We start from the raw sequence: 144,179 nt of genomic DNA on the forward strand, positions 1-144,179 counted from the left end.
CTTCTGGGCAGTTTGTCCTCTGTGCTCTCACAGATGTTTTAATGACTCTTCTAATTGGTTTGTTCTGCTTGTTCATTCGCTAAGTCGTGTCAGATCTTTGCAACTCCATGCACTGCAGCATGCCAGGCTTCCCTCTTCTTCACTATCTCCCAGAGTTTGCTCAAACTCATGTCTCATTGAGTCGGTGATGCCATCCAACCATCTCATCCTCTGTCGCCCCCTTCTCCTCCTGCCCTCAATCTTTCCCAGCGTCAGGGTCTTTACCAATGAGCTGACTCTTTGTATTATGTGGCCAAAGTATTGGCGCTTCAGCTTCAGCATCAGTCCTTCCAATGAGTATTCAGGGTTGAGTTCCTTAAGGATTGACTGGATTGATCTCCTTGCTTCCCAAAGGACCCTCAAGAGTCTTCTCCAGCACCACAGTTTGAAAGCATCAATTCTTTGGCACTCAGCCTTCTTTATGGTCCAACTCTCACACCCGTACATGACTACTAGAAAAATCATAGCTTTGACTATACGGATCTTTGTTGGCAAAGTGATGTCTCTGCTTTTTAGTATGCTGTCTAGGTTGGTCATTTCCTTTCTTCCAAGGAGCAAGCATCCTTTAATTTCAAGGCTGCAATCACCATTTTCTGGAGCCCAAGAAAATAAAATCTGCTACTATTTCCACTTTTCCCCCAACTGCTTGCCATGAAGTGATGGGACCGGATGCTATGATCTTAGTTTTTTTGAACATTGAGTTTCAAGCCAGCTTTTTCACTCTCTTCTTTCACCTTCATCAAGATGCTCTTTAGTTCCTCTTCACTTTCTGCCATTAGGGTGGTATTATCTGCCTATTGAGGTTATTGATATTTCTCTCAGCAATCTTATTCCAACTTATGATTATCCCACCCAGCATGATGTACTTTGCATATAAGTTAAATAAGCAGGATGAAAGTATACGGCCTTGTTGTACTCCTCTTCCAATTTTTTTTTCCCTCTCCCAATTTTGAACCAGTTTATTGTTCCATGTCTGGTTCTAACTGTTGCTTCTTGACCTGCATATGGATTTCTCAGGAGGTAGGTAAAGTGGTCTGGTATTCCCATCTCTTTAAGCATTTTCCACAGTTTGTGGTGATCCACACAGTCAAAGGCTTTAGCATAGTCAATGAAGTAAAAGTAGATGTTTTTCTGGAATTCCCTTGCTTTCTCTATGATCCAATGGATGTTGGCAATTTGATCTCTGGTTCCTCTGCCTTTTCTAAATCCAGCTTATACATCTGGAAGTTCCCAGTTCATGTGCCATTGAAGCCTAGCTTGAAGGATTTTGAGAATTATTTTGCTAGCATGTGCAGTTATATGGTAGCTTTGAGTTTGATTCCTAGGTAGGGAAGAACCCCTGGAGAAGGGAATAGCTACCCATCCTAGTAATTCTTGTCTAGAGAATCCAGGGACAGAGAAGCCTGGTGGGCTACAGTCCACAAGGTTGCAAAGAGTTGGACATTACTGAGTGACTTCTTGTTCAGTTCAGTTCAGTTTAGTTCAGTTGTTCAGTCATGTTCGACTCTTTGCGACCCCATGAATCGCAGCACACCAGGCCTCCCTGTCCATCACAAACTCCCGCAGTTTACTCAAACTCAAGTCCATCGAGTCGGTGATGCCATACAGCCATCTCATCCTCTGTCGTTTCCTTCTCCTCCTGCCCCCAATCCCTCCCAGCATCAGTGTCTTTTCCAATGAGTCAACTCTTCACATCAGGTGGCCAAAGTATTGGAGTTTTAGCTTCAACATCAGTCCTTCCAATGAACACCCAGGACTGATCTCCTTTAGAATGGACTGGTTGGATCTCCTTGCAGTCCAAGGGACTCTCAAGAATCTTCTCAAACACCACAGTTTGAAAGCATCAATTCTTCAGTGCTGAGCTTTCTTCACAGTCCAACTCTCACATCCATACATGACCACTGGAAAAACCATAGCCTTGACCAGACAGATCTTTGCTGGCAAGGTAATGTCTCTGCTTTTTAATATGCTATCTAGGTTGGTCAAAACTTTCCTTCCAAGGAGTAAGCGTCTTTTAATTTTATGGCTGCAGTCACCATCTGCAGTGATTTTGCAGCCCTCCAGAATAAAGTCTGACACTGTTTCCACTGTTTCCCCATCTATTTGCCATAAAGTGATGGGACCAGATGTCATGATCTTAGTTTTCTGAATGTTGAGCTTTAAGCCAACTTTTTCACTCTCCTCTTTCAGTTTCATCAAGAGGCTCTTTAGTTCTTCACTTTCTGCCATAAGGGTGGTGTCATCTGCATATCTGAGGTTATCGATATTTCTCCCGGCAATCTTGATTCCAGCTTGTGCTTCCTCCAGCCCAGCGTTTCTCATGATGTACTCTGCATATCAGTTAAACAAGCAGGGTGACAATATATAGCCTTGACGTACTCCTTTTCCTATTTGGAACCAGTCTACTGTTCCATGTCCTGTTTTAACTGTTGCTTCCTGACCTGCATATAGGTTTCTCAAGACTTCTTGTTGGACTACCTTTAATTGTCCTTATTTTTTTGCCATCTTGATCAATGTTGTCCAATAGAAATATAATACTAGCCACATATAATTTTTCTAGTAGTCATATTAAGCATGTAAAGAGAAATAGATTAAAAGAATTTAGATATTTTAATTTAGGCTAATACATCCCAATTATTATTATTTCAATATGCAACATATTTATCAATGAGGTATTTTATCTTATTTCTTGGTACTAAGTCTTCAAAATTCTGCATTTTTTATACTTATAGCATTCTCCAATCTAGACTGGCCACATTTTAAGTGCTCAATAGCCATATGTGGTTAATGGCTGCCTTACTGAACAACTAGTGGACAGTCAAAAGGAATCATATCCTATTAATTTTTGTACTCCCGGGTGCTTGTCAGAAATACTTAACAAATGTTTGCTAAATGAATTAATGAATAAATGAAGAATGACAAATTAGCTGGTGTTGATTGCTTACTAAGTAAAAGGCAATGCGATAAGCGATACACATAATTCATTCCTTTCCCTACCAGCAATGTTCAGTTAATATTCAATGGCTACTTAACAGTGATTAAGTAATAATTAGTGTTGGGAAAGCCACTTACTTTCTTAAGAACACAATTTTCCCACTTGTGAAAGAGTCAGGACTCTTTATCACTGCTCTGTTCTTCTCAAGCTAACCACTGATTAATTCATGAGAAAAAAAACATACAATTGGCTGCACTAACAAATATCATAACAGAGTGGTAAAATGGCTTTTTTTAATGGAGAAACTAATCTGTGCACTGTTCTCCGCTCTGGAGAATAAATGATTGGGGATTGAGTCAAATGTAAGTTTTGTTTCCTTAAGAAGCATACATTTGTAATCACTCCCAATTTTTTCACACATAGGTGTGGTTTGCTGCCTAAGGCTCTCCCAGTTCAGGTCCTTTGTTTCAACTGTTTCTATTAAAGAGGCCTCTCCCTAGAAGCTCAAGGGTGAGCTGATACTGATTTCAGAAACTTTAGGCATAGTTCTCTAAAAGAACCACCCAAAGAGGAGAACAGAGGGAAGTCAGAGTCTGTGACTTACACCTTGGACCTGTTGTGGTGTTAGAATACAGACAATGACCTAGTGATTCTCACTTCTGGGCATTGGGAGCAGCTCTATTCTGACTGATGCACAAAGGGAGTAAATCGCTAAAAAAGAAAGAAAAAGGAAAAAAGACAGGAAAAAGAAAATAACCTCCAGGTCTCAGGATTCTATTGATTTACTACCACCCCCAAAGTAAGTTCCAAATAAATGCCAACGCTATACACAAAAGATTGGGCAAATGACTATCAAATCAGTTGTGGGAAGAAACTGGCCAGCAAGACAGTTACTTCTGTTCAGTGACACTTGGAAAAAAGACAACAGATGGTATTTAAAGAAATGTTACATTTACTGTTCTTCTTCCAATACCTGTAAGCCAGCTAACAATAGAACACTATTATCAAACAGGGTCTTTGAGGAGATGCTCAAAAACATAGGCAAAATTTTACCTCTATCTTCTTAGAGGTTTTCAACAGGGCCTGAGAATTAAACTGACATAAGACAAGACAAATGTATACACATTTGTATGTTTTACATGACACAGGGGCTTGATAAGAAAATGAAGACCACCACCACCCCTCCCCCCACAAATGGCAAAACCTACAGGCTTTTACATTAGGTGAAACAAAGAAGAACTTGTGGGAAAGTACCTCATAGCTCAGTTGGTAAAGAATCTGCCTGCAATGCAGGAGACCCTGGTTCAATTCCTGGCTCGGGAAGATCACCTGGAGAAGGAAATGGTAACCCACACCAGCGTCAGACACGACTTAGCAACTAAACCACCGACTAAATTACGTGGGAAGGTTAAAAAAAGATAAGAATCATTTTAACAGGTCTGTTTATACAGGATTCTCTCAGCTCTGACTCCCTGTTGAAGAATGTTTCTTTCTCCTGGTATAGGGAGAGTATCCTTCACACAGGAGATTTCACCTCCTGTTTTGAGGAAGAAATGGGGAGATGAGAAGTCTTTTTGGCATCTGTTATTGTTTCAAATAGCAGGTGAGCTAGTGGTAAAGAACCTGCCTGCCAATGCTGGAGACATAAGAGATGTGGATTTGATCCCTGGGTTGGGAAGATCTTCTGGAGGAGAACTTGGCAACCCACTCCAGTATTCTTGCCTGCAGAATCCCATGGACAGAGGAACCTGGCAGGCTACAGTCCATGGGGTAGCAGAGTCAGACATGACTGAAGTGACCCAGCAGCAGTAGCAGCATTTGTTCAAGTGCCTTTAGTTCAAAATAATCCTTATGTCAAAGCATATTTTGGAGTGGCATAGTCTGCCACTTTTTATTTCTCTCCTTTGAAACTTCCCCCTAAAGATTCATAATCCACAATCTGAGTTGGCAGATTATTCTGTTTATCAATGAATAAGTCTCTTAGTTTTGAGAATAGGTCAGTTCATTTGAACAGCAGTGTCTCAGTTCAGAAGGCAGTGGTACAGGTGAGAGTAGTAATTCATCTAAGTCAGATCTCTATTTGATGTGAACAATCAGGCATTCAATAAGGAGCATTTTTAAATGGACACAAAAGAAAAATAAATATTAACAGTTGGAAACCTAGTTTCTGAGTACAGAGGACAGCCAGGTGAGAAGATTTCTAGATTTAAGTTTAGAAGCATCTTTAGATGGTAGAATGAGGAAGGTAGTTTTCTGTACTTTGATGAATGTCCTGGTTTGAAGTTTCAAGTCTCTGGTTATGGCACTGGGTGTTCGGGTGAATTTTCTGAGTGGCCCACACAAGACAGCAGGCATGAAGGTTTTCTTTTAATGTATGATTTATTGTGATGATTTTTCTGAAGTTTATATTGTCATCTAGTTTTAGATTTTAGGACTTGGGGAAAAGGGAATTTTGAGTTCTTAGTGATTTCAAGTCAGAAGGTCGGGAGAAAAATTAGAAGTGATAATTTGGAGAGTGGTAGCCATATCCTGGAGGAAACTAGAAGAATTCAAACTCTAGAGCAGTTTATGAGTAGGTAACAAAACCTCAAAGACAGTGAACACAGCTAGAATCTAATAGTTACAAGAACGTGTTATAGTTTTTCACTGAAATGTTTTTTCTCTAGAGTCAACCCAATTTTTATTAAACATAATTACAGTAAGACTATTTTCTTTTTGTAAAATAAGTTTAGTCTTGTTAAACTTAGCCTGATTATTTATGTAAGTGCAGCAAGAATGACTTATCGTATAGGTTTTTTTGGTCTGCTTTGATAGAACTTTTAATAAGGAATCTTAGGCTGAAACTTTAAAAAGTCTTTCAAGGATAAGAAGCCAATCATGAATTCACCATCAGACTTTGCCTATGTACCCATGTGCCATAGTACCCATGGATTTAGGTGAATTCCCCTCTTCTTGAGGTATCCAATATATTTTCAAGCTGGATTTAGAAAAGGCAGAGGAACCAGAGATCAAATTGCCAACATCTGTTGGATCATCGAAAAAGCAAGAGAATTCCAGAAAAACATCTATTTCTGCTTTATTGACTACGCCAAAGCCTTTGACTATGTGGATCACCACAAACTGTGGAAAATTCTTAAGGAGATGGGAATACCAGACCACCTGACCTGCCTCTTGAGAAATCTGTATGCAGGTCAGGAAGCAACAGTTAGAACTGGACATGGAACAACATACTGGTTCCAAATATGGAAATGAGTACATCAAGGCTGTATGTTGTCACCCTGTTTATTTAACTTATATGCAGAGTACATCATGAGAAACGCTGGGTTGGATGAAGCACAAGCTGGAATGAAGATTGCTGGGAGAAATATCAATAACCTCAGATACGCAGATGACACCACACTTATGGCAGAAAATGAAAAGGAACTGAAGAGACTTTTGATGAAAGTGAAAAAGTTGGCTTAAAACTCAACATTCAGAAAACTAATATCATGACATCTGGTCCCATCACTTCATGGGAAATAGATGGGGAAACAGTGGAAACAGTGACAGACTTTATTTTTGGGGGCTCCAAAATCACTGCAGGTAGTGACTGCAGCCATGAAATTAAAAGACTCTTACTCCTTGGAAGAAAAGTTATGACCAACCTGAGCAGTATATTAAAAAGCAGAGACATTCCTTTGCCAACAAAGGTTCATCTAGTCAAAGCTATAGTTTTTCCAGTAGTCATGTATGGATGTGAGAGTTGGACTGTAAAGAAAGTTGAGTGCCGAAGAATTGATGCTTCTGAACTATGGTGTTGGAGAAGATTCCTTAGGTCCCTTGGACAGCAAGGAGATCCAACCAGTCTCCTAAAGGAAATCAGTCCTGAATATTCATTGGAAGGACTGATGCTAAAACTCCAAAACTTTATCACCTGATGCAAAGAACTGACTCACTGGAAAAGACTCTGATGCTGGGAAAGATTGAGGGCAGGAGGAGAAGGGGACAACAGAGGATGAAATGATTGGATGGCATCACCGACTCAATGGACATGAGTTTGAGCAGACTCTGGGAGTTGGTGATGGACAGTGAGGCCTGGCGTGCTGCAGTCCGTGGGGTCACAAAGAGTCAGACACGTCAATAACTGTGAATGACAAAAGACTTAAAAACAGCCATGGTTAAAGGTCTTCATGGTTAAAGGTTAAGAGTTCACTATTTTAAAAATGATACCAAAAAATAAATAAATTTTAAAAAATGATACAATTATCAGGGACATTTGGTTATTTCTGTGACATGGAATGTTTTTTAAAATAATAACTGGGTTTATGACTACTTATATAGATAATAAGGACAGTGACAAATTTCTAGAAAATTTGGAAAATTCTTGAAATATTAGCAGCATATGGCCACACAAATATAAACAAATGAAAGTTGTTTAGCATTTCTAACAATGCTTTTTATGTAATTTAACACATTAAATAAGCTAATTAATCTCTCTCTTCTCAAGGAGAGGGAACAAGTCTTTTGAGATCTTCTGGGGGGCATACAGAAAATCTAAGTTGGTTCAAGGTCAAAAAGTCTTCATTTTGAATTTGATTGGGGGAAATTTATCAAAATTGTCAAAAGGTTAAAAACACTTAAGTAGTATCATAGGTCACTGAAAAACAGATATCTAATTAAGGTGACTATTGAAAGATTTTAAAGGGAAATGCAAAAAATTACATAGGTGTTAAAAAAAAAAAAACATCGGCTATTTTAATACCAAAGACTCAGTTTTGTAAGTAAGCAAAGACCTAATAAATACAGTGAGAGAAATAGGAAATTACTTTGATCAAACACAATTTATTTCCTTGACAAACAAAAATAAAGAAAACATCATTTTATGATCTTGTATTAAAAGCAGACCAAACATAGCATAACCTTTAAAAACTGTATTAAAAAATTTAAAAATTTTACAATAGCAGACCAATAATCTAATAAACTTTGTCATGTTAACAGAGAAAAAAATTTAACTCTAGTTTGTATCCATATATTATTACAATCATTTAAAACATCTTATGGGTGTGTATGTACTCCATTGTATCCGACCCCTTGTGACCCCATGGACTAGAGCCCACCAGGCTACCCTGTCCATGGAATTTTCCAAGCAAGAATACTGGAGTGGGTGGCCATTTCATACTCCAGGATATCTTCCTGACCCAGGGATTGAGCTCAGGTCTTCTGCATTGCAGGCAGTCTCCTGCACATACTGTGAAGTGTAATAAAATGAGGTATACCAGGCACATAATTATAAAAATTTATAAGTTTTAGAGATATATGCTTTTTCATATACACAGTTTTTTTAATGTGGCAAAAAATATGTGTAGTAACAGACCCTCAAATATCTTTTTTCTCTTTGCAAAAATTAAGAAGTGTTTGTTGCTCAGTCATGTCCGACTCTTTTCAACCCCATGGACTGTAGGTTGCCAGGCTCCTTTGTCCATGGGATTCTCCAGGCAAGAATACTGGAGTGGATTGCCATTCCCTTCTCCTGGAGATCTTCCTGACTCAGGAATCAAACCCAGGTTTCCTGCATTGTAGGCAGATTCTTTACCTTCAAATCCTTTACCTAAAAATTAAGAAGCCAAAAGTAAATAAACTTAGGTTTAGCAATTAATGTTTTAGTGTATTATCTCATTTAGAAATGATCTAGATATTCAATGAATATCCATCAGTTCAGTTCAGTTCAGTTGCTTAGTCACGTCCCATTGCTTCCCCGTCTATTTGCCATATGGTGATGGGACTGGAGGCCATGATCTTAGTTTTCTGAATGTTGAGTTTTAAGCCAGCTTCTTCACTCTCCTCTTTCACTTTCATCAAGATGCTCTTTAGTTCCTCTTCATTTTCTGCCATAAAGGTGGTGTCATCTGCACATCTGAAGTTATTGATATGGCAGTCTTGATTCCAGCTTTGCTTCATCCAGCCCAGTATTTTGCATGATATACTGTTCATATAAGTTAAATAAACAGGGTGACAATACACAGCCTTGACGTACTCCTTTCCCAACTTGGAACTAGTCCATTGTTCCATATCCAGTTTTAACTGTTGCTTCTGGACAAGCGTACAGATTTGAATATCCATAATTTAACTTAATATAACTTTAAGGCCTTGAGCTTCAGAACAGATTTAGGAAACTATTTTTAAGTAGATCTAATATTTCATTATATATATTATATATATTCATATATATTTCATTAATAAAAAACCAAGTATAAATTATTTTTCCTATAGATAAATCAGGCAAATATTTTTAAAAAACCACAGAAGCAAAGAACCTAAAAGTTAAAACATGGCTTTCTCCAACTTTTTAAACATACTGTTGTGTTTGACATACATCAAGGAATTTATTTTCATTATACATTCTGATTTTAAAATTTTACAATCTCAAACATCTAGTTGAGATAACATAAATTCTTTTGACTAGTAAATCCAGATATTAATAGAATACATTCTGTGTTTTCATTACATTTAATGCTGACAACTCTGGAGACACAACTGCTTTTACTAAAACCAACAAACTTAAGCTAGCTTTCATCCCAGATGCTGTGTACCTGAGAAACATTTGGGTTAGTTTCTATATTTCTGAGAGTTTGATGAATACTTAATTTATGTAAGCATTTAGGTTTTAAGCAAATTAAATAGAACTCTTTTACAAAATAATTTTGGCAATATCATCCAGAGATAGAAAAGTATTACATGTACACATAGACATACAGAGACAGATATGAAAAGAGATGCTACAGTTTTCATTTTAAATCTTAGCCATGCATTAGGTATAAATACAGAAAAGCAAAATTTACAAACTTAAACAAGAGTTACCTTTGTCTTATTTTTTCTTTTCAATTTGACCTTCCCGTAGGTAGCAATAGGATATGTGTTTAGGGTGAGTGCTGTCTAAAAAAATTCAGATATAAAAATCTAAATATTCAAGAATATACCTATTTTAGGGGCTTCCCAGGTGGTTCAGAGGTAAAAACATCTGCCTGCCAACGCAGGAGATGTGGGTTTGATCCTTGGGCCAGGAAGATCCCCTGGAGGAGGAAATGGCAACCTGCTCCAGTATGGACAGAGGAGCCTGGTGAGCTACAGTCCATGGGGTCACAAAAGAGTCAGACACGATATACCTATTTCAGTTATGACTCAAAACCAACAAGCCTTTTTATGGCTTAAAATTCAATAAACCTTTTATGGCTTAACCATAGACATGAGAGGCATGCCCGGGGAGTAGAAAAAATGCAGCCCTCCAAAGATCAACAAAGTTTACTCACACAGATTTAGCCTAAGAATGCAAAGAGCTTTACTTACAAGCAGCAAGAACAGGGTTTGTGAAACTGTTGTTTCTTGCTTCCAACAGGGATTCAAAATGCTTCCAGCATTAACTAGCTAATCTGTGGCATCCAGTGGGCAATACTAGGATAAGGGCTTCCTAGCTCTAGGAAGACAATGAAGGTAAAACAAAGGTTTCCTAGGGGCTGGAATCTCTAATTAAGACAAAGCAGGCAAGGTTGTACAATGAGAATGCTGCTTGTCATTTTGTGTCTTGATTTCTAGCCTGTTTGGCTGATTACCTGACTCAAGCCAACACTTGTATCGTCCAGTCCAGCTGGTGGAGACCAGATAGAATATTTTCACTAGTCACAAAGCCAAGCACTGATGACAAGAAACAAGATGAAGAGGGCATCTCATTTTATGATTTTTCTCCTTATGACAAATACTACGAAGAAACAGAAAAAAAAAAAAAAAAAAAAACCACCAAAGACGAGGAGCCTGTGGATTATTGACAATAGGTATTGGGAACCAAATTTACAAGACTCACAATTCAAAGAACTAATTTTCACATATATTTTTCTCCTGACAATCTACATTTAGAAAGGGAAAAGATAAGGAGAGACTTTTTATTTTTCTTGTTTTGGTTGGTGCATGCAGGCAGAGATGTAAAGGATCAATGTGTAAGAACTGTTACCTTCTGCCAGTTTTTCGACTGATGTCCCAGGATATCTGAGTGTCCCAACTGTTAAAATCCCAACCTTATCACCAGAAATTGTAGGGGAGGCAAAATTTTGCCTCTTATCTTCTTACGGCTTTTTGGATAGGCCTGAGAATTCAACTGTTGGAAGGGTAGGGCTGTGTTCCCTCCCTGTTGTTTGGCCTGAGGCCAAACTGTTGACCCACTCCTGGACACTCACAGGCAAGTCTGAATCAGTCTCTCACCGGCCTCCAAGGTCAAACTCCCTGGGGGTTCTCAGTCCCTTTGCCAGATCCCTAGGTTGGGAAATCAGTTGCAGGTCCTAGAACTTCCTTAACAGTGTGAGAATTTCTCGGTATAATTTTTCTGCAGTTTGTGGGTCATCTGTTGGGCAGCTCTACGGTGGGGCTAAGGGTGACCTCCTCCAAGAGGGCTTAGGTAACACGCTGGCTGTCCCAGGTCTGCTGCAGCCAGAGCCTCTGTCCCAGGGGCAGGTCACTGCTGACCCGTGCCTCCACAGGAGACACTCAAACACTCAAAGGCAAGTCTGGCTCAGTCTCTGTGGGGCCTCTAGGTCCTGATGCACACAATGTTTTGTTTGAGCCATCTGAGCATTGCTGGTGGGTATGATGTTTGATTCTAAATGCGATTTCACCCCTCCTACCATCTTGTTGGGGCTTTTCCGTTGCCCCTGGACATGGGGTATCTTTTTTTGGTTAGATCCAACATTCTGCTGTCAATGATTGTTCAGCAGTGAGTTGCAATTTTGGAGTTCTCACAGAAGATGAGCACATATCCTTCTACTCTGCCATCTTGTTTCTTGGCTGTATATTGTCACCCTGCTTATTTAGCTTATATGCAAAGTACATCATGTAAAATGCTGGGCTGTATGAAGTATAAGCTAGAATCATGATTGCCAGGAGAAATATCAATAACCTCAGATATGCAGATGACACCACCCTTATGGCAGAAAGCGAAGAGGAACTGAAGAGCCTCTTGATGAAAGTGAAAAATGAGAGTGAAGTAGCTGGCTTAAAACTCAACATTCAAAAAACTAAGATCATGGCATCTGGTCCCATCACTTTATGGCAAATAGATGGGGAAACAATGGAAACAGTGACAGACTTCATTTTCTTGGGCTCCAAAATCACTGCAGATGGTGACTGCAGCCATGAAATTAAAAGAGACTTGCTCCTTGGAAGAAAATCTATGACCAACCAAGACAGCATATTAAAAAGCAGAGACATTACTTTGTCAACAAAGGTCCATCTAGTCAAAGCTATGGTTTTTCCAGTAGTCACGTATGGATGTGAGAGTTGGACTATAAAGAAAGCTGAGCACCAAAGAATTGATGCTTTTGAACTGTGGTGTTGGAGAAGACTCTTGAGAGTCCCTTGCACTGCAAGGAGATCCAACCAGTTAATCTCAAAGGAAATCAGTCCTTAATATTCATTGGAAGGACTGATGCTGAAGCTGAAGCTTCAATACTTTGTCCACCTGACTTGAAGAACTGATTCACTGGAAAAGACTCTGATGCTGGGAAAGATTGAAGGCAGGAGAAGGGGATGACAGAGGATTAAATGGTTAGATGGCATCACCGACTCAATGGACATGAGTTTGAGCAGGCTCCAGGAGTTGGTGATGGACAGGGGAGCCTGACATGCTGCAGTCCATGGGGTTGAAGAGTCGGACACGACTGAGTAAATGAACTGACTGCCTAACTGATGTTAGGTAAAGTTGTCTCCAGACCAGATAAAAAACAATCATTTAATCATGTGATTGAAAGAGTGAATTAAATGAGTTATAATTTTTAAATGTTTGAAAACAGTCTGGGGGAGAGAAAACTTACACAATGCTCAAACTGTACTTTTAAAAAATACTATGTCATTTATACTCATATACAAAAAAAGGGCTGGCTATATTACTATGTTTACATATATACCAACAGTGGAAACAGAATTCAATAAAGAATCACATCTAAATTTTATAAAAAAGATACAAACATTAAAAAATACTGATTGGTTATAGAAAGCAGAGTGGAATAAAAAGACATTCGGTATCATTTTCATTTCCAATAAAGAGCAGCACCCTCTGGGAAGAATCAAATCAGTAAGACTCCTTACACCCCCCTCCCCAAAAAAAAATGTACAAAGGAAAGCCAGTGATTGTACTGGTTTTATTACTTCTGCGAAACCATTAAAAAAAGACCAAAAAAATAGGTTGAGCGCCAAAGAATTGATTCTTTTGAATTGTGGTGCTGGAGAACTCTTGAGAGTCCCTGGACTGCAAGAACATAAAACTAATAAATCCTAAAGGAAATCAATCCTGAATATTCATTGGAAGGACTGATGCTAAAGCTGAAACTCCAGTACTTTGGCCACCTGATACAAAAAGCCGACACATTGGAAAAGACCTTGATGCTGGGAAAGATTGAGGGCAGGAGGAGAAGGGGACGACAGAGAATGAGATGGTTAGGCAGCATCACTGACTCAATACTCATGAACTTGAGCAAACCCTGGGAGATAGAGGGTGAAAGGAAAGCCTGGCATGCTACAGTCCATTAGGTCAGAAAGAGTTGGGCACAACTTAGTAACTGAAAAATGACAACAAGCCATTTTTTCTTCCTAATACTCAATGCAAAGAAAGTAATATGAAGAAAAATATGCCCTCATTATTCACAATAAAAAGAGTCTGCTTCATTCTGCAGGCATGGGATATTGTTCAATACGGTACATATTGAGCACTTCATTGCTCAAGTGGATCAAAGTATCATTTTGATTCTGAGCTGCTAAATAGGATCTCATGCATATTTGGTGACTGGACTAACTGCATAGGAGCTGTGATAGACTGAATCTTCTGTGATCTCACTAAATAAGAAAAAGCCCTACACAAGAAAAGATAACAATCAATCTGTTCATAAATTCTATCTATAGGGTCTTTCACCAGTGTAAGGTGGAAAAGGGGCCCTTTCTTGTTGTGGCCTAAAGACTGATGGATTGATAGTGTGTCTGATATGATGATGGTAAGAAACTGCCAGATTAAGAAATCCACAATTTGTCTCAATTCTTCAAATAATGGAGCAATTTCCTTTTCTAGGCTGACAATTAGTACTGTATTAGCATTGCTGCTGGCTATGAAACTCAGCACCTAAGGTAAAGGATTGAATTCAACCACTTGGTATGTGTTATAGTAACAGATGATACACCTTTCTTTTTTGAAAGTCTGAGTTTTCCCCCTTGGTCTTTTCTAAGGGCAAAAGTAGACAAGAAACCAGTTCTCAAAGCATGCTCTGGAGCGTTATCACTGGTCACTTTAATAATAAGCACTCCATCTCTGACACAACAGTAGCATGGAGCCTTTCAACACTTGGTAATTATACAGGAAACGTTTCAGGTCATCCACAATAATGAACCCCTTTCTCCAACAGGATTAATCTCCACGCCTGGGTTTCTGGGCTGCCTGGTTCTCTGAGCTGTCTCTTCAGGGACAGCTTCTGGGATAGGTTCCTCTAAATGCTGCCGTCACATGATTTGTCTGTTTTTTTTAAATAACAGGCTTTCTGTTTAAAGCAGACCAATTCTGGATGTCATAATTGTACGCAGCCAAGGTAGAGAACACCAAAAGAATTGCAGAGAATAATTGTGCTCACTAGAAATTTGACTCTTGAGAAAAGCTGCCTAAAACTCTTTCTATGCTGTGCTCAGTTTATACCATGAAAGCGCATTTCTGATGTATTCTAGATAGTTGTAATGGGTTGTTTACTGCAGCTACAAAATTGTGTTCCCTTTCGTTTAATCAAAAGAAGTTACTTTTAAGTAGTTCACACTTTGTTATGAAATCTATAAAAATGAAGCATGGTGGTAATAACTATTAACCCCATGAGTTCCATGAGAGACATAGGCAAGATTCTGTGCTACTCATTGTGGGGAATACAAAGATGAATAAGGACAAAGCAAAATGACCTGATTTAGTTTTGCAGGAGGCAAATGTGGCACTGTAGAAAGATTATGGAATTTTGCATCAAATAGGCCTAGATTTCAACCCCATTTCTGCCACCTAATACATATGTGATTTTGGGCAGATTACTTGTCTCATTGAGCCCCAATTTTCTCTTCCACAAAATTCAGATGAATAAATGAATAGTTGCATAGAGTTGCAAGGATGGAATGAAGAACCTCAAAAGAACTGTTTAATGAAACTTTGACAGAACAATATATGAGTTAGAAAATGTTATCAATACATAAGAAAAGTATTTCCTCACAGCAGGAAGATGTACTATATTTGAATAAAAAAAATTAAAGCTTGATCTTGTCTTCTGTTTTTAAAGAAGTTATGAAAGTCTGAGGGAATGCATAAACTTCATCAGTAACATATGTGTTTTTGGTGTCTATTCCTACATATATTCTCAGCAATATATAGTAACCTTAGGCTGTAAACTACTATAATACATTTCTGACTTGGTGTAATTTACTTTTATTTACCGAACTATACAGTTTCATGGGTTTATAACTTAGGTAGGCCACAAGGTAGGCAGCTCAGTAAACTTACGTAGTTTTCAATTAGGTGCAGCACCCTGGGTGCTTTTGTTCTACCGAGTGTCAGGCACTGAAACAGCCTGTAAATCTTCTGAAACATCTTAGCCCACCCTTAAAGCACCAATCTGTGAGTTTTATTCACCGTGCCAGGAACTTCACTCGTTTTAAATTCTCACAATCTTTTTTTTTTCCCTTTCTATAGTTTCTAGTTTTTGAATTATAGCTAAATCCCAGTGGATTGTTTATACCGTGGGCGTCCCATGGAGCCTAAGGTTATAGTAATATTATGACAAGAGTTTTTCTCACAATCCTTTTATCATTTACAAAATTGAGATATTTACACATAAAGTGCGTTGGGTGCACTACATCTTAATTGTACCACTCGGAGAATTTTTACCGAGGCATACACCACCTCAGTAACTACCACCTGCAACAAGAGGCAAATGCTCCCAGCTACCCTGAAGGTGCCCTGGGCCCCTTCCATTTCCCCTCCTACCTCCGTGAGGTAAACATTACTCTAATTTTTCTCACCATGTTTTATATGAAATTATTCTGGAAGAAGTGTTAAGTGGAAACATCTGGCCCAGAGTCCCGCGGGGCTGGACTAGACGTATGCTAGGTTCCCTCTCTCTAGAGCACCTCGCGGAGGCTCCAAGGGACCAGAGAGCGGCGGCTCGACTCTCACCGACCCGAACCAGCCCGCCAAGACGAGCGCCGGGCCTCACGTAGACAGTGCGGGAGCACGCCACAATGGCTACCCGCCGTCCCTCGGACCCGCTTCGCCGCATCTTCCCCGCCTTTCCAACCGGCGCCGCTTCCAGGCGACGGGCAGCCCGGGCGTGGCCGTGGGCGAGACCCGCTGGAACGCTAGCGGCCAGCGGGGGCGCTCCTGAGCTGGGGATGTGGGGGGCGCGCCCATTGGCTGAACTTGCCCCGCGGGCAGGCCGGCTGCAGAGCCCACCTCCCGGCCCCCTCTCCGCCCTCCCATTGGCCCTTCGCGTTCCACACGCGCCCACTCCCTTCCCCCTCCCGCCCGGATGGAAACGGGGTTGAAGGGGTGGGAGGCCAGAACCCGGAGGAGGGCGAGCGGTCCTCTGGTAAGGGGCGCGGGAGAGCCAATCAGGACAAGACTTGGAGAAAAGGCGCCGCGCCAGCCAGTCACATTCCGAGGTCCGGGTCGGGACCGGCTGACGCGAGTACTGGCCACAGCCAATGGGCTTGCCACTACCCGTCCGCTCCTCAGCAGCCGGTCGGGGGCGGTGGGAGAGCGAGTGAGGAGAGCGCGACGGCGACGGCGGTCTCGCTGGACGGCCGGGAGGAAAGCGAGGCCAGAGCCTCTGCGACTAGGTGAGAGGCGGGAACCCCGGGCCGGAGAGGCGGGCTGCGGGCCCCTCCTCGCCTGGCCCGGGCCGCGGCTCTGGGAGCTGTGGAGACAGGCCCGGTTGAGGCGGGGGCAGTACCCGCCGCCCCGCCCCAACCCCCACCCCCTGCTGCCCGGAGCCGGGGGTGCAAGCTTCTGTCGGAGGGTCTCCGCGCGGCTTGGCGGGGCCACCGCCCTCTGGAGGGCCAGGACCCAGAGCGGAGCCGTAGGGAGGGGCCTGGTTTGCAGACGGGGAGCCAGGGGGCGCCGCCTGGGGCGGGGAAGCTGCGTAGAGGTGGCGAAGGTGGGGCAGGATAGTTAACGCTGGAGCAGGTTTGTGCGCTCGAGGGTGGCAGTGAAAGGAGGCCTGTGATGGAAGGATTCTGGATCTGGGGACGAAGAAAGTGATGGGAATAGGGTGATGCTCAGAAAAGGGAGTCCTCGGAGAAGGTGTGGAGCCAGGGCGCGTGTTTGGCCTCTCGGAAGTCGGCATTGACAGAGAGTGGGAGGAAATCAACTGGGAGTGACGGGAAGAGAGGCTTGGGACACGTGGGTCCAGAGTACGAGGCACTTCCTAAAGCCGGAAGGTGACTGAGAGGCGAAGGTTTTAGGTGAGGTGTGGGTGCACGCTGTTTGACTAGAAGGCGTCAGGAGGCCAGTTAGGAGAAAGTGTACAGGGAGCAAAGGAGATAGGTTTATGTGTGGTAGCTGAAGGGTGTAGGTTTATGTGTGGTAGCTGAAGGGTGTAGGTTTATGTGTGGTAGCTGAAGGGTGTGGATCTTTTATGAGTCAGTCAGCAAGAATAACTGTCCGTTTGGTCAGGTAGGAGTCAAAAAGCCAGGGCAATAGGTTCATTCACTCACTATTCACTTCAGTTCAGTTCAGTCTTTCGTCTTTCACAGTTACTGACGTGTCCGACTCTTTGCGACCCCAAGAACTGCAGCACTCCAGGCTTTCCTGTCCATCACCAGCTCCCGGAGCTTACTCAGATTCCTGTCCATTGAGTCGGTGATGCCATCCAACCATCTCATCCTTTGACATCCCCTTCTCCTCCCGCCTTCAGTCTTTCCCAGCATCAAGGTCTTTTCCAGTGAGTCAGTTCTTCGCATCAGGTGGCCAGAGTATTGGGAGTTTCAGCTTCAGCATCAGTCCTTTTAGGATTGACTGGTTTGATCTCCTAGCAGTGCAAGGGACTCTCAAGAGTCTTCTCCAACACCACGGTTCAAAAGCATCAATTCTTTGACGCTCAGCCTTCTTTATAGTCCAACTCTCACATCCATGTGTGACTACTGGAAAAACCATAGCTTTGACTAGACGGAGCTTTGTTGGCAAAGTAATGTCTCTGCTTTTTAATATGCTGTCTAGGTTGGTCATAGCTTTTCTTCCAAGGAGCAAGTGTCTTTTAATTACATGGCCGCAGTCACCATCTGCAGTGGTTTTGGATCCCAAGAAAATAAACTCTCACTGTTTCCATTGTTTCCCCATCTGTATGTCATCCATGGCCAAACGCTCAGACCTGTTAACTCTCACTTCTGAGGGTTATTGTCTTCCTCTCCAACCCCTGTGACAGTTCATCTCATTGTTTTGCCTCCGCAGGAGCTCATCCTCCCAGAAGCAATGGCACAATTATTGTTTCCTTTTGATTGGATGACAGTGAGATATCATTTAGTCCAATGTGTTGGTTTAAAGATAACATGAGAGGATACTTAAGAAATTCTGCCCTGCAGGGGAGTTTCTCAACTGTCCGTGTAATGTAAAAGCAATATATATATAAGGTCTCTTACAGTAACATAATAAGAATGAACACAAGTAGTCCTGTTGCTGTGTAAGAGTCAAACATTTTGATACAGAATTCGTGTATCATGCTTGTTGGGAAATTGTTCAGCCTTGGGAGAGTTTTGTAGTTCAATAGGTTCAAAGTTCCTTTCAGTTAGAGGAAAGATTAACTTGGTATCATTGTTACTTTCTTACTGTTTAAAGCTTTTGAATTTTTATTTGGGGGTGTGGGAAGAGAAAAGGTAGAAAATGAAATGGTCCATTAATGTATTTCCATTGAATTTAAGTAGGAGGAGGTGATTACCACTAAGGTGTAATTTCTGCTTGAGGGTAGGGCAAAAGGATTATGAAGAATTAAGTATTTCTTTACCAACATAGGGCTTCCCTTCCCTTCAGCTGGTAAAGAATTGGCCTGCAATGTGGGAGATCTGGGTTCGATCCCTGGGTTGGGAAGATCCCCTGGAGAGGGGAAAGGCTACCCACTCCAGTATTCTGGCCTGGAGAATTCCATGGACTGTATGTGTATAATTCATGGGGTTGCAAAGAGTCAGAACCAACTCAGCGACTTTCACTCACTCACTTACCAACATAAAATAATATAATGTTAAGGACAAAAACCAAAGAGGGCATTTGTTGTATGTTTCTTTATTAACCACATAACAAAACATTGTAGGTAATGGACCATTCTTTAGGATGTACGAATACTTTTGTGGAAGTAATTTCTTGGTAATGTTATTTACTGATCACATTTTACTCTTAGTATAACAGAATACCTAAGTGCTGAGGTGCTGAGGCGACTGGGAGCAGAGGAGTAATCTGAGTGGTGTGGAGTTAATCAGGGAAAGTTTATTGAAAGAGGTGAGTGTCGAGCCATCTTTTGAACTAGGAGTTGGGGTGTGGGTTATTGCAAGACAGGATGATATTCCAGTAGTATGGACATGTTATAAGCAACTGTGGGCAAGAGTGACAAATTAAAAATGGTTTTAAGGAGTTAGATTTGATTGAAGATTTAAGGGTGTGGAAAACAACTAAGTCTTGCTATAGCCTAATTGATAAATGATGGTTTTGTATGGTGGCTACAGAGAGAGAACTTAGAATACTTAATGATGGCTTGGAGATGGTAATAAAGAAATGAGTACAAGAATTTTTTTTGATAGTTATGGTAAGAAGGATATGTGAAAGTAAGTTGGATTGTTCACAGTTAGATTTAGTGTTCAAGCATATATAATAATAAATATTTTTGATTCCTGTGCTAGATTATGTTAATATTAATTGCAAAATTTATTGGGTACTACTGTGTGCCAGAAGCTATTTTGAACTTTCCAAGCCTCATTTTCCTTTGATTATCCCTACTTTATAGATGAGAGAACTGAGGTTCAGAGAGATTTAATTTAACCAGGGTCATACAGCTAGTAAGTGGCAGGTCAGGGTTGGCAAAAGCAATAAGTGAATGTGAATTGGACACCTGCTTTGTGCCAGGCATTGTGTTAAGTGCTGGTGATTCAGAGTTGGCAAGCAAATTCAAGGTCAGGCCTGAACCATTTTTAGAGATTGTCAGAAGTTAACAGAAGAGAGCTAGTGAAGAAATAGAAAAAGATTAGTTGGAGAGACTTTTGTTGACACTGAGAAATGTACTGTTTAGGGAAACTTAGGATAGAGTTTTACTAAAGAGGAAGTTATCAGTAGCAAAATATGTAGCTGAGAGACTCAAAAGAACAAAGATTGAGAAGAAACCATTGAGTTAAGTAAGGAAAAAACTAGTGTGAATTTAATCTCAAGAAAGCCAAAATAAAAGATATTAAGATACAGGCTGGTAGTTAATTGTGTTTAGTGGCAAGTGCTCTATACAAATTTAAAGTTTGGTATGATCACAATTATGGTCAAATTCATAGGAAAGATGTTGGTATGTCCCTTTGTAATATTTTAATTATTGGCTGGTAAGGTGATGGATAATTTTAAAATGCTGGTGCTCTTTGTATTTTTCCAACTTCATAAAAACAAGCATTGTTATTTTTATAATTAGTGGGGGGAAACTGTTCAACTAATATGAACTAATAGTGAGGGAATATGTGGGTGGCCTAGTCTATGTTTGGGATAGGAAGGAAAATAGTCTTGTTTCAGTGTCTACTGCATATTTGCCACTTCGGTGGGCACAGTTCCATCTTGAAAATGAATTATTATTGGAAGCAACCTGAAACTGTACATTTGCCTAATCTGAAGGATCCGGTTACTAAAGTACTCTGAATCATAGATATATGGTCTTTGCTTTTCTGAATATTGTCTAATGAATGAACTTAAGGTTAAAAAAACCAGACTTACAAATCACACACTGAGTCATTTTATCTATCTTTTTGGCCTTCCCTAAACCTACATGTAGCCCTTCCTTGCTCCCACTTGTGGATTTATAGTTCCTCTCTTCAGTGTGTTTGTAATGGGCTTAGAGTATCAGTTCAGCATAGCTACATGAAAGTGCTGAGTTTACATATAACAAATTTAACCTAAACACTTAGAATTTGTCATGTTTTCTGTTCCCAGTTTGAAGAAGAAATGAGATACATTTCAAGAAAATTATCTTTTCTTATCAAATAATCATTCCAAAGGAAATTAGAAATATTTGTCCTAGTATAGATGTATTCCAACTTTGTAAGTCAAGAATGGGATGTAGTTTTTAGTTTAATTTCATTTGGCGCATAGGAGTTGTAGGAGGAAACTATTTCTTCTAGCCACTGTACTATGCTCCTTAAATAAATTATTAATATTACATTTAATTCTCGTGCAGGTCTCTAAGGTGGATATTTCATTTTATGAAGAGAATGAGATTTGGAGAATTTGTAACTTTCCAAATGCCAGAGAGCCAAGTGGCAGGGCTCAGATTCAAATTTTGCTCTTCCTGGTCCCACAGCTCATGCATTTGAGATGTATGGCTAGAAGGACTTGTTTATTAGAAGGACTTTGAAGATGGGACTCTTGCTCTATGTGTTTGTGCCTTGTGACATAGGGTTTTAAATAACAGTGATTTTTGTGTCTTAGAGAGTACATTATATTTTATTGCTTTAGAGGTATATGTTTTCACATTTTAGTATTTTTTGAAGTGAAGATTTTTACAGTGTCTATATTTCTTTAAAAATGTTTGTGAAATGGATACTATGTCTTAAAGTCAAATGTGTCTCAGGATTAAGGAAGTGTGGTTTGTGCATGTAGTCTTCGTGTATAACTGTTTTAGCAGTTTCTTTGCATTTTCTTCCATCTTCCACCTTTACTTAGTCTATTACTTTTTTTTTAGTATGGTATAATACAGAATTGAAGTGTATACTAATAATAAAATAGTCATTCTCTTCAGGTAGTGAATATTAGAGTGTAGAAGAAAAAATTTTGATACAGAAAATTTACATTGCACTGTGAATCAGCAGATCTGAATTTTAATGTTGGTTTTGTTAGCAACTTGATGTGTAACTTGAGGCAAGTCACTTCCTCTCTCTGACCTTCAGGTTCCTCATCTGTAGAGCGGAATGAGGAGGGGAACTTATAGACCTGTCTAGCTTGAAGAAACTGTATGCCTTTTTTCTTATTAAAAAAATGTGAAAGCCTTAAAGCCCTTTCTTAAACAACTGTGTTTGTTGCTTTTTACTTTTTTTTTTCTCTTCATCTACTGTCTTCCTTCCCTGCCCATTTTTCCCCTGGATCCTTGAGGGTGTTTTCAGATTCTTGTTTCATTAGAGAGTATGAATTACTTTTTATATCTTCTTCAAGACAGACTATCTGAGAAAGTGGATAAACAGTAAGTAGTTAATGAATGAATGAATATGTTTTATCTGGGTTAATAAAAGAATCATTAAAATATCATCAAAGAGTTGTTGAGGTTTCATTGAGAAGTAATACTGCTCCCTTTCACATGAAGAATGAAATAAATATGTTTATAAAAGTAAATATTTGCTCTCTACTGGGCAGATGTACAAAGAAGAAAGTTCCTGAACCTGTTTTTAAAAAGCTCTCTGTTCTAATAGGCAAGACAGACTTCTTTAAACTGTATATTATGGAAAATTGCAAGCAAAGTTTAAAGAAGTCTGCCTTCAGTGATAGAACAGAGAACTTCTTTTTTTTAAAATTATTTAATTGGAGGCTAATTACTTTACAATATTGTGGTTTTTGCCATGCATTGACATGAATCAGCCACAGGTGTACAGGTTTCCCCTCATCCTGAACCCCCTCCTGCCTCTCTCCCCACCCCATCCCTCTGGGTTGTCCCAGAGCACTGGCTTTGAGTGCCCTGTTTCATGCATCAAACTTGGGCTGCTCATCCGTTTTACATATGATAATGTACATGTTTTAGTGCTGTTCTCTCATACTGTCCCACCCTTGCCTTCTCCCACATAGTCCCAAAGTTTGTTCTTTACATCTGTGTCTCTTTTGCTGTCTTGCATATAATGTCATCATTACTGTCTTTCTAAATTCCATGTATGTGTGTTAATACACTACATTGGTGTTTCTCTTTCTGACTTACTTCACTTGTGTAATAGGCTTCAGTTTCATTCACCTCATTAGAACTGACTCAAATGCATTCTTTTTTTTTAATAGCTGAGTAATATTCCATTGTATATACATACCACAACTTCTTTATTCACTTGTCTGCCAATGGACAGATAGGTTGCTTCCATGTTCTAGCTATTGTAATCAGTGCTGCAGTGAACACATGTGTCTCTTTCACTTCTGGTTTCCTCAGTGTGTGTGCCCAGCAGTGGGATTGCTGAATCACATGGCAGTTCTGTTTCCAGTTTTTTAAGGAATCTCCACACTGTTCTCCGTAGTGGCTGTACTAGTTTGCATTCCCACCAACAGTGTAAGAGGGTTCCCTTTTCTCCACACCCTCTCCAGCATTTATTGTTTGTAGACTTTTTGATGGCAGCCATTCTGACCAGCGTGAGATGGTACCTTATTGTGGTTTTGATTTGCATTTCTCTGATAATGAGTGATGCTGAGCATCTTTTCATGTGTTTGTTAGCCATCTGTATGTCTTCTTTGGAGAAATGTCTGTTTATTTCTTTGGCCCATGTTTTGATTGGGTCATTTATTTTTCTGTTATTGAGCTGCATGCGCTACTTGTATATTTTGGAGATTAATTCTTTGTCAGTTGTTTCATTTGCTACTATTTTCTCCCATTCTGAAGGCTGCCTTTTCACCTTGCCTATAGTTTCCTTCGTTGTGCAAAAGCTTTTACGTTTAATTAGGTCCCATTTGTTTATTTTTGTTTTTATTTCCATTACTCTGGGAGGTGGGTCATAAGAGGATCTTGCTGTGATTTATGTCAGAGAGTGTTCTGCCTATGTTTTCCTCTAAGAGTTTTATAGTTTCTGGTCTCACATTTAAATCTTTAATCCATTCTGAGTTGGTAAATCATCTGCCTGCAATGCAGGAGACCCGGGTTTGATTCCTGTCGGGAAGATCCCCTGGAGAACAAAATGGCAACCCACTCCAGTATTCTTGCCTGGAGAGTCCCATGGACAGAAGAGCCTGGTGGGCACAGTCCATGGGATTGCAAGAGTCGGACATGACTTAGCAACTAAACCACCACCACCACAATGTTGTTAGAAAGTTTTGTTCTTTTACAGGTGGTTGACCAGTTTTCCCAGCACCACTTTAAGTTAAAGAGATTTTCTTTTCTCTGTTGTATTTTTTTTGCCTCCTTTGTCAAAGATAAGGTGTCCATAGGTACATGGATTTATCTCTGGGCTTTCTGCTTTTTTCCATTGATATGTATTTCTGTCTTTGTGCCGGTACCATACTGTCTTGATGACTGTAGCTTTGTAGTATAGTCTGAAGTCTGGCAGGTTGATTCCTCCAGTTCCATTCTTCTTTCTCAAGCTTGCTTTGGCCATTCGAGTTTTTTTTGTGCTTCCATACAAATTCTGAAATTATTTGTTCTAGTAGAACAGAGAGCTTCTTAAAGACAGATTCAAAGCTTTCTTCTTTGTATATATTTTATACATGCATCTCACCAGCTTTAACAATTTTCAGCTTGTGGTCAATTTTTTTTATCTGTATCCTCACTCACTCCCCATGCCCCCCCTTGCCTTTTAAATTTTGAAGCAAGTCCTAGACATTTTTACCAGTTGTTAACCGTACATCTTGATAAGTGAAACAGTAGACATGCTAATCTAACTGAAGTGGAAATTTCTTTGTGTAAATATATTTGAGACTTGTATGTTATAGTGTTTTGAGCAAGAGAAATTAGATATAATTTACTATATGACAGGGATAAGTAGTTGGAGAGACTTGACTATTCATATATAAAACAGAATATAGTAACGTCAGGTCAAGTGGCTGGACTAGAGAGTCTAAATGGGAAATGACATTGGTGAGGTGTGTGATATGTGTGTGTGTAAATGTTAACCATTTGACAGTTTTAAGATTACTTTGAAATATCTCCTGTAGGTCATTCTTGTCTTTTATGGAATTTTTGCCAAAAAATGTTGGCATAGCAGTCATTTGAGAACTCCTTCTTGAATGTAAGGAATTCATACCACTGTATCTTATTATTTTGGAGTCCTGACCTAAAAACTTTAAACTATTAGCTGCAAATTAACGTTTTAAAATATCTTCCATAATGCAGAGTTTTAGTCAGAGGTCATAAACCCCTTTGAGCATCTCCTCATAGCTTTGTGCTATCTCTTCTCCTCAGAAAAAATACACATATGCACAGTTTTTCATATAATTTCAGGGGGCTGATAAGCCTTTTAAAACACATTCAGATATCTTTGCGTGTTTGTATGATAGAGATTCTGGTTTGTTAATTCATTCTTTAATGTTTAGGCAGAAAGCATACTGGTAAAATTCAACTTAAATTTATTTCTATGTGCTCCTGACAAACAAGTGTTTTTCATTATTGAGTGAAATCATAAATTTCATTATGCAAATGCTTAATTTTTTAAAAGACCCATTCTTTATTGGATTCTTGGGGAAGAACAAGCTGTAGCCAATTTAATGAATATATAGGAATGATTTTACCAAAGATTTTGGAATAAGTATGTGGAACTTGATATAGTGGCTGCTGTTCATCCTGAATTAACATGAGATAGAATATGACTTAAGAATGAATAAATACATAAAGACTGCTTTTTCAGAGGTAAAGGAAAGAACTTTGACTTTTGTTGCCCTTAAATAATTCAGGTCTGTGGAGGAAATGATCTGTTAAAGTGTTTTGAGGTTCACATTTGTGTTAAACTCCATGATACACGGGCTTAGAAACATGTATTGGTCTGACAAGGGATTAATTTTCAGTAGACCCTGAGATCATAAGTGTTTATTGTGCATCTAGTGTGAAGGATGGTTCTTATGGATCTGTTTCTGGAGAAGGAAAAATCTTAATACTAGAGTTTTTAGCATTGTGACTTTGATTCTCAGTTGATAAATTGACCAAGAATTCTCTGAATTTTTAAACTCTAATATTTTTACTTTGCTGTATATGTTCTAATCCCATCTTTAGCACAATAACCTGTGGTCACAAGGCTTAATAGGGTAGGGTTCTTAGAAGCATTAAGTCACTTTAAGAGCTAGAAAAAGATAAAGAGTTCACAAAATCATCAAACACTTCTCCTTTTTTCTGTATTTTTCTGTGCTTGACAGCATTTTGTTGCAAGCTGTACATATGAACCTGGCAGAGTTCTTTTTTTGTTATTGCAAAATTGGAAGATGGTTGCTTTCCAGTGTTGTGTTGGTTTCTGCCATACAGCAACGTTAATCAGCCATAATGACACATATATCCCCTCCCTCTTGAACTCCAACCCCCGCCAGCCCACAACTTTCCTCACCCCACGCCCCAGTCATCAGAGAGCAGACCCTGGAAAGTTTTAAAGATAGACCAGGAAAAGATTTTTGAGAAGAGACTTCATTGTGGGATTAAGTTGTTTTAAGACCTTCCTGGAAGCTTCCTACCCAAAACTTGAGACTGGAGGGATCATTGACATTCAAGATGAGAGAAGTTATTATTACTTCCACAAAGGGCCCTAATTCCAAGTCCTTATGCCATATTTGGTTGGTGTGGACATGGTGACCAGGGAGAAGACCCACCCTTACATTAGTGGCCCCATAGCTAAGGTGAGGCCTTTTAGAACAGTGACCGCCCAGCTCTTTTAATCCCAGCCCTTTAGCTGGGTCATTCTGTAGCTCAGTAATTCCTTCTTTTTAGTGGAGTAATAGCAACTAAATTGTCAAGGTATAAGCGTTTTGGGGGAGAGGAACTGTCTTCAGCAGTTAGGAATATGGATGGTTCCTAATTGAATGACAAAAAATGTATTTATCTTAAAGTTTAGACTAGCTAGAAAATGGTAGGTCTCAAATTCTGGTGATGGAATTGTGTAACACATTTCACAGGTTTATTAAAACAACTAAAATAATGAAGTTCAACTAATGGTAATTTTTTATTAGGAATAAGAATAATTATAATTAAAAACCATGACCAGCTAAAGGCAACAAAATTTTACTAACGATGTTTGATTGTTCCTCTGGAAATTACAGAATTCCATGTTTTGAGTGTGCGTATTTGGTAGAAGCTTGGCTGCATCGTGAGTTGCAGCACCCAGAGTTAGTAATTGTATAGAAACTGAAGTCTTTGGTACATTCTAATAGCATACTCATTTTTGCAACTCTTAATAACTGGCTTTATAGTTTATTCAGAGTAGTCTTGAGGCTCAATGGAATGCTTTCTAAATCATTTGTAGTTCGTGGGAGGTTTGGCTCATGTTTGTACAGTCATTACCTCAGAAGGCTGGTGTGGTAATCGATGAGCTTCTCAGACACTTTGCTTTTTTAGCTGCGTTTGAAATTTGTGAAAGGCCAGGCTTTCAAAGAGGTCTGCTTTCTTTACCTAAGAATGTTTTGTAGGTCTTTGATATGCTAATGTGCTTTGTAACTCTCCTGGTTGGGGCTAAAGTGTACAGTTTCCCAGTCCCATTTACCACGATTTGGAAAATGCTGCCTTGACTGAGTAGAGCCTGTTTTTAAGTCTTGGGAACAGACAGATTGAGAAGGCTTCTTAAGAAAATGACACAAAAACAAGAAATACAGCATATAGCAGGAGCTTCAAAGCACTTTTATATCGTTAAGGACATTTCCTATTGTAATCAGACTGAATATAAACTCTTTAAAGTCTGGCTACTTCTATAACCAGTGAAATATCTGATTCTGTCAACTTGTTCTTAAAATTACTAATCTTCATGAATAGACTTTGATAGCTTTAAATTAGACCATATAGGGTACATGATTGATAATCTGCCTGAGTCAGTTTTTTGGATAAACTTGTGTGTAGTCTCCATGGAACGATCAGGGTATACCTGAAACATTTTCCTGTTAAAGTTAATTTTACTGAATAATTTGAAGTATATATATATTTTTTAATTTCACATAAACATTCTTAGTTTATTAATCATCTCATGAAAAATTTGCACAGTCACTGCAGAATCTTTACTCCTTCTGTTGTCCAATCTCCAGCTCACTTTTTGCCAGCACCAACATTGGCCTTTGCAGTACTCTTGACTTCCTTCATTCTGTTCTTTGTTCCTTTTGCTGATTTCTTGAGGTCTTTTCTTATACAGGCCATATCTTGCACATCAGTGTTTGGGTTCATTTTTCTTTCTATAATTTAAGGAATAGTAAAACCTGCCAAAGCCAGTTGTCTTGCCACTACCAAAATGGATTCTGAATCCAAATTCAAAGATGACATCTGGTGTGGTCTTGTACATTTTGGCTAGTTTTGCCTTAATTTCTATCTTAGCTACTTTTGCCTTCCCAGGGTGAAGGATGTTGATGATGTCACACGAGTGTCTGTTCCTCAGTTCTTTGTCTCGTCATAACAGAAATTTGGAGTGATGGACATTAAAGCCCCTTGGCGGGTTAGAGCTCTCGGAGAACAGACCGTGTTATAGCTCTTAAATAAATCAGTGTTACAGCTCTATTTAGATAATAGCAGGAAAATCCGTCTTTGAGGCTTGAGGGCACGACGCAAATTGCGCGGGGGAGAGAGAGAGAAGAGGGCTTTGGCTCCTCTTTTTATGTGGTTTTTGTTCCCCCTGGGCCTGTCCTATGCAAATTGGGCTTAGGCAGGAGCGTTGTTTGTTTTACCTGAGGTTCTCACTCTGGTCCTCGGACCTTCCTTTGTTCTATTTTTGCGGGCTTTCCCTTCCAGGTCTTTTAGCCACCGCCATTTTGGACTCCTTTTCCCTATTCTAACTACCTAACAATGACAATTTGTTTTTGGTTGGTCATGAACTTCCTGGTTTGGAGAATTACTGTTTCATTCATGATGGTTGCTGATCTTAAAACAGCCAGAGAGGAAGAGAGTGAAATATTTTTGTATTAATTTTAGGTATATTGTGAAATCAGATGGAAAACTTCCATGAATTTTTAAGCAAAATAGGATATTTTTATTTCTCTGTTGTTTTGTAGATGTTTAAGAAGTCTTGTCTTTAGTAATACAGCTTGCAATATTAGGATACCTTTGTATACGGTATTTCACTTTTCTGAGTTTGAAAGTATTAGGATAGAAATTACATGTCTTAACATGAAAATATTTTTATTAAGGTAAGGAGAGCCTGTAGCACAATTGTTGATCTAAAGAAAAATCATATGTGACTTTGGAGATTATTTTTCAGGAATTGTTTTATCCCAGAATGGAATTGAATGCATGTTTTTGTAAGTAGTGGAATTGTTTTTCACCAAACATGTTAACAAGAGCACAGTCCTTCTTCTGTAGGCTTTATGGTAGAGACATTACCCTACTGGTACAGACCCTAAGGACAGAAAGGAAAATGGGCGTTGCTAAAAAATTTAAGTTTTCTTGTCAGCTGGTAATTTTAATGCTGTAGAATTAACATTTCCTCTCTGATGAAGTAAAACTTGATATTTAAAGATGTTTTTGTGTTTGATTTTTATGTCACTCAAAGAAACTATGAGTCTGATTTTTCTTAATGTGTAATTTTCCAGGATAATGAGGCATTTTAACTTGCTAAAGTGCCCTGCTTACAGAGTAATGTCAATATTCAAAATAGTTGTGTAGTGCCCTAAGAACTGATGAACCTACTGAGATTCCTTACTGAGAAGTATCCTAGACATTGGGGGAAAATGGATATAGAGAGTTAAATATTGGCATCAATATCTGTGTAGGCAAACAGAGTGGCCATTATATTTACTTCAATGGGTGCTTACAACAGGGTTAGACACTAGCATCTTTTATTGAAAACCAAGATGCTAGAGCTATTCTTTTGTTTGTGGAAAAAATGCTTTGTAAGCCTTAATTTTTGAAAGGAAAAAGGAACCCACTATTCTTATCAAGTTTTACATTTTGAGTTGGGATTTTAGCCCTTTATTTGTTGTTTACAGCTCACTTGCAGAGGAGGTTTTTGTTTATGTTGAGTCTTAAACAAAACACTTAAGACTATATATAGAGTTATTTTTTTAAGTTATTTTTTAAGTTAATCTTTATATAAAGATCTAGAGTTATTAAAATATAGTAAAAAGACATTCGTGGTTCCCAGTATGCTTCTAGATGAGAGTCTATCAAAAATTTTAAAAGAAAATATATGCTCACTTACAATATGAGGCCTCTTAATAGTCTAGCTAGAATGAATTGGGTTGTTTTTGGCTGCAAGCATGTCAACTCCAAGTAGAAATCTACTGGTTAGAAGTTCACAGTTAAGTGAATATGGGAAAATGAAAATTTTATTAAGTGAATGAAATTATTTGTTAGACAAAATCAGTTGACCCTGGAGCAACAGTAGGGGTTAGGGGTGCCAGTCCTCAGGGATGTAAAAAGAATCTATATGTAATTTTACAGTTGGCCCTCTGTATCTATGGGCTTGCTTTCCTGGTGGCTCAGGTGGTAAAGAATCTGCCTGCAGTGTGGGAGACCTGGGTTTGATCCCTGGGTTGGAAAGATTCCCTGGAGGAGGTCATGGCAATCCACTCCAGTATTCTTGCCTGGAGAATCCCTATGGACAGAGGAGCCTGGTGGGCTAGTCTTCGCGGGGTTGCCAGGAGTCAGAAACGACTGAGTGACTAAGAAACAGTACTCTATGGTTCTGCATCCTCAGGTTCAACTGACTCTGTTATACAGTACTGTGGTATGCACTTATTGAAAACTGTGCATAATTACACTCATGTAGTTTAAACCTGTGTTGTTCAAGAATCATCTGTACTGGAAAGTATGAGACCCATGGGCCGTGTTTTTAAAAGACGTTTTAGGTGGCTTAAGTATTTCCTGTGAAATAGGTCAGACATGGATTAAATGTGTTGTTAAACCAGGTTCACTTGCCCCATGTGTGCAGTAGGCCAAAATGCTTGGCAACAGACTCAGGTTTGCAGTAGAGAAAGAGTTTATTCAGGAGGCAGTCAAGTGAGGAGATAGGAGAACAGAGATCAGATTCGCTTCCCTGAAGGTAAGGGGTTTGCAGTCTTTATGGAATAAAGAAGCAGGGTGGTATTAGGCATGGGGAAAGGTAGGGAAAAGCTGAAGTAATCAGGTGTATCTAAGTTACATGCTACTTCTTGAGATGCATGTTCAAAACTGGAGGCACTTAGCATGATCTGAGGGTGGATTTTTGAGCCCTCTGACATCATTTGTTGGACACTTGCATAGGCCCAGTTTTAGTGTCAGTGGTCCCAACCAAAAATCTTAGCCAGCTTAAACTGAATAAGAGCTGACTCCAAGTTTCTGAAAAGCGGCATAAGCTCCTGATACTGTAGGGACACATTCAGCAGAGGTATATCTGTAGGGGGTGTTTAAAAGAGTTAGAAGAAATAATTAAGATGAGTTTCATCGATGGAAGCAGATTCCAAGCAGAAGGGTTTTTAATAAGCTGTTCCCTTAGTTGCTGTTCTGTAAGACAAGCTCAAGAATTTGTTTTAGTCATCAGTTTGTTAATCTATGGGAGAATTTCAAATGGTTGACCATTTCAAGAGTAATAGTCAGATTGTATTTTCTGAATGTAGTTGTAACAATATCTTCCTTCTCATGTTCTTTTAATGTGACCTTGATTATTCTCTCATCCTGAGGTGGCATTTTATGCCCCCTTCCCTTGAATTTGGGTGATCATGTGATTCACTTGTGAGCAATAAGGTGTGGTCAGAAAAGGTGAACTCCCTGTCCAACTCAACAAAATACTGGTCTTGAAGTCTTTAGCAGCTTTTAAGCTGTATAGCCTGAGATCGCCATGCTGTCCCAGACTGCCTCATGTGGACAGACTACAGGACTCCAACAGCAGGAGCTGGAACTGTTCAGCTGAAACTGCTTATTAGAGCTCTTCCAAATTCCTAACTTGGAGATACAGTGAGAGAAAATAAAAATGATTATTGTTGTTTTAAGACATTAAGTTTTAGTGTGATTTTGTTACATAGCAGTAGATAATCAGAACACTGCTTTCCCTGAATCTGCTACTGTATACTGAAATTTATCAGTATACAGTATTTATCTCTCTACAGTATTTAGATGTACAGTCAGTGATATATCCCACTGATTTGTTCTGGGATCTGATCTTTAACTTTATTTTGGTCTTTTACCTCTGATACATAAAACTTTTTTCTTCTGTTCTTTCCTGTACCCATTTAGAAAAGCCATTCCATCTCTTAACTATTTAGTAGAGTGTGTTTTGGTAATTGAAACTGTCATGTTTGTTGGAAAGTGCCCATGATGTGTTTATTAGGTCATAAGGACACATGAACATCTTTAGAAAGCCTTTTGTTCTAGTCTTTTGTTCTTTAATTTTAGTTACTATGATATTTGACCTTCTATTAGTTTTCCAGGGTTGCTGTAACAAAGTACTACAAATTGGGTGGCTTAAAACGACAGAAATTTATTGTCTAACAGTTCTGGAGGTTAGAAGTCTAAAATCCATGGTCTGTCTGAAATCCGTAAGGGAGTCCTTCCTTGCCTCTTACTAATTTTTTCTTAGCATTTTTGGTATTCCTTTGCTTGTAGCTCCAATGTGTAACTCCAGTTTTGCTTTTGTTATCAGGTGGAGTTCTCCCTGTGTATCTCTGTCTGCAAATGCATCTCCTCTTATAAGGACACCAGTGATGTTGAATTAGAGACCCATTTTGCTCCAGTGTTATATCATTTACCTTCACTAATTATACTTCAATGACCCTGTTTCCAAATAAGTCACATTCCAAAATCCTAGGGGTTAGGATTTCAACATGTCTTTTTAGGAGGAACACAATTCAATCCATAACAGGCTTTGAGAGAGATTGATATAATTATGTTTTAACTGTTTACACATTTTTACTCCAGCCTCCCTGGTAGCTCAGATGGTAAAGAATCTGCCTGCAATATAGGAGACCTGGGTTTGATCCCTGGGTTGGAAAGATCCCCTGGTGAAGGGAATGACAACCCACTCCAGTATCCTTGCCTGGAGAATTCCATTGACAGACCATGGGGTCACAAAGAGTTGGCCACGACTGAGTGACTAACACTTTCACTTTTCACTCCAGATTAGATGTGAATGGGGTTTTTAATCGTGACCTTGAAGAAGCTCTGTTCTCTGCATTTTAGGTCATGCTCCCTCTAGCATACACATACAGTGCACATCAAATTTGGTAGTAGTTTTTTACTGTTAGACTTACTGACCCTTTTGAGAATCTGATAAAAGCAGTGGATTTTTTTCCTCTAGAATAATGTAGAGATATATGCATGAGATTGCACACCTGTACACACACATATATAAACACACTCAGAAAAATATTTTTCATGAAACCAAGTGTCCTTGGATACCCGCCTCCATGCAATCCTGTTCATGAACTTCTGGATTAGAAAGATATTAATTCCTAGCAGTTACAGATACCTAATCTTTTATTGGAAAGCGAATGAAATGGAAAAACAATAAGGAAGAAGCAGAAGTATGTATATGGGGTATCCTTATGGTCGTCATTATAACTCAGTGTAGCTTTTGGGGAAATTTTCGTACTTAGGTAATATTTACTATGTGCTTAGTCTCTTTTCTGCTTCCAATCCCATTCCTTTAGCCATGTAATACTTTTACGTAGAAAAGATAGGTACTTTTAGACCTATTACTTAAAGTCCATGTGCCTCAACTATTGAGCCTGTGCTCTACACAGATTATAAACAAACTTTGTATCTTCCCCAGTGTTGGGGTTAGCTCTTGACCTCTTTACATTCTGTGTTGTGTTTTGATTATCGTATCAAGATTTTGTTGAACATGGTAGTGGTCTAGGGTTTCTGAGTCTATGACTGGATTGTATACTCCATGCTCTTCTTCATTTGTAGTCTTTTTTTCAAAACAGTCTTGCCCAGGCTTCAGCCCTGAACAACTTAATGGACTTCCCTTTTAAAAATAAAGATATTTTTAGTCTATCTTAAAAAAGGTTATCAGTCATGTCTTTGTTTTGCATTTAGTTTGTGACTTATCTGTATAAATGAAGCCTGGCATTCATTTATTGATTTTTTTTTTTTTTAAGATGTAAGAATCGAGTATTTACTGTCCATTTTAGTGATACGGACGTTAACTCTAGTAGTAGTGGAATCATAGGCAATGAATATTTAGATTGCTGGTACAGTTGATACCATTGATACCTTTCTTAGTTCATTTTTCTGAATGTGAAATATTCAGAATCTTTATTTAGAAATAACAGGTTGGCAGACCATGACCTACGAACTGTCTTCCTGTTTTTGTGAATAAAGTTTTATTGGAACACAACCATGTCTATTTGCTTACTGGCCATGGCTGATTTTGTGCCACAAATGGCAGAATTGAGTAGTTGCTACTAAGATTGTATGGCCCACACACCGAAAATATTTATTACTTGACCCTTTACAGAAAACCTTTGCCAAGTCTTGGTTTAAAATATTTTGGAATTAATTGCCCCCTTTTAAGAATATTTGAAGTTTTTTTTTGTTGTGGTTTTGTTTTTCAGTCATAGAATCTAAGGGATATTAAAAGGCCATTTAGCTCAGCATTCTATTTACTGCTGCTTGAGTTTCCTTTAGTACTCCTGCCAAGTTGTCCTCCAGCTTAGAGGTGTAGGATGATGTGACAAAACAGCACTGGATGTGACTGTGTTAAGCACAGAATTGTCCCTGACTGGGAGTCAATCAGTGACTCCCCATGAAAAGATAGATGAAGTAGATTATTCTTTGTTTTCCCCACTGTCTCCATTGGTAGGTTATTTACTTTGGGTTAGTTACATGTTAGAGGCACAGAGGAGTCAGTTTTTAAGAGGAAGACAGCTAAACAGATCCTACTTTAGGTGGAAATTTTTAGGAAGCTGGAATGAATGTTTGGACAGTGTCTAGAGACTTTTATATTCAGTGCTTAGTTTTTCTAAACAAATTTATAGCAGCTAAAACTTAGAACTACAACTATCTTTTGTCAGCTTTTACTGTTTGTGTTCAGTAAATACTGGTACAGAAAAAACATACAGGTAGAGCCAATCTCACTGCAGACCTTCACTGTAGTATTTGGTACTTTTGTGTACTTGATTCATTGGTGAGCATGATGAATGTAGAGGTCCTCTACATTCTGATCCAAAGAATCAACCTTATCCTGAAGGGGAAAGAATTTCTCACATTCCATTTAGGAAATCCAGCCTGTTAAAATCTTGTTAAACAGCAGTTTCGCAGTTAAAGCACCTTCTGGTTTTTAATCTAGTAGGTTTTCCATCTAATAAAGAAATGGAGGGCTTCCCTGTTAGTTCAGTGGTAAAGAATCTGCCCACCAGTGCAGGAGACATAGGTTCGATCCCTGGTCTGGGAAGATCCCACATGCTGCGGAGCAGCTAAGCCCTGCACGCCACAACTCTTGAGCCTGTGCTCTGCAACAAGAGAAGCCACTGCAGTGAGAAGCCCACACACTGCAACTGGAGAGTAGCCCCCACTTGCTATGACTAGAGAAAGACTCACATAGCAGCTGGAACCGAAACAGATGAACATGTGCATGGACAGAAATACATGGAAAAAAGGAAACGCTCAGGTAATAAAGGTTACCACAAGAAAGGTAAATCCTGTGTATCTTAACACAGTGATACTCTTCTATTTTCACTTTAAAAATATTTTTCATACTGTTTTTTCCTCTTAGATGAAAGGGAGTTTGTAAATTGTTAGAGGACAAAAGATAATGGAGACTGGCTAATTGATGGGAAAATACACTCTTTCAACTTTTTTTTGGTACCTTCTGATTTTTCTATTTTACAGAAATAGTGGTTTTTAAAAATACATAACACATGCACTGGATATATAGTGAGAAACAAATGTCCGTAATTTCTCTTCCTGAGCTATCCAGTTCTCCCTCCCAGAGGCAACTGTTATTATCAAGTTTTGGGCTTTTTTTGCTAGAAAAAGCTATTTATTTGTAAACATATGCATTCATTTTTCATTCTTTTTCCATGAAAGGTGGTATATTATACAGTATATTACATCTTGGCCTTTAAAATTAATCATGAATCTGTGTTTCACATCAATATAAGCTGAACCACCTCTTCCCTTTTTTAGTCCTCAGAGGTTTAGTTTAAACCTTCTAAAATCATTAATTTCCTTCCCAGAATTAAAAAATGAGTTTATGTGCATGTGACTATAATAGTATATAATCCAGAGATAAATTAGCTCTGAGTTGGGCTTCCCTGATGGCACAGAGGGTAAAGCATCTGCCTGCAATGCAGGAGACCTGGGTTCGATCCCTGAGCCAGGAAGATCCCATGGAGAAGGAAATGGCAACCCACTGCAGTATTCTTGCTTGGAGAATCCCATGGATGGAGGAGCCTGGTAGGCTACAGTCCACCGGGTTGCAAAGAGTTGGACATGACTGAGCTATTTCACTTGCACTTTTACTTTGGGAGTAAATTTTTTTTCCTAGTCTAAAAATTATACTCATAAGTAAATGATTATTTGCAGGAAAAAAAAAGATAAATTAATGTTTTTTAGACTGAAATATTATAGATCAGACTGATTGTTGAGGGACTATACTGAGAAATCATTGCCAAAGAAGTAGAGGAAAGATGAATACAAAAATGTAATTATGTGCCCAGCCTTAATCCTTACACAAACGCTATGAAGTGAAGGATGGGAGGTATATATGCTGTCTATATGTTTTTAGAGATGAGGAAACTGCAGAAACAGATAAGTAAGCTCACCCCCAAGATAAATGGGTGCACCTGAATTCCAGCCCAACTCTGCCAGACTCAGGTCCCTACTTGCATCATGGCATTGGGCTGCCTAAAAGGATTGTTCCACAAAGTGAGCCTAAGTTACTTATCAGGAAACAGTTTATAACAGGACCAGATTCAGTAGAATACTGAAAATGGCCTCACCAGAGACTTAGTTTTTTAATAGCTTATGTAGGGGAGGAAAAACTTTTCTTCTGTCCCTTTATGCTCTATGACTGAGGCCTACAAATCAAAATGACAAAAGACGGAGTAATTGAAAAGGCATACGTATGGTTTTTAAACTTGCATAAGGGTATCACAGAAAAGTGAAGACCCAAAAACACGTGGTTTTCACCTTGAGACTTGAGAGCTTATATACTGTATTAAAAAGGGTTATAAATTATGGAGAAGTGACTAGACACAAAGGAGTTTGGACTTTAGGGGCAATATATTGTGGGAAGGTAAATATGTGGGAAAACTAATAGAAGATATAGGTTATTTTAGTAAAGTTTTTGGTGCTAACTTTCCGTCTTCTTTATCGCCATAGAACTCACCCAGAGAGTCCTCATTATGGCAGCCCTCACTTCTTGGGAGTTTCTGCTTTTAATCAAATGAGGGAAGGTCTGAGAATTCTTTCTGCTTATGTTAGATCTCACTTCCTTCAGCTCAAAGTAATCCATGTGCCATTAGTGACAATTTGGGAGTACAAATATCTGAGCCCATGCCCCGTTACACAAAACTCACTGTTTTTCAAAGGTAGTTAAGTGTAGTATGTAGTATTTATGTATATTTATATATAGGTATAGGTATTTGTATATATTGTTATAGGTGTTTGTAGAAACATGTTTGAATTTTGTTATCAATCTTAAACAAGACCTTATGCTCTCAGAGCTTCTTGTCTGCCTTATCTGATTACCTCTACTACCCTGAGGGTTTTTTTTTAATTTATTCCAATAAATAATTATATTTAGGAAAAGTCTTTCAGTGAATCAGGTAGAGTAGACTTGGAAATAAATCCACTAGCTTTGGTAAGTGTTTACCTCTTAACCCCAGCATGTAGTCCTTTTATTTAAACCGATGGTGGTAATAAGTCCGCCTCGGTGGCCTGTGAGTCAGATTCTGGGTTTGACAGTAGACCCTGTCCTTTCTCATTCTCTTTGTTGGCTGCCTCTGGAAATGGCCTTCAGGGAAATACTGGTAAAGTCTACAGCCTTTGAGTTTTAACTGTTGATAAGAGTCTACCTGCATTGAGAAAGAAAAAAATATTAAGAAGGCTTGTAGGAAATTCTATCTAAAAGCATGAGAGGTACAGTTTTTGTGCTTAATCTCTCCTTTTCCTGTCTTGCCTTTATTATTTATTTTTCTTATCACTGGTGAGTCCTCTATAAAACTTCACTTCAAGCCCATGGATCCGCCTTGTTCCTTTCTCTCACCATATCCTAATCTCCAAGTACTGTTCATATTTGTCTTTCTGCTTAGCAAGTATCTGAAACAACTACTTTGAGTTGTTCTTAGCTTTAATATAGGCAAAGGAACTCCCATTTCTTGGCACTAAAAAGCTACTTTTGGGGGGCAGATTTTTACGGTTTTCTTGGTTTTGTAATACCCCAATCTCTCATTTTGATTGCTTTGTCTATTTAAATAACTCCTTTTTTACAAGTTGAAAATGAGAGAAAACTTATCTAAGTATTTTATCTTAACTAAGTTTCTGAAAGTAATGAGACAACATGATTGGCTTTTCATTAATATTAGGACTTTTATTAAGAGACTACAGTTATTTTACAAAGGTGCAGTTTATGTTGATTGGGTGGGTGCTGTCTTAGAATTATCTGTGGTTTCTCTGTGTCCGTTTCAGGCTCTTTTTGCCCATGAGACCTGCATGTTCTCCTTTTATGAATAAGGGAACAGGTTCAGAGTAGTAGTTTTGTCTTAGGATCTCATGGCTTCAAAGTGGCAGAGCCTGAACTTGAGCTTCTAGCAAGTGAATGTATGTTAGTTTCAGTAGTTTTGTAATATGTTCTCTTAATGTGTTTATATGCATAATATAAAACCCACTAGCAAAACCCACTTTAGCAAGAAAGCCTTGAAAGTAATTGTGATATTTGGTACCCATCATTTTGCTGGTGTTGCAAAAGATTTCTGCCTCTTTAACTCTTGAACCATAGGATAAGGTACTTTTTGAAGAAGATACTCAGCTGCCACTGCTTGGTGGTTTTCCTAAGACAGCTCAAGAGCAGTGAAAATAAATATGAGTCATGTTTCACTGCTTCTCTGCCCTGGCACATGGAAATAATACTGCTGCTTTTCTCATTCTTGCAGTGCTTCAGATACTTTTCAACGGATCATAGGAGCGTTAGATATCTTTTCATTTAAGTAAAATCACACAGTAAGAATCTAAACTGCATGTTCTGGAAGGATTGGCAGCATTTCTCTCTTGGTTTCTGCTTTTCTGGTAGTTTTTGGCCATACTGACAGGACTCTGTGGAAAATGTGATCAGTCTAGACTTGGCTTAAAAAAATTCTCATTTGTACTGGCTTTGCCACTGAGTTAATAGGGTAAAGTGTTTTGGTGGGTGGGGGAATCAAGAATACCTGGAGACAGAGTGTAAAAATACTTGGTGCTTGTAAAGTTTATGGTTGCATCGTGATAAGTTGGGGAATTGTGGAAATCTGTTCTTTCTTCCATGAAGAAAACCCTAAAGATAAAATCATGTGCAGATAGTTTTAAGCTAAGTACCTGAAACTGATAAGCAGTTTCGTTGTATAGCTCTCTCAGTCTTTATACTCTTGAGAGAATATTAAGTTTGGTAAAAATTTTTGTTATTTGATGTTAACAAACTGGCTGTTTAGGCTTTATAGGGAGGATGTCCTCCCTGATAGATAAGGAAGAAAGTACTTAGATGTGTTTTTTTTAGGGTTGAGCCAACCATGTATTCAGGCTATAAATGCTCAGTGATTAAGGGGAAAATTTGCTTAGTATCTTTTTCTGTCTTAAATGCATGTGCACACCTCTGGAAAACTTTCTGGTGCCTGGTATCCTGTAGATGATTAATAAATATTTGTTGAACAGACTTTTACATAGGAAGGAAATGAAGCTCAGAGAATTAGATAACTTGTTCTAGGTCATGTGCTCAGGACACTGTGTTTAACCTATATTTAATACATAGTTGTTATTAGTATTTACCAGGTTTGTTAGGTGTATTGATGCAGAATTATTCTTCATTTCTCCCCTATGACAACTTTAGTGCTTTATAGTTTTAATTAGATTTGGGGTTGGCAAAGTCTTGAAATAGTCTTTTTATTTATTTATTTTTGATCTTTTTTATTTTTTAAATTATGAAGATATGATAACACATTTGCAGGAGACTTGGAAAATACAGAAAACAGTTACTTATAGCTTCACTATATATTACAATTATTTTTTTAAGTAGATAAATTAAGATTTTTAGTTGGAGTTTCAATATCAGACTCTCAAAAATTAATAGAACAAATAGACAGGAAAGTAGAAGGATATAATAGACTTGAAAAGCACTGTGAACCAATTCAACATGATTAAGATTTATACAGTTTTCACACAACAAGATACAAATTCTGTTCAAGTTCCCATAGACTATAAACCAGGAAACACTGGAACTAAAACAAGGAATCTTAATAAAACAAGGCGCAAAATTTTCATGATCTACAGGTATTGAAATAATACAGAGTCTGTTCTCTTATCACTGTGAAATTATGTTAGAAATCAATGTCAGAAGATAGTTGAAAATAACCTACATGTTTTCAAGTGCGGTTTGACATTTACCAGAGAAATCTTTGATTTAACCATTGAAAACTTAAATAAAATTAAAAGACTGGAAAAAACAGAGGGTGATTGCAGAGAAGAAGAAAGCACTTAAATGAGAAATTAATATCAAGGCCATTTAAAAAACCCCATTGTATTTGGAAATTTAATGTCTTCTTTTAAATGATGGATGTATCTAAGAAACCATTACAAGGAAAAGTAGAAAATATTTTTAACAATAAAAATGAAAGGAGAATTTATCAATATTTGTTGCATGCAGCTGAAGCTGTTCATTGCAACTAAATACAATGTAGAATCTTGAATAAAATATGAAAACAAATAGTGGACACTAGCATAAAATTTTGTCAAATTTGAACAAAATCCGTAGCTTAGTTAATACTGTATCATGTTTCCTGTTTTGTTCTGTTTTTTACAACACAACATTTCTTTATGTTTTCAGAATTGGATTAGAAATTTCAAGCCTCATTCAAATTAAAAAAAAAAATCACTAAAATAATAACTGGACTAGAGACTTCTAGCAGTAATGCTAGATGCCAGAATGAATCCACTATATCAAAAGTTTTGAGTGAATATAAATTAGAAGTCTGGCATTCTATTCCTACTTAGACAATTGGAACCAAAATGTCATTAATTTTTTAGGTAAGTGAAAATTTAAAGTTTTCTATACATTTATACATACTCTCTCTTTTTATATGTATACAAAAGCTTGTCTACACTTGGTAAAAACTGGAGAAAGAACAACAAAAAAAAGATAGGGAAATTGGAAAACATAAACTAAATGAAATGGGAGTACTGAATACGAAATAGGAAAAGTGAAACAAACTAGATAAAAGTAAAAGATCATCACATAGTCCAGTTGTTTTTAAACATGGCAGCTCATTAGAATCACATCTGGAGCTCTGGAGAAAAAAATTACCTGTGGCATTTGTATTAAAAAAAAAAAAATTCCAAGGTAATTCTAATGTGCATCTGGGTTTTAAAAAGTAATTATAGGTCTTTCTGTTAAATAGTAGTTTTAGTGATATAGAATCAAATTATTTTCTGTTGACCAGTCAGGATACAGTGTTATTAAAATGAATAATAGTAACATAGTCTCGGAAGTAAAATATGTTTATCAGTTTTCACAATCAATAGACAAAAAATAAAAGATCATTACAATTGCAAGCCATAAAGGACACATGATTAACCTAACAATGTAAAATCATTACATACAGTTTGGGGGGTTAAATAGAGTGATGTGGTAAGTGAAAGGACATGCGTGCAAATTTTTCATCCACTCAGTCTGTGTCTTTTGGTTGATGCATTTAATCCATTTACATTTAAGGTAATTATTGCTGTGTGTGATCCTATTACCATTTTCATTTGTTTGGAGTTTATTTTTCGTAGGTCTTTTCCTTCTCTTGTGTTTCTTGCCTTAAGAAGTTCCTTTAGCATTTGTTTTATAGGTGGTTTGGTGGTAACTTTTGCTTGTCTGTAAAGCTTTTGATTTCGCCATCAAATCTGAACTAGAGTCTGGCTGAGTGTTCTTGTTTGTAGGTTCTTCCCTTGCATCACTTAAAATATATTGTGCCATTCCCTTCTGGCTTGTAGAGTTTCTATTGAGAAATCAGCTATATAACCTTGTAGGAGTTCCCTTGTAAGTTGTCATTTTCTCCTTGTGGCTTTTAATAGTTTATCTTTGTCTAACTTTTGTCAGTTTTATTACTGTGTGTCTCTGTGTTCCTTCTCAGTTTAATTCTGCCTTGGAGCTCTCTCTGCTTCCTGGACTTGGTTGACTAACATCTGAAGCAAGTGAAGATCTCCTTTGTGCTTCATTATCTCTTCAGGCCTTTCCCATTTTTTCTTTTCTTCTTACTAAATTTATATTCTGGGTAGTAATTGCATTATGCATGCTACTACCAATATCTTTTACCTGATTTGCCTTTTCTCTCTATTAATAGTGTTGTGAGATGAACTCAATTTTAGTGGTTTCCAGTTTGTCAGCATTTTTCCTTTTTGATTAGTACTACTTGTGTCCTATTTAATAAATGTTTCCCTAACCTAATTGTGGAGATGTTCTGTGTCATATTCTAGTCTGCCTTTCACATTTGGATGTATAGTCTTTCTGGAATTCATTTTTGTGTGGTATGATATACTGTAGTCTTTTCTTCTTATCCCAGTACCATATTTCTGTAGCTTTATAATACATCTTAATACGCGATGATGTAAGTCCTCCAGCTTTGTTCTTATTGCTTGTCTTGGCTACTCTTGGCCCTTTGCGTTTCTGTGTCATTTTAGAATCTTAGTTTCTATACCTAAAGAAAAACAGCTTAAACTTTGGTTAATGTGTTGAATCTGAGGAATATAATGTACACATCTTTCTATTTATTTAAGTATTGTTTAACTTTTCTCAATATTTTTTAGTTTTCAATTAGTATCTTTTACATTTACTTCTAATTTTCGATATTTTCAAAAATAATTCATTAAGGTAAAACTCAAAAAATATAAAATTGATCATTTTAAAATGAAAAATTCAATAACATTTATTCCATTCAATGTTGTGCAGCTACTGCCTTTGTCTAGTTTCTAAACATTTCTGTCTCCCCAAAGTAAAGCTCCTTAAGTAGTTTTCCCCCACTGCCCACTCTTTTCACCCTTCAACCCCTGCCAACCGCTAGTGTGCCTTCTGTCTTTATGAGTTATCTAATCTGGTGATTTCATGTAAATGAAATCCTGTAGTATGTGGTCTTCTATATCTGGCTTTTTAAACTTAGTAGTTTTTGAGATTCATCCTCATTGTGTAGTACATGTCAGTATACTTCATTCCTTTTTATGAATGAATAATATACACAGAGTAGTATATACACACAGCGTATATACCGTGATTTGTTGATCCATTCATTTGTTGATAGATTTTTGGGCTCTTTATATTTTTGGGCTGTTGTGAACACTGCTACTGTAAACAAGTGTATACATGTACTTTTTTGAGTACCTGTTTGCAGTTCTTTTGGGGTATATATCTAGGAGTGCCATCACTTCATGGCAAATAGATGAGGAAACAATGGAAACAGTGACAGACTTTATTTTCTTGGGCTCCAAAACCACTGTGAACGGTTACTGCCCCTATGAAATTAAAAGACTTGCTCCTTGGAAGAAAGACAACAACAAACCTAGACAGCATATTAAAAAGCAGAGATATTATTTTGCCTACAATGGTCTGTGTAGTGAAAGCTCTGGTTTTTCCACTAGTCATGTACAGATGTGAGAGCTGGACAATAAAAAAGGCTGAGAGGAGAAGAATTGATGCCTTCAAACTGTGGTGCTGGAGAAGACTCTTGAGAGTCCTTTGGACAGCAAAGAGATCTCACCTGTCAATCCTAAAGGAAATCAGTCCTGAATATTCTGATGTTGAAGCTGAGACTCCAATACTTTGGCCACCTGATATGAAGAATTGACTCATTGGAAAAGACCCTGATCCTGGGAAAAATTGAAGGCAGGAGGAGAAGGGGACAACAGAGGATGAGATGGTTGGATGGCATCACTGATGCAATGGACATGAGTTTGAGTAGGCTCCAGGAGTTGGTGATAGACAGGGATGCCTGGTGTGCTGCAGTCCATTGGGTCGCAAAGAGTCGGACACGACTGAGCAACTAAACAACAACAACCTAGGAGTGGAATTGCAGAGTCATGATAATTATGTGTTTAACTTTTTGAGAAACTGCCAAGCTTTCCTATCATCAGCCGAATCATTTTTCATTCTCTTCAGCATTGTACATGAGTTTCAGTTTCTCTACATCCTTATCAGTTGCTAGTTGATATTTTCCATAACTTTTTGGACTTTTGTATGGTATTATAAGTGGTATAGTTTTTTTTTTTTAACTTTGTTTCCTGTGTTTTGCTGGTGTATATAGATACATTTGTTTTGTTTTTTTTTTTCCCTATATAAACCTTATAACTGGTGACCTTCTTAAATTCACTTGGTAATTCTGATAGTTACTTATGTACTGATTGAATTTTCTACCCACATTTACGTTTATGACTTCCAGTGCTTTCTTATTCTCTATTCCTTTGTCATAGTAGTTTATTATTTGATGGATGGACAGTATTCTTGTTGAATGACTTAGAGAGTATTTATTAGAATTTAAATTTTCTTTAAATTTTTCACTTCTTTAGTGTTCTTTGTGATTGATTCTGTTGCTTTTCATTTTGGTCCTTCTTAATTTTCTTAAATATCTGATGATCCTTAGTTATCCATATTTATGAAGGACTAGAATGGTTGATTTTGGTAGCTGATGCTGGCTTCCTTCCAGTTTTCTGAAGTCTGTTTTTCCAAGAGAGCTTTCTCTCCAAGTGGAATTACTGAGAGTTCTGTATGAATTTGTTTCAAGGGCCAGCAGCATTTAGATAGCCTGGGAACCTAAAAGTTATTTCTGGAGAGGAGTGCTCTGAAGACTTGTTTTGGTTGTTTTTGTTTTATTTCTCTCAATGCCCCATCTTCCCTACCTCCATTTGTGGATGTTTAGAGCAACTTCAAGCTCAGCTCTCCTCTTTCATTCCTAGTGCCTGTTCTGGGTGTTCTCAGAAAAGTAAAACTGTAGGAAGTGGCTCTGCTTTTCTCTGAGCAACCTTTAGTTACCTTGATTACTGTATGCTTTAATTTAGCTTCTTAATCCTGAACTTGGGGTTTTCTCTTTAGAGGATTGAGATAGCTCTTACCTCATTTTGGTCCTTTCCTATGTTTGTTTTGCTTAGGTTTTATTTCTTCTGCTGTGACTTCTCTATCATTTTAGCCTCATTTATTTATTTTTTTCCTATCTTCCTTCTTTTCTTACTGTTTATTAATCGATTTTCAGATTGTAATGAATTAATTTTTTTAAATTGTGAAAAATTTAGGGGTAAAATACATGTATCTATTCCTTAGCTTAAATAAAACAAATACAGTTGAAGCTCCTCATTATCTTCTCTGATTGTGTTACACTCTTTCTAATGTACCATAACGATTATCATGTGTGTGCATTTCTAAACAGTAAATGGCATTCTTTTGAATATGTTTGAACCTTGAATAGTGACATACTGCATGAATCTTTCTGCATCTTGGTTTTTCCACTTAACCATAGTTCTTTTATTTGTTCATTCTCTTAGCATACTCACTCTGTTTTCTCCTGTTTCAGTGGAATTTGGGTAAGGAAGATAACTCAGCCGATATATTCCTTACTAGGACTTTTTTTAAAAGGGAGACTTAAGTACCTTTTGGATATGTTGTCACTACAGACATATAAAAGAAAGGACTTGGTGTTACCTCTTGTTTCAACTGGTGATGGTAGGTGAATATGACACCTCACCATGATATACAAGCTAAGCAATTGCCTTGCTGCTGACCTTTATTTGGTGTTATAAATACTTTTGGAGACAGAGAAATAGCATTCATTTGTGTTTGGAGTTTAACTGAGGTTTAAGTGAAGATTTCGGTTCCTATTGCTGAAGGAATTTTTAGAGGTCACTTGGTACAAGCTATGTTAAAGAAACCCAGGCCTAGAGAATGTGAGTGACTTGACTGAGGTGATCCAGGGAAAAAAAACACAGGATTTAGAAGCTAGTGTTGCAGTTCATTGTACTTTCTACCTTACTAAAATGAACCAAAAGTTGTTCCCTTTTGTTAACATTCATCTTGGATTTTTGCCTGTCCTTTAAGATACTTGAATACCAAGAGATTTTAGTAGATAAAAATTAGCATAAATCTTTGAACTGATACTTATTTGTCATGTTTTCTTTAGGATCAGAATGGTTTCCATCCCAGAATACTATGAAGGCAAGAATGTCCTCCTCACTGGAGCTACTGGTTTCCTAGGGAAGGTACTTCTGGAAAAGTTGCTGAGGTCTTGTCCTAAGGTGAATTCAGTGTATGTTTTGGTGAGACAGAAAGCTGGACAGACACCCCAGGAGCGAGTAGAAGAAGTCATTAGTTGCAAGGTAAGTAAGGAAAGTAATCATTAAGAAGAGAGAAAATAGTGTGTTTGTGTGTATATTATTGTAATCATCAACAGCCTAGTATCCTGAAAAAAATTAGTAGAAAGTCCTGTAAGAATGGCGGTAAACTGAGTATGAGTCCTGATCAGTAGGAGATAAAAGCTTTCCTCCATGATAAAATTGTATAACAAGTTCTAAAGTACCTTTATGTTATATGTTTAATGTGTTTTTAGAATATTTGAGGCAAGTTATCTGTAATTACTAGATGCTTTAAATAGTTTTCAGAATGATAATGCTTAAAAGTTAGTTTCTAATTCTTACTGTGCTGTGAGACACAATACTTTGACAACAGTTAAAATTTTGTAAGCACTAATTGCTCCCCATGAAAGTATTAGGAAGTGGCAAAATCACATACTCCTCTTTGACTAATAATATGATGATAGAAGGGGCGTATAGAATACAGAGTATGTTACACATATAAACCTTTAGAAAAAACATAATGGAGATGAGCTGTAGTAAAATTATTTCCTGGTCATAAGCTTTTGAATTTTCTCAAAATGAATGAATTTATCTGACACTTGTTAATAACTTTGATATCAGTTCAGTTCAGTTCAGTCGCTCAGTCATGTCCGACTTTGCAACGCCATGAATCGCAGCACTCCAGGCCTCCCTGTCCATCACCAACTCCTGGAGTTGACTCAGACTCATGTCCATCGAGTCAGTGATGCCATCCAGCCATCTCATCCTCCTTCGTCTCCTTCTCCTCCTGTCCCCAATCCCTCCTGGCATTAAGGTCTTTTCCAGTGAGTCAGCTCTTCGCATGAGGTGGCCAAAGTATTGGAGTTTCAGCTTCAGCATCAGTCCTTCCAATGAACACCCAGGACTGATCTCCTTTAGGATGGACTGGTTAGATCTCCTTGCAGTCCAAGGGACTCTCAAGAGTCTTCTCCAACACCATAGTTCAAAAGCATTATAGTAGCTATGTAATTTATTAGTTACTAGGTAGGTATTTGGTACCTTTTAACCTTCTAGGGCAGCTGTGACTTACGTGAAAAAAAAAAGACCAAAACCAGAAACATCTGAGTTACTCTGAGCAGTCAAAGAGTTGCTAAGAAGTATCAAAAGATATGATGATTAATTCTAGATTAACAGCTCTTTTAGAGTTAATAAATAAGTAATTTATTAGAAATAATTTGTAGTCCATTCTGGTTTGATCTTTCCGTAGAAATCCATAGTTAATAGTGGCTGACCTTTATTGAGTGCTTACCTTGTGCCAGGCACTATGTGCAAAATATTTTGTGTATTTAATTATTACAGCAACTTTATAAGGTAAGTGTTGGTGTTATTCCCATTCTACAAGGTTATATAATTAGTGTTAGAGCCAGTGTTTGTGAACTCTTAATGATTGGACCTTAGAGCTCATGCTCTGGTAGGGACAAATGTTGCCATATCCCATTTTGCAGATATGGACAGTGAGTCTCAAAAGTTGTCATTTTATCTGAAATTGTGTAGCTAATAGATGTTGGATATAATGTAGATGACTTGATAACAAATTCCTTTCTACTTTATAGTATTATTTCCTCAGTGGATAAGAAAGTAAGGCAAAGATGATGGAAGGCTTTGTGATTCAATGGGAAAAGTAATCTTGAGAGTTGGATACTTTACTAGTAAATGTTGTAGCTGGTACACGCTGAGTGAAACAGCTTAATTTCCCAAAGGCAATGGCAAAAAACTTGGTGCCTTCTTTACAAAAATTAGAAGATGGCAAAAGCAAGAAAGAAATGGGTAAAGACCAGAGAAAAACAGAGTTAACAACAGCAGGAATAAGAGTCAGTTTATGGATTAGGGTAGTAATGGGAAGCTTATCTCCTAGGCGAGATAAAGTGTGATAAAGTGAAAGTCTTTTAGTCATGTCCCACTCCTGGCAATCCCATGAACTGTACAGTCCATGGACTTCTCCAGGCCAGAATACTGGAGTGGGTACCCTTTTCCTTCTCCAGGGGATCTTCCCAACCCAAGGATCGAACCCAGGTCTCCCGCATTGCAGGTGGATTCTTTACCAACTGAGCCACAAGGAAGTCCAAGAATACTGGAATGGGTATCCTAGCCCTTCTCCAGGGGATCTTCCTGATCCAGGAATTGAACCAGGGTCCTTGCATTGCAGGTGGATTCTTTACTGATTGAGCTATCAGGGAAGCCCAAAGTATGATAACAGAAGATCAATTAAAAGAAAAGATACACCATACAGAGTAAGACCTATACAGAAGTGTGGGAGTGTTTAAATACAACTTTTAATTTTCTTAAAATTACAGCATTACAATAAAATACAATCACCAATATTCACTACAATGACTTAGGATAAATTAAGAAAAGGTTAAATTACTGGTATATTTAGAATTTTTCTTTACCAAGGTGTTATATTGTTGGGAATGATTTCCATTCAAATATAATTTTGATTCAGAAGGATAAACTACTTTTTTTGTGAAGCATTCATGTTTTTCTTGTTTGCATTTTCCTTTTATTCATTAAGAGGTAATTCTATACCCACAGGGTTTTAATAGTGAGGTGTAAATTAATACTAGTTTTTCCTTTTAAAAATAAATTAATTGAAACTATTGGTAAGATATTAAAGAATAAAAATAATATTTACTTTTATCCTAGTGTTTATTAAGTTTGTCTCCACATGAAAACTTTAAATAGCCCTTATGTCAACTAGAAAAACTTTTCCCTGAATTAGTTTTAAAAAACAAGTCTAGCTCTTTGAGGGCTCCTCAGTGACTTTATAGCTCACAAGAGTAGTTATACTCTACTGATACTCTCCCCCTTGCCACAGACTCCCATGCACTGTGTTCTTCCCCTGTGCCCTTCCTTCCATTAAGATATGTGAGTCCTGCTATACACTAGAGGCTGTTTAGGTTATTAGGGATTTGTTGTGTTGTTCAGTCTCTGAGTTGTGTCCAACTCTTTGTGACCCCATGAACTGTAGCACAGCAGGCTGCTCTGTTCTCCACTATCTCTTGGAGTTTGCCCAAATCCATGTCCATAGAGTTGGTGATGATATCTAACCATCTCATCCTTTGCTACCCCCTTCTCCTTCTGCCTTTAGTCTTTCTCAGCATAGTGTTTTCAGCATAGAAGGTCAGCTCTTCACATCAAGTGGACAAAGTATTGGAGCTTCAGCTTCAGCATCAGTCCTTCCAATGAATATTCAAGATTGATTTCCTTTAGGATGGACTGGTTTGATCTCCTTGCAGTCCAAGGGACTCTCAAGAGTCTTCTCCATTACCACAGTTTGAAAGCATCAGTTCTTTGGCACTCAGCTTTCTTTATGGTCCAACTCTCACATCCATACATGACTACTGAAGAAACCATAGCTTTGACTATATGGACCTTTTTTGGGCGAAGTGATGTCTCTGTTTTTTAATACACTGTCTAGGTTTGTCATAGCTTTTCTTCTAGGGAGCAAGCGTCTTAAGTTCATGGCTAGATTCTATACAGACAATAAAAAAAGATGTGAGTTAATACTTAAGTATTTACCACCATAAAACCTAGCTACATAATAACTATGATTGAAGAATCTGCCTTCTTAAAGTGTGGTAGGTTTGAAGTTCATTTTCAGTTTTTTTGTGAGAGCTGAGATTGACTCATTGTCTTTTAATGTCATTTTAAAATTAAAACTATTTGGTAGCCTAGTATAAGGATGTTTTTAAAAAACATATAATTTATAGCTTTTTTCCAAGTGAATTTTAACTGTAACTCTTGAGCAAATTATTTGAAAATGTATATTGACTGCAGTGTGTTGCAGATAGTATTATTACCTTATCACTGTATTTTTTCATATCCTTGAAATAGGTTGAAAGATTCTATTTGTTTAAAGCAATGATTCTCAAACTTTTGGTCTCTAGACCCCTTTACATTCTTAAAAGTTATTGATAACTTCAGAAAGGTTTTGTTTTTGTGAGATTTTGTTTCAAATATCTTATTGGTATTTATCATAGTAGATTCTAAACCAGAGACATTTTTAAAGGAAGAGAATACATGTACAAGCACACATTCCATTAGTCATCAAGAGTGATGATATCACAAATGTAGCTTGGGAAAATTCTCTCTATACTTGTGAGAGAATGAAAGTGAAAAATAAATAATGTTTTAGTTTTATTATGAAAATAGTTTTGACTTTGTGAAATACCTAAAATAGTCTGAGAGACTCCTAGGAACTTAGCACACTTTGAGAACTGCTGTGGATTAAGAGGGTGCAGTGTTGCTTAGACCATTTGGGGGCAGCCTTCTGGCACATTCTTAGGGATATACCAATAGGGGCAAAAATCTTTATACTTCAAGGAGAGAGCTGACTTTTGCAGATATCCAAAATTAATTTGAAGCCAAGCTTGGTAGTAGAACTTCCCTCAAAACTTTTGGAAAGGGAGGCATCAAGGGGGCTTTAAGACCACAAGGCCTATTTTATGTAATAATGCCTGCTTGTGTTTTGTTGCTGTCTCTGCCTTTTGTTTACTCATGTTGACATTTTATAATGAACCACTTATAATTGGTATAATTATAATTGGTATGGTGGTTTAGTTGCTCAGTCATTCTGATGCTTGCAACCCCATGGACTGTAGCCTGCCAGGCTACTCTGTCCATGGGATTCCCTAGGCAAGACTATAGGAGTGGGTTGCTATTTCCATCTCCAGGGGATCCTCCTGGCGCAGGGACTGAACCCAGGTCTCCTGCGCTGCAGGTAGACTCTTTACTGACTGAGCCACCAGGGAACCCCTATAATTGGTATAACCACTAACAATCATTTCCCAACTTATTCTTACTCATTTTTTATTTTTCAGAAAACATTTTTTGTGCCTGCTCAGTGCTGGGCATTTGACTTGATATAAAGGGTTGAATTCAGGAATAAGTAAGAATCATTGCTTTAATGGAACCTGCAGTCTACAGAGTTTTTAAGAAGGGGATGAGGAAGAGTGTAGAGGTGTTAGGAGAGATTGGATAGGAGCAATTATTGAAGCTGGAATTGAGGACCTAAGTAAAATGTGAAAGAGTTGGGCATCTTCTCTGGAGTCTCCAGGGTAATGCTTCTGAAATTTTTCCTCATCAGTAAGCCTTATTTGTAAAGGAAATGATTATTTTCTACTCAAAGCCTGAAATTTCATTGAACTTTTGTAGTTTAAACATATGGCCATTATTTTCTATATAAAAAGACCTTGTCCCCAAGTATTTGTCTAAATATTTGACTAAAATACTGTATAAAATTATGTCGTTTTATTTTATGCCTTTAATTCCCCATGGCACATCCTCCTGATTATTCCTAGGGTCATTCATCCTCACATATATATAGCATAGCTGCTAAATCAATAAAATGAGTTCTTTTTATATCAAGCAGCAATTAATATGTACACTTAAATTTGTTAAACATTTAAGAGTCTACTATGATTTTGAAACAGGAATAAAAGAGCATAAGCATAGGGCATATACTGTAATGTGACATTGTCTGTTAGAAGAATTTCTCAACTTGAGCACTCTTTGCATTTTAGGCCCGCTGATTCTGTGCTGTGGGGAGCTGTCCTTTGCATTGTGGGGTGGTCAGCACTCTTGGCCTGTGCCCACTCCATTCCAGCAGCTCCTTTTGCTCACCGTCCCGGTTGTGACAAGGCACAATTGTCTTTAGACATCACCAAATGTTCCCTGGGGACTGAAGCTGCCCCAGCTAGAGAAGTGATATGCAGCAATGCCCCTGGGAAAATAAACTTCATTGCTGGCAAGGATTGAATTAGAATAGCTGACCATGAAATACATTCTGGAAAGAGAATAAAGTACATTAAAGAGGGCATTAGTGGACTTAGTAGTAGGAACTAATTGAGGTACCGGTGGGTTAAAACCATTGGAAAAGATGGTTTTGAATAACAACATGGTGGCTAGAGAAGGGAGGAGCATCAAGTTTGAGATGTAACTTGCGAAGCAGCATGACCAATTCTTGGTGTTAGTGGTGGAGATATCTAATATGAAGAGGAATTAAAGGTCATTGGCAGTGTGGGAGAATGAAAAAGTGAATTCAATGTGTTAAAAGTACTTTTCTGGTTATATCTTGGGCTCTTTTTCTTTGCTAGCCCCTTAAATATTTTTCAGAATTTGTCCTAGGCCTAGATTTCTTCTTACTAGGTCCAGTTAGCTGATTACTCAGCACCTTCTGTTGTATGTGAGATGAATGGTTGTATTTTAAAATAGATTTGGAAAAAGCTTCATGTAGTCTGGACCTTGGGTGCTCATCACTGTTGGTACTGAGTGATATTCTCCCAGGGCTATACGTGTGGTTTATAGAATCAGTAATCTGATTCTGTCTTCCCTGAATTTAGGACCCACAGAGCCAGTTACCTCTGTGGCATTGATCTTCTGTGGAGTCTCATTGACACTTTACAGCCAACATTCACAAAACTGAACTCATCTCCATAGGTATTCATCCAGTGTTTTCCACCTAATGAGTTTATTCACATAACAAGTGTTTGTCAGCACTCTGTTATCTGGGGCCTGTGTGCCGAGCACAGTAGGTGTGGTCCCTGTTCACATGGCGTTTGTGTTCTTTATTCCTTCTCCTGTCATTGGCCAAGTCTTACTGAGTTATTTTTAATTTCCCAAACATAAATGCTCTATTACTCTTAGGTGGTTACATGTGACACTTTCCCTGCTTGAAACACCGTTCTTCTACTTTATAATCTCAAGTCCTTCCCCAGCAGGGCAAGTTGTTGCTCCTGTACAGTCTCATAACACTGTTGTGTTAGCCCTGTTGTATTACTTATAACACTATATTTTAACTCTTTCCTTGTTTAATTTTTCCTATAAGATTCTAAATAACTTGAGGCAAAGGTCATTTTCTTGTTTTCTCAGTGTATGGAAAGTACTCATTTCATCTGAAATGCTTAGTAAGTATTAATTACTTTAAAAACAGTAATGTTGAAGTCATTAGCTAGAGGTGGAGGAGAAGACTATTACTTACTAAAAGTCATGTAGAAAGGTGAAAGTGAGTACCATGTAGGTTTTATAGACTTTTTTTTTTTGCCTCAGATTTGAGACTCTCTGTTTAAACTACATGTATGGACTTTAAATGGATTGGAGAGTCAGGGTGTAATAGAACAGTGGTCTGGAGGTCCCGTCTATAAAATCTGGGGTAAAAAAATTAAATTTGACTCACAGTTGAATGTACGTTCATACTGTAACCATCTTGGGATCTGACTGATTCTCTAGTTAAATTTATTTCTTTGAATATACTTAAGGAATATTGAATTTTCTATTTTCAAATTAGAATCCTATATATATGATACTTTACATGTTTTTCCAGCTTCTGATCTTAATATTTCCTTAAAAACTTTTTTCCTTTAATATACTTACTTTTTTTTTCCCTTTAAAATTTTTCTAAGATTTGAGGTAGAGTGTAGTTAATGGCATTTTACTCTAATCTGCTAAAGAGGACTACAACCGAAAAAAAAGTGATAAGGTTTGGATTTTAGAAATCTGATCATTTTAGACATTGATCTGATATATATACTGCTTACGTCTGTGCTGAGGGATCATACAGTCTAATGAACAAAGGCATAAACAGTTAAAATTTAACTTTGCAAACTGCTACCTCTCTGTCCTTGGTGAATTACTTAACCTCTCTGTTTCTCAGATTCCTCATCTGTAAAATGGGGATAGTAATGTGGACCCCATAGAGTATTTTCCATATAGAATGATAGCAATTTAAGCAACCTTAGGATTTGCATAGTTGAAATCTAAAAAATACTGATCTTTGGGGGAGAAGATGGTGATGATGGATTTTAGAAAGTTGAAAAATACTGCCCTAAAATGGTTTTCTCCTTTGATAGCTTTTTGACAGATTGAGAGATGAAAATCCAGATTTTAGGGAGAAAATTATAGCAATCAACAGTGAACTCACCCAACCTGAACTGGCTCTTAGTGAAGAAGATAAAGAGGTCATCATAGATTCTACCAATATTATATTCCACTGTGCAGCTACAGTAAGATTTAATGAAAATTTGAGGTAAGTAAAGGTATTTATATGATATTTGGACTGCAGCATAGTGGAAAGATCTGATTTGAATTCTACTTGTTTAGTCGTCATTTTGAAAATACTTTGAAAATGTTTACTCTCTATTGTAAACAATATGCTTTCAGTATCCTACAGAGTGTTAAAAAAATTTTCCTTCTCTTAACAGTTAAAAACATTGGATTGCTAGTATATGTTTCTTAGAAGTAGTTGCTGTGAATCTAAGTATGGGGCAGGGAGAGAGCAAATGGGAAGTGTGGATTAGAAGAAAGAACTTTACCTTGGGTAGGAATATTAGTCTTAACAACTAATAGTGTTTATTTCCTTTTCCCTCTTTTTTTCAGAAGTGTATACTCCAGCAGCCTTATTTTTCTACTTCACACACATTCATCTGAATATTAAATAGTTAGGCTCAGGTTTTGCAGAGAAAGAAAAAATGGTTTATATGTTGAAGTCATACCTTGTTTTTGTTTTAAAATTTTGGTATCACTGTTAATAGAAGGGTCCTTTGGATATAGGTTTACTTTAAAAACAGTTTGGACTTCCTTCAAGATACCTATTTCAAGAAAAAACATAGCTTTCCAAATGGTCACTGTGTTTTAAAAAGTCTCACGTATATGCAGTGCAAATAATGGTGCTTAATTCAGAGCACTTTTGATGTTATATACAGTTTTATAATGTAAATCTAATTATATGGTCTTAGATCAGTTAGAATGGTGTATATTTTTTAGGTTTCATGATTGCTTAAAGGGCTTCTTAAAATGTTTTTAAGTTCAGTTCTGATTATAAAGGATTTTGAGATTATCCCCCATATTGTTTGTAGAAGTGCAAACCTTAATTGACACTGTGTGACATGACAGTTCAGCGCCAAAACGTTACAGTGAGTTCTGCTTATATTTCAGGTGAGGGAAATGATTAATAGTCCCTTATGTTTCTTTAACAATGCTTTATAGTTTCAAGGTGTTTTCTCACTCATTATTTCATTCCATGCTTACATTACCCACCTTTATATAATGGGCAAATCCATTTTATACTTGAGGAAGCTGAGACAGCACTATGTAATGAAAAAGGCATGAACTTTGGAATTACATATCTTGGTTCTAATCTTGGCTTTATCCTTTATTATCTGGTGATAATTATTTATTTACTTTTTAGTTCTTTTTATGCAGCAGTTATGTGTTCAAGATTCAGAAGTGACAAAAGAATCTTATTAGAACTTAGTATAATATCATTTTCATAAAATGTGTGTGTATACATGTTTTATATACATACTTTTAATATTGGCCAGTTATTATATTTGGATAGTGTGATTATAGGTGGGTTTTTATTATGATATAGTCAATCTATTGGGTATTTTCCCTTATTCTAGCTTTCATGTTTTTCATAACCAAAAAAGAGTTCACATAACCTTATGAAAGTGTTTTGAGGAAAAAGGTATATTCATACTTGATAATTGTGGTATAATCCTCAAAGGGAAAATTAAAATCTTTTTTTGAAGATTTTGAGGAATTTTGAAGATTTTGAAGAATCTCTTCAAAAGGGAGATTGTTTTGCAAACAGACAACATTCATTCGGGCAAAACTCATCTAAATAACCATGTGAGAAGGACCCAAGTGTAATACTTTTGGGGCAAACATTTTCTTTTCTCTTTGTCTTCCCCTTAGCGTAAGCAACATTACCATTAACAAAAGGGAAAATTTATTATTATTTGTTCTTTCACTAGAGATTGATGAACATTTATTGTTCTTCCCTTCCTTGCTGAGGCATGTATGTTTATTCACCTAATCCCAGCTGTTACTTTGAAATTAGTGTTTTCTATGAAGCAATTTTAGTGGGTATTGCTGTCTATAAGTGGTGATTTTACAACATTCTTAAATACTATAGGTTGACATATAATAACTACTTTTACAGAGCAGTTATTCTTTTTTTTAATGGTTAGCATTTTTATGTCTTTTTTCTTAATATGTATTTTATTGAAATCTAGTTGCCTTACAATGTTTCAAGTGCACAGCAAGGTGATTCAGTTATTCATATACACATATATTATTTTTAAGATTATTTTCCATTATAGGCTGTTACAAGATATTGACTGTATGTGGTTCCCTGTGCTATACAGTAAACCTTTGTTGCTTCAGAGCAATTATTCTTTTTTTTTTTTTTTTTAGAGCAATTATTCTTTATAGCCACTTTTTATGTTAGCCCACAAATAAAAAAATGGTTCAAAGCTTTTACTTCCAGGGCAAAAAATATAAATTTTACTCCCCAAACTATATTTTTGGATAAATCAGAATAAATTGCACATAGATCCTATTTGCAAAGTCCATATAGTCTAATAGAATATGCTTAAATAACCATAAAATAGAAAATGTGGAGTTACTGAAGAGCATATGTTAAAGTGCTATGCAAGTTGAGAGGTAGCAGAGCTCATTTATTTTTCATATATGGTGGTCTATAAATCTTGAAGTGGGGAGAAATGGATATCAAGATTAGGAACTATAAAGAAATACAAAAGGAGAGAGTGATACTGAGGATAAAAAAGGGTGTTACTTAAATAGTTGATCATAGAGCCTGGTATCCCTTAAGTAGTAAGGAAAGTGAGGGTAGGCAGGGCCAATGGAGTTGAGAGTAAAGAAGTATCAAGAGACTATAGAGACCATGATGAGGATGTAAAACAGGCATAAGTGCAGAAATGGGAGGACAGATAATGTGGTGGGGGAAAATTCACAGTATGAGGTTTTAGAGATGGAACATTTTGGGGTGAGAAGGCCCAGGGTAGGAATGTGAGAGTAGGTGTTCCAAAAGGAGTGGAAGTAAAAATCCATAATTAGAAAAGATTAAGAAATTGTTGAGTCTAAGAGCATTGATTCTCAAACTTTAGAGTGTGTTATGAAGCTTAAGAATTACTGAAGAATGTGTTAAAAATGCAGAATCTTGGACTGTGTTTGCCAAATTCAAACCCTGTAGTTTTGAGATAATAACCGGGAATCCTCACTTTTAGGAAGAACCTAGGATGTGATTTAAATGATAGATGTCTGGGTCCCCTGCCTTGGTCGATTAATTGGCCCCTAGACATCTGTTTCTATATCTTCATTAAGTTAAAAAGAAAAATCAGCAGCATTAGCGATGAAATCAGTAATGTAGGTGGTATTTTTGTAATCAGTAATGTAAGTAGTATTTTTTCAGAGATAGGAAAGAGAGTGATGAGGGAGAGATCACAATGGCATGGGGAATTTATTTAAAATGTAGTTTCCCAGGACTCAGTTTAGACATTGGAGAGTGTCTAAGGATGAGGTCCAACAATCTGCATTTTAATAACTGAACAGGTGTCAGTCATGTCAGGGATGAGATCTCTGGTCTATGTCTTAGAGGTGTTATCAACATAGATTTTGAACAACCCAATATAGAAGACAGGTGAATAAGAAAATTTATTAGCTGTTCAATTTGAGGTTTCTCCTTTATTGAAGTGATTTCTGTGTCTGCATTAATGATGGACCATAATTACAAAGATTTCTTCATTTTGCTCTCCCCACCAAAAGCCAGTGTTACATAAAATGCATTTAAGAATCCATATGACCAAAACATAGTGAGAACTTTTATTTTTGTTTAGCATTACTGAATGCTTTCCAATCTAACATGTCAGGATCTCAGCCTAAAGTTCAAGGTGTAGAAATTGGATGGTGGTAAAACAAGAGTGAGGATACTAGCCTGGCAGGGATATTAAGAGTTACTTATGTGGGCACAAAATGCCTTCAGGTTTGGGCTCTCAGTTGCAGATGAATGGAAAGAGGTGAGCAGACAGAGCACAGGTGTGCTTCCTTTCTAAAGTTATTCCTTATTTTCAGTGACCCAGAAATTCTGTTACCATCCTCAGGAGCCTGTAACAAAATATCCTTTGTGTCTTGCTCCCAAAACATTACTCTCCCTACCACTGTTGTTTTGCAAATGGGAAAGAAAATAGCACATTGCCTTACAGTCCAGTGGACAGTAGCCTCTCTGTGAAACGTCTTTTTTTCTGGATATCTGTTCAAACAGATTTTCCTCCTTCAGTTGAGATAAGGAAAGAAAAAGATAAACTCATGATTGTAAGACCCCAACCCGATTATTTCATTGAAAAAATTGTTTTCTTCTGTTTTCATAGGTTCTCAGATACTATTAAAATAAAAAATAAGGCCCAAGAGTTTTTTCTCATGAATTATTTCTTGTTCCTAGTGACCCAGAACTTGTCCTGTCCTGAGAAACCTATAATAGGATATTCTCTGTATACCTTTGCCAAAACTGCACCCTCCTCATTCCGACTGTTGTGTAAATGTGATATGTATCAAAGCACTACTTTACAGTTAAGTGGACCAGATTTTATCTGTGACATGTATTCTGGCCTTTTAAAAGAATGGTTGATTTTTTTTCTTGTTAAATATTGAAAATGTAACTCAAAACTATTTTTATTTTTTAAAAAAATTTTTCTTGTGGTTTTTCTTTGAAAATACATTGTTTTCCATGAAATGTAAGCATAAAATTTATAATTTTCCTATTGAAACAATTTCTATATTTCTGACTTTTTCACATATAATTTTCATGATGTGATAGTTCATGTTATTATACTGTAATTTCACATTCACTTAGTATGGCAAATTTAGGGAATTTTTCTGAGGGTGTGGGAATAAAGGGAACTCTTCTACTCTGTTGGTGGGAATGTAAATTGGTGCAGCCAATTTCTTTGGAGAATGGTATGCAGGTTCCTCAAAAAACTAAAAATAGATTTGCCATGTGGTCTAGCAGTTCCACTCCTGGGTGCATATATCTGCACAAAACTATAATCCAAAAAGATATATGCAACCCTGTGTCCATAGCAGCACTATTTATAATAGCCAAGACGTGGAAACAACCTAAATGTTCATTGACAGATGAATGAATAAAGAAGGTGGGTATATATACATACAATGGAATGTTATTCAACCATAAAAAAGGATGAAATAATGCCTTTTGCAGCTACATGGATGGACGTAGAGATTATCATATTAAGTGAAGTAACTCAGAAAGAGAAAGACGAATACCATATGATATCACTTATATGTGGAATCTAAAGTATGACAGAAATGAACTTACCTATGAAGCAAACTCACAGACATAGAGAACAGACTGATGGTTGCCAAGGGGTGGGGGAGGGTTGGCATGAACATTTGGGACTAGCAAATGCAGACTCATATGCAATGGATAAACAACAACGTCCTAATGTATAGCACAGGGAGCTATATTCAATATCCTGTCATAAACCACAATGGAAAAGAATATGAAGAATATTTATATTAATATATATATAACTGAATCACTTAGCTGTACACCAGAAACTAACACAACATTGTAAATCAAGTATACTTCAATTAAAAAACAAAAGCGAAAATGCAACCAAAAATCCCTCGAAACAACAAATTTAGAAAATTTTAATTTCTTTTTGAAAAATTAGGGTTAAAACAAGTTTTTCCTCTCAGTTAAAATTTCAGTAGGTCAGCTAAATTAGTAACTTTACTTCTGTAATTCTTGGTGCTTTATCATAATCTCTTTCAGATCAGTTGTATCAGCTTATAGTGTCACCAACACTGTATTAACTTTGCCAGTTTGTTTCACGGTATTACTGGTTTTGAGTATTTCAACTTTTCCCCCCATCAAATAAGTTATAAATGAAAGTATAATATAAAGTGGGCTTCCCAGGTGATGCTAGTGGTAGAGAACCCACCAGCTAATGCAGGAGACGTAAAAAACATGGGTTCGATCCCTGGGTCTGGAAGACCCCCCCGAAGGAGGAAATGGCAACCCACTCCAGTATTCTTGCCTGGAGAATCCCATGGACAGAAGACCTTGTCAGGCTACAGTCCATAGGGGTTGCAAAGAGACACAACTAAAGTGACTTAGCATGCGCATAATAGATAGCAAAAACTACCCACCCTCTAAGTAATATTTATTAAATGCCTATTTGGGGACTATGTTAGGAATAATGCTAAGTACTTGCAAACTTTTTTTTTTTCTTCATTTAATTTTAGATAAAATCTTAGTAGGTAGTCTCTTACCTGTTCTCCTTTACTGATGAAGACACAGGCCTGAGTGCTTGAGTGACTTTACAAGGTCACTTATCCTAGCTGATAGATATGCTAAGCCAGGTTTGAACCCAGGTCTTATCCCAGAGTCTTGTTTTTAATCCCACTTCACTTCTGGATGTATAAATATAAAAAATATTATTCACATATTTTTCCATGCTTTTATAGTTGTCGTAATTTTTTTAATGGCTGTATTCCTTCATTGTATTAAAAATACCTACTGTATTAAATCATATCATAGTGAATATTTGAGCTCTAGGCTTTTGCTCTTTCTAGGTAGTGCCTTATCAGTCACTATTCTGCGTATATACTTTTGCATTTGTGAAAATTTTTCCTCAAATAAATTTCAAGAAGGAAATATATAGACCTTGGGATTTTGCATGTCCCTCTTGTAACACATGTACCAGTTTTATTCTTAACACTCCTTTGCATTGTGTAGTCTTAAAAAAGTGGTTAGGTTAATTGCTACAAAAAGAGAAACATTTTTACTTGATTTTATGTTAATAAAATTTAATGTTTTTGAGTTTTCTTTGACTGTTTTGTCCTAATTGACTCTACCATAGCAGTTTAAAATTACTTATTCTTTTCTTTGTATGTGGTACAGTCATTCCATAAAACAGTATACTTTCAAAAATCAAGATGCAAAAAAAGTGTAAAATGACTTCAAAATATATGCGTAAAAGCCAAAGACTGAAGTTATCTGCATCTATTTCTGGGTAATTTAAAATAATCAAACACAACTGATAGAATGGCTGTACTTCATGTTAAAATAACAAACAAAATCTGAGCTAAGGGATTAGTTGTAAAGAAACAAATATCTCTTTGTCCCTTTCTGTCTTTGATACTCTAAAATGGAAATAAGGTTTTTTTTTAGTAAGTGAAAGAAAAACATAGCTTCCCAATTTTTTATTGTGACTTTTTGTTTTACAGAGATGCTGTTCAGTTAAATGTGATTGCTACACGACAGCTTATTCTGCTTGCACAACAGATGAAGAATCTGGAAGTGTTCATGCATGTATCAACGGCATATGCCTACTGCAATCGAAAGCATATTGATGAAGTAGTCTATCCACCCCCTGTGGATCCCAAGAAGCTGATTGATTCTTTAGAGTATGTTTGTTTGAAATTTATTTAAGTTTGCTTTGACCCCAAACTTTGAATCCAGATTTATCTATTTACATGTGTCTCTTTGTCTGTTTAGTTTCTCTCTCCATCCACACATATGTATACATTGCTCTCTTCCTTATTCAGAAAATTATTATATATCTACTGTGTTCTGTTTATTGTATCAATTTGTACCTAATGACTCCAGGTGAAGTCATTGTGAAGCTTTCACTTTTGAACGGGTGTGATGGTTGGAGGAAAGCCTTTGAACAGCTTATTCATGGTATTGGAGTCTCAGTTTTTCCAAGGAATCAATCTTAGCCACCAAAAAGTTCCTGATATCCATGGAGACTAATGACTGCCTATTCAATAGCAAGGTCTAATTTATTAAAAGATTATGCTTTTATTTTGCCCGGTGGAGTCCAGTTGACCCTTGAGTAACACGGGTTTGAACTATGTGAGTCCGAGTATATGCAGATTTTTTTCAGTAAATAAGTACTCTAGTACTACACAGTCTGTGGTTGGTTGAATGTGTTGATACACAACCATGGTACAGAGCGCTGACTGTAAAGTTACATGGGCATTTTTTATTGCAAGTAGAGTCAATGCCCCAAACCCTGTGTTTTTCCAAGTGTCAACTGTACATCCTCAGAGGAGCCTTGAATTTTTAGGTAATCAGAGGAGTCATGATTCTTTAATTGATATTCCTAGTGTTATTGTTTATTATCTTTCTAAGGACTAGTATCCTACTATCAATTATTGCTTTGAGAAGTGTTTGTGATTTGGTGGATACAACTCAGCATGGCCAAGATTTCATTTGCTTCAGCCTGTACCTTCTCATTGAGTGAAACAAACAGATCAGAGCAAGAATAAATAGCAGGGTCTTTTCTTCTTTTATAGACTATAATTATAGAAAATTCCAGTATCCATTATATCTTCACGTGTTTTTTTATTCTCATATAATATTCCTGCAAGCTTTTTCTTCCTTTATTCTCTGTTTGCCCTTAGGTCTCTCTTCTTCCAAGAGATCTGTTCGTGTTCAGCTCCTTAGTTACCACCCCCTGTTTTCTTAGTCAAATTATTTACTTCCCAGGGGCGCTGCAGAATGTTCATAGCTGCTTCTCCAAGTTTTCTTCTAAAGTAAGCATAGAAGGTTTTCCTGGGAATAAAATATGAGAAAATAGACTTGTAAGAAAGTTAGTATTGGGAGCTCTCTGGGACATTCTTATGGTAACTCCCTGGTTTCTGTTTTCTAACTCCATTTCTTAGATGGTTCCAGATATCTACCTCATTTTCCTCAGATCATTAGGCAGAAGTATAATATCTATGGGAAAAGTTGAACATGGAAGTTAATTTATCTTCTTACTTTTTCTCTATCCAAACACCTGAGTTGCTGAGAAAGAGCCTATAAACCTATTCTGTTATTTCCTTTCTTTGTTTACAAAGAAATCTGGCCAGCAGATAATTTTAGGATAACTCATAGATTGACTATGTAATCTCCCTCCAATGATAAGGCTTACTGGCTGTACAGTCTCTCCTAGTTAAGCCTGTTTTATTTTATTTTTTAATGGAACAACTCTTTTATCCATTTTTTGAAGTTCACCTCCATTATGGAATTTTTCCTATGTTGAATAGTAACCTACCTTCAATTTTATAAATATTCCTTTCCTTCCACACAAAAAAGTACTTTCACATACAGAAGAAAGTTTATCTTGATAGTCCCATTTTATACATCCTCATCAGTTAGTATGGGTATCACTGTATACTAACAGTATTCTTAGTATACAAATATGCATAGTATGGTAGACAGAAAGGAAAACTATCTGAAAACAAGTACATAACATTGAAATTAGTAATTTAGACTGAAGAAGACTATAGAGATCACCTAGTATACTACCCTCCTCTTACAGATTATCATAGTAGACATTTTCTTCAGAGACACTGAGAGAGCTGAAGGAATTTTATGACTTCACAGTAGATTACTAGACCTTTTATATTAATTGTAAATGTATGTTCATTTAAAATGTATATAATTAACATGTTATGCTGTTATGATGATTATATACAAATCTTTAATTCCCTGGGGCCAGATGTATTTTGGAATTTATTTAGACTTTAGAAAAAACTATAATCTATTGTGTAGTATGAAACAACTTCAACTGTTTAGATTCAGGGTAGTACTCCTTGTCAAACACATAGGAAGTATATGAATACTTACAGCTAGAGGATGTTTTTTTAAAAAAAGGCCATAAATCAGTTCTAATTCACTTTTGCTACCTACCATATGGTATATGAAAAAACTCCTGGTTTTCAGACATAGAAACTGGATATACATCTGGATTTGTAGTTGATGTTGAATGAAAGTAAAGCTGATTTCCTTTTTTTTTTTTAGTAGAAGTTGTCAGACACTTGAGTTGGAGCCACAGATATATTTGAAATATGCAAAGTGTTTTTTTCATTTTTTAAATGAAAATATATCTGAAAATATTTTTGCATGTAATTTCTTTGTTTACCAGGTGGATGGATGATGGCTTAGTAAATGATATCACACCCAAATTGATAGGAGACAGACCTAATACATACATATACACAAAAGCATTGGCAGAATATGTTGTACAGCAAGAAGGAGCAAAGCTAAATGTGGCGATTGTAAGGCCATCAATTGTTGGTGCCAGTTGGAAAGAACCTTTTCCGGTAAGTTGCTAGAGATCTTTGTAAATAATGGGAATTGAGAATTTTAAGTCATAATTTTGTACAAAAAGAGTTGGCAGTTTTTTAAGAGCAGGTTTTGTTTACTGAACATGGCTTATTGTGGCAAAGTTGTTTCCATTTGTAGAGAGAGACACTCTTATTGGTACTTTTATGTAAGGTGCATGTATTGTAATTTTGCATGTATAGAAACGCAGATAAACTTTTAAAATGTTAACTGAAAATTAAAGGCTGTGGTATTGTCTGGAGTCAGAGGAGACCATGCCTTTCAAGTTTCTTTGTCATTGATAAGAGATTGGACACTGACACATCACCATTTGTTGGCTTTTAAAATTATTTGTGGATTAGTTTCCCTTGTGGAGGTGAAGGGAATAGAAATGAGAATATTCAGGATCTTATTTTATTTCATTTGCTTTTTAGTAGCTAAAAGAGGCAGGTCTTTTAACAAGTTCACTTCTTGTATAGTTCACATGCTAAGGAAGATAAATTTCTGTGATTTGCTGTAGAAAAGCAAGGCATTATAGTATTTGTGAATCGCTGAAATAAGAAAATGTAGATATAAAATGAGATAAATTGATTTAGAAAAGACTTAAGTCTCGGTAGTAGTAGTAAATGGTACTATTTTGTTACTTTGACATTACTCTGTTTTATTCAGTAATCTTGAGAATTTACCATTTCCTTCAATCTAAGGATACTGTCTTAGTAAATAGCACAAAATCAAACTTGAGCAATCTTAATTTAGCTTAAATATTTGGCAGATATAAACTCCTTTTTGCAAAATTCTCTTTGCAGAGAGTTAATGAAAGAGTAGGTAACCCTTTGAAAATTATTTTAATTAGTCATTTGCAATCTCAGAAAAGACTATTTAGGATGGGGAGAAATATTCTGGCCTGAATATAGTCAGATTTTTAGTTCTCAGAAGAAGACTACCAAGTATGTTTGTGGAATTATAGAGTTCAAATTGTAAATCTCTAATTTTATAGTATTTCTAAGCTCCCTTCCTTTTTTTTAATTTTTGGTATTAGGGATGGATTGATAACTTTAATGGACCAAGTGGTCTTTTTATTGCGGTAAGTAATAAGCCTTTTTTTTTATTGTGTTGAATATTCTGGGTTTTTTTTCCCTGTTTTCTATGTATCTTTGTATTGTGTATATGCTCTATGGGTTCTGTATCTTAAGGTTTTGTTTTTAATTTCAACAAAGGCAGGGAAAGGAATTCTTCGAACAATGCGTGCCTCCAACAATGCCCTGGCAGATCTTGTTCCTGTAGATGTAGTTGTCAACGTGAGTCTTGCGGCAGCCTGGTATTCCGGAGTAAATAGGTATATGAGATGGCAATGTCGTTTATTAGATGTATAGTAACTGAGATGAGAACTAATGTTAAAAAATCCTCTATAATGGATATTTATCAATTTTATTATCCCATACTGATATTATATAGATATTATCACTTTCAACTGCAAGAGTTGACTTACCACAGCCAATGAAGTGGTTCCATCAGCAGTAGTAATAATTAACATAAGTTGTTGTGTACTGCCTACAGGATGGACAAGGTCATTAGAAATTTTTTTTTAAAAATGTATTTTTTTTGAATACAGACTAAAACTTGGTATAAACTTGTCATATATAAAGAGGTGAAATTCACAGAGAACAACTTACATATATCAAACATGCACACTAGTACACTTCAATCAACTCATGGGTCTCCTTTTAAAAGGGAGTAGTAGTATTTATAGGTCTAACACTTAAACCTAAACACCTAAGCTTCTCAGTGAAATTTTTCTAAGTAATAATATTCCCTTATTTTTGAAGTCACTGTTTTATATTTTACAAAAAGGAGGGATATGATTATATGAATATATTGTTTCTGGTAAAAGTAGATTCTGTTCACAATTTCTTTTTAACTAGAGCCTCTGAAAATGGGAAGGAGATAGGATGAGCCAAGGTGGTTCTTTATCCAATATGAGAAAAAGGCACTCATGCTAATACAAGAAGAAAAATATGAAGTCTGTTATTTTTTATAAATATTTTTCGGGTAGGATTGGAAAAAAAGGTAGTGTAAATAGTTGTTCAGACATAAAAATTAATCCTTTAAAGATAATATTTTAAATATTTATGGTAGAAAAGTCCTCATTCTTCCTACATAAGCATCATATAAGATTTAGATTGGTTAAGTTTAGCTTTTTAAAATTTTTCATTTATTTGATCTTTGTCTTTGCAGACCAAGAAACATCATGGTATATAACTGTACAACTGGAAGCACTAATCCCTTCCACTGGGGTGAAGTTGGTATGATTTTACCTGTATTTTTGAATGTTAGAATAAATTTTTATAAACTTAAAATGTTCACTGAGTTTTTATGTTAGAATAAGCCATGAGGCATTAAAGCCACCCAGTTACAAGTTTATTCTTATTTTAGTTGCCATGTTAGAATATCTACTGATACTGCCTTTTGGTCCTTAATAATGTTTAATTAATTTAAAAATACCTAGCTGTGTGTTCCCTCCTCACCCCACCCTTGTCTGACCCTTAATGTTTCTCTGCTGCCATCTGCAGCAGTGCCCATGGACACCCGTGGTATGGAAACAAAGCTGTTTCCTCCCTCACGGGCATTCTTAATCCTGGTGCTCCCTGTTCACAGGCAGTATCACTCACAGCTACAAGAGTTGATATATCACAGGAAATAGCTACTTGTCCTAAGAGGAATAGCTGAAGGAGTAAGCAAGTAGGATACATTTTGCCAGAATATTTTCTGTTGTGTTTATTAATCTGTTAAATTCACAAATTCACAGCAATAGTGTGTATGCAGTTACTTGTTTCAAAACAGGAATAGTATAACTTAGAATGTACTGAAATTTGATCATTTTTAAGTCAAATACAAGGTAAAATATATTTACAGTGTTGATTTAGTGTACTAGGTCTTATTTTATCTCTAATTAAACAGTTTTTGTTACCCTTGTGGAATAATTTTGATTTTAAAGTAAATCTTTGTCTTTTATCCTAGGGGTTATTCTGTGACATCTTTATTTCTATTTAACGATTGACTGTTAGAGAATATAAGGGAAAAAAATATAGGGTGCTTTTAATTTTATGATAATTAGTTGTATTCTTTCAAGAATTTTAAAACACTTTAAATAAGTTAGGTTTTTTGTAGTCTTTTCATTGTGTGTGTTATGAAGTTTAGCAAAATCAAGTTGAGCTTTATTTTTTAGTGAATATCTCACTATACGTTTCCATTGAAATATTAACGTAAATGATAATAGATTTGGTTGTTTTGATATTGTATAACCTAGATAAATTACAGCAGAAGTTAATTTGGGGTTGTTTTAAGCTTGTTGATATATGTTAATTTGAGCAACTTAATTATTCATAAGCAAAGGATGATGATTTCCCTTTTCTTTTTTAAGTAAGTACAGTAATAAGAATCTGGAAAGAGGAACAGAAAGAAAGAAGCTATTGTGAGAGGCGAAATATAGAAAGTGACATTGTAAACTGATATAGGTAAAACATTAAAAGGATTTTTAAGAGTGAATTTTAGCAAAAATTCATTCATCTAGTTAAAATTCATAAATAGTGGGAGTTCTAAAACCTCTTGAGTTCAGCAGTTTAATACCCATATTCCCTTAGTTACTATAGAAAGTAGAAAAGTTTGTTTTTTAAATGAGCAAACTCTTGACATCTTTGGTAAAATATTTGCTTTGTAAAAACATGATTTTTTTTCCAAAACTTCACTACATGGTTGTTATCAAAGCTGTTACACAACTTTTCTTCCTCAGAATACCATGTAATTTCCACTTTCAAGAGGAATCCTCTCGAACAGGCCTTCAGACGGCCCAATGTAAATCTAACCTCCAATCACCTTTTATATCATTACTGGATTGCTGTAAGCCATAAGGCCCCAGCACTCCTGTATGATACCTACCTCAGGATGACTGGAAGAAGCCCAAGGTAATGGTGACTAGCTCTGTCTTATCTGTTCCTCTGACTGTTAAACAACCCATGCTTACACTAAACTGCATATTAACTCTCTATTTGTTTATGCTATGATAAGGCTTAATGGCCTTTTGTGACTGAGAAGACTCTTGAATTTAAGAATTTGTCAGAAAAGCAAAGGTAGTGTCATAATTCATTCTGTTCTAAATTTTGGATGATAAATTATTGTCATATGCTGAATTCTAGGTCTAACTTTAGGTATTTTTTTCTGAATAACAAATAACATTCAAAATGCTTTGATGCTTATTTTTCCTACAGGATATTATCTAAATCATTCCTTCAAGATGAATCCTTTAAACCAAGTATTCAGGCGTCCCAATATTAAGTTTTATTCCAACAACTTATTGCTTCATTATTGGAAGGGTGTCAGACACACAGTACCTGCATTATTGCTCGATCTTGCACTCAGGTTGACAGGTCAGAAACCGTGGTAAGAAGAATAGCAGTAAATACACTGTATTGGTAAGGTGGTGGAGGCTTGCTGGAGAGACAAAAAGTCGCTAGCATGAGCTTTACCTTTAGTTACTAACCTGATTAATCACAATCACAATCCGGATGCTAGAACATTTCTTAGAAATTGAGGATATTTGGGGAGACTGGATCTCATCTTATTGGGCCTTTGATCCTCCAAAATCCCATATTACAGGAAATGTCCAGCTTCAAGGTTGTCATTGTTATTATAAGCTGAAATTGAGCCCTTCCCTCCCCATTAATCACTTGGAGGTGAGTTTTATAGGGGATTAAGGGTTAAATGTTTTAAGTGGATTGTACAGTTTTATATGAAAAAAACCTAGAATCCTTCTAGGAAATTAATTGCTTGAGCTGTTTCAGCTTCCCATTCAGCTTATAATATTGTAGTTACAATTTTTGACTAATTTTTCAGGTTGATAATGTCATAGTTTAAAACAAAGTTTAACGAATCAAAAACTTCATTTCTTATAGTTGTTGTGGCCTTTCTTTTTTTTTATTGAAAGCTCACAAACTTAAATAAAGTAATCCTACTGTCTTTACCACAATTATAGTGAAATACTTTGATTGGAGAGTTCAGGATTTGAGTATTTAAGTGTAAAGAAGATGCTGATTCCAGAACTTCCATCAGCTGCTCAAAAAATAAAAGCGAAGTATCTGCTAGTTATAGTGTATCTGAATTTGAATTACATGTAGGGAATTTTCTTTGGATTCAGTTGTCCGTTATGTTTCTCATCGTGTATGCTAAATATTGAAATATATGAGTGGTGTTGAACAGCAGTGCATGCTATCTTGATATTAATAGATTTTATGTATATTAGGGCAGAAAAATCAAAACTAGGTTCAAAAAGTAAAATAAGTTAAATATATCACAATGCTTTACACAGAAAAGGGGGCTTAGTAAACTTAAATGAAGAACCAGAGTTGATTAAATAACTTATAATAGATATTGATGCATAACAAATTATCTCAAACTTAGTGGCTTAAAACAGCAATAGTCATTTTATTATTTCTTTCGGTTTATTGATTCTCTCAGCATCTGGAATTTAGAAAGGGATCCACTGGGCAGCTTTGGCTTAGAGGTCTTTCATGTGATTGAAGTCAGATGGAACTGAAAGGGGGACGTGCAGTGTAACAGCTAGTATCATTGTCTCTTCATGTGGTATCCAGATCTTTTCATAGAGTGTCTTTGCAAGGACCAGTGGTTGCCTTAGGGGAGTTGGACTGCTTACATGACAACTGGAGGCTTCAGGGAAAAGTGCTTCAGCAGACAAAGTGGAAGCAACGTGCATTTTCTGACCTACTTAAGAAAACTATGCAGCACTACTTCCACCTTATTCATTTGGTCCCAGGCGAGTCATAGATTTTTCAAGATTCAAGGAGCAGGGATATAGAGAATAGTCAAGATCATCTTGTAAATGAACTGGTGAGATGAAAGGTATTGTTGCAACCATTTTTGGAAAGTGCAGTTTGCTGTAGTCAGTCTTCTAGTCCCAACAGTTTATATTTCTCCTACATGGAAAACGTTCTTGCTTTGTCCTCACAAAACCTCTCTGACAAAAGCTTGAAGCCAGTGTGGTTAGTGACATCTGTTATAATTGTGAATGAAGCTTTTTCAGATACAGTTCCTCAAATATTGATCTGAAAACCTGTGAACTAAAGTGGCAGGTTACCTCCTGCCCATCTGACGTGTAATAGTGAGACAAGCATAGGAAATAATTTAGACAGTCTTGTTCAAAAGAGAAAAAGTAAGAGGCACACAGCAATCACTGGTCCATAACAGTTCTGCATTCCAGCAGGGTATGTTTGATGGTTTCTTACTTAGAGTTTCATTCCCCCTCCCTGGTTGTTTTCTGAGGTTTTGGTTCTCTCCTGAGTCATCCTTCTCTTCCCTTTAAAAAAATAAAAAGGCCTGTGTTTGCAACTGAATAGCCTTCTTATCCTACTTTCTGCCCACAAAAAGTTGGGAGTCTTTAGAGCAGAGATCCATATAGTAAATATTTCGGTCTTTGTGAGCCATATGGATTCTGTTGTAGCTTTTTACCTCTACTGTTAAATGTAGCTTCCACCTTGTACCTACTCAGTTCTGCAGCCTCAGACAATATGTAAATGAACAAGCATGACTGTGTTCCAGTCAGACTTTATTTTGAAAATAGATTTATTTGGCCCTAAACTCTGGTTTGCTGGACCTTAATGCAGAGGCCTCTTTGTGTTTGGTACTGTCTCTGACCTTTTAAGTGTAAATTCATGATTCCTTTAAAATTGTGTGTGTTTCCCATGAATTTGTTTTAAAACAATCCAGTCCATTAGACCAAAACCACACCCACAGATCTTTTTGAGACATATCCTTCTGTCTTGGGTTCCTTATGAAGTTGGTGTGGAACAGCACCCTTGAGTCTTAAATCTTTGCCTTTTATATCCTTAGACTCTTAAATCCTGCCTCTTAGAGCCTCTGTAAGACATGTCTTTAACATCTAGAATGAAACTTTTGTCTGAAAGTTTCTAAGAAGTATACTACTTTAATCTTTTTGAGGTAACAGAATCTTAGATCTGCATTCTTGATTTGATCTTTGATCAGAAGTTGTTTCTAAATTCCACTAAAACCAGATAGTTCATTTTTTAAGATCATCTTTGTCCTCTTTGAGGAAATCTTGGCTTAGATCATCAAGTTTATTAGATACATTTTCTGTTTTCCATGTGACCATAGGTAATAGTTTTGTTCTTCCAACTTGCAACATTATTTTCCTCACTTACCTTGAAACTCTCACCAACAGCTTCCTTATAGCCCTTTTAGTTTTTCCACTAACATCTTTGGTTCTTCCATGTTTTATCAGTGGTCTCAAGGGCCTCACAGTTTCTGTCTACCACCTAATCCTAAAGCCAGAATTGCATGTTTTAGTTTTTTATTATTAAAGCAGTCCCTCACTCCCAGTACTGATATATCTGTTCCCATTATTTGTGCTGCATGACAAATCTTTCAAATTTAGAATCTTTTTTTTTAAATTTAGATAAAATTGATATCAGACTTTGTTATCTTAAAACAGTAATCATTTCATTCTGTGGGTCAGAAGTTCTAGAAAGCTTTGATGGGATGGTTCTCTTTTAGAAGTGATTGCAGTCATAGGGACTAGAGCCAGCTACACTGTAGGGAATGGTAAAGGAGAGGAAGGGTGCTGAGCAGCTGGGTGGCCAGACATTTTCTCTCTTCATATAGTCTCAGAACCTTTCAATGTGGTCTCTGCACATGGACTAATTTGGGCTTCCTCACAGTGTGGCAGCCTCAGGGGAGTTGAACAGCATACATGACCTCTGAAGGCTTCAAGGGTGAGTATTCCAATGAGCAAGGCAGAAAGCTACCTTACTTTTTCTTACCTCCCCACAGAAGTCACAGTATCACTTCTACCTCATTCTGTTGGTATAAGTTACCTTCACCTCTTAATGGGATCTCTTAATAGTTGAGGCGATATTGTAGGTGAACATATAAGATGGGAGATAATACTTGCAGCCACCTTTGGGAATTAAAATTTGCTACAAATAGGAAGCATCAAATAAAGAGTCTTCTTAACTGAAGTTTGTCCTCTACAAGGCTTTCTAAATATCAAACCAGGAATGCTTTGGGAGCTTACACTTTAAAAGCAACAAGAGACATAAAGGTTTTATTTAGGCAATTTTATAAATGTTAAATATGTGGTGGTAGTTGCTCAGTCATGTCTGACTCTATGCGACCCCATGGACTGTAGCCTCCCAGATTTCTCTGTCCATGGAATTTTCCAGACAAAGAAAACTGGAGTGGGTTGCCATTCCCCTTTCCAAGGGATCTTCCCCACCCAGGGATCTAATCGAGGTGTCTTGCATTGAGGGCAGCTTCTTTGCCATTTGAGCCACTAGGGAAGCCTCAAATGTTAAATATAAAGTCTTATAATTTATATTATTAAATTTGTTCAGATATTTGCTGAGCAAAGTAGTAGCCTCTACACCTTACATTAGGACCTTAATATAATGCCTGCTTTTGCATTAAACTCAGCAAAAACAAGACTGGGAGCTGACTGTGGCTCAGATCATGAACTCCTTATTGCCAAATTCAGACTTAAACTGAAGAAAGTAGGGAAAACCACTAGACCATTCAGGTATGACCTAAATCAAATCCCTTATGACTATATAGTGGAAGTGAGAAATAGATTTAAGGGACTAGATCTGATAGACAGCCTGATGAACTATGGACAGAGGTTCCTGACATTGTACAGGAGACAGGGATCAAGACCATCCCCATGGAAAAGAAATGCAAAAAGGCAAAATGGCTGTCTGAGAAGGCCTTACAGATAGCTGTGAAAAGAAGAGAAGTGAAAAGCTAAGGAGAAAAGGAAAGATACTCCCATTTGAATGCAGAGTTCCAAAGAATAGCCAGGAGAGATAAGAAAGCCTTCCTCAGTGATCAATGCAAAGAAATAGAGGAAAACAACAGAATGGGAAAAACTAGAGATCTCTTCAAGAAAATGAGAGATACCAAGGGAACATTTCACGCAAAGATGGGTTTGATAAACGACAGAAGTGGTATGGACCTAACAGAAGCAGAAGATATTAAGAAGAGGTGGCAAGAATACACAGAAGAACTGTACAAAAAAGATCTTCACGACGCAGATAATCACAATGGTGTGATCACTTACCTAGAGCCAGATATCCTGGAGTGCGAGGTCAGGTGGGCCTTGGAGGGCATCACTACGAACAAAGTTAGTGGATGTGATAGAATTCCAGTTGAGCTATTTCAAATCCTGAAAGATGATGCTGTCAAAGTGCTGCACTCAATATGCCAGCAAATTTGGAAAACTCAGCAGTGGCCACAGGACTGGAAAAGGTCTGTTTTCATTTCAATCCCTAAGTCAATCCCAAAGAATGCTCAAACTACTGCGCAGTTGCACTCATCTCACATGCTAGTAAAGTAATGCTCAAAATTCTCCAAGCCAGGCTTCAGCAATATGTAAACGGAGAATTTCCAGATGTACAAGCTGGTTTTAGAAAAGGGAGAGGAACCAGAGATCAAATTGCTAACATCCACTGGATCATCAAAAAAGCAAGAGAGTTCCAGAAAAACATCTATTTCTGCTTTATTGACTACACCAAAGCCTTCGACTGTGTGGATCATAATAAACTGTGGAAAATTCTGAAAGAGATGGAATACCAGACCACCTGACCTGCCTCTTGAGAAACCTGTATGCAGGTCAGGAAGCAACAGTTAGAACTGGACATGGAACAACAGACTGGTTCCAAATAGCAAAAGGAGTACGTCAAGGCTGTATACTGTCACCCTGCTTATTTAACTTATATGCAGAGTACGTCATGAGAAACGCTGGGCTGGAGGAAGCACAAGCTGGAATCAAGATTGCCGGGAGAAATATCACTAACCTCAGATATGCAGATGACACCACCCTTATGGCAGAAACTGAAGATGAACTAAAAAGCCTCTTGATGAAAGTGAAAGAGGAGAGTGAAAAAGTTGGCTTAAAGCTCAACATTCAGAAATCTAAGATCATGGCATCTGGTCCCATCCCCTCATGGGAAATAGATGGGGAGACAGTGCAAACAGTGTCAGATTTTATTTTTTTGGACTCCAAAATCACTGCAGATGGTGACGGCAGCCATGAAATTAAAAGACGCTTACTCCTTGGAAGGAAAGTTATGACCAACCTAGACAGCATATTAAAAAGCAGAGAGATTACTTTGCCAACAAAGGTCCGTCTGATCAAGGCTATGGTTTTTCCAGTGGTTATGTGTGGATGTGAGAGTTGGACTGTGAAGAAAGCTGAGCGCCGAACAATTGATGCTTTTGAACTGTGGTGTTGGAGAAGACTCTTGAGAGTCCCTTGGACTGCACGGAGATCCAACCAGTCCATCCTGAAGGAGATCAGTCCTGGGTGTTCACTGGAAGGACTGATGCTGAAGCTGAAACTCCAATACTTTGGCCACCTCATGCGAAGAGTTGACTTGTTGGAAAAGACCCTGATGCTGGGAGGGATTGGGGGCAGGAGGAGAAGGGGACGACAGAGAATGAGATGGCTGGATGGCATCACCGACTCGATGGACATGAGTTTGAGTAAACTCCGGGAGTTTGTGATGGACAGGGAGGCCTGGCGTGCTGCGGTTCATGGGGTCTCAAAGAGTCGGACACAACTGAGTGAACTGAACTGAATGTCAGTCATGTCATTCATGGTGTCTATTGTACTCATTTGCATTGTTCTGAGTGTAAGTCGACTTGATAAAAATCTGATTTAACTGTTTATCTGGGTATAATTTTAAAAGTACAACTCAGATTTGTATCATATGGATTCCTGGTGACTAGTCTCTGGGGACTAGAATGCGTGATATTATCACATATAGCAGCAGTATAAGTTATCTGCTCTGGCTCTTGAAATGTAGTAGTTATTTTCTCTTAAAAATGGCATTAAAAAAATGGTTCTGTGGCCTCCTTTTTTTGGTTGTTTTTTTAGTTAGCTAACTTTCTCTAGTTTAAAGTTTTTTTGTGTGTGTTTCTCAGTGAAGGGCAGTTTTGCCTCCCTCAAGAGACACTGGACGGTTTTTGGAGATGTTTTTAGTCGTCAAACTGGGTAGATGTTTTTGGCTTCTGGTGGGTAGAGACCAGAGATACCGCCAAGTGTCTTAGTGCACATGGCAGCCCCTCCCACTAAGAATTATCTGGCCTAAAATGTCTATAATGTTGACATTGAGGAACCCTGGACTAGATGATCGTTAGAATCTTGCCCTCCTCTGAAAGTTCTTAAGAATTTTTTTCAGGTTGCTATAATAAAGAATGAATACTCAGAACATACAGGACAATGTGGTCCCAGGACCTGCTCTGACAGCATGTTTAACCAAAGACTAGTGGGGCAGAGTTTTAAGTTTCTATTTGTATTTCCCATAGTATTCAATCCAGACTTTTATTACTTGATAAATGTTCTGTGAACTTAATATATGACCTTTCAGATTTCCTTCTCCCTCTCCAGTTTTTAATTGTAATTATGGCAGAATCACTGATTGACTTTTCGGATAATTCTGTCACTTGAATGAATCTGAAAATAAGACTAAGTGAGAATTGTCAGTGAAAATGGAGTTAGGAAGAAAAACTTCTAAAATAAGGTTCATGTCAGAAAGCCACATTAGCCAAACATGTGTATATGTGTGATTCAGGTATACTATACTGGCTGTGATAGTGGGTGTTAATTACCAATCTTGTAAATCTTCTCCTCCCTTCAAATTCTGTTTGAACTATTCCTGTCTAAATTTAGCCTTTGATGCTCAATAATTCTTTCCGTGTTTAATGGAGGTTTTATTTTGTAATTACTTTCTTTAATGAAGTGCAGTTCTTCTTTACATACATAGTCCATGTTGTCTCATTTTCTTTCAGTATTCTGTAGTCAGGGCTTCTTTCTAAATGTATTGAATGTGTCAGAATTGCTTAGCTAATGTTACTGTTTTGATTTCCTCCTCATTTCTAATGTTCTCATTTTCTCCTATTTCTCCCATTTCTGAAGCCCTGATTTGGGAATCTCTAAACTGCATAATGCTAATCCTAATTGTGGGACTATAAATAGAATTCTTTTAAAGTATTTCTTCACATATAATTTTTCTTTTTATCAGGGATTAGGAATTTTTGGTGTGTTTGTTTCAAAAAGTTCTGCCTTCTATTTCTCTCCCTATCATTGATTATTATTGTGTAGATGTTACTGTTCTGGTTAGTGTTGTGATATCAATGACTTACAGTGAACCATGATATATAAAATGCCAAATTTAAAGATTAAAGCTCCTCGCCCTTTTAAAAAGAAACAGAAAAGCATCGAACTTTCTTATTCCTATAAAGATGAATATTGGGGATTTGGGAAGATTAGGGAATATATTGAATATCTATTTGAAAAAGTTGTCAATATGAGTCATTGATTTCATGGCACATCCAGGCGCCTGTAGGTGCTCAAGAGCAAGTTGTTTAAAATAGAGTTAACTAAATGGCAAATGAATATTTCTGTATACTTTGCTTCCATGATGCTGAAGAGTTGAGATTAAAATGTAACAGTATGAAAAAAAAAATAAATAAAATGTAACAGTATGTTATGAATTCACAGAAAATCTTACTAAAATGAAGCTGAACTAAAATGTGATTTAAGGAACAAAAAAGGAAAAGAATGCTAATTGAATTCATTTATTTGCTTAGTATTATATGTAGAAAATTTGGCCTTGAAATATTCCATTTCATATATCAGCAGAACTCTCCTTAGGCAATATTAATTTCATTTACTGCTGCTTAATTTTTTTTGTTGTTGTTTTGTGTTTATATAATGTTCCAAGATGCAGAAATATTCTTATTTCTGGTGATTTGGTATACTTATTGAACTACATGTTACTATTTTACTGTCAGTGTCTCAAAATAGAAATTGGTTCCCTGGGTGGTAGTGAGATTTTTCCTTATGTATGCAAATTATGAATCTCAGTTTTTCTTATAATACAGGATGATGAAAACAATAACTCGTCTTCACAAAGCTATGGTGTTTCTTGAATATTTCACAAGTAATTCTTGGGTTTGGAATACTGACAATGTCAATATGTTAATGAATCAACTAAACCCTGAAGATAAAAAGGCAAGTATTTTTTGTTTTATATTAGAAAATAAGGAGCATACTAATTAGAGTATGCTAATTAGCAACCTGAGAAATAATTGGATATTTTCCACAACCATTGTGCAATAAGAAAGTTGATCTATTTATAGTGTCCCATTTTCAATCATAATTGGTAATAAAATAAAGTTGCTTTATCTTAGAATTTTATAATTAAGTATAAGAGTAGCAGAAATATTTTCAAAGCATGATTGAAATGTTGATTCTCTTTTTCTCTTTTAATGTCAGGTTCAAAGAGAATTTTTACTTCTTTATGCATTTTCCCCCCAAATACTGTTTTAAGTTTTAAGCAAAACGTCTCAGAAATTGCTTGTCAAATAGTCTTCTACTTTTTGCCATTCCACGTTTTGCTTTCTGTTAGTTTGAAACTTAAACTCTCATGAATTTCCTTTTTCAGGTTACCTTAGATATTTGACCATGCACACTTAACAAAACTTGAGAAACTTGTATAGCCTCTTCCTTAATGACACTCAGGACCATAAAATGTTTTTGCTCTGATTACCACCCCCCACTCACTTATGTGGTTATGTTACTTTAGTGTTCTACTTAAATCTCATAGTTAGAAATGATTGTTTTGTTTAGCTTTGTTGTTGTTGCTAAGTAGTGTCCAACTCTTTTGCTCCTGCACAGACTATAGCTCACCAGGCTCCTCTGTTCATGGGATTTCCTAGGCAAAATATTGGAGAGGTCGCCATTTCCTTCTCCAGGGGATCTTCCTGACCCAGGGATCGAACTGGCATCTCCTGCATTGGCAGGTGGTTTCTTTACCACTGAGCCATCAGGGAAGCCTGGAGGCTGATTTTTTCCTGCTTTAATATCATTTCTTAATTTAGCAAGGCCTAATAAAATATTGACAGCTCCACCTTTTCTTGGATAATGCAAAGGCTAAAATGTGTAATCTAGTCAATTAGCATTCATACAGATTTACCAGCATAGTTGTCTTTTTACTGCTCTTATTTCTTCCTCCATCCTCCTCTGATGATTTCAGACTTCAGTCTGGAATCATTTTCATTCTGCCTAAAGAGTACCCACTAGTGTACTTTCTCTAGTGTTTGTCTTCTATTGGTGTTAGATTATCTCAGTTTTTATTCTTGGAGTATTTTTATTCTTCAGTGATATTCATACTGCTGTAGAATTCTATGTTAGCAAGCTTTCTTTGAGCACTTGGAAGATAACTTCTCATAATCTTTCTGCTTCCATTGCTTCTTTTGAGATGTCAGTGGTCAGGCTAGTAGCTGTTTCTTTGGAGGTAATCTTCAGTGCCTCTTCTGTTTTAAAAAAATTTTCTTTCTTTGACTTTCAGCAGTTTTACTCTAATATGTATAGATACATGTATGTATATATGGTATGTGTGTGTTTTGAATCTGTGGCTTGATGGCTCACAATTTTTGGAAAATTTCCAGCCATTGTCTTTTTAGATACTGCTTTTTTTCTATTCTTTTTCACTTTTCCTGTGGGAATCCAGTTACTCAAATGTATGACCTTCTCATATTATCTCATATCTTAAGTCTCCATTGCTGTGCTGTGGTACTTTAATGATTTATTTATGGTAGCTTTTTTATTTTTAGTCTAGAGCTTGCTATTTTCAGAGAGGTGTGATGGTAAATTAAATTGTGAATAATCTGTTTATCACACCAAAAAAATTACCTGATTGTGTGTGGAAGAGCTCTGAGCAGAGTATAGGCCCTTTTATTTTGTCATGAAGTAGCATTTTTATAATGCTTTCTTTTCTATATTTATCTACTATTTTCATCAAATGGCCTACTTACTGTTACCTAAACTCCTAAGCCAGCTTTCATTCTTCTTAAAAAAAGAAAGTCACATTCTTTCTCTTAATGTCAATACTATTCTCTAGGAAAATTAATCTGTGTAAAATGCAAGATGTTCAAAAGGAAGAGATACTGTAGATAGAAGTAAACTGGAAATAAGTGTATTGTTTCTGTGTTTAATGGAAGATAATGCAATAGGAGTAAGAACTTTTTTTGTGAGTAGCAGTAAGATTTTAAAAATTAATATGGTAAACATTTTGTAAGCATGTCCTGTGGAATTAGCCTTTGGAAAAAGTTAATTTTTGACTGGTTATGAAAAAAATTATTCAAGAAAATAACCAGTAATTTTTTTGCTTGTGTAGACTTTTAATATTGATGTACGGCAGTTACATTGGGCAGAATATATAGAGAACTACTGTATGGGAACTAAGAAATATGTACTGAATGAAGAAATGTCTGGCCTTCCTGCAGCTAGAAAACATCTGAACAAGTAAGTTTTATATGGGTTTGTTTTCATCTTGTCTTCCTTATGAAATAACTAGTTTTTTCCTAAGCTGTTAAATTGAGATATTGCTAATAATATATTGTATTTAGGAAAGTGGTTGCCTTTGGACTGTAACTCTGGTAGTTTGATTTAACCTATGACTATTGAAGCTTACTGTTTTCATCAGTTTATACTATTCATTAGTAAGAAAGTCAAGTGGAATTTAGTTTTAAATATTACTTTCATCTTCCCTTATTCCTACTGAAGAAGTAAAGATATCAGGAGATAATAAAAATGTATTTTAAACTGGAGATAATGTAAAGTTTCTTCTATCTTATTGAAATACATCTTTAGAAGAGGAAAAGAGATCTAATAATACATTATTCAGTGTAGAGCTTTTTCTTTGTTTGTAAAATAGTTATTCTTTTTCCCTTCAGTTCAGTTCAGTCGCTCAGTCGTGTCTGACTCTTTGTAACCCCATGAACCGCAGCACGCCAGGCCTCCCTGTCCATCACAAACTCCCGGAGTTTACTCAAACTCATGTCCATCGAGTCGGTGATGCCATCCAGCCATCTCATTCTCTGTCGTCCCCTTCTCCTCCTGCCCCCAATCCCTCCCAGCATCAGGGTCTTTTCCAACAAGTCAACTCTTCGCATGAGGTGGCCAAAGTATTGGAGTTTCAGCTTCAGCATCAGTCCTTCCAGTGAACACCCAGGACTGATCTCCTTCAGGATGGACTGGTTGGATCTCCGTGCAGTCCAAGGGACTCTCAAGAGTCTTCTCCAACACCACAGTTCAAAAGCATCAATTGTTCGGCGCTCAGCTTTCTTCACAGTCCAACTCTCACATCCACACATAACCACTGGAAAAACCATAGCCTTGATCAGACGGACCTTTGTTGGCAAAGTAATCTCTCTGCTTTTTAATATGCTGTCTAGGTTGGTCATAACTTTCCTTCCAAGGAGTAAGCGTCTTTTAATTTCATGGCTGCCGTCACCATCTGCAGTGATTTTGGAGTCCAAAAAAATAAAGTCTGACACTGTTTGCACTGTCTCCCCATCTATTTCCCATGAGGGGATGGGACCAGATGCCATGATCTTAGATTTCTGAATGTTGAGCTTTAAGCCAACTTTTTCACTCTCCTCTTTCACTTTCATCAAGAGGCTTTTTAGTTCATCTTCAGTTTCTGCCATAAGGGTGGTGTCATCTGCATATCTGAGGTTAGTGATATTTCTCCCGGCAATCTTGATTCCAGCTTGTGCTTCCTCCAGCCCAGCGTTTCTCATGACGTACTCTGCATATAAGTTAAATAAGCAGGGTGACAGTATACAGCCTTGACGTACTCCTTTTGCTATTTGGAACCAGTCTGTTGTTCCATGTCCAGTTCTAACTGTTGCTTCCTGACCTGCATACAGGTTTCTCAAGAGGCAGGTCAGGTGGTCTGGTATTCCATCTCTTTCAGAATTTTCCACAGTTTATTATGATCCACACAGTCGAAGGCTTTGGTGTAGTCAATAAAGCAGAAATAGATGTTTTTCTGGAACTCTCTTGCTTTTTTGATGATCCAGTGGATGTTAGCAATTTGATCTCTGGTTCCTCTCCCTTTTCTAAAACCAGCTTGTACATCTGGAAATTCTCCGTTTACATATTGCTGAAGCCTGGCTTGGAGAATTTTGAGCATTACTTTACTAGTGTGTGAGATGAGTGCAATTGTGCGGTAGTTTGAGCACTCTTTGGGATTGCCTTTCTTAGGGATTGGAATGAAAACGGACCTTTTCCAGTCCTGTGGCCACTGCTGAGTTTTCCAAATTTGCTGGCATATTGAGTGCAGCACTTTGACAGCATCATCTTTCAGGGTTTGAAATAGCTCAACTGGAATTCTGTCACATCCACTAACTTTGTTCGTAGTGATGCTTTCTAAGGCCCGCTTGACTTCACATTCCAGGATGTCTGGCTTTAGGTGAGTGATCACACCGTCATGATTATCTGGGTCGTGAAGATCATTTTTGTACAGTTCTCCTGTGTATTCTTGCCACCTCTTCTTAATATCTTCTGCTTCTGTTAGGTCCATACCATTTCTGTCGTTTATCAAATCCATCTTTGCGTGAAATGTTCCCTTGGTATCTCTCATTTTCTTGAAGAGATCTCTAGTCTTTCACATTCTTTTCCCCTTAGCCTCTTATAAAACTAATATGTACTAATTGTTAAAAAACACTTAGAAAACAGAAGAGAAAAAATTACTATTAATCTATTATTCAGAGATGCAATTAGTTTTAATAGTAATCTCTTTTATTCATAGTAATTTTAATACCATTTTTATAACAGTTTTCAAAACTCACATTATTCTTGCTCTTTCAACTCTTTTGAGACTTTATAGGGCAGATAGTTGTGTAGATGAAGAAATGGAGACTTAGGGAAGTTGTATTTGAAAGGTCATATTGTATTAAGTGGCAGAGCAAAGTTCTTTTGTCTACACCCATTGCTCATATATTGTACAGTTAAGCATTGAATAACATGGATTTGAACTGTGTGGATCCATTTATACGTGGTGTTTTTTCAATAAATACATACTATAGTACCACACAATGTGAAGTTGGTTAAATTTACTGATATGGAAATACAGGTAAGAAGGGCTGACTATAAAGTTATATTTGGATTTTCAATTGTGTGCAGGATTGATGCCCCAACCCCCACATTGTTTAAGGATCAACTGTAGCCCTATATCTTTCACTGCCTGTTTAAGTTAGTGGAATTTATGTAATGTTATGGCATACCTAAAGAATTTAGATTCCTTTCTAACACTGTTAAAAAAACATCAAAAATGCTTTGAAACATGAGCATCTTGCTCTTTGAGAATGGGAGGGTCTTCCTGTGTAGAGCAAGTACCATGTTTCATTCATGGTATGAGGACTTGTCCAGTTGACTTTTGATCTTGACAGAGAGCTATAACTGAAGGAGTAAGTTCTTTTGTCTGACAACTTGCAAGCAGCTAAAGATGTCCAAAAATATTTATTTTGTCTATAGGATGATGTATGTAATGAATCTCCCTTTTTAGATGAGATAAGCTCTGGAAGTACAAGAGATATTTCTGTTTTACCCAACATACTTGCTGTCTAGCACCATTTAGGGCATACAGAAGGCTGCTTAATAGTACTTGTTAATAAGTAAATTTACATCCCAAATGTTACAAAAAACTTTTGTGTTATTATTGTTAATAGAAGTAATGCATTGTTTGATGGATTGCTGTCCAGAATGTGCAGTCAGGTGTTTCTGATGTTTGCTAACTTTCTAATTTCTAGTTAATTTTTAAGTAAGTTTCAAATTAATATGGATTTGAACTTTGATTAGATTAAGAATTGAATATGAATTATCTGCTATCCAACAATATTCTTTTCTAGAAGATAGTATCCAATACATTTCTTGATCTGCTTTCCAGGTTGAGGAACATACGTTATGGTTTCAATACTATCCTTGTGATCCTGATTTGGCGCATTTTTATTGCAAGATCACAAATGGCAAGAAACATCTGGTACTTTGTGGTTAGTCTGTGTTACAAGTTTCTGTCTTACTTCCGAGCATCCAGCACTATGAGATACTGAAGACAAGAATTTAGCATTAGAACATCTATGCATATGGTGGTCTAAATGCGTAAAATGTACTTAAGTCGTTTCACCTTTTGTCAAGACATTAAACCATCTTAGCTCAGAATGTGGAGTAAATTATGGTACATTTTATGTAACATTTTAATGTATACTCATAAAAGCCTAGTGAATACACTGTGGTATGCCAACTCAAATCTGTAATAGCCACCAAAACCATGACTTAACATTTTGATCCCTGGGGGAATAGGGTTGGGTAAGGGTAGGAGGGGGAGATAGGAATACTGACCAGTATAACTGTGCAATTCTGGAACATATTAATTAAAATATGCCTTAACATAGAGTGATTTTCTAATTATAATATTTAGTACAGTGGAAAGCATTTATTTGGATGGGAATACTAGCTAAGTTGGTAGATATTTGATTCTTCAGTGTTTGATTTTTATCATCAGTTGAAGTGATTTTTAGTTTTGTTAAAATTAAAGCCAGACTATTTTCACATCATCCTGTAAGTTACTGAATGGTCTCAAATGTGAAAGGCACATTTTCATTTTCCTTCTTTCTCTGGTTAGAGGTCTGATACATATCATTTTCTATAAGCAATCAGTTACTTTCATAATCAGAAGGCTATATATTATTATAGAGACCCTACTGGATCTAAATGAGTTTGAGAATCCATATCAGCATATGCCATGTGTTTTTAGAAGGAAAATGAAAATTCACTAAAACTATTAGTATTAAGAAGAATAGGAGTACATTTTTCTTGACCACATTATGACCAAATAAGAACCAATTCTGTGACATTTTGTTCCTGTTTTGAAGCTGGATGATTCCTTGAGACCTTGATAATGAGGTGTGGGCGCAGGGAGGAGTTCATCATACTTGTGCTCGCCTCCCTTTATAGATTTTACTAACGGGACTTTAAAAGGCTTATACTGTCCAATTAAAGCTGAAAGTACATTACTATGGAAGACTGTATTTGCAGGTAGTCATAACATTAAGAAAATGTTCTCATATGTGTGTAAACACATACTAACTTTTGACCTTGAGAGCTGAATTCCTTCAAGAAAAATAATGCATAGAATAATGTGTATAAGATTAAATAAAGAACTTTATTTACATACCACATAAAGTAGCAAACTGTTGAATGAGTTTAAAGATACCTTTTATTTTTGTGCATGTGGTTTTAGCTTTTAGAAAGAAATGAGTTATAGAAACAAGTCATAGCAAGAAAATTGATGTATATTTTAATGATACATTATAATTCCCTTTAAATCTTAATAGTAGTTAATTCTCCTTACTGTTGTAACACACATTTGGTTTAACAGATCAGCATAACATGTTCTAATTTAGCTGATCAAGTTGTACTATATTTAAATCATTAACAGTGTATCTTGAATATGTTTGATGAAGTCAGTTTACAATACAGAAAGTTACATAGAACTTTAATCTTAATTTTCTTCGTCAATTCAGATGCAATGTATAAGAAGTTTATTTTATTATTGTGAAAAAATTAAATGTAAAGGAAATCACCTTCTTCCATGCAGATGTATAATCTTGAAAAGGAAAATGCTTCCATGTTGAAGCCAGATTTTCTGTAGTAAACTTTTAAAACATTATTTTAAAAGAAATATGTATATACATATATATTATATATTCTTTGCAGTGATACTGAAGTCTCTGGTCTAGGACCATACCTTTTATAAGGTGTGAGAGACCATGGCAGTGTCTAAGAATGGAATAAATGATGATGCCTTTGATTTAAAGTGGCCCACATAATTAACTATAGATGCTCTATCCTTTGAATGCTCCGTCTCTCCAATACATTTCCATAATGTGTTGAAAATATGCTAACATTTGTATGATTTTTATACATCTGCTGAATATACTTAGATGAATTATCTGTATCTTGCAGAAGAATCAGGTACAACTTTAGCAGGCATGTGAAGTACATGGGAGGTGTGTATCTTTGAACTCTGTCATTATTATTGTAATCTAACTTGAGGAAATGATAATTGGGAGGGTGCTAAGGCCACTGCATTAATTTTGTGTGTTTAGAATTCTTTTGTTAAAGCTAATGAATAAATTAATATATCATTCTGGAACTTAAAAGTTTTAAAATTAGTATAAAAACATACATAGGTTGTTAATCCTCACCAACTTGACCTTGAGCTTAACTCAAACATAAAGATTTTAGAAATCATTTGTATTGGTGTCATTTGCTAGACCTGGTTTTTTAGTTTTTTCTGATTATATTTTTACACTCAGACTCAAATTTTAACAGGATAGCCTGTTAAATAAATCTAATAAATCATTTAACTCATTTGATAAAGCTACATTTTAAACATTGTTTTTCCCCCATTCACTCTTGATTCTTATAATTCTGGCATATGCATTTGTCACTTGTGAAGTCATTGTAACTATAAGTAAACTTGACTTGGCAACATTAATATGTTTAATAACTCATCACCGAGAAGCATGGCAATACATTCTTTGACTTGGGGATGGCATAAAATAAACATTTTCTGAATCTGTGTAATAAAGTTTGGAAGCAGGAAGAGAAAAATCTTATTTCTCTCCCTTTTCTGTGCTTGTCTGTAGGAACTGGTTCAGGGTTTTTTGCTTTTTTGTTTTAAATGTATATCGATAGTCTTTTATAAGAAATAGAAGCATTATTGGGTGCCTTTGTTTGTAAACCAAAAAGTAATAAATGAATCCCTATATTTCCATTATAGTATTTGTTTTTTTATAATAATTGTCTAAGTTACTCATGAGGTAATGTGGTTAGAATTACAGGAAACAGTTCTCACTTACACTTTTTACCTTTCTTAAGATGTATTCATTATTTTTTTGTATCCTGATTTTATTGAATTCTAAGTCTCTTACACCACAGTTTAGGGGAAGCACATAGGCAGGATGAATACTTTGTGTTAAAATATTATTTTTATTTATTAGCTGGAATGAGGTGGTTTTTCTGAAAACAGTGCCAGGGTGTCAATTAGGTTTCAGGTACTCTCCTCCCTGTTAAATGATATCATATTGATTTATAAATACATTTGTTGTAACTTGTCAGTCGAGTAAGTATAAAGAACCATTCATTAGTAATAGAGTGTAACCATTAAAAAGGAGAGAGCTGATATCAGACCAGGGTACAGGTGAATATAAATGGCCTTCCAAGCCAAGCTCGTCTAGGCTTGACTCTTAAGTCATGACTTGAAACTGTTGGCACTGACTTGTTCTATTTTGAGAAAAACTCCCTATTCTTTTGCATGAGCAACTAGAGAAAGGAATGTATACTGAGTAACTTAATATAGAAATGAGTTAATTAAATCTACAGTCTCTGTGATAAATAAATATGAAATATTTTCTTATTGAATTAATATTTTTATCTTGAGGTATTTTCTAGTCATAGAATGAATGTCTTTTTTTTTTTAATGGTGATACTCTTAGCATACATCTCTATCATTAAGATTCCTAAACAAATCGTCTTTGTCATTTGAGCATATTTGTTAAATAATTCCTTTGATTTTTCTTTATTAAAAAAATTTGATTAACATTAAGTTTGACGTGCTCTTTTACAAGTTGATGGCTGTAAACTATATTTATATAGAAAAATGTTAAGTATGAGTTTAGTATCTTTATGGTTGGCTAATAAGGCTATAATTGTCTTTTTCTTTCTTTCTCCCTTCCTTTTCCTTCTTCCCTCCCCACTCCTTCCCTCCCTCTCTCCTTCCTTCCCTTTCTTCCTTCATCACAGATCACATATAATACCTGTATTTTTATACAAGATGAAGAGACAGTAGAGATTTTTCTGAATTCATTAAAAAAAAATAAGCATTCTTAATTATTCACTTCAAAATATTTACCTTAAGATTCTCTCCTAGACATTTGACTTAGTTGTATGTTACAACTTTCTGGGGTTGAATTAGGGATCCTCCAGAGGTGCTGTGGAAGCAGAATTCCTTTATTTTCTGCTGTTATACAGAATATCTAATTCTTTCTGCTCTTTCTTTCTTTCTCTTTCCACATTTATCTGTGAAGAGCTTATCTTCAGTTTTTGAGATCAAAGTATAACTAGAAAGTTTAGGCTGAAACACAAATTATTAATACCAATGGTTGATGGTCCTTGAACTACGAAGATAATCTCATGTGACTCAACCCAGTATTAGAATGGCTTTCTTTATCTTTTAAGAAACACACCTGAACGTAAACATACAGATGTGTGCGATTTTATTTAAAATAGTCATCCCAGGAGAATGTGTATTTATTTCATTAGTCCTTAATTTTTTGACATCTAATACCTAACTTTTCTGTTTTATGTTACATCTTTCACAACTTTCTGTCATTTTCCCCAACTAGGTTGTTTTTCTTGAGAAGAAAACCAGCTTGAACCTATTGCAGTATAGAAATAACACTAGTGAACACTTGTTGAGCACGTGTACGAGGCACTACCCTAAGCATTTTACATGTATTAACCCATTTTTGCCTAGCAGCCCTTTGAGGAGGGCATCTCTGTTTACCCATGTTTTATAGGTGTGATAACTAAGGTGTGTGACGTTAGTAATTTATCCATGTTACACTGCTAGTGGCAGAGCCAAGGTTTGAACTCGGGTAGTTTAGCACCAAAGCCTGCTACACATGTCCATTACGCTATACCATCTTTTATTATAGGAACACATGTACATGTGTTGTGTTAGGCACTATGTTTTATATATTGCAACTCTCTGTTTATCTGTATAACTCAGCACACTGTAAACTTGTCAGTGGTTTGAATTGGAATATGACACACTACCTACCATTTAGGATCATGTGACTTAATTAACATAGGTAGGTAAACATAGTTTAATTAACATACAAAGAACAAAATACTTAAAGTACAAAGGAGTGATATACTGCTTAGTGTTTTCAGGGAAGAGCTCATACAGGCACATTTGAATTGTGGTTTTAAGTCTGATTGGAAGAATGCTGGGAAAGGGAAGCATTCCAGGTACAGAGAAGGGCATCTGTAAAGGGAAGTGTGGGGAGCTATGAATAAATATTTTGGTGCTAAAGTCGAGGATGACTAATGGAAGATGAGGTTGGGGGGACATTTGGGGGCCAACGAGGGCCTCTGCGTGCTCAGAATTCACTATTGAATGTGGAATGGCTGTGGTCAAAACCACTTAGAAGCTTCTCCTAGTCAAAGAACACCCAGTTCCTATTAAATATGAGTACATTTTGGACTTTCAATGAAATGACCTATTACACTCATCTTCTAAATGAAATCAATTTAAGAGAAAAAAAATTCTACTCAAATAGTGTCACTAAGTATTAATGGTGCCAGTGGTGAAACAACTGGTCTCTATGTTTTTCAGTTTTCTGTGATTCTCAAAGTGTGACCCTAAACCAGCAGCATGAGTGAGCATCTGGTATTACCTGAGAACTCAATAGAAAGGTGGCTTTCAGGTCCCACCCATACTTAGTCAGAAACTTGGGTGGTCCAGCAGCCTGTTCTGACATGCCCTATAAGTGATTGTGAAGCACACTAAGGAGAACTGCTGGTGTGGATAGTAGGTCATCGTGAGATAACAGCAAGGTCCAATGGACCCGGGAGAAGGTCTTAAAACTAAAGATCAACACATAAAACATGATACAAAACATGTAGTGATACATAGAAAAAGATCTGACCTCCTAGGAACAAAGTCACAATGTTCAAGAAGTTAGCTTTATGTGATAACTATGGGTGTCTACCTTTTTGTCCCTCATTCTTTTACTTTTCCCCTGTTTTCTGCAAGGAGCCTGAGTTTTTTATAAACAAAAGCAAAGGTTTTTATTTTAAAGTAACTTACAAATAAGGGTGAGAGGAAGCTGAGGGGGAAAAAAAGCTTTTAAAAAAAAAAAGGTCCATTCATTCTGGACCTAAAAAGGGTCTGTTTTTAAACTCCAGATCTTGAGTTGGCGTTTTTGTTTCATGATTAGAGAGCAACAACTTAATATGTTGTGATCGCCCTTGAAATTGCCCAAGTCTTTGTTATGTTTTTGATGAACTTGGTAATTAATTTCTATGCTTACTAGTTTCTTACTTGGTCTTTATGTTGTACCAACCATGCGTGTATGTCCCTTCTGTGCAGCCAGGTAACCACAGTCCTCTAACTAGCTTAATTCCCTGTTGTAATTCCCATTATAATGCTCACATTACACATCAGTGAATTGTGAGTTTATGGAGAGGCAACTCCCACATAGAATTCTCCACTCTTGATAGATGGAGAAGGTGTTTCTGTCCTTAAAGCTGAGTTCTAGAGCCTGTGCCGTGGGAACCTCTCATAATTCCATAGCAGGCAGGTATTTGAAAGTATGGCTAATTTTAGAATGTTTTACTGGAGAAAATTTGAAATGATTAGGGAGTTTGCCTTAAGCTGTATGCAAACAGAACCTACCCCCATTAGGTTGAAAATATCTATCTACTGTGTTTCCTTCATACGATTGTGAGCTCTCCTGTAGGGCAGGGCCCATTTTTTTAAGCAACTTAGCACATGGAAGTTACTTAATAAATGTCTCAACTTAACTTGGAACATGAAGTTTGTCCTTCCTTCTATCAGCCCCAGAATTGTTAAGCTTCCTTTTAATATACAAAATTTTACAACCAAGAAGAATTTGCCAAAAAGAATATGAAAGCTGACACCAGTAACCTTTTTTCTCCCCTCACCTGGAGATGCTTACAGAAGATGATACAAATGCCCCAAGTCAGAAACTCCACAACTGACAAATACTACTTTTATCCAATAAACATTGATTGGCTGCTGTTATCCACTGATGTAAAGTCATGCTAAACACAGTCCTCTGAATTCTTAGTAGATCGTAAAGTACTAGTTCTGATGCCTGTAATACTTTAGAGTTTTTTCTTTATGAAGACATTTATCCAAAGAAATTTATACAGTTGTCTAGATTGAAGGGCAACTTGACTCCTGGTGTATGCTGGTTCAAGCGATGTGTTCTTTAGATAACAGAAACTCCTGATAAGCTTTATGAATCTGCTCAGATCACTGGTGCTGAAACCGTTGGAAAGGTGGACTGTACATGTAACATCTGGCAGCACAGCAAAATGGCCTAATGCACATTTTGACCTGGTTATATCATCTGCCTTCTTTCCCAGTATACCAGAATGATCTTGTCAGCTTAGGCCAAGTTTTGAATTTTTTCCTTCTGACATAAGAGGTAACGTTCAATACACTATAGGGAATGCCTGCCCTGCTCTGACATTCACTTCAGCCCTCAGTTTCCTCATCGTATAATTTCAGTGTTGTTCTAACTTTTACACCATGTTAGGAGCACCCTCCTATCTCTCGTATTGTCAGATGCATCTTACCTGCAAGCATATTGTATATATCCACACTCTGCTTAACAGACCATAAAATTCTAGGTCATCACAGAGCATAAGGACAGATTCTTCAATAACTGTCAGTACTAGGGTCCTGGTGTATCCAGAGAGCCTCCTTATTACTGGGCACATATATTAGCATTATCTTAGTACAGAAAAAATTTTAAATAATAAATGCAAGGGGGAAATGTTTTTCTCAGAGAAAGAAAATTCCCATGTGGAATGGCTCTTCTTTGCCCCTGCAGAACCACTCTCTTCTCCATGCAGTTCTTTGCCACATTAAGCTGACCTTTGTGGATGACACATTTGGGTTCCTTTGCCTTCTGGCTTCCAGTTGGATTCAGCCCATGAGAGGCACCGGCAGGAGTAGATGCCAGGAGGAGAGAAAGCCCAGGGCAGTTTGTTCCTCAGTCACTCCCTCTGGGCTGTGATTTGGCAGTGGTTACTCTGCTTTACCAGATGCTGCTGCTCCCTCCTACAGCTCCACATTTCTCAGAGTTCCAGTCACCGCCTCCTCCCCTTCCCTGCAGCTTCACCATCACTCATTGTTACCTTAACCTTGCTCATACTTTTGGAGGCCCTTCCTTGACCTCTGTGACTTTTCTCAGTGTGCTATCTGTTTCCTGTCTGGCTTGGAAACACAGTCTACCTTATGCAATGCTGGTCCTTTCCGCTAACACAGTTCAGAACGCTAAATGTGGTGTAATAAATTCTACTGATAGATCTGAAAAAATGTTTACAACCTTTCTTACTTTTTCAAGTTGGCTACCACTTTGTCAGTACCTGATATGGGCACACCATCATCACATGGAACTCATCTTTGCTCATCCATATAAATCACTATGGAACCGGTTGCTTATTCACAGATTTGGTCAGCCCACCAACATACAGAAGGTAAATTCTATGTCTGAGGGAAAAAAAACAACAGTTTCATTTTTTAACCTAGTCTGTCTTCCCCTATATATACATCCCATTTCCAACACAAGTGTACACACACACACACACACACACACACACACACACACACACGTCGTTCTATTATATGTCATACAGTGGAGTTAAAGTTGTAATACTTCAATACAGAGCCCTTCATCCATTCCTTAAGATGAATTTAGCTCTGGAAGAGACTGTTCAAGGCTGTCCAAAAATAGATTTCAGAATCTCTTTAGTCTTTCTCCCTGTCCCCCAGATTTCCTTCCTCTGTCCCATCTGACAGATCCCATCAGCTACCCAGGTAAACTAGAAATGAAAATCATTCTTTGCTCTTCCCTCTCTTGATACTAATTTTTGCACCAATCACCAGATCTTTGCCATTCTATTCCCTTAACATTGGGGGTATATTAACTTCTATCTAAATTGCTACTTGTGTGGTCTAGAGACCAGCATTTTTCTTACCTGTATCATGATGACATTTTTTTTAACTGATTTCCATGCCTCTCGTCTGGTTCCTCTCCAAAGCATGCTCTCTTCAGCTACTGAATAATCTTTCTAAGTCACAATTCTAATATGTTAGTTTTCACACTTCAGACCTTTAAACCCCCTCAGTGACTTCCCATTTATACACTGCCCCTAGGATCAAGTTCACATAACAATTTCTAAAACTCATTACCTTCTGGACATTCTCATCACATTTTTTCCTATTCCTCTTTCCCCAACCACTTGCTTGTCACCAAAGTTCTCATCTCTCTCATCTTGATCATGATGTACCTCTCTGCAAAATTTTGTCTGTTCTCACCCACCTTTCAGACTTCAGTTTAGGCTTCAAGTCTGTATCAAGAATGCTTTCAATGGCAAATATCCAAAAACAGATTGCTACTAAGCAATAAGGAATTTTTCTCATACAAAAAATCTGGAGGTAGGCAGTTGACAGCATTGATCATCATAATCGTTACTGTTATTATAATAGTATTAGTCTTCTAACCTATTGCTCCTAAGTGATCTCAGAGTTCTGATGAAATTCCATTCCGCATTCTCGTTCTTCTGATCCAAACCAGGGATCATAAACAGACTCTAGGTATTATTGCCATTCATTTGATAACTGATATCTGTATTGAGAAAAAATTTGAGACCCAAGAGAGGCTCAGCAGAAGACAATGTGAGGCATGATCATTTAGTGATACCTGCCATCTTGTCATCCATAAGCATCTCTAAGTGGCCTGGTTAAAAGTTTCACAAAACTTTCACAGGTAGCTTGTCAGGATGGAAAAAGACAATTCTGAAACAGGAAAAACTGTGATTATTTGTTTTTTTTCTTCTTTAATTTGCAAACAGTGAATTACTCCACTTTAAATGATAAAACCACCTCACTTTTCTAGGATTAAACCCAATTTAGTTCTGGTATAGTGTCTTTTGTATACATTACAGAATTCAGCTTGCTCATATTTATTTCTGCTTAACACTGTTTACTTGGAATTCATGTTACACCACTTAACAAGGCTTCCAAATCCGAGAACTGTACCAGGTATCAGTGGGGTGGAAAGGGAGGGCTGGAAGGACTTTAGCTCCTCCATCATCTAACACCCCCAAGTCACCTGTTGGTATTCCTCAGTAGGGGTGACTGTTCTCAAATGGATGAAAAGCCTGAATTACAAGAATTTTAGAAAATACTGATATTTGTATTTATCTTTAAATTTTTTTTTTAATGTGGCAGTTTGGGTTTTGGAGAACAAACTGAGGGTTGGGGTTTTGGGATCAAGCTGTTTATTAGGGATTAATACCTGTGGTATTAATAGCCTTGTCTTACTCAATGAAACTGAGCCATGCCATGCAGGACCACCTAAGATGAATGGGTCATGGTGGAGAGTTCTAACAAAATGTGGTCCACTGGAGAAGGGAATGGCAAGCCACTTCAGTATTTTTGCCTTGAGAACCCCATGAACAGTATGAAAAGGCAAAAAGATATGACACTGAAAGATGAACTCCTCAGGTTGGTGAGTACCTAATATGCTACTGGAGAATAGTGGAGAAATAGCTCCAGAAAGAATGAAGAGGCTGAGCCAAAGTGAAAACAAGGCCCAGCTGTGGATGTGACTATTGATGGAAGTAAAGTCTGAATAGAACTGTAGAGAACAATACTGCATAGGAACGTGGAATGTTACATCCATGAATCAAGGCAAACTGGAAGTGGTCAAACAGGAGATGGCAAGAGTGAACATCACATTTTAAGAATGAGTGAACTAAAGTGGACCAGATTGGGCGAATTTAATTCAGATGATTGTTATATTTACTACTGTGGGCAAGAATTCTTTAGAACAAATAGAGTAGCTCTCATAGTCAACGAGAAAGTCTGAAATGCAGTCCTTGGATGCAATCTCAAAAACAACAAATGATACCTGTTTGTTCCCAAGGCAAACCATTCAGTATCATGGTAATCCAAGCCTATGCCCCAACCGCTAAGGCCGAAGAAGCTTAAGTTGAACAGTTCTATGAAGACCTACAAGACCTTCTAGAACTAACACCCAAAAAATATGTCCTTTTTATCACAGGGGACTGGATTGCAAAAGTAGGAAGTCAAGAGATACCTGGCGTAACAGACAAGTTTGGCCCTGGAGTACATAATGAAGCAGGGCAAAGGCTAACAGAATTTTGTCAAGAGAACACACTCGTCATAGCAAACACCCTTTTTCAACAACACAAGAGACAACTACACATGGACATCACCAAAATCATCAAATTGATTATATTCTTTGCAGCCAAAGATGGAGAAACATTACACAGTCAGCAAAAACAAGACCAGGAGCTGACTGTAGCTCAGATCATGAACTCCTTATTGCCAAATTCAGACTTAAATTGAAGAAAGTAGGGAAAATCATGAGACCATTTAGGTATGACCTAAATCAAATCCCTTACGATTATACAGTGGAAGTGACAGATAGATTCAAGGGATTAGATCCAGCCCTCCCTTTCCACCCCACTGATACCTGGTAGAGTTCTTGGATTTGGAAGCCTTGTGGGTACAGAGAAATTTAGCAAGGGGTACATCAGAGACAGGGAGTTGGGTGCCCCACATGGACCTAGGGGGAGAAAGGGAGCTGCAGATTTCTCCCTGGATATCAGGCACTTCCTAATCAGATGGCCAGAAACAGTGCCACTATCACCTGCTTCTCTCTCAGGAGGGACTATCAGAGCCTTGCGGAGCTCAGGATTGAGGGTGATCTTGCTAGGTGAAGGAACCAACAGAGTTTGGGGCTGCTGAGGTGCCTGGAAATTGAAGATAGCAGAGAGGAGGGAGGTGTGCAGAGAAGGAGCTCCTGAAACCTATATGAGGACCCCCTTGGCTCTTTGGCCATGTACTTGTCTGTAGAGACACAGAGCAAGATACCACAGGTCTGTCAGAAAAGAATTATCCATGGGGTTTTGTGTAAACTAAGTGAAGATTCTGAAGGTTGAACAGTTCTGGTGTTCTGACTAGCCAGAATAAAGGAACACCTCAGGCATTCGGTGGCGAGCTCAGAAGGGCCATATCTTAGAAGTAAGTCTGCTCTAGCCTTAGAATAAGGGCTACTCTAGTCCCACCCTAATAAAGCCTAAAAGCAAGTCCCAGATGGATCACACCAACAAGTCAATACATTAACTGCCTAAAAGAAGAAAAACAATACTCTTTGAGGAAGAAAACAAAATCTAGACTCTCCAATAATGTAATATCCACCCACATGTTCAGCAAGCAATAGCAATAACTAGACAAGGAAAGGACCAGGGAAATATGACCCATAACCAGGAGTAGCAACAAACAAAAACAGAACAGTCCAAAGAAACAGATTTTGAGAGGACACAGACACTGGTGTTAACAGCCAAGGACTTTAAAACAGCTGTTATAAATATGTGCAAGAGGGAGTTCCCTGGCGGTCCAGTGGTTAAGACTTTGCCTTCCAATGAAGGAGGTGCAGGTTTGATCCCTGGTTGCGGAGCTAAAATCTCACATGCCTCATGCCCTCAAAATAAAAAAATATAAACAGAAGACCTCAATCAAATCTCTTACGATTATACAGTGGAAGTGACAAATAGATTCAAGGGATTAGATCTGATAGAGTGCCAGAGGAACTATGGATGGAGGTTCGTGACATCATATAGGAGGTAGTGACCAAAATCATCCCCAAGAAGAAGAAATGCAAGAAGGCAAAATGATTGTCTGAGGAGACCTTACAAATAGCTGAGAAAAGAAGAGAAGTGAAAAGCAAACGAGAAAAGGAAAGATACCCATTTGAATGCAGAGTTCCAAAGAATAGCAAGGAGAGATAAGAAAGCCTTCCTCAGTGATCAATGCAAATAAATAGAGGAAAACAATAGAATGGGAAAGACTAGAGATCTCTTTAAGAAAATTGGAGACACCAAGGGAACATGCATGCAAAGATGGGCAAAATAAGGAGAAAAATGGTATGGACCTAACAGAAGCAAAATATATTAAGAGGTGGCAAGAATACACAGAAGAACTATACAAAGAGATCTTCATGACCCAGATAACCACAATGGTGTGATCACTCGCCTAGAGCCAGACATCCTGGAGTGTGAAGTCAAGTGGGCCTTAAGAAGCATCATTACGAACAAAGCTAATGGAGGTGATGGAATTCCAGCTGAGCTTTTTCAAATCCTAAAAGATGATGCTTTTAAACTGCTGCACTCAATATGCCAGGAAATTTGGAAACCTCAGCAGTGGCCACAGGACTGGAGAAGGTCAGTTTTCATTCCAGTTCCAAAGAAAGGCAATGCCAAAGAATGTTCAAACTACCGCACAATTGCACTCATCTCACACACTAACAAACAAAAACTCAGAATTCTCCAAGCGAGGCTTCAACAGTATGTGAACTGAGAACTTCTAGATGTTCAGTCTGAATTTAGAAAAGACAGAGGAACCAGAGTTAAAATTGCCAATATCTGTTGGATCATAGAAAAAGCAAGAGAGTTAAAGAAAAACATCATCTTCCACTTTATTGACTATGCTAAAGTCTTTGACTGTGTGGATCACAACAACTTGTAGAAAATTTGTAAAGAGATGGGTATACTGGACCGCCTTACCTGCCCCCTGAAAAATCTTTATGCAGGTCAAGAAGCAACAATTAGAATTGGACATGGAACAATGGTCTGGTTCAAATTGGTAAGGCAGTATGTCAAGTGTATATTGTGACCATGCTTATTTAACTTATTTGCACAGTACATCATGTGAAATTCCGGGCTGGATGAAGCACATCCTGGAATCAAGGTTTCAGGGAGAAATATCAATAACCTCAGATATGCAGATGATACCACCCTTATGCCAGAAAGTGAAGAGGGAACTAAAGAATCTCTTGATGAAAGTGAGAGAGGAGAGTGAAAAAGCTGGCCTAAAATTAAATGAATAATCATGACATCTGGTCCCATTACTTCATGGCAAATAGATGGGGAAACAATGGAAACAATGACAGACTTTATTTTCTTGGGCTCCAGAATCAACTGCAGATGGTGACTGCAGCCACGAAATTAAAAGATGCTTGCTCCATGGAAGAAACGCTATGACAAACCTAGACAGGGTATTAAAAAGCAGAGACATTACTTTATGACACAAGTCCATATAGTCAAAGTTATGGTTTTTCCAGTAGTCATGTATGAATGTGAGAGTTGGACCATAAAGAAAGCTGAGTGCCAAAGAATTGATGCTTTTGAACTGTGGTTTTGGAGAAGATTCTTGATAATCACTTGGACAGCAAGGAGATCAAACCAGGCAATCCTAAAGGATATTAGTCCTGAACATTGATTGGAAGGAGTGATGCTGAAGCTGAAGCTCCAATACTTTGGACACCTGATATGAAGAACTGACTCATTAGGAAAGACCCTGATGCTGGGAAAGATTGAGGGCAGGAAGAGAAGGGGACGACAGAGGATGAGATGGTTGGATGGCATCACCAACTCGAAGAACATGAGTTTGTGATGGACAGGGAAGCCTGGCATGCTGCATTCTATGGAGTCGCAGAGTCAGACCTGACTGAACGACTGAACTGAATACCTGTGAAAAGGAGTGGAGGCAGGATTGGCAGAGGTGGAAGTCAAACTGTTGGAAGCTGCTGTAGAGCCTCAACACATGGGCAGGGAGCCCAGGAGTCAGCATTGCCTGTTAGATGTCTCCTATCAAGCCAAAATGGCTAAGCCTAGGTACCCTACCTCCCTCAATCACCAGATAGGGCCCACCCTGGTGAGGACATGATTTCGGACATGCAACTCTTCAGCTGAGGCAGACCCTGCAGTAGCTGACATCAAAGGCTGACTGCTGACCACACTCCCTGCAGCTGAGTGCTAAGTCCTCCCTCTAAGGAGAATGTGGTAGTAAACTTGTTTACCACACAAAAAAAGTGCTTTCTAAGAAAATGCAACTTTAGGGCCAGTCCTCTTGCTATTCTTCCCAACCTGATTGCTACTCCTTAGCTCCTTCTAAATAGAAATTCTGGAACCAACTGGACTCATCATTTGAAATACCAGGAAGCAGTGAGAACTGGACTGTCATTGAGTCCCACTGGGATGAAGTTACGGTAATTGTGGCTACGACACCTTGTCTGTCCTCAAGGAACTCAGAGTCAGAGTCAGTGTGATGTCACAGAGCATGGAAGGCCTCCGTGTGACCCTGGGTGGATGACTGGACCCACAGCAGGAGGGCCTCAGCTAGTCATCCTTTCCCCTGCTTCTGGGCCCAGAAGCCACTGCCAAGCAAGTGGGAGGCACTGAGAAGTCAGCCTGTGGGGGGAAAGTACCAGCCACGAGGCCATGGCAGGGCTAGGTTGGCAATAGCTGCCAAAAAAGTCAGGCCTGGGCCTGTGGTGCTTGGGGTGGCATGAGAGAGCTAGGCCCTAGACTCTGCAGGAGTCCATTTGAGCCAGAGCCCTGAGGTGTCTGGGCACAGAATACAGCTGGCCTTTGAGTAACTGAAGAAAGTATAGTGGTTCCAGAAATGAGAGGTGAGGAAACAGATTGGAGTTGGCTGAGGGGCACTAACAGTGACTGTGACAGGTGGGAGGACCACAGAGTCAGACAGTCGAGATAAAAAGTCAGATTCCTCCTGGGGTTGACGGTCCTGTTTCTCAGATGGGCTTACTTGGCAGTTCCTCACTCTCCTTTATGTTCCTGCTGCCTTCTCCCTTACCCAGGGCTGACCTAGGAGGAACCTGGCTTAAGGGATTGACTGGAGCCTCGCCCATCAGCATCTTTTTTTTTTTTTAATTTTTTATTTTTTTATTAGTTGGAGGCTAATTACTTTACATCATTACAGTAGTTTTTGTTATACATTGAAATGAATTAGCCATGGATTTACATGTATTCCCCATCCCAGTTCCCCCTCCCACCTCCCTCTCCACCCGATCCCTCTGGATCTTCCCAGTGCACCAGGCCCGGGCACTTGTCTCATGTACCCAACCTGGGCTGGTGATCTGTTTCACCCTAGATAATATACATGTTTCGATGCTGTTCTCTTGAAACATCCCACCCTCGCCTTCTCCCACAGAGTCCGTGCACCCCAATGTTCATCGCAGCACTGTTGATAATAGCCAGGACATGGAAGCAACCTAGATGCCCATCAGCAGACGAATGGATGAGGAAGCTGTGGTGCATATACACCATGGAATATTACTCAGCCATTAAAAAGAATTCATTTGAATCAGTTCTAATGAGATGGATGAAACTGGAGCCCATTATACAGAGCGAAGTAAGCCAGAAAGATAAAGACCATTACAGTATACTAACACATATATATGGACTTTAGAAAGATGGTAACGATAACCCTATATGCAAAACAGAAAAAGAGACTCAGATGTATAGACCATCAGCATCTTAGAAGAAGTCACAGTGAATGAGAAGGAGGAAGATCAGCCTCACTTGACTGGTGGTGACCCTGTGCTGAAGGAGGAAGATGCCCTTGGTGTACCTTGGGCTGCAGCCATCGTTACTCAGGCCTCTGCTGTTTGGGGAGCTTGGGATAAGCCCAAAACTCCTCTACAGTAGTCTTTAGCCTGGCAGCTCCCATATCCAGAACAAACCTGCTTATAGCACCCAGGCAGATTGAGTCAGGTTGTGAGGGAAAAAAACCTTCGGAAGAACAGGCGCTCTGCAGCCAGTATTCCAATAGACCCTGTCTAAGGGACACCTTTTGGAAACTTCAGCAGTAATGTTATTTCTTGGCAATTGTAGGCCTTCCCTCAAAGCCCTGGCACATGCTGCATATGTGGCAATAAAAAGGCAGCTTGAGGTTTTGTAAGATAACTTGCCCTTTGGAGAAAAGCCAAAGGAGAAAGAAAGGATTAGCATGAAGGCTCAAGCTGTAGTTTTCTGCTGGGACCAGTTCTCTTGCAGCTAGGCTACAGGGGAAAAGCAAAGCAAAGCACAGTTCTCCTAAGCATCCTTGGTGGGCTGCTTTGCCCACTTCCTGTTGTTGTCATTTACTGCCCTTCACTCTCCACAAGTTCCTGCACCATCCCCGACTCTGACCCCGAGGCATGAACCTCTTTGCTTACAGGCCCACCTCAGCACTGCCCACTTTCCTGGGCCTCAGCAGCTGCATCCCTCCACCTGGTCAAGGCCAGGCCCACCCCTGTCAGGCCTCAGGTGCCCTACCTGCCTTGACTGTTTCAGGACACTTACCTGTCTGATTCCTTCTAACCTCTCACTCCCCCTGCTTCCTTCCCTCTTCAGCCACCTTCTCAAGCATATCCATGGAGAGGCAGAAACTCCCTCCACTGGCTCCTTTCCACACGAATACCTTCTTGTTTCTCTCCTGTCACCTCCAGTCTTCAAAGAGCAGTTCTTTTTTGCTTTTCTCTATCTTAGCTCCCTCCCTGTCACCTACACATCAACACATTGCACTCTGGCTAGTCACATCCAACGGGTCCTTGTCAGCAAGTCCTTATCTCCTTCAGCCTTGCTGCACCAGTTGGCACAGTTAACCATTCCATTCTCCTTGGTCTGTCCCCTCCCTGGGCTTTGCCTAACACAGTGATACCCTGGATGTCCCCAGTCTGCTCTGTTGACACTGCTGTCCTTTTCCACCTTCTCTTCACACAAGCGCTCGCCTCAGCACTCCTCTCTCATTCAGATGCTCCTTGGCAGGGACCCATGCACAAGCGTGAGTTCCCCTCTAGTGATTCCAAGTCTGTATCCTCAGCTCAGATACCTCTCCTGAGCTTCAGATCCACATTTCCAGAGTCCACCTGTCACCCCTTGAAGATGTACACTGTTGTTCAGTCACTCAGTTGTGTCTGAGTCTTTGTGACCCCATGAAGTGCAGCATACCAGGCTTCCCTGTCCTTCACCATCTCCTGAAGCTTGCTCAAATTCATGTCCATTGAGTTGGTGGTGCCATCCAACTTCTCATCCTCTGTTTTCCTCTTCCCCACCTGCCTTCAGTCTTTCCCAGCATCAGGGTCTTTTCCAATGAGTCAGTTCTTTGCATCAAGTGGACAAAAATTATTGAAGCTTCAGTTTTAGCATCAGTCCTTCCAGTGAATATTCAAGACTGATTTCCTTTAGGATTGACTAGTTTGATCTCCTTGCAGTCCAAGGGACTCTCAAAAGTCTCCTCCAACACCACAGTTCAAAAGTATCAATTCTTTGGCACTCAGCTTTCTTTATGGTCCAACTCTGACATCCAAACTACTGGAAGAACCATAGCTTTGACTATACGAACCTGTGTCATAAGCTAATGTCTCTACTTTTTAATACCCTGTCTAAGTTTGTCATAGCTTTTCTTCCATAGAGCAAGTGCCTTTTAATTTCATGGCTGCAGTTACATCTGCAGTGATTCTGGAGCATCCAACCTGGGTCTCCTGCATTACAGGTAGATTCTTTACCATCTGAGCCACCAGGGAAGCAAAGGTGTACATAACACATTTTCAAAAAGAAACTGATCATCTTCCCACCTTTCAATTCTCCCTTCTCCTGTATTATCTTAGACATGTTCTTATGTTATTCTGTTCTAGTCACTCCATATACTTGTGGTTGCCCAAACCAGAAACCTGAGAAGCAGCCTTGCTTCTCCATTTATAAAGTTACTTCAACCCCCCTCCTCCTCTCCTTCCTCCTCCCGCTGTTCTTCCCTCTCTTCCTTTACCACTGCTCTACTCTGGTCCTTATCACCTTTTATCTCAGTCTCTCCAGCAGCCCCCTAGTAGAGTCACTCCTCTCTGGCACTCCTCAAGCTCATTCTATGTAACCAGAACAATCTTTCCAAAGCACACAACTGATCATCTCACTCCTCTGCTAGACACCTTCAATGGCTCCTTTAAAGTACAATCTCCTCAATATAATCTATAAAACCATCTTTGATCTGGCTCCTGTTAATTCCTCCAGCTTCCCTTCTTCCTGCTTTGCGTTTTACACTCCAGCAACACCAAGGCATTTGCAACTTTGTTCATGCTGTTCTGTCTGGAACTTGTTGCCCTTTACGTGCATACTAAATCGCTTCAGTCATGTCCGACTGTTTGCGACCCTGTGCACTGTAGCCAGCCAGGCTCCTCTGTCCAGAGGGTTCTCCAGGCAAGAATACTGGAGTGGGTTGCTATGCCCTCCTGCAGGGGATCTTCCTGACCCAGGGATTGAACTCATGTCTCTTACATCTCCCATATTGGCAGGCAGGTTCTTCATACTAGTGCCACCTGGGAAGCTGTTGTTATCCTTTATTTCCCCTTTAACTTTTCCTACTCCTTATTTAATACTTAATTCTGATATTCCAAGACACAAGTCTGATTTATATGCTGCTCCTCTGTGCCTTCATCTATGATAGCTCGTGTTACCCCTGCATTGTAATTACTTATGCAAAAGAGCATTCTAACTGAGCCTAGAATGGGAGTTGGAGTTGGTGGACTGGGCTGCCCTTGGAGTCTCTTGGTGAGAGCTGATGTGCATGAGGGTAGTTTGGGGGGAAGCACTCAGTGAGATTGGACAGCTGAGAAAGATGGGAGACAGGAGGACGTTTGAGCTGTACAGAGAGGTGTTTATTCTTTGCCAAGCCCCTTGAAGTGTTTGAGTCATGGCGAGCGGTCGCACAGACCTTGTGAGGCTCTGGCAGCACTAGTTGGCCCCCAGGTGACAAAGTGCAATGCAAATGTAAGAAGCTATTCTCTCCTCAGCATAGACTTGGACCTGTATCGTTTTGGCACCCTGAGGCCTCGAGGTCTGGGGAGAATTCCTGGCACCCAGCCCTACCTTGTATGGTTGCACAGGTTGTGACTCACACATGGGCACCTGGACAAAGGGTTGCGAGAGGGGCTGAAGTCCACCCAAAGTAAGGAAGACCTTCTTTGTTGGAATAGCCATGACTTTCCCAGAAAGGGCACTGTCATTTCTGGATGTATAAAGGATCCCTTGTGCAGTTGTGAGAACACAGGACATGGACGAGAGAGAAGCAGGACAAGCTATGGGGTGGGGGTTAAGTGTTGGTTAAACTGATGGAGTGGTTCATGATTGTAAGTCAAACACTCCTTGGCAACTTCAAGAAATATTTGAGGGACACTCTGCAGGGAATTAAAGTCTCTGAGTGAGTTACTTGAATGAATGAGCCCCCATTTGTATTCATAAGTTGCTAAGAGCTGGGAACATTGAGTTTATATTTTCAGTCTCCCTCTATTGCAGCCCCCAAATCTAAGGATTGGACTATTCCTATTCCTTTTTAATTCCCTGAGGCTCAGCACAGTGCTTGAACATAGCAGATGATAAATGGTTGGATGGATGGATGAAAAGACGATTCTGTTGATTCCTTGCCCCAGTCCAAGGAATTGAAGGCCATGGCAGCTGTACACAGGCCGGTCTCAATAGCAATTAGTTTCTTTTGTTTCTTCAGGCAGGAGAATAGCCCTCTGGTGGTGAGAGACTTGGCCCTCACCTGGGAGGAGGCAAAGAAAAACACCCGGTGGTGGTGCTGGCTTGTGCCATGGCGCTGGTGACTGAGCTATGGGCCTTTGTGGTGCCCTGGGGAGAGGCGCTTCCATGAGGTGCTGCCTCCGCAGGCTCTAGCTACTCTTTCCTGTATGGAATGGCCGCAAAATCAACACATTCCCGCGCAGCCAAGGCGCCAGACCAAAGCAAGGAATTGGCCAAGGCAACTTTGAGCGGGAACACCCTGCCCAAGCTCTGCTTTCCTTCCTGTTTCCACGCCGCAGCTCTCCTGGCCCAGTTCTGAACTGAGCAAGGGTCTGGAGAGTAATGGGCATGAAGCCCTCCCACCATCGTGCAGGAAACAACCGACTGCAGTCCTCTTCAGACCTGTCCTGCCAGGCAGCTGAGAGCGTGCCTGTCTTCACTGCCTGGAACTTATCTGGCCATCGGTCCCTTTTCCTCATTTACCTCTCCTAGCCTCAGTTTTCTCACCTACAAATTGAGACACCATGACAATGAAATGTGACCATGTTTGTAACATACTGGGACAATGCCTGGCTCAGAGTAGCTTGCTCGATAACCACTATCTCTTTATCATCATTAACAGGCAAGCTGATTAGGTAAGCTGGCAGACGAGTTCTTTGGCCTGCTCCTGGGATGAAAACCCTTGCCACAGACTCGGAGCAAATATTCTGACATTCCAGGCATGCCCTCTTTCACCCAACATAAAAATACATGAGCAACATGACATGAGGGTTTACTTTGACTAAGCTGGTATACCCCGTCTGGAAGTGAATTCAATTTGGCAGGTGTTTTTTAATTGCCTGTTTGTATCCACACTTGGTCCGGAGTTTCAAAGGGAGAATGGCATCATTCTGGGGCCAGGGACAGGATGACTGGGAATGTGAGCAAGAGCCGTGGGGGACAGGGTGAGCCCGTGGAGCACACCTGGGCGACACGTGAGCACATCCACCACATCACCTCCCCACAGAGCCCTGCAAGGATGCCTGCTGGCTTTTAGAAATGGTGGGCGCCATTCCCCGTAGACGAGAAGGAATTCAGTGGCTCAGTGTCACCTGCAAGGCCAAAGCTCAGCACCTAGCACCATTTGGCCCTAATTTCTCTCTCCGTGGTTACGTCTCACATTGACGTTTTCCTTCCCCACCCAGACTCTCAGTTTCTCAGTGGGTTGCTGCTGCCACTTCAGGCAGGACGTGTCCTCATAATACAGAACTACCCTGCACGTTTGGGGACATTCAACCTCACTGGCCGCCACTCACTAAATGTCCAGAGCACCCACTCCTTTACCAGTAATTTCCAAATGCCCTCCCCCTTTTGCAAATACACCAGATTCTCTTGCACTTGCTTAGTCCTTTGCCTAGGACGTCTCTCCCAACCCCCCACTTCTCCACCGAAAGAAGCCCCCCTTCCTGAGAACCCAGCTAAAGAGTCACACCTCTGGAAGCTCCTCCCCCCGCCCCCCTCCCATGCAGGTCAAGCGACAACTGCAGTCAGCCCCTCCCTCTCTGACCCTGCTGGGACCTCCACTATTGGACGGGTCGTTTAGGGGTCAAAACCAGCAGCTCCTAAAAGCTGGACCACAGCTTAGAAGCTTTTTTTCGGTAATGCTCAGAGTGCCTAGCATCAAGCCCGAGATGCAAAAGGTGCTTCACGCTGGATGCCTCGGAGAAGCGCAGCGTCTTACCCCACAGGGCGGGGCCGCTCCCAGGTCCCCGTGAGACAGCAGCTGGGCTTCCACTGCCACCTGGCGGCGACCCAGAGGTCGCTTTGATGCAATGGAAAGAGCGGCTGGGCCTGCTGCCAGCCCGCAGCCTGGGCTCCTGAGGCCCAGTTACGGAGGCGCTCCTGGCACAAGCCGGGTTATTACAGCAGCCATCAGGATTACTATCACTGTGGCAACCACTGTTTATGCAAATATTTACAGCTTGAAGAGCTTTTATTTCATACACGCTATTTCACAAACCATATTGTAACCTTGTGAAGTAGGCAGAGCTTAAATTATTATTCTTATTTTACAGATGAGAAAAGGGAGATGAATATCATTAATAACATCAGCTACCACTACTAAAATAACTTTAATTCCACCTCCATTCTCTTCCCTTCCCTAAAGACTGAATACTTAGTATGTGCCAGGCAGCTGTCTAAGAGATTTGCAAACATGTAACAGCCTCTTAAATGGTGCTTTTCCTGTCTTGGAGTTTGGGCTAGGCTCTAAAGCCATGTGTCCAGTGCATTTCATTTTTATTCATTTATTTTTAATTAAAATTTTTTTGGCTGTGCCCTGAGCCATGCAGGATCTTAATTCCTGACCAGGGATTGAACCATGCCCCCTACACTGGGAATGCAGAGTCTTAACCACTGGGCTGCCAGGGAAGTCCCCATGCATTTTAAAGTAGCACTATTCAATGAATATAAAATGTGAGCTGTGTATGTAATTAAAATTTTCCAATAGCCACATTTTAAAAAAGGACAAAGTGGTGAAATCAATTTTAATGAGATATTAAATTCATTCGATATATGTTGAAAAATATTATTTCATCATCTGATGAATATAAAACTATTAATGAGATATTTTACATTCTTTTATTCATACTAAGTCTTGAAAGCTGTTGTGCTGGTGACAATTCACACTCCACTTTGGACCAACCTCAACTGCTCAATAGCCGTACAGTGGCTAGTGGCTGCTTATGTTGGGTGGTGTGGTTCTAAAGAAAGGAATTTCTCCATCCAGAAAGACATTGATCACTGGAAGTCTCCAGCCAGCCTGTGAGTACTAAGCTGCCACTATCAATGTCTAGACCACCTGTAAGAGGAGCTAGGGGATTTAAGGAAGAGAACTGGGGAGTTGGGGTTGGCCAATGGAGAAAAGAGTTGTTGGAGTGCTGTGTGATTTCATTCCCCTGTTAATGGAGGAGAGGAGGGTTGTCCCATTTCTCCAGTTTGACCCAAGTTAGGGAAACTTTTATACGGTACAAAAGCTGATTCCTGACCAGGGCCTGTTGAAGCCAAGGAGCGAGCCTGGCTGGAGCTGACTCTGACGTCAGAGGAAAGAGAACGGGCTGCGGAGTGAATAACTAAGTTGTGTCTAGGGCAGGGCAAAAAGCATATTCTCCCTGGGACATTAGTCACTTTGAAGGAGCCAACCCTGTCCTCACGCCAGGATAAAGAGGCTGTGTGGAACACACCCAAGGAGAGGGTTGGAGGGGCCGTCTAGGAGCAGCCAGACTCACAGCTGAGAATGGTGCAGTGGGAGAGCCCCACTGAAGGGAGCTGTTGAGAAAGCCACAGAGTGTCCTAAACCTGTGTTAAAATGTTATCTATGGAGGACCTTGTCCTTTTCCTCGGATCTCCTGCTCTTCCCTGTATGTGACCATACAGAAAGAAGGCCCAACATGGCAACTTGAATAAGTGGAAGGCAGTGGAACAAGGGAGAGGGAAGAACCTGGCCATGACCTTTTCTTCCTTCTGTGGCTTCTCCAGCAGTGGCACACGTTATATGGGGGGTGAGGTGGTGGGGGGCAGGGCAAACAGGAACTGAAATTCCTAGAGAGGGACACAGAACACTAGCCTCAGCTGGGTCCTACCTTGTCCTTTGACAAGGCTTTCACTTACTTTGGTGATGATCATTCATCACATGAACTTTTAGGGAACACTCCATGTAGTGGTTGCTATTACAACATACTAGCCTCCATTATTTGGGTTAAAATGTATTTTGGTACGTATTTTGGTACATAACTATTGATGGCACTGTGAGGTTAAGTTGAAAGCTCTCTAATACAGATAGATTGATCAGAGATCTCTGCTGTGAGCAAAAGAAATCGGCTCAAACTAGCAAGAGTGAAAATGGTAACGGAGTAAATCATATAAGAGAAATTTAGTGGTGACAACTTCAGGGAGTTGGTGATGGACAGGGAGGCCTGGCATGCTGTGATTCATGGGGTCGCAAAGAGTCGGACATGACTGGGCGACTGAACTGAACTGAGCTAACTTCAGCAACAGTTTAATCCAGAAACGGAGACAATATTATGTTTCTTTTTCATCTTTTATGTTTTTTTCTGCTTCTCTGTGTGATGACCAGCCTTTCTTGCTATAAATGATGTCTCCTGCCAAACTATGGAAGATGACTGTCCATTGCTCCAAACTGGCAGCTTCCCACCACTGTAACCTGGAGGCAGGATGGCATCTTCCTTGGTGTCAGCAGGTGGGTTCCTAAGACTCTGGTTTGACTGACTCAGGTGTTCACACATTGGAGTTGGGGGTTAGGGGTAGACAGGATATGACAATTGACCACATTCCAAAACACAGGACTCGGGGGGAGTTCCTTTGAGAATGAAGGTGCTATTGCCGGAAGTGAGCTGGGTACCCATGCTGAGGAGGTAAAAACTACAGTTACTGCTGTCTACTCCAGGGCGCAATGCACAGAGCTGTGGGCACACAGACGAGGGTGTGACCAATATTGCTTTTAAGAAGCCTTTGTCAAATACCTCACTCAAGATCAGACACATCATGTGTGTTTAATTTTCCCTGTAACTCTCAGCTGGATTTCTTCTAGTTGCCCCTCCAGATCTGCTCTCCACCCTTCTCTGGTCTGCTCTGTGCCCAGGAGGCTGACTTCTCTGGACTACATCAATGGTCCCCCTGCCCTCTGCTTGGATTTCCAGTTGGGGTTGGCCAGTGGAGACAAGAATGTGAAGGAAAAGAGAAGGACAAGTTGGGTTATTTATTCTTCAAGTCCCTTATTTCAAGATTACTGGAGCTGGCTGGGTCATGTGGCTTTGCAGACAGTCACTCTGCTCCAGGTTTGCCCTCTTACCCTCACTCCCTCAGGTTCCGGTGGCTACATCCCCCCTGTTCTAGCCCAGGGTACTGTACTGTTCCTTGTGGTCTTCCTGTATCTGCCCATCTTTGTGTATACTCTCTTTATAAGACTCTCTTTTAAAGCCATCCTAATATGAGGACACAATTACCTGCCCAAACCTGGACTGACATAAAATCTGTCTGCAAAGCAAATGAAAATTAGTTTGGTTGTGATTGTCTTTAAACCACATTGACTCCTTATGGTCTCTGCTTTTTTTTTGTTTCTAAGTGCTCACAGATCATTCTGTCTCTCTTTAAATATTTATTTATTTATTTGACTGTGCTGGGTCTTAGTTGCGGCATGTGGGATCTAGTTCTCTAACCAGGGATTGAATCCAGGCCCCCTGTCTCGGGAGTGTGGAGTCTTAGCCATTGGGCCACCAGGGAAATCCCCCCACAGACCCTTCTCTCTACAGTACTTATTCCTTTCAGACTTGTAGAGAGTCAACATCAAGTTTTGCAGCCTGTAGTTTGGCATGCATGCATGCTAAGTCGCTTCAGTAGTGTCTGACTCTGTGCGGCCCTATGGACTGCAGCCTGCCAGGTTCCTCTGTCCATGGGATTCTCCAGGCAAGAACACTGGAGTGGGTTGTCGTGCCCTCCTCCAGGGGATCTTCCCAACCCAGGGATCAAACCTGAGTCTTAAGTCTACCTGCATTGGCAGGCAGGTTCTTTACCACTAGCGCCACCTGGGAACGGAACTCTAAAAAAATCACCGCATTTGAGAGTCTCAGTTCTTTAATGTTCTCTTCTTTGCTATAAAGTGCAGTGGTCCCCAGACTTTTTGGCACCAGACTGGTTTCTTGGAAGGCAATTTTTCGACGGACTGGGGCAGGTGAAAGGCATGTTTTGGGGGATGAGTCAAGTGCATTACATTTATTCTATACTTCTATTATTATTATATCAGTTCCACCTGAGATCATGAGGCATTAGATCCCAGAGGTTGGGGACCCCTGCTCTAGAGGTTAGACCATTTTGTCTCTTTACTGTTTCAGTCAGAATAACCAAAATTATGCTGTGTAACAAACAGCCTCCAACATTTGATGACTTCAAGCAAAAATAGGTTTTTTTCTTGTTCCTGCAACATGTTCATCACAGGTGGGCAGGGGCCTCTGTTCATGACAGACAGGAACCCACAGTAATGGAGTTGCTGTAACACAAATGGTGACTGGTCATTGTACCAGAGGAAAAGAGAATTCTGAAAGTCTTGCAAGGACAATTAAGTGTTTGGCTCAAAAGTGAGACTAAACTTGTCACAAGATCCCATCCCTGCACAAAGTAATCCTACGGAGTGTCTGTCACTTTTGAGGACAGGTAGCTACTTGAGGTGTATCTCTTATCTTTCCAACTAGGGTATAAGCTCTCTTGGGACAGAATTATTTTTGCACTGCTTTTCTGCTTATGTCTGGACCCAGGTGATTCTCAGTAATTACTCACTGGAGGGACAACTTGTCCAATCATGATTTTAAGAGTGAATGACATTCAAAAGCAGGAGATTGTGCTGGGTGTTATGATGTTTAGCCAGAAGTTGTTAAGGCTTTGGTGTGTGTGTGTGTGTGTGTGTGGGTGTGGGTGTGTGCGTGTATTAATGTCAGTAACAAGCACTAGTTCTCCCAGTAGTAAACTCTCATACAGAAGGTAAAAAGCATAACACAGAAGGAAAAATGCATCTTCTGGATATATCAGTTCTACTGTTAGGTTTGTTTTCAAGTAAATGGTTTTCCCTGGTGGCTCAGATGGTAAAAAATTTGCCTGCAATGCAGGAGACCTGGGTTTGATCCCTGGGTCAGGAAGATCCCCTGGGGAAAGGAATGGCTACCTACTCCAGTATTCTTGCCTGGAATTCCATAGACAGAGGAGACTGGTGGGCTTATAGTTCATGGGGTCACAAAGAGTTGGACATGACTGAGTGACTAACACATACAACACATACAATTTGGTTTAGAACCAATACAGTGCCTGGCACATATTAGACTAAATATTTGTTGAATGAGTGAATGAGTATCATCATCTTTGCTTATTCACTTAGCCTTATATATCTGCCTTTTCTCATGTTGCCAGGCAATGGAGAACATATGTTCACTTTATACATAGTATGACATGGAAGAGCTAGACTACAATGACAATGAGGTATAATGATGAGGGTTCTGATTGAAACACAAGAACAACAGAATCTGTGCTAAAGGGGCTTTTATTGTCAAGGGGTGGATGGGGGACCACAGAGGCCATACCTAGTATTTGCTGGTCACTGATAACTTTACCTGCTGCTGCTGCTAAGTCGCTTCAGTCGTGTCCGACTCTGTGCGACCCCATAGACGGCAGCCCACCAGGCTCCCCCGTCCCTGGGATTCTCCAGGCAAGAACACTGGATTGGGTTGCCATATCCTTCTCCAATGCATGAAAGTGAAAAGTGAAAGTGAAGTCGCTCAGTCATGTCCGACTCTTAGCCACCCCATGGACTGCAGCCTACCAGGCTCCTCCGTCCATGGGATTTTCCAGGCAAGAGTACTGGAGTGGGTTGCCATTGCCTTCTCCAGATAACATTACCTAGGTAACCTTAAATCCCCCTGGCTTCACCTTTCTGAGAGTGTAAAATGCACTGAATTAACATAGAATCTCCCATCTTGATAGCTGTAAGTCCCATCTGCTCACAAAGGAGTTCCATATGGTCCCAAATTACACTCCCCCCAACCCTTCAGCCTCCATTTTTCTGCATACCTGTGCTTGGGCAAAGGCCATTCATGTTTTTCTACTCCTTGGTGTGGGTTGGTGCCTGCAAACCGTGCTGCCCCTGCTAGGGGTGCTGATGGTTTAATATACAGTTCTGTCAACTGCCTGTCTTCTGGCCAAGTCTTTCTACTGAAAATGGAGAGCACTTTGAAAGGATATAAGTATCTCCTTCGATTGTGTAGTTTAGGATTAGTTTGTAGATTAGCCAGGACTGCACACAGAACAAAGACAAGTGTGAGAGTGAAATATGGCACCAGGTGGTGAAAGAGTCCTGGAAAGAATTGACTTACAAATGATGAAAGAAGTAAGAGGAGAGTGGGGTGGAATACAGTTGTAATTGCTCAGAGACCACAGGAAAGAGACAGTAGATTAGAGACAAAGTTTATATGGTGAAAGTGAATCCACTGGAGTTATTTAAGTTTTAGAAACATCACAGCCCAGAACAAATAGCTTTGGCTTAGTCCTTTATCTGCCAGAATGAATGAGAAAAGTGAAGTCTGTCATTGCCTGTGTGTGTACACATGGGCATGCCTATGTGCACATGTTTCCTGCCCAGTGATTATGCAAGAGCCCTGAGGGTTTATGTGTAAAATATCCCCCAAAGAAGGCTCTTTTCAGGTGGGTACAGCTCTTGGTTCTCCTGTCTCATGTTCTGTTGGATCCATTCAGAAGCAGCAGATTCTGTGCACATTAAAACAAACTCGGGCACAGAAGTCTTTGCCAAGATTCCTACCTAAGCCTTAGTTCCTTCTTCCCAGTGTCCTTAACCGTCTCTGTTTGGAGCCTCTAGTAGTTTCTTGTTGGTCAGCATCCGTACCTGACTTCTTCCAGTTATAGTACCCAGTTCTCACAGTTTCAGGGAAGAAGCATGTGACTGGCCAATTAGAGTATTATGTCTTATGGTTTTAGTAATTAGCTCAGTAATTGACATATATTTAGACTTTCCTGATGGTTCAGATGGTAAAGAATCTGCCTGCAATGCAGGAGACTTGGGTTCGATCCCTGGTCAGGAAGATACCCTGGGGAAGGAAACAGTTACCCACTCCAATATTCTTGCCTGCAGAATTCCATGGACAGAGGAGCCTGGTGGACTCTAGTCCATAGGATCGTAAAGTTGGACACGACTGAGCGACTAATACAAAACACATATGTTGAGAAGCCAGGGTGAGTGTTTGTGTTTGTTTGAGATAGCTGCTGGGGGAACATTACATAAATTCTGACAATGAAGTCAATGGAGAGAGGGAAATGCAATGTTGAGAGATGAACAGAAACAGTCCTCATGATATATTTTAGATCCCTGTATCAGTCCATACCTGAAGTTAGTTACTCATGCTCCTTTTAGTAATAAACAAGTTACCCAACTTCATCATTTTTCTCCTCTTTAAGCATGTTTGGCTGTGTCTTCTGCCATTTGCAATAGAAAGAATCCTAACAGTTACTAAGTCTATCTCCTCCTAGGGATATTAAGTGAGGTGAAGGTCATGGTCATTTATGAACCCGGGTTCTCCTTTCTAGGCTAAGGCTCAGAGAATGTAATTCTCTTCTAGTTTGGGGGGTTTTCCCTCTCTTCAGTCCTTGGGATATTTCCTCTCTGGAAAAATCCAGCTAGGGTCTAGGTGGCTAGGTCCTTGAAAATAATACCCTATTCATTCTCTCAAAGATCACAAGGCAAAGATCACTTAGGACACAAATGCTTGTGTGTGCTTCCAGAGATAGGAGGAAAATTTACCTTTTCATTTGCTTTCAGCTTGGTGGGGTGGGGGGTAAACTACCTGGTGGACTAGGCAAGGCTGTGGAGCACTGCATCAAGCCACGTCTGTGAGACCCTTTCTGTTTGTTTGCTGTTGTTGTTTTGTAAAAATTATTGGGAAAGATATTTCTCTTTCTTCTGGCCTTGTTAGCTGGGAGGATTATGGATCTGAAAAATCCAGGTGCCATCAGTGGAAGAGAGCCTAGGAAAGAATGACACTATCACCAAGGAAAGTAGAAGATGGATAGAGTGAAGGTGAGAAAGAGACAGGGACAAAATTGGAGCACTGAGCCTGAGGCCATGTCTACACCTGGGCTTCTGATTAGGTTAGCAAAGTGTTATCCTTTTAAGATAGTCTGAGTTTAGATTCCCTCACTAGTAACCAAATTGTCAACTATATACTGTATTGCTCACTACCTGTTAGCACCTCAGACATAATTGAAGCCTCGGAGCCCAGAACCTTGATGGCACCCCCATAGCAGGAGGTGAGGACATCTGCAAATCCAACACTGAGTGTGTAGGGAGAGAGGCCAGAGGAGGAAGCAGGGCTGCCAAGTCCATCATTTCAGCAGGGGTTATTGTCAGATGTGTGCCAGGGAGGCAGCCAGCCCACATTCGGTCTGTTTTGTTGTAACACTGTGTGTTTGTGAGTGATTTTAACAGAAATTAGTTCAAATATGGTTGATAAATGGTGGAATGATATCAGTGAAATGTGGAAGTTGTGCTGGTTCATAGGTGATATTCGCAGCCTGTCAGAATATGATGGCAAAGTTTAGGACCATGGCTGGTGGCAGTAAACTGAGAAGGGAGGTGGGTGTGGTGCGTGGTTTTCCCTGCCTCCATCTCCCGGATGCCTTAACTGAGTCATCATCTCCATCTAGGAATACTCCTGCTCAGTGCCACACCCTCCCACCCCCCATCCTGCATTCCCTTACTTCCAAGACTCAGAAGACCACAGCCTCTCTCATATTGCCTGCTATCAAATTGCTTTCTCTTTGTTTTGTTTTTTTTCCTTTTTAAGGCAAAGTCCTTTGTTTCCTGCAAAATATTTTATTTATTAGGCACTGAGCATTCTTTTAAAACTGCTGATATTTTAAAATAATGATTGTTGCTGCTTTTGTTAGTGCTCTAGTTGCAAAATTGTGTAAGTTTTAAACTACCTGTTTCAATCCTCTTCTCCCCATAAGTCTTATTATTTTTAGTTTGCAGTTTTGCAGAAACTGTCTTTTTTTCCTCTTCTCTCCAAGGAACACGTAGATCTCATTATTGCAGAAACACTTGTATTTTTTAAAAGAGTAAAATGATAGATAGCTGTGGATGTGCTGACCCTGGACCACATTGCTTCTGTTCTCATTGATTTTCCTTGCTTTTACACAGTATCATCAAATTTCAACCTGTCTTCTTATCATTTTTTTTTTTTAGTCTAGTATTGAAATATAAAGAGACTTGAATCTGATTCCTGGGTCCTTATAGGCTGAGCCCAGAAAATTTCCTGAATCCAATATTCAAATTTAGGAAACCTAGCTCATGCTCTGCCTCGCGGCATCCAGGAGGGGCCTTTAAGCAAAGCTGTATACACCAACGACGCAGCTTAAACAGATGCTACACCCGGTAAAAGACTCCGAATGCAGGCATCTGGAAAATTGTACTACAAAAATAAATGCCTGCTTTCTGCAAATTGGGCACTTCTCATTAGCCTGGGGAAGCTCATTTTCGTGGTTAAGTAGTTAAGCTGCTGATTAAAGGCACAAGACCATTTAGGCAGCTGCTTATTCTTTCACTTTCTTTTTATATTAAACTTTGGCCAGGCGGTGGCGCTCTTGAATGTAATTTGTCAGAGGACCCCTCAGAGTTGGAGCTCCAAGGACAAATTCAGCAGCTGCAAATACTCTTTCTTAAACTGAGAAAATAACTTGGATTTTCCAAGGTTGTGTGTGCGCTTAGTCATTCAGTCATGTTCAACTCTTGGCGACCCCATGGACTGCAGCCCACCAGGCTCCTCTGTCCATGGGATTCTCCAGGCAAGAGTACTGGAGTGGGTAGCCATTCCTTTCTCTGGGGGATCTTCCTAACCCAGGGGTCAAACCCGTGTCTACTGTGTTTTGGCATTGGCAGGCAGATTCTTTACCACTAGCGCCACCTGGGAAGGCCAGTGAGTATCATAATTATCTATAACTTGGTAAGCCTGGAAGTAGAACTAAGGGACATATAGGGACTTAATGGTGCTTGTGTCTGGCGGTCCAGGATGCTACTGGCCAAGGCACTGTCTCCCATAAACTGCGCCTGGATAATGTGTCAGTTTGCTGGGGCTGCCGTAACAAAGTATCATACCCTGGGTGGCTTAGACAACAAAAATGTATTCTTTCACAGTTCTGGAGTCTAGAAGTCTCAGACCACAGTGTGGACAGGGTTGATTCCTTCTGAGGGCGTGAGAAAGAATCCTGTTTGAGGCCTCTTCTTCAATGTTCCCTGGATTATAGATACATCACTCCAATAACTGTCCTCATCTTCACATGGTGCTCTTTTCATGAGGATGCCACTAGTGTTGGGTCAGGGGGTCTGCTCTACTCCAGTCTGACCTCATCTTTTAAAAAATTTATTTATTTTTAACTGGAGGATAATTGCTTCACAATATTGTGTTGGTTTTGGCCATACATCAACATGAATCAACCATAGGTATATATATGTTCCCACCCTTTTGAACCTCCCTCCCACCCCATCCCAACCCTCTAGGTTGTCACAGAGCCCTGGTTTGCGCTCCCTGTGAGTATGATTTCATCTTAACTAATTACATGTACAATGACTCTATTTCCAAGATCGTTTTCTGAGGTCTTGGGGATAGGATTTCAATGTATCTTTTTGTTAATTGGGGAATATGATTTGACCTATAGTTTCTGCTGTAGTTGGCTTCTGTGGGTCTCCCTGTTCTAAGCTTATTTCTAGCTGATCATTGCCCTATGAGCAATGTGTACTTGCTTTAGATCAGAATTTCCAAAGTTATTGGCAGCATTGACATTTTGGACCAGATAATTATCTTTGTTGTTGGGTGTGTCCTGAGCCTTGTTACTACATGCTAGTAGCACTCTACCCCACTGAGTTGTGACAATAAAAAATGTCTCCAGGAATTGCCAAATGTTGAGGGACAAATTCATCCCCTTAGAGCAGTGGTCCCCAGTGTTTTTGGCAACAGGGACCGGTTCCCTAAAAGACAGTTTTTCCACAGACAGGGCGTGGGGTAGGGGTAGGGGTGGGGTGGGAGGGGATGGCTCAGGTGGTAACGCCGGCTCTGGGGAGTGATGGGGAGCAGCAGGTGAAGTTTCGCGGCCTGCCATTCACTTCCTGCCGTGCAGCCCAGTTCCTAACAGACTGCAGACGGTACTGGCCCACAGACTGGGTGGGTGGGGACTGCCGCCTTAGAGCGCCACTGCTGCAGGTACGGCTGTACCCTGCGCAAGTCCGGGTGAGCCTTGAAGTCAGCGACTCACTTTGCTCCTCAAGACTGCATCTCTTTGCTCTCATACTGGGTACCCTCTATTTCAGGTTCATTCCCTGAAGGCGACCTCACACCCCTTGCTCCTTATTTTCTGGGGGAGGTGTGCCCCTCCCAGGAGCTCCTAGGCCTCACGCACCCTGTGCCCTACAAATGCTGATGTTCTCACGACTGTCTGAACTCGCCTTGCATCTGGAAAGACTGTGGCCAAGCTGGGAGCAGAAGCTGCACCCGATTCACTCTGTGTCACCGCTCACCCAGCACCGCGCTGGCACCCTAGCACATCTTGCCCAATGCAGGCATTCCCAGCTGATTGCTTCCTTCTGTTTGTTAACCAGAGTATCTTTTTATTTTTTTAATCTTGATTGAGGTATGATTCACATACTGTACGACTCACCCATTTAAGATATGTAATTCAGTGGTTTTTAGTATATTCACAGAGCTATGCTATCATCACTACAATTAATTTGAGAACATTTTTATCTCCCCCAGAGGAAACCCTGTATGATTCTCAGTCACTCTCCATTTCCTCCGGCTGTCACTAACTTTAGCAATCACTATTTTCCTTTCCATCTTTATGGATTTGCCTCCTATGGATGTGAATGTAAATGGAATAATACAATACGTGTAATCAAATTTCATCCTTTGTGTAGCATATATCGGTACTTCCTTTCTTTTTATTGCCAAATAATAGTCTATTCTATTTTATCCAATATTTGATGGACATTTTCATTGTTTCCACCTTTTGGCTACAAAAACGCTAGCATATGAATATGAATGTTTACATGCTGTGAATATTCATGTACAGGTTTTTGTGTGTCCAAAAACTGGATCATATGGTAACTCTGTGTTTAACCTTTTGAGAAATTGTCAAACTCTTTTTCTAAAGCAGCTGCACCATTTTCCAGCTAATGGTGTGTAAGGGCTCTGTTTTCTCCACATCCTGACCATCACTTGTTACCTGTCATTTTTTAGGTTCTCATTAGTTATTTATTTTATACGTGGTAACATATATATGCCAATCCCAATCTCCCAATTTATCCCATTCCCTTTTTCCCCCCCTTGGTATCCATATGTTTGTTCTCTCTATCTGTGACTATTTCTCTTTGCAAATGGATTCATCTGTGTCATTTTTCTAGATTCCACATATTTGTGTTAATATATGATATTTGTTTTTCTCTTTCTGACTTACTTCATTCTGTATGACAGTGCCTAGGTCCATCCACCTCTCTGCAGATGACCCAATGTCATCCCTTTTTTAATAACTGAGCAATATTCCATTGTATATATGTACCACAACTTCTTCATCCATTCCTCTGTTGATGGACATTTATGTTGCTTCCATGTCCTAGATATTGTAAATAAAGCAGTGAACATTGGGGTGCATTATCTTTTTAAATTATTATTTTCTCTGTGTAAATGCTCAGAAGTGGGGTTGCAGGGTCATATGGTATTCTATTTTTAGGTGTTTTTTTTTTTTAAAGAACTTCTATACCCTTCTCCATAGCAACTATATCAATTTACATTTCTATCAACAGTATAAGAGGGTTCCCTTTTTTTCCACAGACTCTCCAGCATTTATTGTTTGTAGATTTTTTTGATGATGGCCATTCTGACCAGCGTGAGGTTATTGTAGCCATCCTAGTAGGTATGAAATACAAGTTGTATTTCATTGCAGTTTTGACTTACACTTCCTTGATGGTTAAGATGCTGAGCATCATTTCATGTATTTATTCAACCATTCCCTTTAGAGAGATGTCTGTTCAGTTCCTTTGCTCACTTTCTGATTGGGTTATTTGTCTTTTTATGCTTTGATATATCACTTTTAACATTAACTTATTTGAATTCTGTATATAAAGTCATCTATATATTCTAGATATGTTACAGATGTATAATTTGCAAAAACATTTTCTCATTCTGTGAATTGTTTTTTCACTTTCTTGATGGTGTCCTTTGAAGCACAAAAGTTTTAATTTTGATGAAGTCCAGTTGGTTGCTTTTTTTCTTTTGTTACTTGTGCATTTGGTGTCATCCGTGTATCTTGAACAGCATATGACAATAGCTCCTACCAGACAGTATTGAAATATTATTGCCTTCAGTCTTCAGGACTTTGAACTCCTTGGCAGGGCGCAGGGAGAATGGGGAACAACCATGTTTTAGTTCATTTGAATCCTTAATACTTCCAACTGGTTGTTCTCATTCTGGCAAAGTGATTAAGGACATGGACTCTCCAGTTGGGTGCCTGGGTTCGAATCCTCTCTCTGCCACTATCACTGTGACCTTGAGCAAACGACCATAGACTCACCAGGCTTCAGGGACTTCAACTGTAAAATGGGAAAATGGCAACTGATCAGCATTATCCTGAGGATTAACTGGGTAATGCATTTAAGGTGGTTGCTACAGGGCCTTGCACTTAATAAACATGTTAGCTAGGCCATTTTTGTCTCAGTACTTGGCAGAGAGTAGACAGCCAATAAGTGCTTATTGAATCAATGACTGATAAAAGGGGTGGTTTAGGAGAGCAACCCAGTCTCTACATAGACTCACAGACCTGGTGCCCAGAGGGGAAAAACAGGAACTTCTCTCTTGAAGAGAAATGTCTAAACCAGCCTGTACCCACTGGGAGTGCGGTCCCATTTGTCATAAATTCCAGATAAGATTGTTCATGACCCGGGCATCTCTCCCACCTTAAACTCTGTTTTACACAGCTCACCCTTTGAGGGTCCTGGGGACAGCATCTTCCTCTGTTCTTGCTTAATTGTCTCCTAAACATAAAAATTGTTCCAGGAGGAAATACTGCTGGGCTTTGACTCCTAGACTGGCATTACAGAGATGTCAGCATGTCTTACAAAGTCCCTAAGCACATGCTTTGCACAAGTGCTCTATCCCTTGGGTCATTATTTTGTGATATTTGTTAAGAAATGTGCTTTCTTTTTCACAGTCAGAAGTGCCTTATCCAAAGTGTTTCTTTCCTTGGTCTTGGTAGGATTGAGGCTGAGCTCAATGGCTGCTGAGCTCAAGTCAGTTTTTAATTAATTGCTGTTACTGAGTGGAGGCAAATTTCAGCCATGGGGATGCTACCCATGGGAAAGAGTAAACCATTTGAAAATCTAAGATGAGTTAAAGGATCACCACAACAAGTACAAATATAAGTGAACTTAGTTATTTTACCAAAAAAGTTGATTGAGATTATTTTCTTTGACCATGGCAGGCAGCATGTGGGTTCGTAGTTCCCTGACCAGATATCGAACCTGGGTCCTTAGCAGTATGAGTGAGGAGTCCTAACTACTGGACCACCCAGGGAATTTCATAGATTACTTTAAATCCAGTTTTTCTTATTCTTTGGGAAGTTCAAAAGTTATTATCCCTCATTACCATAATGAGCAAAATAGGATGGCTGTTTATTGTTTTTTTGAAACTGAGCTTATTGGGTTCATCACAAGCCTGATCTTTTCCCTGAAGCAGGTCCTTTCGGACTTGTGCTGGGAAATGGTTCAGCTTTATTATAGTTGGTGACTGATGTTTGCCAATCTTTCTTTGATTTTACCTGAATTGTGTGTGTGTGTGTTTGTAGAACTGGGATGGGGAAGGATGAGAGTACAGGTGAGTAGAGGTCAGAGGAGGCTTCAGGCCCTTCACCCTTGGGAAGGATGGTGTCCCTCTAGGTGTGTAGAAGGACAGTACCTGTTACCACCTCTTCACTCCCCAGTACCAATTCTGTGAGCACAAAACATCTCCATTCTCCCCTCAAAGGTCTTCTTAAAACAGGTCGACTATTCTATCCCTCAACCCCCAAGTCTGCTCCAGTATCAGAGACAGAAAACATGACATAATAGAAGAACAAGGAACTAGGAGTCAGAGACGTGGGTTTGAATTCATCTCTGCCACTCATCTCTGGGAAGTTGCTTAATCAAACCTGGGTCTGACTTTAACACCAGAGCACAAAAGAAAGGCTCAGCCTCTTTCATGAAGAGCCCTGAATGATGTGCTAAGGTGTTTGGATGCTATTGGTGGGCATGTCAACATCCATTGCAATGTGGGAATGAACCAGGGCTCCCAGGCCACTATGGAGGGGAGCTGAAACTGGCAATAATTACAAGTCACCTGCAGTAGGCAGGAGAGCCTTCCCACTGCTTGTACACACACAGGCCCTGTGCTGGGGGTGCATGCCGTGGGAGGGCATGTAGGCTATTTCAGTTTTTATTTCCCTTATGTTACAGCTCCTTTGCCTTAGGATTCGGCATGAGTCTGGAAGTAGTAGTGAAAGTTGCTCAGCCGTGTCTGACTCTTTGTGATCCTATGGACTGTATAGCCTGCCAAGCTCCTCTGTCCATGGAATTTTCCAGGCAAGAATACTGGAGTGGTTAGCGGATCCCTTCTCCAGGGGATCTTCCCAACCCAGGGATCAAACCCATGTCTCCAACATTGCAGGTGGATTCTTTACCGACTGAGCCACCAGGGAACCTATGAGTCCTTGGGTTGAAGAGCAGTCCATAGAACAGACTCCACACTGGGCTCAGGCCTCTGCTCACCTCCTCCACTGGCTCGCTGTCTCTAAACCAAACTTGTGTTCCTTCCCAGAAGACTCTTGGCCTCCTCATGCAGATGGGTTCTCAGTAGACAGTTCCCTCTAAGGCTAATCATATGTAGTTCCTGGGGTAACTACAGGTTGGCCTCAAACCAGGCCCCTTCAGCTATGTTTGCCTTTTTTACGTCCAGGTATGCCTTCTGCGAAATAGGTTCACGTCTCACATTGAATGCATTTTCTATCAGCTTTATTGTGAAGACCAATTAGATGCTTTAACGTATGAATCATCTTAAGGTCATTCATTCTCGACAGGGGCAATTATCACCCTAAGGGAAATTGGTTCTTGGTTATATTCTTTGTGTGTAAAGCACAGACATATATCTAAGCAGTATATATACTCTATGTATGTATGCCACAGTATATTGGTGGCATTAAAATTTCACTGGGGATATTAGGGAGAAAGATGTCTATAAGGCTACTTAGGGGCAATAATAAAAATGGTTGAGAAACACTCTTAAGATCCTAAGATAAATGGAATATTGATATAAGTTGTAATACAAATATATTTTCTATGTGATTTATCTTTTTGTCCATGCTTATTATTAGAAGATTTCCATGTAACAGAAATACTAGTAAAAACAAAATGAATGTTGAAGACTCCTGTTTCAGCATATGTCTAAAGATGTTAAATATTTCAAAGAAATCTCTTATATAGGCTGTATTTGGAGTACTTCATATATTTGGAATTCTGTGGGTTTTTTTTTTTTTTTAAGGAAAACTTAGAAATTCCCCAAATGTTTTTATTGGCATTGGTTACCATCCTTGAATTTGAAAGGCAAGCCTTTACACATCTGTGATCAATTAGTTTTTGATTATTGGTTAACTATACATATTTAAAATATATCCAAGAGACAGATATTATGGTTAATACAATAATTAAATTGATGCTATGATTGAAAATACCTTGATCTTTTATTAATCCAGGGCACTCACAGAAGGAATATTTATTATTTTACTTTAATGCACAGGTTACAAAGAGCTTTCAAATAAACTCCATTTGCTAATTGTATAGCTCATTCCACCCTCATGAGTCCTGTAAAGTAAGAATTACCATTAGTTTACCATTTTCACTTTAGAGATAAGGGAGCTGAGACTCAGTCAGCTTAAACAATTTGTTCAAGAGACTTAGCTGCAAGAAGTGTGTATTAGTCACCTCAGTCTGCCATAACAACATATCAGAGACTGGGTGGTAAGGGGAGGCATAATTCTCTTTTGTACAACCCTCTTAACTTCTGTACCTGAGGACTGATTGGCTTGGGCTGGCAAAAGACAAATTAACAAGGGAAAAGCAGAAATTTATTCGCTAGAGTGTCATATTTACATATGGGAGAACTCAGAGATCAGTAACTCAAAGGATTGGTTAGAATTTAGGCTTAGACAGCACTTTAGCAAAGGAACAATACATTTTTAGAGCTATCACAAGACAAAGGAAAATAACCTTGAGTCTTTAGGAGCAACGAACTGTGGGAAGGCAAATATATAGGAAAACAATGGCTTCCCAGGTGGCTCAGTGGTAAAGAATCTGCCTGCAACGCAGGAGCCATAGAAGACACCCAGGTTCGATCCTGGGTGGGGAAGATCCCCGGGAGGAGATAATGACAACCCACTCCAGTATTCTTGCCTGGAGAATCCCATCAGAGGAGCCTGGCAGCTACAGTCCATATCTTTGCAAAGACTCAGACATGACTGAAGCTACTTGGCACACATGCAATGGTAGATAAAGGCTAGTTAGTGAAGTTTGCTTATATAAATTCCTCTGGTTAAGGGGTCAAAGTTGTCTCCAGGCTGATAAAGGGTTAAAATTGTCTCTGGTGATTACCTTTGTCCTTCCTGGTAGAATATGGAGGAAATTTATATCCTATTTTTAGACAGATCTTTTCTTTAAAAAATAATTTTATTTATTTATTTTTGACTGTGCTGGGTCTTCACTGCTGCATGAGGGCTTTCTCTAGTTGCAGTGAGTGGGGGCTACTCTCTAGTTGCAGTGCACCAGCTTTTCGTTGTGGTGACTTCTTTTGTTGTGGAGCATGAGCTCTCGGGTGCAGGCACTTTGGTAGTTGCGGTTCTCAGGCTCTCTGAGCACAAGCTCACTAGTTGTAATGCTTCTGCTTAGTTGCTCCGAGGCATGTGTTATCTTCCTGGACCAGGGATCGAACCCATGTCTCCTGCAGTGGCAGGCAGATTCTTTACCACTGAGCCATCAGGGAAGCCCCAGATCTTTTCTTGTATCTGCTTATTCTCAATGGCTTTCAGCTCAAAATAATCCTTATGCCTGAGTACAAGACTCCCAGAGTGCTCCATAAGCTCATTCCTGTGATAACAAAGAGTAACATAATTGAACTGTCTTTCTGGAACTCTTTGCTATAATCACATCTATGTTTTATATCCTGATTTTATGTCAATTGCTGTCACACCACAAAAATCTTTCCTTTTTTAAAAAAATATTATCTTCACCTTTTAAAAAACTTAATACTTCCTGAAGTAAATGTCAATACATTTAAAATTATTCCTTTTTATTTACTAATTACATGATATTAAATTTTACTCATATATAACACTTCAATGAATATCTTCACAAAAACAGATTTTAAAAAATTCTCTTGACTTGCCTCCTTAGGATTAATTTTTAGTGAGGAGTTGAATATCACTATGGCTCTTTCTAGCTATTATTATCTGGTCTTACATGCATGGCACCAACTATGTGCAGGCACCTATTTGAGAACAAGATCACTCACACTGAGGGCTATGACTTCCCATTTATCTTTACAAACTAAATAGATACCAAATACTGTTTTCAGTTTCAGTCCAATTTCTGTATGTCATGGTCAGCACCTTCAAAGTACTTCTTATTAAGGCATAGTCAACTTGGACTTTTTAAGCACTTCTAACTTAACTCAGACTTTTTTCAAGTACCATTATCTAAACTGCCGTTTCCAAGTTGTTTTGAATCCCATTCATCTCAACTTTGGTTCAAGACATGTTGCACTACTAGAACTGTGACGTCCTGCACCTGGGTCATGGGACTCTTCCCTGTCTCCACTACCCCTCCCTGTCCTCATCTACACTGGTGTCTACACAGGTGGCATCTCTCTAGATTGTGCATCAGCTCTGCCATGGGAGCTATGTCTAACTCTACATTTCTTTCCCTAGAAACATGTTTTGACTCTTTGTTCCAAATGCTCCAGATTATTCCAACAGTGCTGTCAGGGCCTAAAAGAGCTTGGAAAAATTTCTTTGGAACTGTTTTCAAAAGCCATAGGCATGTCCTTTTGCATTTTTTTATTGGTGATAAAACCTGGTATTTAGAAGATAGATTTCATTTTAGTTTTTTTGGAAGGAAGCTAATATCTTTTACATATTTTTCATATCAGATAGGACCCTGTCAGAAGCCAGAAACCATGCCATCATTTCAGTGGGGAGGATTTAATATGAAGAGAACTGCTTTCCAGATGGAAAACAACTAAGCAGGCAAAAAGGGAAACTGAGGTATCATGAAGGTCATAGCCACAGGAGGCAGCTGCCTCTCCTAAGGATGGGGGAACAAAGGGAAGGTGTTGGGGATTATTAAATCTTAGGAGTTTGCAGAAGGGGCATGCAGAGCTGGGACTCAGCCCTTCAGGGAATGGTTATGCTCCAGTGGAACTGGGGTTGTGAACTTGGAGCCCAGAGAGGAGGCTCCTCAGAGCTGGGACTCTGACTCTGGAGCAGGAGCACCAGTGGCTGGTGCTGTCTTTCCGAGCAGATGCAATGAGGTTTGTTCTAACAAATGAAGAAGGGCAGCAAACTAGAACTACCTGTGCTGCTGAGACCAGTGGCTGCTGGGAAGGGAAGAGTGTTGCTGGGGCAACGCTGATAGGCACAGGAAGCAAAGAAAAGAGAAAGTCTCCATTCTGTCCTCTCACCCTCAAGTTCCCTGTGACATCCCCGATAGGCAGAGCCTCACCAGGAGCCAGCCGGCAAAAGAGAAATATCATTTGCAGAGGCTCAGCCCCAGTATCAGAAAGTAGAGTGAGGAGAGGGTGGAAAGAAACCATGGCTTAATAAACAGCAACCTACCACATACCAGGCACCCAGTAAGTACCTTGAAATATGAGATCTTTAGTTCTCGTGCACCCCTGTGATTGAGAAATTTTTGCACTGTTTCATGGATGAGGAATGGAGACCCAGAGAGCATAAATGTTGTTAGTGGCACTGGAATCAGAACACACATCTCACTTCATGTTCCACTGCATCTGCTGAAATGAAGCTTCTTTCTGGATGACAAGGGAAGAAATTTTCTTATTTCTGAGGGACCTTGTCATGAGGGAAGGTAAGAAAAAAGAAAGAAAGAGCGAGGGAGTTGACATACGTTTCTGCCATATGTAATAATGACTCTTCCTTGTGACCTGCTCTCCAAATCTTTAGAAAATTCTACCCAACTCATGAAGGCTTCCCAGGTGGCTTAGTGGTAAAGAATCTACCTGCAAATGCAGGAGATGCAGGAGACATAGATTCGAGCCCTGGAGGGATCAATCCCCTCCAGGGAAGATCCCCTGGAGGAGGAAATGGCAACCCACTCCAGTATTCTTGCCTGAAGAATCCCAGGGACAGAGCAGTCTGGAGGACGACCGTCCAGGGGGTTGCAAAGAGATGGACACAACTGAGTGACTGAACACACACACCCAACTCAGGAAACACCTGGAATAAATAGATTTCTTGTGGAAATTTTTCAACGGTCTGAACTTTTCACCAGAAAAGACTTGGAGAGGAATAAAAACAGCATCTGAAAATGTAGCACAAGAGTCAGAGAGGGTCAACTGTTTGGTGGTAGAAATCTTAGGAAGTTTTATGACCTGTCTAGGCTGTGTAATTGGTCTCTATCTTGACTTGGGAGACTATAGCTGATATTTAAACTATATGCATTTTACAGGCAGAAAATTTGAGGCTGAGAAAGGGGTTAGCTGACATAACCAAGATCACATGGTTATTAAGTTGTAAAACTAGTATTTCAATTCAGTTAAATATACTTCCTCTCCAAAGTGGAATGCACAGGAGAAGACACAATAGTACAATTACCTACCATTTGTTCAACATAGATTGAATGCCTGGAAAAATGTTAACTGCTTTCTTAATCTACGCTTCATGATTTCATGAGGTAGATACTAGTGTGCCTATTTTGCAGATGAAAAACTGAGGCTAATACAGTGTAAATAATATGTACTACTTACAGCCAGCTGTTAAGTCGAACTAGAATTCCCACCTAAGTTCATTGGACTTCCAAATCTTGGGTTTCCAATCAGTCCTTTGTAAACTCTAATGTGCCTGAGAATCGCCTGGCGGTCCTGGTGATCTGTTAAAAGCAGATTCCTATGCAGTGGATCTGGGGTGAGACTTGACATGCTGCATTTCTAGCAAGCTTCCCAGTGATGCTGGTTCATGAATCTCACTTTGAGTAGCAAGGCTCCTGTGATGACATCCTTATCCTGCCAAGTCCACCTTACCATCTCCAAGTCAGTTCACCACTGAGACCCCAGGAGGCCTCTTGGTCAAGTTGTGTTGTGATATGACACTCAGAGCTCATCCTTTTTTCTCTTTCCTTCCTCTGAAAATGTTCATAATAAAGTAACCAACAAATCCATCACCTGACAGGTCATTAAGGAAAACATGATTTTGCCCCCATGTGACTTCATTCAATTAATGAAACTGTCATTAAAGCTCATGATGATTTCAAAAAAATTAGTTTCAGGTGTTGGGTTGTTTTGGTTTCAGATTCATTCCTATCTTTTTAATGAGGAATATTTGAAATGTCATCACCCTTATTCCCCATCAGGGGCTTACAGCTCAGGATGCTGAAGAAGTCTGACATATTGGGGGTCAGTGGGATGTTTACAGGAAGCAATTAACAACAGCCTTGTTGTCTCTTTCTATTAACACAAAGCTGCCCATTGAGAATGTTTCCAGAGCCATAGTGCTCCTTGGGAGAAAGAGAAGCAAATGTAGCTTATGAAAAGTGCTGACAACTTCATAAAGGGACTCGGGGAGTGCTAACTAGGGATCTCCCACTCATATTGTCTGCCCATAGAATGAAAAGCCTTAAGGAAGATTAATTTTCCCTCTCTAACACAGAATGTTTATTTTGCAAACTCTGGTTAAAAGAAATAGTCTATTTCAAGAAGTATATAGCATGGGTTAATATTTTAAAATAATAACTGACATGTCATTTCCCCTGCAGTCCCACCTCCTTTTATTTCCAAACTTACCTCAAACTAAACCTCACAGTCCCAGATCTGTGAGCTGTTGCAACAGAAATGCAAAGAGAATCAAAATAAATCTTCTTTTTCTTTTTTTTTGCTTAGGAGCTTTAGAGCTGTGTTTGGATTTCAACAATAAGTTTGGGGGGAAATGCTTATTAGAGTAATCTTGCTTCCCCTTCACACAGAGGAACTAAAAGTGTCTAGGCTGGAGCACTGCAGAAGCAATTCAGGAAGGAGACAAAGTTCATTGCTGGTGGGGGTGTCAGAGAAGTTCCTTGTTTTGCACCCTAACCCATGGATTAACTCCCTAGGACTGGAGAGGTAATGACAGAAACTGAGATAATGGCCCTGCTTGGCATTCAGTGTCTTCCGTCCTATGAGAAGGCATTTAGTGTGTTCCTTCCTTTATATGTCTTTTCACATATCACTTTCTACTCACCATGTTTTGTGTGTGAGTAGTTTGGTCACTTTTGTTGTTGTATAGTGCATGCTAAGTCGCTCAGATGTGTCCGACTCCTTGTGACCCTATGGACCATAGCCCACCAGGCTCCTCTGTCCATGGGATCTCCCAGGCAAGAATTTTGGTGTGCTTTGTCATTTCCTCCTCCAGGGGATCTTCCTGACCGAGGGATCGAACCCACGTCTACTACATTGGCAGGAGGGTTCTTTACCACTAGTGCCACCTGGGAAGCCCCATTGTTATATAACATGCTCTCAAATGAATATGTCATAATTTGTTTATTCATTCACTTGTTGATGGACCTTTGGGCTGTTTCCAGTTTATTCTATTATGAATAAAGCCTATGTCAATGTTCATGTATTTCTCTATTTTAAATAAGCTTTTAAATTTTAGAATAGTTTCAGATGTATGGAAAAACTGCACAGGTAATACAGAGAGTTTTTAAATATCACACAAACAGTTTCTCATATTAGGGTCATGCATTAGTCACAGTTAATGAACCAATATTGACACATTGTCACCTAAAACCCATACTGTATTCAGATTTCCTTCATTTTTGCCCAGTGTCCTTGTACTGTTCCAGCATCCCAGCAGAGTACCATACTCTGTGACAGTTTTGTGGAGTTGCCTTGTTTTTTATGAGTTGGACAGTTTTGAGGAGTGCTGGTTGGATATTTTGTGGAATGTATTGGGTTGGGTAAAAAATTCATTTGAGTTTTTCATAGCATCTAATGGAAAAATGGGAACAAAACTTTTGCCCAACCCAATACCTCAGTTGGAATGTGTTTGATGTTTCTCTAATGATTAGGCTAGGGTTATGAGTTTTTGAGAGGAATAACAAAGGTAAATGCTACTCTCATCACGTCATGTCAAATATACATACTACCAACATGTGTTGGATTTTTTTTCAATATTTTGTCTGCATCTTTTGAAAATTCTCCCATACATTCTATTACTGTCATGGGTAATATTAATTGATTTTCTTTTTTTAAAATTTATTTTTAGTTGGAAAATAATTGCTTTACAATGTTGTGTTGGGTTCTGCCGTAGGACAGCATGAATCAGCCTCCCTTTTGAGCCTTCCCACCCCCATCCCACCCTTCTAGGTCATCACCAGGCTGGGCTCCCTGTGTTATATAGCAGCTTCCCACTAGCTATCTATTTTACCCATGGTACTGTATATTTTCAAATATTGAATCAACCTTGAATTCTTGGGATAAACCTCACTTAGTCATAATTTTTTATCCTTTTTATGTATTTCTCAGTGTAATTTGCTAAAATTTAGTTGAGGACTTTGTTTCTATATTTATGAATTATATTTTTCTTTTATTTTCTTACAATATCTTTGTTGATTGTGTAAGGAGAGCAATGCTATCCTCATAAAGTGAGTTGAGGAGTGTTCTCTTCTATTTCCTGGAAGAATTTTTGTTAGATTGATTATCATATCTTCCTTAAACATTTGGCAAGCTTCACCAGTTAAGATGTTGGGCTTGGGATCATCTATGTTAAAAAATTTTTAAGGAAAATCTTTTTCCTTAATAGAGACATGGCTGTTCAAACTTTTTATCTCTTCGTGAGTCAGTTTTAGCATGTTGTTTGCAAATAATTTGTCCATTTCATCTAAGCTGTCAAGTTTATTGGTGTAAATGTGTTCATATTTCCTTATTAAACTTTGCGTGTCTATAGAATATCTCCTGACTTTCATTTTTTTAATATTGGCAATTAGAATTTTCTTTCTTTTTCCATTTTTTCCTACCAGAGATTTATCAATTTTAATAATATTTCAAAGAATCAACTTTGACTTTTTAATTTCTCCTAATGTTTGTCTGTTTTCTATTTCATTTATTTCTACTTTTATCTTTATTTTTATTTCCCTCCTCTTCCTTTGGTTTTACTTTGTTTAACTTCTTAGGTGAAAATTCTGATTTTTTTTACTTTAAGCCTTTTTTTCCTTTTCTACTTTAATTTTTAAATTTATAAATTTCACACTAAGTACTGTTTTTGTAGCATTCCACAACTCTAATGCTTTGGTTACCTGATGCAAAGAACTGACTCTTTGGAAAAGACTCTGATGCTGGGAAAGATTGAAGGCAGGAGGAGAAGGGGACAACAGAGGATGAGATGGTTGGATGGCATCACTGACTCAATGGACACGAGTTTGAGTAAACTCCAGGAGTTGGTGATGGACAAGAAGGCCTGGTGTGCTGTAGTCTATGGGGTCGCAAAGAGTTGGACATGACTGAGCAACTGAACTGAACTGAACATATTTTAATATGTTGTGTTTTCATCATCTTTCATTTAAAACATTTCCTAGTTTCTCTTGTGGTTTCTTCTGTGACCAATGGATTATTTAGAAGTATGATATTTAATTTCAAAATTTTGGGGGAATTTTCTAGATGTTTCACTGTTACTGATTCTATTCAGTTTTTGTTGTCTGTTGTGGCTAGAGGCTATACTCTGTAAGCTTTTAATCTTTTGAAATTTATTTTTGGCCTTGCCATGTGGCTTTGCCATTTCTTTTGCAAGAGAGGTAGAATGTATGTTCCCACTTTTGACTTTCAAGTTCTTATGTGATTTGGCCCATAGAAGGAGGTGGAAGTGGTGGCGTGGTAATTTCGAGTCTAGCATGCCTAGAAGCCATGCATATTTCCAATAGCTTTCTGGAGGTTTTGTCAACACTTCTGATAAGAACATGCTAGAGCTACCCTGCTGGCTCAGGAGGAGGGTGTGAAACATAAGGAGCAGAGCCTAGACTTAATCAGCTGATGTCTAGCCAACATCCAGATTTGTGATCAAAAATGAATAATCATTGGTTTAAGCCACTGAGAATTTTGGATGATTTGTTATACAAGAGCTGATACAGCCACTCTCCATGACAGGTGATTGAGTGGATGCCTAAGGCATAGCCAGCTGATCTGTACCCATTCCAGTAGGCACTCCTGCTCTTTTGAGTTGAAGCACTACCTGGCCTTTGTCCTCATCCTTCCATTACTTCTCTTCCCTTGTAACAGTGACAGTGGACATCAATTAAGGTGTCAGCTTGATGAATGTGCTCCTGGAGTTGTCCTGACACAATCCCTATGCAAAAAGCTCAGGCTTCCTGGCTACCGCATCTGAACAGAAAGTGCTCATGTGTTGGGGGAGGGGCATAATAATCAGGACCAGGAGCAGAACCTGATCAGTCTCAGTTTGTGGCAAGGATGACCCAGGGCGGTGTTGAATAGAGTGTGCATGTAGCCACTTTAGATTGGCCCCTAACATTCACTCATAAATTTAGACTCCATTAGCTTCAGGATGTCACTCCCTTCATGTAGTAAAACTTGATAGCCTCCAATCTGCCTGGGATGAGAATTTTGGGCCTGGCTCTGCATTTGGTTATTCTCCCTATATCTGTCTGGCATTTCCAGGTTAGTAGGGAGGAAGAAGGGGGACAGCAGCACTTTATAGTTTTCTATCTAGTCTGAACCTGGAAGTTCCAACTTTTCCATGTCTCTGTTGATGTGTGTGTGTGTGTGTGTGAATGCAATGTGTAAAGGTTTGTGAGTCTATTAGACAAGTTTACGTACACATTCTCACTGTGTGTCTCAAAAAAAATAGATGTATACATATATATGTATGTGCTGCTGCTGCTGCTAAGTCGCTTCAGCCATGTCCGACTCTTTGTGAACCCAAGGACTGTAGCCTGCCAGGCTCCTCTGTCCACGGGATTCTCCAGGCAAGGATACTGGAGTGGGTTGCCATTTCCTTCTCCAGGAATATATATGTATATGTATACACACACACACACACACACACACACACACACACACATATAGGTATCTAAGCACATATGTGCCAAATATATATCCACTTACATTTATTCATCTGCTATTGTTTTTCTCCTGTGCCAAATCTAGAAGAGGTGGACTGGTTCACTCTTAACTTTGTGGGGCCAGGGAAAGAGGAAAATTGAAGCCTTACTTACCATATGGATAAGTTTGAAAAGCAACAAATCAAGCTAATAAATGGTTAAGCAAAATATGTCCCCTCCTCCTACCTTGATGATTATATTTTCATGATAACCTGGAAGGCCAGGTTTAAATTTAGAACACTTGTATCCCTGAGAATTCTTTTTTTTCCTTACCATTGGTGGGTTTATTATTTTGTTTTTTTAAAAACTTTTTATTTTGTATTGGGGTATACCCAATTAAGGACTTTCCTTGTAGCTCAGTCAGCAAAGAGTCTACCTGCAATGCAGGAGACCTGGGTTCAGTTCCTGGGTCGGGAAGATTCCCTGGAGATGAGATGATTTTCATCTCCAGGGGATGAAATGGCAACCCACGTCAATGTTCTTGCCTGGAGAATCCCATGGACAGAGGAGCCTGGCAGGTTACAGTCTATGGGGTCACAAGAGTCGGACACAACTGAGTGACTAAGTACACAGCATACCCAATTAACAATGCTGTGATAGTTTCAGAGGAACAGTGAAGGGACTCAGAAATGCATATAAAGACTTAGAGAACAAATTTATAGTTGCCAAGGGGAAGGATGGGGGGTGAAATACCTAGGGAGTTTGGGATGGACATGTACACACTGCTATATTTAAAATGGATAACCAACAAGGACCTACTGTATAGAACATTGAACTCTGCTCAATGTTATGTGGCAGCCTGGATGGGAGGGGAGTCTGGGGAGAATGGATACATATATATGTATCTCTCAGAGTTCTGTGTCAGAGTGGTGATATGGGAAAAGCTAGCCCTTGGCCCATGGCCTACTCCTCTTTTTCCACCTAACTGATAAGCACACTATCTCATGATTTCAAGCATCATTTATAATACCTTCCATAAAGAGTCACCCTTGGTCACACTTTGGGCTTCAGCATGCCCAATTCTTTAGAATTTTTGTTAATATATTCATAAGCATGGCTTGTTTATTTTCTTTTGATGCTATTTAATTAGACTTTGGTATTAAGCTTATGTTAGATTTATAAGATGATTTGAAAACTTTCCACTTATATATTATGGAACAATTTGAATAATTTATGTAGAATATATATTCCTTGATGGTTAGGTAAGTTAAATCTTGTCTATAAAGCAACCAGGGTCTAATATTCTTTCTTATTTTTACTTTTTAAAGTGGTGTGTCTATGAAAAATCTTCCTAGTGTTTTGTGTGGTTGTTAATGTATTCAGATAGTCTACCTTTTCTTGAATTAATTTTGGTAATTTATATTGTGCTAGAAAATCATATCATCTAAAGTTGACAATATATTGACAACATTTTGTAAGATATTTTATAATTATTTTTACTGCTTTTCCACAACTACGGTTTTATCTTTTTTCCTCATTCCTGATATCTGTATTTGTCCTGCATTTTTTCTTAGTCAAACTTCGTAGAGTTTTGGGCTTAGCTATAATTTTTTGCTGGCATTTTGTTTGTGATTCATTATTTTTAGCATTTTATCTTTTATTAGTTCTATCACATTTCTTTTACTTTGTTTTGTTCTAATCTTTTAATTTGAATATTTAGCTCATTTATGTTCTAATTTTCAAATGTGAATACCTCCACAGGCTATGTATCCAACTCCTGTCTCCATTTTGGCCATGAACACTACATGAAGAGCTTGCCAAATACCCAGCAGAAATCCAGACCCACAATGTCTACTATGTTTTTAATTCAAGACTTTTAGTTTCATAGCCCAGTAAAACACTAAAAATCACCAGGGACAAATATAGTGTTCTAATTTTATTTTGTCAAGTATGGATATTAAATATATATGCACAACTACTTATTAGCACAGCAATTATATCAGAGTTTAACAGGCATAAGTGATAGATAAAAAATCACAGAATAACTGTTTTATTCAATTTGCAATGTGGTTTGCAGAATTTTAGCCCTCACATCACAAAGCAGAGTATACAAGGGTGGATTTGAAGCTGAAAAACAAAAGCTTTCAATATCAGTCAAAAGCATTCACTATAACAGTATTCCAAGTCTATGCCCTGACCAAAATGCTGAAGAAGGTGAAGTTGAATGGTTCTAAGAAGACCTACAAAACCTTCTAGAACTAACACCCCCAAAAGATGTCCTTTTCATTATAGGGGACTGGAATGCAAAAGTAGAAAGGCAAGAGCTACCTGAAGTAACAGCAAATTTGGCCTTGGAGTACAAAACAAAGCAGGTCAAGGCTAACGGAGTTCTGCCAAGAGAACGCACTGGTCATAGCAAACACCCTCTTCCAACAATACAAGAGAAGACTCTACACATGGACATCACCAGATGGTCAACACTGAAATCAGACTGATTATATTCTTTGCAGTCAAAGATGGAGAAGCTCTACACAGTCAGCAGAAACAAGACCAGTAGCTGATTGTGGCTCAGATCATGAACTCCTTGTTGCCAAATTCAGACTTAAATTGAAGAAAGAAGGGAAAACCACTAGACCATTCAGGTATGACCTAAATCAAATTCCTTACAATTATACAGTGGAAGTGACAAATAGATTCAAGGGATTAGATCTGATAGAGTGCATGAAGAACTGTGGATAGAGGTTCATGATATTATACGGGAGACAGGGATCAAGACTATCCCCAAGAAAAAGAAATGCAAAACAGTAAAACAGTTGTCTGATGAGGCCTTACAAATAGCTGAGAAAAGAAGAGAAGCTAAAGGCAAAAGAGAAAAGGAAAGATATACCCATTTGAATGCAGAGTTCCACAGAATAGAAAGGAGAGATAAGAAAGCCTTCCTCAGTGATCAATGCAAAGAAATAGAGGAAAACAATAGAATGGGAAAGACTAGAGATCTCTTTAAGAAAATCAGAGATACCAAGGGAACATTTCATGCCAAGTTGAGCACAACAAAGAACAGAAATGGTATGGACCTAACAGAAGCAGAAGATATTAAGAAGTGGCAAGAATACACAGAAGAACTTTATAAAAAAGATCTTCATGACCCAGAAAACATGAGTGTGTGATCACTCATCTAGAGCCAGACATCCTGGAATAAATCAAGTGGGCCTTAGGAAGCATCACTACGAACAAAGCTAGTGGATGTGATGGAATTCCAGTTGAGCTATTTCAAATCCTAAAAGCTGCTGCTGTGAAAGTGCTGCATTCAATATGCCAGCAAATCTGGAAAACTCAGCAGTGGCCACAGGACTGGAAAATGTCAGTTTTCGTTCAACCCCAAAGAAATGCAATGCCAAAGAGTTTTCAAACTACCGCACAATTACACTCATCTCACATGCTAGTAAAGTAATGCTCAAAATTCTCCAAGCCAGGCTTTAGCATTACATGAGCTGTGAACTTCCAGATGTTCAAGCTGGATTTAGAAAAGGCAGAGGAACCAGAGTTCAAATTGCTAACATCTGCTGGATCATCAAGAAAGCAAGAGATTTCCAGAAAAACATCTACTTTTGCTTTATTGACTATGCCAAAGCCTTTGACTGTGTGGATGACAAGAAACTGTGGAAAATTCTTAAAGAGATGGAAATACCAGACCATCTGATCTGCCTCCTGAGAAATTTGTATGCAGGTCAAGAAACAACAGTTAAAACTGCACATGGAACAACAGACTGGTTCCAAATCAGGAAAGGAGGACATCAAAGCTGTATACTGTCACTTTGCTTATTTAACTTATATGCAGAGTACATCACGCGAAATGCTGGGCTGGAGGAAGCACAAGCTGGAATCAAGATTGCTGGGAGAAATATCAATAACCTCAGATACGCAGATGACACCACCCATATGGCAGAAAGTGAAGAAGAAGTAAGGAATCTCTTGATGAAAGTGAAAGAGGAGAGTGAAAAAGTTGGCTTAAAACTCAACGTTCAGAAAGCAAAGATCATGGCATCCAGTCCCATCACTTCATGGCAAATAGATGAGGAAACAATGGAAACAGTGACAGACTTTTTTTTGCGGGGTGGGGGGGGGGCTCCAAAATCACTGCAGATGGTGACTGCAGCCATGAAATTAAAAGACACTTGCTCCTTGGAAGAAAAGTTATGACCAACCTAGACAGCATATTAAAAAGTAAAGACATTACTTTGCCAACAAAGGTCCATCTTGTCAAGGCTATGGTTTTTCCAATAGTCATGTATGGATGTGAGAGTTGAACTATAAAGATAGCTGAGGGCCAAAGAATTGATACTTTTGAACTGTGGTGTTAAAGAAGACTCTTGAGAGTCCCTTGGACTGCAAGGAGATCCAATCAGTTAATCCTAAAGGAAATCAGTCCTGGGTATTCAGTGGAACAACTGACGTTGGAGCTGAAACTCCAATACTTTGGCCACCTGGTGTGAAGAACTGCCTCATTTGAAAAGACCCTGATGCTGGAAAATATTGAAGGTGGGAAGAGAAGGGGACGACAGATGATGAGATGATTGGATGGCATCACCAATGCAATGGACATGAGTTTGAGTAGGCTCTGGGAGTTGGTGATGGACAGGGAAGCCTAGCATGCTACAGTTCATGGGGTCACAGAGAGTCAGACACAATTGAGCGACTGAACTGAAGTGAACAAAAGCTAAATAATCAGCTCACTTCTTTGGCATGGGGGAAACTTGAGGAGCCCTCCTCGCTGTAGGTTTAGGCCCCTAAATTTTGGAATAAACATGAAAAGGAGTTTGAAAACCTGTCACAGAGACTATAACTCAGTTTTGCTAACCCAATTCTTGAAGATTAAAGTGAATCCATAGTGCCAAGCTCCTGGAAACAGCAAATGGCAATTCTCTCAGGAAGAGGACATGATTACTTATATCACAAATTATTTTCACAGCAATTTTGTAAAGACAGCATCATGGACTGGACCAAAACTAGCCAGGGATACAAGGAGACAAAACAATAAGAATAAAACCCATCATGGGCAGAATGAATAGGGCTTCATATATTAGAATGATCAGACATACACTTTAAAATAATTGTGAATAAAATACAACATCTAGAATTTTAACAGAAAATTGAGAGCTATTTTAAAAAGAGAACCAAATGAATATCAAAGATATCAAAACCAAATTTAAGGAGTCAATGAATAGGTTTAAGAGCTCATGAGAGAACAGAAGATAGACTGAAAGAAAGCCTCTAGATTAAAACAGAGAGGCAGAAGGAGGAAAAACAGGGTAGAAGACAAGAGACACAAGGGTGTAAGGATATCCTGTATAGTTTCTAATATTTGTATCATTGACATTCCAGGAGGCAGGAAGGAGAGAATGAGGGAGAGAATGAGAAGGAAGCAATATTTGAAGAGACAGTGGCTGAGTACTTTGAAAACTGAGATAAATCCAGTGTTTAAGAACTGATATGAAAAAAAAGACCAAACAGCAATTAAAAACATTTCAAGAGAAAAAAAAAAGATGATGTGGGACAAAGAGAACACCAATAGTAAAATGATAATTTAAACCCTCCAATATAGGTAATTATAATAAAAATAAATGTACTAAGTACTGTGATTAAAAATCAAAGATTACTAGACTTGTAAAAATTTGCTATGTGCTTTAGAGGAATTGTACATAAAACAAAAGGATATGAAAAAAAGAAAGGATTGAAAAATGGTAAAAACATATATCATGCAGCTACTCAAAAGAAAGCTGGATACATATTCTGAGTATGAGCCCCTTACTCATGTATGGAAATGGCAACCCACCCCAGTATTCTTGCCTGGAGAATCCCATGGACAAGGAAGCCTGACAGGTTATAGTCTATGGGGTCACATTAGAATGGGACATGACTGAGTACATACAAACACACACACACAATCATCATCATCATCATCATCAATAAGAAAAAGACAAACAACCCAGTAGAGAAAGAGAGTTAAACAAGCACCTCACAAGAGCTTATCCCAAATGACCAAAAAGAAAAAGAAAAAGTATATAATCTCAGTAGTAATCAGGAAAATACAAAATAGAGGCACAATTGGATGCCACTATCCACTATCTATCTGTTGTTTGGGAACAACAGACTGGTTCCAAATCAGGGAAGGAGTACGTCAAAGCTGTATATTGTCACCCTGCCTATTTAAGTCATATGCAAAGTACATCATGAGAAACGCTGGGCTGGATGAAGCACAGGCTGGAATCAAGATTGCTGGGAGAAATATCAGTAACCTCAGATATGCGGATGACACCACCCTTATGGCAGAAAGTGAAGAACTAAAGAGCCTCTTGATGAAAGTCAAAGAGGAGAGTGAAAAAGTTGGCTTAAAACTCACCATTCAGAAAACTAAGATCATGGCATCTGGTCCCATCACTTCATGGCAAATAGATGGAGAAACATTGGAAACAGTGGCTGACTTTATTTTTGGGGGCATCAAAATCACTGCAGATGGTGACTGCAGCAATGAAATTAAAAGATGCTTTCTCCTTGGAAGAAAAGTTATGACCAACCAAGACAGCATATTAAAAAGCAGAGACATTATTTTGCCAACAAAGGTCCATCTAGTCAAAGCTATGGTTTTTCCAGTAGTCATGTATGGATGTGAGAGTTGGACTATAAAGAAAGCTGAGCGCCGAAGAATTGATGCGTTTTTATTGTGGTGTTGGAGAAGACTCTTGAGAGTCTCTTGGACTACAAGGAGATTCAACTAGTCAATCCTAAAGGAAATTGGTCCTGATTATTCATTGGAAGGACTGATGCTGAAGCTAAAACTGCAATACTTTGGCCACCATATGTGAAGAACTGACTCATTGGAAAAGACCCTGATGCTGGAAAAGATTGAAGGCAGGAAGAGAAGGGGACGACAGAGGACGAGATGGTTGGATGGCATTACCAACTCAATGGGCAGGAATTTGAGTAAATTCCTGGAGTTGGTGATGGACAGGGAGGCCTGGCGTGCTGCAGTCCATGGGGTCACAGAGTTGGACACGACTGAGCGACTGAACTGAACTGAATCTATCCACCATAATGGCTAAAATTAAAAAGATGGATAATATTAAGTTTTGCCAAAGATGTGAAACAATAGAATTTTTATAAACTGTGTGTTGGGAGTAGAAATTGATATAGCCATTCTGAGAAGCTCTTTGGCATTATCTATTAAATCCAAGATATGCACACCTCATGAGTCAGTAATTTCACTTGCATTCATTTCTTAGCTCTGCCATGATCGAGTTGCAAAAACGAGGTGACTTAAAACAGTGGAAATGTATTCTCTCATACTTCTGGAGGCTGGATGTCAGAAATGAAGGTCTTGGCAGGGTCATGCTTTCTCTGAAGTCTCTAGGGAGGGTCCTTCCTTGCCTTTTCCAGGGCCTGGTAGCCCCAGGCATTGCTTGACTTTCAGCAGCAGGACTTCAATTCCTGTCTCCACATTCATGTGGCCATCTTCTCTCCCTCTCTGTGTCTGTCTGTGTTCAACTTTCCCTCTTCTTATAACAACACATGTGTTATTCTGGATCCAGGGCCCACCCTAATACCATTATGCCTCATTTTAACTAACTGTATCTGCAAAGATCTGTTATCCAAATAAGGTCACATTGACAGGTACTAGGGGTTAGCTTTTGACATATTTTCTTGGGGGTCATATTCAACCCACAGCAATCAATAGCCAACAGAAATGTGTGTACATGTGTACCTGGAGACATGCATAAGAATATACACAACAACATTATTAGTCAAAATCCCAAGCCAGAATTATCTCTTGTATTAGCAAGAAATATAGTGGTAGAGTCATACAATAAAATACATAATATACAATAATTAAAATAAATAAATTGTAGCTGTATACAACAGCATGTATCTCACAAACATAATGAGTTGGAAAAGCTAGACACAGAAGAAGATAGATGGTGTAAATTCATTCACTAATAGTTTAAAACAACAGGCACAGCTATAGTTAACTTTGGGGATACATATGTAGATGGTTAAACCAGAAAGAAATTCAAGAAAATAATTATTACCAAAGTCAGGATACTGGTTACCTTTGGAGGAAAGGAAGAGATAACAGTTGGGAAGGGGCATGCAGAAGGCTCCTGGGTTTTGGCAGTGTTCTCTTTCTTAACCTGGATGCTGGTTACAACCTGTTTACTTTATGTTAAATCATTTAATCATACAATAGTCCCTCCTGTCTCTGGGGGACACAATTTCATCACAACTGTGTATCAGTACATTGTTTGTCTCCATTTTTATTAGTCATTGTATCCCCAGTGGATGAAACTGCAGATAGTACCAAACCCAATATAGACTGTTTTTTCTAGACATATATACCTATGATAAAGTCTAATTTATAAATTAGATACAGTAAGAGATTAACAACAATAACTAATGATAAAATGAAACAGTTATAACAATGTACTCAAATAGGATGTTTGTGATAGACATGTACACAATGTTATATTTATTTTTTTCTTTTTTAAAGCCCCAAACTTTAAACTTTTTATTTTGTATTGGGTTCTAGCTAATTAACAGTGTTGTAGTAGTTTCAGGTGAATAGCAAAAGGACACAGCCATATATATACATGTAATCATTTTCCCTATACTTCTATATTTAAAATGGATAACCAACAAGGACCTACTGTATGGCACATAGAACTCTCTCAATGATATGTGGCAGCCTGGATGGGAGGAGAGTTTGGGGGATAATGGATACATGTATATGTATGGCTCACTCCGTTTGCTGTTCACCTGAAATTATCACAACACTGTTTGTTAATCAACTACACTCCAATACAAAATAAAAAGTTTTTTTTTAAAGTTATGTGGTTTCTCTCTCTCTCCCTCTTTCTTAAGACATGTTATTGTATTAGATTCACCAGTATATGAGTGTTGACATGAGCTGAGGTCCACATGATGAGATGAAGTAAGGAGAATGATATAGACATTGTGACGTAGTGTTAGGTTACCATTGACTTTCTGATGGTACATTAGAACGAGAATCATCTGTTTTAGGTGATGCTGGCTTATCCAGCCAAGATGATGTCCATGTTCATAGCCAAATATCAAGAGCAAATGACACTGATGGTTGGGAATCCCAGGCCGGATGCAGTAGGAGAGTGAGGCGTGTTATCACACGCCTCAGAATGCTTTGCAACTTAAAACTTATGAATTGTTTATTTCTGGAATTTTCCATTTAGTGTTTTCAGACCACAGATGACTGCAGGTAACTGAAACCATGGAAAGCAAAGTTGAGGATAAGGGAGGACCACTACCCTTATTTAGTTTACTTTTCTGTATGCCTGTTTTATTTCTCATACATGTGTACATACATACTTTTTTTTAAAAGAAAGAGAAAAGAAAAGTGACTCTGGAAGGTTGTGGGTTTGAGGTCATCTGGGTTATATTTACATTATAATGCAATCAAATGAGCCAAACCAAAGCAAGTATAATTAAGTTTAGTCAAAACAACATACTGTTCTCAATTCTACTTACCAACCTGGACAGGTGTGGCCCTGCCTACAATACCTCCTGAATACAGTTTTGAAAATGTTTATTTATTCAGTAATTTGTTTTTGAGAACCCACAGTGTGCTGGACACTGTGATATGCTTTTTCTCTGAATTGTATTTTTATGAAGTTCAGAGGAAATATAGACAATTTTGGTTTGAATAGCTGCTGCTGCTGCTGCTAAGTTGCTTCAGTTGTGAATAGCTACTAATTTCAAATTTCTGCACAGTGAGAATCTTTCCGTCACACCATCCCTACATTTGCCCACATTCTAGTTGGGATGATTAAAACTTGCAAAATATATATTAAAAGATGTGTTGTTGTTGTCCAGTCACTAAGTCATATCCAACTCTTTGCGACCCCGTGGACCACAGTATGCTAGGCTCCTCTCTCCTCCACTATCTCCCAAGTTTGCTCAAATTCATACCCATTAAAAGATGTACATACTCAAAAAATATGACTGTCTGAAATCAGGGTAAGAAAGGCTGAGTGAGATCAGGGTGAGATCAGGCTCTTGAAATTCTGTGGCAGCCTGAGTTGAAAAGTTGATGTGCATGTTCTCTGAATATTTCAGTTTAGATGAAGATTCTAAATCTTATTGCTTGAAAGCTATCCAAAAACCCAAAGTGCCAGCCCAACTGGTCTCTCCTTCCTTTAGGAATATAGATGTCAGCAAATCTCAATAATGAAAGCTATTAACATAGCACATGAGACTAAAAAGAAACTTAAGACATTTATTGTTTCTTAAACTTTTATTATCTTCCACACCTGTCTTGAAATTCATTGCATATACTGTTGCTGTCTTATTAATTGTATGTTTGGGACTAATGTGGCTATAGTATATGCCAAATGTAAAGGAGTCTGGCTTGCTCAGTTTAAAGTAAATCCATGTTCAGGCAGTGATGTGCCAAGATGCCAATCAACTTGTCATCATAGCCTTTCTCTTTTTTGAGAGGCCATGGGCTTCAGAGGTTGGAGACCATATATTCAGTACCTAAACAGTGTTAGACGTGGAATAAACACTACTTGTCAATCTGCTGACTGAGAAAAGGAATGAGCAAATTCTTGATAAAACATGTTTCCCTAGAATGAGCAAGGATATTCCAGAATGGCTCCATTTAAGTTGGATCTAACTACCCCACCACCACCAAAATGCCTAGACTTTCGATTTTTCATTCACTCTATTTACTAATTTTCATTCAACACTTATGTAGACCTTAGAGATATATAGTACTTTTGATGATGAGAGGGGAAAATAAAAAAAGGTGGAGGAAGTGCTCAATTGCTGTCATGTCTGACTCTGCGACAGCATGGACTGTGGCCCACCAGGATCCTCTTTTCATGGGATTTCCCAGGCAAGAATAGTGGAGTGGGTTGCCATTTCCTTCTCCAGGGGATCTTCCAAACCCAGAAATCTAACTCCTGTTTCCTGGGTCTTTCCTGCATCTCCAGCATTGACAGGTGGAGTCTTTATCACTGAGTCAGGAGGTGAAGGATGAGAGGTGAAGTGACAGGAGGATAGGAGGTGATGGAGTTTGCCATGGTCTGTCTGACAGACTAGCCTTTTAGGCAAAGATGTGCAATAGCCGTAATGCAGAGAATCCTAGGAGAATACAAGGAAAAGTAAGGAGCTCACTGTAGCTGGAGCAAAGTGAAAAGGGGAGAACAAGAGGTGAGGTCAGAGAAGTAACTGCAGCAGGCTGTGTAGGGTCTTAGAAGCTAGTGGCTTTTTTGTTTTATTTTGTTTTGTTTTACCAATAGTGAGATATGAATCTACTGGCTGATTTTGAGCAAAGGACTGACATTGTCTGACTTGCTTTTTAATAGGATCACTTTGATGGCTTTATTAGAAATAGACATAAGAATCAAAAGCAGAAGCAGATGCAATCAGAGCTAGCCTATGGGAAATCCTAATCATCAGACATATACAATCATAAACAGAGCATTCAATTTTCACAGAAGCCAAATCAAAATAGTAGTTTTCTCCTTTCAGGAATATGTTTGATGATAGAGTAGATATGACTATAATTACACAATAGACATTTTCTTCTATTGATGAAAATATGTATTTGGTAATGCATGAATATGCTACTGTAACTGCATTTGGAAAGATATCTTAGAATGTTTAAATGAATGAGAAATTATAGACTGCTGCTTTGAATATTTTTAAAGGCTGTCGTTTGTCATCTTTGAGTATATTTTGTAAAGAACAGAAAGAAGACTTAAATAAAAATTAATGGAATGTGAAGCTAAAAAAATAAAGATTAACAATGAAATCAATAGAAATTATTTTAATACTGAGAAATGAATTGTGACAAAATTTTCCAGATTGTACTAAAAGTAGTTATTCATTAAGACAAAGAGAAAAATTTAATTCAGTAAATTTGATAATCCACTTAATGAAAAGACATGATTAACTAAATCCACTGTTAATTTGGCAAAAACATCAACGTTCATGAAGATAATATAAAACTCAAAATATACCAACACAGTAAGATATCAACAAAACTAAGTAAAGAGTGCTGTCAATTCAAAAGTATTTATGTTCAAACATGGAAAAGAAAAGCTTAAAATGTACTGAAATCTTATAGCTCTTATAGAGGTTTTCCCGAATTTGAAAACAAACCTAAGAACTTATACAACATTACCATTAACAAATGTGAAACTGAAATAAACTTTCCTAAAATATCAGTATTAAAACTCTGTTTTTCACCAACCATGTGGGAAGAAAGACCCAACTGTCTTTTTATTTTTCATGTAGAAAATGAAGAGGTGATCAAGCAATATTACCCTAGAATGGTAGGATAAAGTATTATAATGTAAAGATGTGTCAGGCACTTAATTCATCTGAACATTATGTAATGTTTTGGATTTTTTGATGTTCATGGGTTTTGTGTTTCCACCTTATGAGGTCACCCAGCACTGCCTAGGTCTCTCCTTGCAATGGCAACTGGGAGCAAGTCCCTGGGATGTGGGTCACTGCCCTGGGAGGGGCATTGAGTGGCTCTGGCTTCTGGTTCCAGCTTGTTCCAGGACACAGCCCTGCAGCAGCTTCTAGAAGAATTCATATTCTGCTTCCCAGAC

The 144,179-nt window shown here is 38.7% G+C and overlaps 1 protein-coding gene, 2 long non-coding RNA genes and 2 pseudogenes across 8 annotated transcripts; 2 read left to right on the forward strand and 3 right to left on the reverse strand.

Moving 5' to 3' along the window:
• Positions 1–7,775: 7,775 nt before the first annotated feature.
• Positions 7,776–16,314, reverse strand: LOC139037021 (uncharacterized). The gene is made up of 2 exons (XR_011489801.1): positions 16,025–16,314; positions 7,776–8,561 (listed from the first exon to the last, which is right to left on the reverse strand). It is a non-coding gene; the product is annotated as an uncharacterized lncRNA (long non-coding RNA).
• Positions 13,659–15,977, reverse strand: LOC110124495 (uncharacterized; annotated as a pseudogene).
• Positions 16,315–16,506: 192 nt separating the features above from the next.
• FAR1 (fatty acyl-CoA reductase 1) lies at positions 16,507–86,160 on the forward strand. 5 transcript variants are annotated; one of them, XM_070473401.1, is made up of 14 exons: positions 16,511–16,840; positions 19,390–19,487; positions 41,006–41,205; positions 46,320–46,515; positions 54,378–54,553; positions 61,579–61,758; positions 64,269–64,446; positions 65,487–65,531; positions 65,665–65,783; positions 66,683–66,750; positions 68,238–68,409; positions 77,414–77,543; positions 79,711–79,838; positions 83,269–86,160. In XM_070473401.1, exons 4-14 carry the CDS (start codon positions 46,327–46,329, stop codon positions 83,429–83,431), a joined length of 1,548 nt encoding a protein of 515 aa, XP_070329502.1. In that variant the 5' UTR covers positions 16,511–16,840; positions 19,390–19,487; positions 41,006–41,205; positions 46,320–46,326; the 3' UTR covers positions 83,432–86,160. The 5 variants fall into 5 exon arrangements, with proteins under 5 accessions (XP_020728680.1, XP_070329502.1, XP_070329503.1 ...); XM_070473402.1 differs by lacking the exon at positions 41,006–41,205; XM_070473403.1 differs by lacking the exon at positions 19,390–19,487.
• On the reverse strand, positions 28,069–28,922 carry LOC110124479 (small ribosomal subunit protein eS24-like; annotated as a pseudogene).
• A 7,270-nt stretch (positions 86,161–93,430) lies between the features above and the next one.
• Positions 93,431–108,318, forward strand: LOC139037141 (uncharacterized). Of its 2 annotated transcripts, none has more exons than XR_011489964.1 (3): positions 93,431–98,707; positions 107,710–107,832; positions 108,184–108,318. It is a non-coding gene; the product is annotated as an uncharacterized lncRNA (long non-coding RNA). The 2 variants fall into 2 exon arrangements; XR_011489965.1 differs by lacking the exon at positions 93,431–98,707 and adding an exon at positions 106,236–106,397.
• Positions 108,319–144,179: the final 35,861 nt, after the last annotated feature.

The sequence above is a fragment of the Odocoileus virginianus genome, chromosome 10 (genome assembly GCF_023699985.2).
Source record: "Odocoileus virginianus isolate 20LAN1187 ecotype Illinois chromosome 10, Ovbor_1.2, whole genome shotgun sequence".
Taxonomy (NCBI): domain Eukaryota; kingdom Metazoa; phylum Chordata; class Mammalia; order Artiodactyla; family Cervidae; genus Odocoileus; species Odocoileus virginianus.

What these genes read in the sequence shown, in the direction of transcription:
- FAR1 (XM_020873021.2), top strand. Translation starts at nt 46,327, where the DNA reads ATGGTTTCCATCCCAGAATACTATGAAGGCAAGAATGTCCTCCTCACT. An exon ending in AAGAAGTCATTAGTTGCAAG is followed by an intron (nt 46,516 to 54,377) that starts GTAAGTAAGGAA and finishes CTCCTTTGATAG; the next exon opens with CTTTTTGACAGATTGAGAGA. An exon ending in TAAACCCTGAAGATAAAAAG is followed by an intron (nt 77,544 to 79,710) that starts GCAAGTATTTTT and finishes TTGCTTGTGTAG; the next exon opens with ACTTTTAATATTGATGTACG.